The 144,179-nt window shown below is 35.4% G+C and overlaps 6 protein-coding genes across 19 annotated transcripts in view; 2 read left to right on the top strand and 4 right to left on the bottom strand.

Annotated features, from left to right (window-relative positions):
• The window catches only part of LOC149944381 (uncharacterized), a 7,794-nt gene extending 3,640 nt beyond the window's left edge, over positions 1–4,154 (bottom strand). For both annotated transcript variants that reach the window (XM_090175329.1, XM_090175328.1), the window contains exon 1: positions 4,095–4,154. In XM_090175329.1, coding sequence (XP_090031455.1) covers positions 4,095–4,143 — 49 coding nt within the window. In that variant the 5' untranslated portion in view covers positions 4,144–4,154. The remainder of the gene's footprint in view (positions 1–4,094) is intronic.
• A 21,631-nt stretch (positions 4,155–25,785) lies between these two features.
• On the bottom strand, positions 25,786–44,193 carry LOC149944380 (protein obstructor-E-like). The gene is made up of 5 exons (XM_090175050.1): positions 43,970–44,193; positions 29,379–29,576; positions 28,402–28,590; positions 27,968–28,175; positions 25,786–26,194 (listed from the first exon to the last, which is right to left on the bottom strand). The coding sequence occupies exons 1-5, from the start codon at positions 44,019–44,021 to the stop codon at positions 26,137–26,139; spliced, it is 705 nt and encodes a 234-aa protein (XP_090031176.1). The 5' UTR covers positions 44,022–44,193; the 3' UTR covers positions 25,786–26,136.
• A 39,814-nt stretch (positions 44,194–84,007) lies between these two features.
• THG (tRNA-histidine guanylyltransferase) lies at positions 84,008–84,934 on the top strand. Its single transcript, XM_090174926.1, has one exon. The coding sequence runs from the start codon at positions 84,148–84,150 to the stop codon at positions 84,895–84,897; it is 750 nt and encodes a 249-aa protein (XP_090031052.1). The 5' UTR covers positions 84,008–84,147; the 3' UTR covers positions 84,898–84,934.
• Positions 84,935–87,727: 2,793 nt separating this feature from the next.
• LOC149944378 (high affinity copper uptake protein 1-like) lies at positions 87,728–100,869 on the bottom strand. 3 transcript variants are annotated; one of them, XM_090174687.1, is made up of 5 exons: positions 100,698–100,869; positions 96,903–97,164; positions 90,712–90,778; positions 89,655–89,829; positions 87,728–88,521 (listed from the first exon to the last, which is right to left on the bottom strand). In XM_090174687.1, exons 2-5 carry the CDS (start codon positions 97,152–97,154, stop codon positions 88,320–88,322), a joined length of 696 nt encoding a protein of 231 aa, XP_090030813.1. In that variant the 5' UTR covers positions 97,155–97,164; positions 100,698–100,869; the 3' UTR covers positions 87,728–88,319. The 3 variants fall into 3 exon arrangements, with proteins under 3 accessions (XP_090030813.1, XP_090030815.1, XP_090030814.1); XM_090174689.1 differs by lacking the exon at positions 100,698–100,869 and adding an exon at positions 98,118–98,141; XM_090174688.1 differs by lacking the exon at positions 100,698–100,869 and adding an exon at positions 97,644–97,718.
• Positions 100,870–101,157: 288 nt separating this feature from the next.
• LOC149944377 (FK506-binding protein 15-like) lies at positions 101,158–137,447 on the top strand. 5 transcript variants are annotated; one of them, XM_090175115.1, is made up of 29 exons: positions 101,159–101,521; positions 101,876–101,970; positions 103,217–103,289; positions 103,470–103,539; positions 107,249–107,323; positions 109,511–109,609; positions 110,050–110,205; positions 110,345–110,413; positions 110,662–110,805; positions 110,873–111,052; positions 111,134–111,247; positions 113,024–113,150; positions 113,550–113,605; positions 113,696–113,911; positions 117,727–117,825; positions 118,311–118,405; positions 118,468–118,570; positions 118,725–118,884; positions 119,020–119,156; positions 119,397–119,480; positions 120,478–120,534; positions 120,649–120,816; positions 121,520–121,627; positions 122,179–122,266; positions 124,217–124,342; positions 126,483–126,580; positions 129,745–129,820; positions 132,081–132,161; positions 137,151–137,447. In XM_090175115.1, exons 1-28 carry the CDS (start codon positions 101,460–101,462, stop codon positions 132,119–132,121), a joined length of 2,976 nt encoding a protein of 991 aa, XP_090031241.1. In that variant the 5' UTR covers positions 101,159–101,459; the 3' UTR covers positions 132,122–132,161; positions 137,151–137,447. The 5 variants fall into 5 exon arrangements, with proteins under 5 accessions (XP_090031243.1, XP_090031244.1, XP_090031241.1 ...); XM_090175113.1 differs by lacking the exon at positions 129,745–129,820 and having other exon boundaries at positions 101,160–101,521; XM_090175117.1 differs by lacking the exons at positions 126,483–126,580; positions 129,745–129,820 and having other exon boundaries at positions 101,158–101,521.
• Positions 137,448–137,656: 209 nt separating this feature from the next.
• On the bottom strand, positions 137,657–142,867 carry LOC149944376 (uncharacterized). 7 transcript variants are annotated; one of them, XR_016480978.1, is made up of 4 exons: positions 142,372–142,866; positions 140,554–142,295; positions 137,961–138,155; positions 137,657–137,874 (listed from the first exon to the last, which is right to left on the bottom strand). XR_016480978.1 is itself a non-coding variant. In XM_090175594.1 (3 exons), the coding sequence occupies exons 1-2, from the start codon at positions 142,648–142,650 to the stop codon at positions 140,565–140,567; spliced, it is 2,010 nt and encodes a 669-aa protein (XP_090031720.1). In that variant the 5' UTR covers positions 142,651–142,867; the 3' UTR covers positions 137,657–138,152; positions 140,554–140,564. The 7 variants fall into 7 exon arrangements, 4 of the variants coding, with proteins under 4 accessions (XP_090031720.1, XP_090031722.1, XP_090031719.1 ...); XR_016480979.1 differs by having other exon boundaries at positions 137,997–138,155; XR_016480980.1 differs by lacking the exons at positions 137,657–137,874; positions 137,961–138,155 and adding an exon at positions 139,961–140,177 and having other exon boundaries at positions 140,554–140,666; positions 140,717–142,295; positions 142,372–142,865.
• Positions 142,868–144,179: the final 1,312 nt, after the last annotated feature.

Genomic DNA, 144,179 nt, shown 5'->3' with positions numbered 1-144,179 from the left:
TTAATAATTAGTTAATATTATATCAGTAACTTAATTTATTTTTACTCTATCTCTAGCATAAAGGCTTAGTTAGTTTGTAAGTAAAATATGCGTAAGTAATTATGAGATTAAAAACTTCGTTATATTTGCATATTTAATAAAAGAGGAATATTTAGGTAAATATGCATCTTTTATTAAATATGCAAATATAACGAAGTTTTTATTCTCATAGTTAATTAATTAAAGTTATCTAACTAATTTAATTCATTTGTCAACCTTTTCGAGTTGGAAATACTCCAAAAAAGGAGTCATTTGATTCAACAGTTAGTAATTAGTATGGTAATGATCATAATAACGATAAAATATAAAAATAAAGTGTTAGTAAAATGAAAGGTGATTCTACTTGCTAATTTATCATAAGTTATTTCCGAAATTAAATATAAATTAAAAATTATCATTTTAAATGTTAGTACATAAACTGATGTTAACGATGAATTTCTGCTACAAATTATTTATCCTGATTTTGAATACTTATTACTAATATTATTATTATGATTATTATTAATATTAGAAAACGTTGTGCTTTTCAAAACCATATTAGGGATAGTATATTTTAGCGTTTATTATATTGGCTGGGTTATTAAAATAATCGATTTTAAAAAGTCCTTGCTGTAATTTCTAGATACGTAAATATTTTAGATATTCAGCCCAGAAAAAAATCGTGTTAAGGAAAACTAGGTGTAGATTTCATCGTATTTTAGATTCGAAGATATGCAAAAATTGTTACACTTAAAAGATTTAAATAGTCTTTGATTTAATTTAAAATATATGTTACGTTTCTATTTTTCTGTGGCATGACGAATGTAATTTTTTCAACTTTATTTACATAGACCTAGATTTGTTTTAAAATATAATCGTCGCAAAGACTCCGATAATTTCAAGACACACTCGATTTCGTTAAATATTTGGCAATTGAGTTCTAGGCGCGCCCGTTTCGCCTCAATATAATTGTTGCTTTTTGGTTTCTTGGAATTGAGGTTAAAGCTTAGCTGAAACCGCCTATTCTATTTTCATACATTTTCGTCATTAACTCAATTTTCACCTATTATTTGTCTAAAACCGATTACAATCTATAGTTTCTCTTGAAAATTTTATTTTAGAATATTACCTGTATAAAAGGAATTCGAACGTTGCCAATCATTGATTGAACAATTTGTAAAATCGATTGTTTGATTAACAAATTGAATATCTAATTTTATAGCTGTAGATTATTATTTAATTTTAATATAGAAATACTATTAGGGAATAATATGATTATTATTTGAGAAAAATATGGTAATTATTCGAAAATAATATAGTTATTATTTGAAAATAATATGGTTATTGTTTAATAATAGTATGGTTATTATTTGAGAATAATATGGTTATTATTTGAGAATAATATGGTTATTATTTGAGAATAATATGGTTATTATTTGAGAATAATATGGTTATTATTTGAGAATAATATGGTTATTATTTGAGAATAATATGGTTATTATTTGAGAATAATATGGTTATTATTTGAGAATAATATGGTTATTATTTGAGAATAATATGGTCATTATTTGATAATTATATGATATTGTTTGAGAATAAAATGATATTATTAGAGAGTAATATTATTAGATATGATATTATTAGGGAATAATATGATATTATTAGGGAATAATATGATATTATTAAAGAATAATATGATATAATTAGAGAATAATATGATATTATTCGAGAAGTATGTGATATTATTAGAGAATAATATGATCAATTAATAAATTTCGGAAATTGAAGGTCAATAAAGCTCCTAATAACAATGTTTTTCTATTTCCGAATTGATCCGATCCGTAGATAGCAAAGGAACTAAAAATATCTACCGTAAAATAGGTTTTCCACAATGAAGCGGAATTATGAAACAGAGCGACCCAGTGATATCAGAAAAACGATTGTGCTATTTTAATGTAGCATTGTTATCTTGGAAACGACCGGTGAATCAGGAAGTTACTATATGGTTTAGTTCAAAAATGAAAAACCTGTATTTTACTTTAAAATCCTTATATTCAGTTGTCATCCGCTAACGTGTCAGAAACTTGAAGATACATTTGCCGAAAGCGATTCAAGCGTGTCAAGGACGGTGTATCGCTATAACCGTATGTGGTCCCGCCCCAGATCTCGAAATCCTCTCTATATATTAAACGATTCCACTTTCAGCCTTCAGATTTTACCGGCAAAATTTTCAAAATCAAAAAGGCAACAGGGCACCTCATTTCAATTGTACCATTAATGGAATAGACGCTTAAATAAAACCTGTTCAGAGGTTTGCCTAGAAATAGTAATACAGAGAGCCTCAATAGCTTCCGCTTTTAGCATCTTTTTGTGCTCCCGGAGCAGAAAGAGCAGCTCAATGAAAAACGCCGTAACATAAACGCGTGACTATCTATTCAGTGACTCGCGCATGCGCGTAGGGGAGGAAAGAAAAAGGGTGGTATTTATTGAATCGCCTATTATGTATTTTTAAAATGTTTGCTACAAATACATGGATAGTCAAATTTATTTTTCCTCTACCTTGAAAAAAAGTATAACGAAAAAGAAATACACTAATACTTAAATTGAGATCTCTGACGTAAGCAAAGATATTTATAGTTTTATCAAATGATTGACTAAATCGTTTTACTTAAGTGAAAATGGAAGTGCATTAAGAACCGGTAGCAAAAAATCATTATTGTTTATATGATTTAAATATAATCCTTCGAACTTACTAAAGATGGTAATCTCCTAACCGATAATCACTCTATTGCCGAACCGTACTAATTGTATTTAACAATATAGCTAGTGATCTTACAAATTCTATAAATGTGATGGAAAACAACAATATTATGCCAAATATTTTCTTTCATAAACAAAGAAATAAAAATCTACAGTAGTTTCTTTTTAAAAAGACACCCACAAATTTATTTTTCAGTGTTGGGTCACGGTAATAAAGTTTTTATACACGTAAATAAATTTATAGCGGTTTCTGTAACAAGGAAACGTTAAGTAAATATAGAAAATAAATTAAGGACATTATCCTGAATTCTTCCTTTAAAGATCGAGTAATTATTTGGAATAAGTATTTCTAAATAGCTGTATTGTTTCTCCATATAAAATTAACTTACTTTCAAAATTAAACTGAGACTGATAAAAAAAAGATTGGTATTTTTACGCCGTTTTTTAAAAAACAGAGTTAGCTGTCTAATTTTATTTAATTGTATATAATTTTAACTCAATTTCAACTTCATCCCTGAAATAGAAGTTTACTTTGTGCAACAATAGCAGTGATAATGTAGAGACAAATGATAATAACTGTAACTTAGTTAATGATAATTTAATTATGCGTCTTTTAATAAGAATAATACCAAATTATTTTTAAAATCACACTTCCACAAGTTTTAAAGTTAAAAATATTAGGTAGTTAACTTGTTTATTTCTTTATGCATATGTTTGTTTCGGTTCCTTTTAATAAGTAATTTAAAAAATATTTCTCTAATACTACAATTAATAAAATTATAAAAACATTTTTTTAATCTATTTAATTTTAATAAAAAATATTTTTAAAATTATTAAACTTATTTATAGAACAAAAATTTTAAATCAAATATTTCACGCAATAGAACGAACAAAATTGGAAATAAAAACTTTAAATATCGAATGTTGTATTTTTTAGTAATAATTAATCTAAAAATATGCATACAACTTTGATACTTAATCTGATATCAATCAAAGTGTATTTTTTAATTTTGAAATTACGCAGAAATTTACTTGGTAAAGGAATGTCAACAAACGTGTCTCCGGGATAACGGACTGTCAACCCGACAGCTATGAAGTCGAAAAAACAAGAATCTCCCGTTAAAGCCCGACGGCTCATTTTCAAACGTTTATAACGAGTAAAACTCAGAGGGAAACCAAGATATAGATCAGCCGGGTTTAATGATTGTAATAATAAAAATACTCGAATATTAAATAGAAGAGATAATTTTTGTAGCTAAAGTTTAATTTATCAATCGAAGACAATGTTCGCTGAACGAAATTTGTAAAAGACTCACTTAGTTCTGGAAGGCAGAGGACGAAAACGAAAGCTAAGGAAGTCCACATGATGGTGCTTCCTCCAGTCACGACGATACTGTAAAGAAAGTCTTTTTAAACTAGTTCTTATGAAAATGCAATTCGCATTCGCGGATTTGGAGAGTAGGTCAAAGTTAGGGAGACTTATTTTTTATCTCTCTCTTACCAGTACTTCAAGAATTTTCGTATTATCCTCGTCAATTCGGCACTAGGCAAAAGTTCCAGCCCCGAGGGGGCGCTGCTTTCCTTTGAGCTGGCAGACACCTATTCACGCTGGTACCACAATTTGGAGGAATAATTTAAACCTGTTTGGGTCTATACGTAGAACAAATTTCGTCAAGAAAAAACTAATTTGAAATAAAAAATGCCACTAAAGAGGTCATATTTACCCTTTCTGGAGAAATCTCGTTTTCGATGGGGTTCGCGGCAGTTGACTTCGCTTTAGCCGCCAACACTTCAGTCTCAGCTAGTGTTGGCAGCGCTTTTCGAAGAGTATCTCCTTTTATATTTAATGTCAACTAACCGGAATTTGTTTGTCACGACTTCTGTCTAAATTAAAACCAAAATCTACAGATTTGCATATTAAACTATAATTAGAATAAGATTCATTTCGACCAAGCTAGAACGAGCCGTATGGATCGATCCAATTTTATTGGGGGGCGTGGTGAAATATGCTTAACGTACAAATAATCTAATTAATCTAATAAATACGTTTTATTTTTATCTATTTTGTACCAAATTAAATATTTTGAAGATGCATATCTACACACAAATAATTTATATAACATAATTAATCCACAACCAATCTGCAAAGAAAGGAATATTAATTAAAGAATTATTAAAATTCCAATGGTTTTTGGAGCAAACTAATGTTGTCGCATCAGAAAACAGCACAAACACATAAAATTATTTCGAACCTTCAAGTTAATAGAGGAATCCTCGCACACTTGTCAATTTTTTATGGAAATTGTTTGAAAACAAAATAATAAAAAATATGGCAAATACTATTATTATTCGTTATATTTATCTGAGGTAAGAAACTTGTTTATTATTCTTAAACCAAGTTTTTTTTGTAAAATACATTTGAAGCATAAATTAATTGAGCATTTATCAATAAGAGCCCACGAGGATAATATTTGAAGATGACATGGTCTAAGTTAAATTTGCACAAAGATAAAATGTTGAGGCTAAGCCATTTCTCATGTATTTTAAATTGAAGATGAATCAAAATTGTAATCGGAGTTAAATTAAAACATGAATTTCGAAATACCGAATAAATCACGTAATCCGTCGACGAAATAGCTGTTATTTATTACCTTCTCAATTTATTTAACATTAGCTTCCAACAGCCTTGTAACCCACTGCTTTTATTGTCTGATATGCAGAGATAGAGTGAAACCTGACGAGACTACAATTTTTAACGAAGTTGATGAGTCCCGAAATTAATAATTTCATAACGATCGGAATGAAAGTGAGTCATGGATATATCTTCTGGCGGATATTAGAAATTGAAGTCTCTCCTTGGACTGATTACCAAAAGGTGCATGTCGTCCTCACTCTCCATTTTCAGTGTTTGAAATGCGTAATATTGGATAATTACTCGTTTTAAATAACTTTCCATTTGGAATCAAGCCGGTTCGCGATTGTTTTGAAATCCGTTTTTGAAGGTATCTCATCGATTTAATCAAAGGCTGTAGTCATTGAATAAACCACTTTTCAAGGATAATATTAAAGGGCCACACCGGCGTTTGAATTTGATCAGTTTCACGCGCTAGTTTCGAGAATAGGATTGGTCGTATCTGCTACCACGTGCAAAATTTGGGATTATTTTTTTCAAACGCCGGTGTGGCCCTTTAATATCTAACTTAATCTTTGGTAATATTTGAATAAGTTAAGCCATTTTTGTAGTATTTAAATGATGATGTATTATTTCAAAATTAATGGTTTATAAAAATTTATTTAAATTAATTGTTTCAACGTAATAAATGTTTTGGATACGAGTGCTATTATTAATGAAAATATCTTAACCTCGAGCTATACGTTATTATGGAGAAACTTGAGAGAAGTGTTCCAACCCTGACCCTTTAGGATTGTTTTTGGGAAAATAATTTTTCATCAAGTTTCCTATGCATTTGGAAGCTTGTAACGCAAAATTATTAAGTATTATTTTTTAGAAAGTCAGATGATTTTGTTTAAAACATTTCCCACATTCTTAAATTTATGGCCCTGGTCGTCCAGGTAACAGGCTAATAAGCTCACCCCTTCCTTTCTAAGCCCCCCTTCTTTTCAAAAGTCGTTCTGGGACTACTGGCCATTGTCCCCTTCCACTTTCCTTATCTATGCCAAGCCATGGCACCGACTTTATTGGGCTTATGGTGTTCCCCCCTTCGTTAGCGTTAAAAGGTTCTGTGCTTCATATTTTTCCCGTTGAGATTTGCCCATATTGTTGTCAATATATTCCTTTTGCCATGTTTTATATTTTGTGAGGGTTCGTGGAAATCCCACTACCCATTCGGCAGGGCGAAAATTTAATTGGTATCGCCCTGTCAACTTATTTCCTTTTGGTATTGTTAGTTCTGCTGAACTTCGTTAATGTATGATGGTCGCTACCATTTCTCGTTATAAATATTTTTGGAACGATGTGCGGGTCACCCGTTGATGGTGCACGACACCGTGGTCACTTCCACGGTGTGTCATTGGAAAACGTTCCAAGCGTGGGATTCTTGTGAACGGTCACGATTGGTCCGAACGAATGACGTTCAACAAGGACCACGTGACCTCCGACCTTATAACCGGGAAGATAGAGACAGGAAATGACCAAGACCGAGTACCAAGAACCATAATCGGAAAATGTGTCGTGAGATCGGGGGCTTCACCGCGCTACACCGAGTTTCAATGCGCAATGTGCGACCTGATATCGGACCCTCTCAGCAACCAACGCTAATGCGAAACCATCGCCACTAAAAGCGAGTCTTTGGATCGTTGGACAATGCAGTAAAATCGTTCTTTATATTTTTATTTTCCAATATTTATTATTTTAATCTTATCATGTGTTTATTTGGCCATATTGACCCGTATGTCTTAAGTTACCCGTTAATGGGAAATTTTGTTTATCCGTCTATGACGAAGGTAGTCGACTACTCTAATATTCATTATCTATAGTAATCTAGTTGGTATTGGCAATGCTGTTATTTTCTTTTAACTGTTTTAGTGTGATTATTAAATGTTTTATTTCCATGGCAAACCTCAATCAGTTGTAATTTCTTATTTAAGCTTACCCCTAGACACCAGAATTGACCTTAATTTATCATTATTAAATCCCTAGACAACTTTAATAATTACATCGCTCACCCCAATAGAGAAAGTGACGCGGTTCCCCGGGCCAGAGTCTTTGTTCGACGAATGTAGTGTTAAGTTATTCCAAATTTCGAATTAGTATTATTGATTAGGTATAGGTAGGGATTCCTAGCGCTACAAGCTACATATAATAGTGAAGTGAGAGCATGACAGATATGGTTTTACGATATTATGAGATACTTTTTGATGGTTATTCCTGTATAATATTTCACCATCTGAACAAAGACATACTTTTTTCGAAGCTGTTGACCTTTATAGGTAGTTCAGTCTTAGCAGCTTCTCAAAGTGTAACTTTGTAGCAATGTTGTCAGAACCCATCAACAAGGTTGGTAGCTAACTAGAGTATTGCAGAAATAATTTAGAGTGGCTACATTCCCAATTAGTAGACCTACACCAGCCATTATGTAGTAAACGATAAGCACCTGTAATTGCAACTCCCTCTTCATATAAATGAAGCGGAAGAAGATTCAGGAGCACCTATAGGGAAGCGCCCGGGGCATCTCTCATAGCCCCTGTAATGCTGACACAGGCCATCCTTTGTATAGTGCTAAATCTGCCTGTACCGATCTAAGCCTACCCTTGACCACCAAACCACTGCTACGTATGTGAGCATGGGCTTCATGATCATAGTATAGATCCAATAAACAATTATTGGGCTAAGTCCCCAAAACTTGCTTATGGTACTTCTAACGTTCCAAATTAACATTTTAGCCTTCTTGATACTAAGATCAAAATGGGGCTTCCATGTTAGTTTATTGTCGAGATTGATTTTTTACTTGACCAAGACGGCCCCAAAGAAGGAAATATCATTAAACAAGGCTTGTACCATCAAACGAGTGGAAAGAACCAGACTCGTCTTATCAAGATTTGACAATGAGGTCAAGCTCCACAGAAACGAGACCGTTTGTCATCAAAGCTGAATTTCCCAGTAGTAATAATGGCGACATCGTCGACATATCCGAAGCCGCGACAGTCATCCCTTTTCAGCCTCACCAAGAGTTTGTCAACAACCAGGCACCATAGCAAAACATCACCTTGAGGGCAACCTTTGCTAGTGGTGACCTCAGAGACTCGTCAAGCAAAGAAGCCAAGTAACACAACTTGTGCTATTTCTTTGAACTAAATTGCATGTTCAAACAACTTTTTATGCCATGAATGGTAGTCACAGCATATTTTCCCTTTTAAAAAGGCATACTGAGCATCAGAGTTGGGTGTCACAGTAAGAACCTCCTCCCTAATATAACAGTCAACTAATGTATCCTGGCCTCGAAATGAAGACAACCTTATAATATTTCCAGGAGCTCGGGATATGTCCAAGAGGCTTGAAATTCTACATAACACAGGAGAGTAGGATGGGATAAAATTCCATCCAGCCTCGTAGGGCTAAAATGACTTTATAGCCTACATAAGCTTGGAGTGAGTGATAACTTGTTTTTCCACATCCCAATCTACCTTTTTAGTTATCTAGAACCTAAGAGGAAAATAATAATAATTATAAGTATTAATAACTTAGGAGTCTGAAAATTGTGCATCCAGCATATGCGTTAGTGTCTCCTTTCTAAAACAGGAGTACCTACCATCCTTCAACTTAATATTATCCAGATGTTTTGTAATGTTATGTGCGATAATTTCATTAATTTGGCCGTACTGGGAAAATCAAGGATACGCTCACAGAAATCCCTCCAGGAAGCCTATGGGAGTTTTTGATGTTTTGGCATCTTCCATACCGAAGTCGTCCAACATTTTTTTGATCTGGCATGCCTGGTTAATTTTAAAACTTCCGTCGCTGGTTCTTTCAACTTCGATTCCAAGGTAGTAAGAAATTTCGCCCAAGTCTTTGATTTCGAAGTGATCATTCAGCTTTCTTTGTAGGTCATTTATTGTATCTTCATCCTCAGAAGATCATCGACGTATAAGGTATGTAAACCCAGGTGCCATTCTTTTCTTCTTTGCAGTATAAAAATGGCTCCGCTTTGCTCTTCGTGAAGCCTTGGTCGAGAAGCACTTTGTTAGCTTTTTGATTCCACGCCCGCACCGATTGTTTGAGACCATATATGCTTCGCTTGAGCTTGCATACCAATTCTTCTTGTCCAATGTGTATGAAACCTGGTGGCTGTTTCATATACAAATCTTCGATGTCCCCGCGCAAGAAGGTTGTTTTGACATCGAAATGACGTACGTGCATACGTTTTGCGGCGGCGATTCGTAGAAGAATTCTGACGGTGTCGTATTTAACGACAGGTGACAAGGTTGCTTCGTAGTCTTCATGAATACCCCTTCGCAACGAGACGTGCCTTGAATTTTTGAAGTTTCCCATGTTGGTCGTATTTCGTCTTAAAAACCCATTTGCAACCAACAGCCTTTCGTCCTTCAGGTAAGCGAAGGAGTTTCCAGGTATCTCGTTCTTCAAGGGAGTTGATTTCTTCTGCAGCTGCCGCCGTCCATTTGGATTTTTCGCTGTTGGGCATGGCCATGACCTCGTCCCAAGATGATGTTTTTCTCTGGCGTGTGCAGTCGTACTTTACTTTATACGTTAGTCTCCGTGGTGGAATTCCCCGGTTAGACCTTTTTGGCCGTCTTAAATGAGTCTTTCCGTCATCTTCAGACCCTGTATCCGTTGTGGTTTCTTCCGATTCCGAGGCGGTTTCGTACTCTCCTTCGGAAACCGGATCGTCAAATTGATTGACCAGAGAATCGATTGATACGTCGGATAACTTAGGATCGGCACTGCTAACGTCCTCATCTGGATCGGTCGTGGTCTCCATTACGTTGTCGTATGAATTCTCATTGAACTTGACGCTTCTGCTCGTGAAGACCATGCCAGTTTGTGGATTGAGAAAACGGTAACCCTTCGAGGCCACGCCATAGCCGACTAGAATCCCTTCAACAGCTCGGTCTTCCCGCTTAGGTCGCTTCGGCTTAGGAACTGATGCATAAACCTTGCTTCCAAAGATTCGAACGTGACCAATCTTGGGCTTTGAAACATTTCCGTGTTCATACGGAGTTTTATCCAAAGGGGCGGTAGAAAGGCGGTTTTGGAGGTAATTGGCAGTCATTATGGCTTCACCGCAATATTGATCCTCGAGCTTCGAGCCCAAAAGCATGCATTTCACCATTTCTACAAGACTCCGTTTCTTGCGTTCAGCAACGCCATTTTGCTGCGGTGACTCCGGTGAGTACGGGACCGTCTTTTGATGCTGAATTCCTTCCCTTTTGAGAAAGGCTTCTACTTCCTTTCCAATGTATTCTCCACCGTTGTCTGGTTGGATTTTCGTCGGCGCTCTTTGAAATTGATTGCTGGTAAAGGCGACGAATTCTTGAAATCGGATCAGCATCTCGCTTTTACTCTTCATAAGATACGTATGAGAATAATCATCAATGAATGTTAGTACGTATCTGTTCCCGCTAGCCGTTGGAGATCGCATAGGTTCGCAAACATCTTGGATTCCGAGGCCTTGGGATACGGTGTCGCCGTCATGGTTGCCGAATATTTTCGTAATTTGATGCCGATGGCTAGATGATAGTTTTTCTCCAATTTCTTTACAGCTACCAGATCTCAATGACCAAGTCTACGGTGCCATAGGTGAAGACAATCCTCGTGCGTAGGATTTAGAGCGGCATTGGCACACTTCTTATACTTCAGTCGATATAGTAGGCCATCCATTTCAGCAACAGCTACGATTCGGTTTCCTTCGTATTACCTTCGAAGATGACCATGTGTCCCGACTTCACCAGTCTATGGACGGATAAACGACTTCCACTGAGAGACGGTACGTAAAGGACGTCCTTAAAAAGAATTTCTCGAACATCTCCCTCAGGGCCGAGACATTGCAAACTGCCATCGCCAACACCCTCAGCAGGTATCTCGGAGTCGTCAGCTAAATATTATCTTTTTCTTGGATTCCAGACTTATAAAGAATGATCGGTCTCTGCACAAGCGACTTGTCACTCCAGAATCGACGAACCACGTTGCTGACGAGCTTCTCTTTGATTGAGGCTTCGTAATCTTAAAAGCGGCGAATTCGGGGCTCTTTGAACTCGTGGCACTCTTTGACTAGGTTGACCTTGATAATGCCTGTCACCACCAGATTGACTTTGAGTCTGTCTCCCACCACCGGATTGACCCTGATTCTTTCGGCCTTTTAGAAGTCGACAATTTCGGTTTTCCGCAATGAAAACAGCCTAGCCTGTTCTCTCGGTCTTAGATTTGTACTCCGCCGTGGTCAATGCCGATTCTGCATAGCTTGCTTCTGCCTGGTCCAAGTTTTCCTTTCTTCGCGTGTACACGACCTCGAGCATGGCAGTAATGTGTTGTTGCATCGTCTGTCCTTCTTTTAGTCTCATCTTGTGAAGTCTTCGGAGAAGAAATAATTTGCTCGTCATGTTCGCTTGTTCATCTAGTTTCTGCAAAATGAGCCACATATCTCTAGCCGAATTCTCATTGACGATATGTACGAGCTGATCGTCTTCCACTGAGAGAGCAATTACTGATTGTGCCTGACTATCTCTTTTATCCCTCAGGTGGGTTCGTTGAGGGTTTGACCGTATCCACCACTTCCCACCGGTTGCCTCGAGCCAGGAGCATCTTTATCTTAAATTTACAAGGCTGATTATTAGAGTTGTTGAGCTTAGTGATGAACACTTTCGGATCTCCATTCGAAGCCATGAGGGGTGACGTATACTGCTACTATGTCTTGAAGACGCGTAGACGGGGACTTAAGCTAAACTATAATACCGTAATTTCAGCATAATACGAAGCTAAACACTGGGCCCATAACCTGTTAGAATTATGAACTTCGCATAAATTAAGACGCGAGCTTAATAAAACAAAGGTTTATTGAGAACGGAAGGTGTGTACCATATTAGTTCTATATATTTATATACAAAGTAAAAAACATGTAAGTACTATAAAAAACGGTTTCTTTTAGTGTATTAGTTGTGCGTAGGCCGCTGTCGTTATCTTGACCTATTCAAACAGTCCTTCGTATCAAAATACACGCCCTTCGTTTATCAGACTTAAAGTCATACACCGTCCCTACAATGAGGACCACACCTAATCACTCCACAGCAAACTTTCGACCATGAACTGCCGAATCACCTTCATAACCAGGCACAGTTTCCAGTGTTGATGCCGGGTTACTCACCGACAAAGGGGTTGATACATATGACTAACGTTACCCCCTCACCATCCAGACCCCTGGCATCTCCACCTAAGGCCCATGTGGGCTCGGCAGACCCTTTGGTACTGGTGAAGAAGTTTTCCACGATCATGATTTCGGGAACACCACTCCAGGTTGGGCTGGGGTGTTAAAATTTTTTAAGGACTTTGAAAGTTTTCTTGAAAATAGCAAATAGTTTTCCCAATTTCAAGGCTGGTTAAATTTTTATCTGAATATTTTTTTATAAATTATTTAAAATAAGGGTAATCAGAATATTTATATTAAGGAAAATAGGGGCAATGGGGAAAGAATCAAGACCAGCACTTTCTTCTTTACCAAATGGGCCTAGAGCATCCGACAAGGGACCCCGATAAATTGTTCCACCAGCTTCGTAAAGGGGAGAAACACGTGCCCCTCCCGAACCTGTCTGAGGGGGAAGAATTATCGATAAATTTGTCTTGTCTGCAATGCAACTCTCCATGGTCGGTAAATACCAGAATTAACGCCCAGATTGGCTGATCTTGAACTCATGTTTCCGCTATATCGTGTCTGGTGAAACCCTATAAATTACTCAAATAATAAAATAGATATTATTTTAATTCATTTTTACGCATGAAAAATAAACGCTATTTTTAAATAATTGGATTCCAACACATTTATGCCTAGGAGCAACAAACACAGCACCCCACACAAGGAGAACGCAACCCGTCAAAATTCGTGCATTTTCTTGTAGCATAAATAATTCCAAATAATTGAACCTAAATTACCACAATAAAATTCCATTTCCATTGTCTTTTCAGTCACGGTTCACAGTCAATTAATATCGACTGTTCGTGGCAGTAACGACGAGGCAATGAGTCAGACATAAAATCAACATTAGATTTATTAAAGAGAACATCTTTCAAAGGAGTTACATTAGAAGATCATACACTTTCAAATCTCGCATTCGCTTATATACAATAATAAAAAACGGTTTAGATTACGTAAACAAGCAAAACATGTAAAAAAGGTAAAAAACGTTAACAAGAACCGGTGCTTGAACATCGACGATATTTGAAAGGGCATTTGAAACCCTGCATATGCATTAAATCATTTATGACGATCATGACGCAAGACCACATTTATTTCATTTATTTATATTAAGTTTTTATTGAACACTTTAATTGATTTGTAGACGTGATACTACTAATATTTAATCAGATGTATGAAATACTGAAACTCCGCTAAAACCTTTATCAAGTTGAATGATCGTTTAACATTTTCTACTAATATTTTATTATTGCGAGTAAAGCGGAATCATTTCTAAAATAAATCTACACTTAATAGAATAATGGTTAAATATAAGGGTTGACTTTGAATCAATCGTCTAATTTACAAAGAGTGCCATAGATTTATTTATATTTATAGGTATATTTCCTAAATGATGATAAAATTGTTTGTTTGGCAAATAATACAGGATTCAAGACAAAAAACGTCAACATAATAACTTACATGTAAGCTAAGGCAACACTGTCTCTTGAAAGCATTTTCAAAGGAGAATTTAATTCAAATTGTTTGGTCAAAATTGTAATTTAACCCGACTTAAACTGGAGTTTTAGATATCCTGTAACCATATGTAACATAATCATGCCTTAATTGTAAAACATTTTCATAGGAAAAATTCAATGAGACCTCGTTTCACTCGGAACTTTCAATAAGTGGATTCATAAATCGGAAATTCTTAAAATCCTTGTGCTATTAAAAAGGTAACCATGGAAACAAAATATCTTGATCACGTTGAACTATAGATTGCAATGAGAACCGGTGATGATTTCTGCACGTTTTCAAAATCTGCTTCACCAACTTCCGTTTTCCTTCTAAAGAATTGATGACGCATTTTCGTCATGAAGTGGCCAGTGACGTAATTTACGTCATATCCGATGAACAAGTTTCCTTTATAGAAAAGTTAAGTTAGTAAGAAACACCTATGGACTGCATTACAAAGAATAATTGAACACACCAATAGGTTGAATAGTCCATAATGAAAGGGCACAAAAAAGCTAAACCCTAAACATTTGTTCAGAGTTTAGCTTTTTTACCTTTTCATTGTGGATAATTCTACCAATTCACGTGTTTTATCATTCTTCATTATAGAAAATACCTCTCTGGCGTACGTATGAGCTATAATGTTACATACGGTGTAACCAATGGCAGATTAACCACCACCCGGGCCTATAGGGCTAAGTTAAAAAGGACTCCTTTGTCTCGGGCCCCTTTAGTAAGTTCCGGACCCCTAGGCTCAAGTCTACTTGGCCTAATGGTTAATCGACCACTGACTGTGACCGTTTCTTTAGGTGGAGTGGGTTGATAATTAAATTATTGGGTGGGCTTGGACGAACATTGGACTCTACGCCTATGAGTTCCTTTGTATAAGTATAGGCTCTCTGATTTCCCAATGACACATCAAAGACCGGAAAATGTTATTGTTATTAGGACCAGTAACTTAATAAACACCTCCTTTTTATGGTAATATTTTGAAAGAACTGTTAGTCAAAATCTTCTGGCAAACAGCAGAATTTTCATAGACTCTCAATTTAAACTTACTTTTTCCGCTTTTAATAGCGGCTACTTTCCAGTCGTTGTGTAGAGTAAATTCCAGCAACGCTATTGTCACAACATTTCGAATGCCATTTTAACTGCTGTCTGTTGCCTAACTGTTGAAAAATAAAACTATATGTATATTTGACTAAGCAGCTTTTGTGGCAATCAGGATTTCCCAGTATAGTGTACATCGATATTCGCGCCAGTTCTGTAAATAGTTACATTACAATCAACCAACTTCTACCTTACTAGTAGTTTATTGACACTAATATACGGATGTTGTAACTTAGAGCCTGCTTGGAGCTCATGTGACCTCTGTCAATGAAATTGAAAGGAAAATCATTTCCATTGCAACTGGTACGATTCAAAGTGCGTTGATTCGTGAGTGCTCTTCGTAACTTCATTTTCACATCTGCGCAGTCGCTATTCTCACAAATGTCGTAAATTAAGTAGAAGTTTTTTTTAAATATTCTATGAACCCAACAAATCAATAGATATGCTTCTGATTCATATAGAATAATGGAACCACAATTCATATGACACATAAAATACGTTTACTGTTTTGGGGCCGTCACGACGTTTAGCCCAACAGGCGTGCCTACTTGTAAGGGCCGGAAAAATTATTATCATTTTTTTTAAATTATCCATTTTCCATACTTGCAATAACTAGAAAGAAAGAGGTGCTCCTTAACTTTCGCACTCATTAAAAAATGAAATCAATGCTGCTCTATTTTCGCACTCACTGATAAATGAAAGTGGCGCACCTCTTATTTCGTACTCATTTAAAAACAAAATCGAGGCTGCTCCATTTTCGCACTCACTGCAAAATGAAAGTAGTGCACCTCTTATTTAGTGCTCATTGAAAAACTAAATCGACGCTGCTCTATTTTCACGCTCACTGCAAAATTAAAGTGGAGTACCTCTCATTTAAAGCTCATTGGAAAACTAAATCGGCACTGCTCTATTTTCGCGCTCACTGCAAAATTAAAGTGGCGCACCTCTCATTTCACACTCATTGAGAAACGAAATCAACGCTGCTCTGTTTTCGCGCTCAATGCAAAATGAAAGTGATGCTCATCTCATTTCGAGCTCACTGAAAAATAAACGAAAGCAACGCTCCTCTGTTTCTTCACTCACGGAAATATTGAAAGCGACACTCATTTCTCTTCGGGACGCTCGTTGTGTGTTTTTACTCAAGAAATTCTAAGCCACTGGAATGATTTCGCTAGTCTGGTAAAATCCAAATCGTCAGTTTTACCATGAATCTATTTAGATTCATGGTTTTACGTTGAGCTGTTTAGGGACGTTTTGTAGCTAGCGTGATGTTACGATTTCATTTCATTTTAAAAATTAATAATATTGGTTAATTTTCCAGAGGTTTCTATTGTTAATTAACACTCGAATAACTGTCTGCAGAGCTCTTATTTATCTGTTTTACATGTTAATATCAATAATGATTGTTGTATGTAGTTGCCATATAGCAGCGATATTCGACCCATTTCTATTTAGATTAATATTCCAATTCTCTGTCACATTCGAAGTTCAGGTGACGTTTGTCAATATAAGCAGATTACTACTTCTGTCGGTTAGCCGCACTAACGAATAAGTAAAAGAAGATATTTTTACCTCTCCGAGGGGACTTTGTACCCTAGGAGGGGTTATACAACCACCGTGTCTGTCTGTCTGTCTGTGGGTGGGTCTGTCTGTCAGGCCTGCGAAGGCGTTCGCATTTTTGGGGCAAAGGGTTATCACTGCGTACCCAGTTTCTTAGAATCAGGGAAAAGGTTTTTCCAAAAGCGCCCTCTTTTTGTCATTGGGTGTGGTATAATTTTTTAATCGGCCGGAATTCGAACCCGAGCCCTCTTGCACGACAGGTGAGCGTTCTACTGCAGAACCACGGATACAGTTACGCTTCAAATTGAATTCTTACGTGATGCAGCTTTTAATGCGAAGAAACCGGTCGTGTTTTTCTACAGACTGAATGAATGAATGAAAGAATCTTTATGATCTCGACACTTTTCTACTTTGGATGAATGAATAATTATTATCTCAACACATTTGTACTGAGTAAACCATAGAAACTAAAACAGGAATAGAAGGCCCTGCCTTTGTACGTGCTTTACTAAGATGACACGGGCAAAAGGTTCTCCCTTCAATGCCGGTTATCCAATCAAAAAAAAGCTTTGGAAATGACGACCAAATAGATTCAAGTGGAAATGAACGGAGATTCTTTTGCCCGTACCGAGCCCGTAACACTTTTCATCGACTCTCTCTATTCCTCTTGTAGTTTCTATGAGTAAACGAATGAATCTTCAGAAGAGATCCCACTTGAGAATCTTTCGTTGTACAATGTATCGCAAAACCCAGACGCGAAAGTGTGGATATTTTTTTAATTGAATTCCAACATCAGTCTCGTCATTTGAATTGAACCAAAGCACCTTCACAAGAAACTAGACACTCCAACGAGGGGCACCAACGTGGGTGGAAGTAAGTCGCCCTCGCGAAGAGAACCGTTGCATTAAGTAAATCCGGACTGTAAGGGAAATTTGGATGTTCTTTGAAAGCGTTAACTCTGAAAAGAAACACGACGGAAAATTTCCAAATATGCACTCTAAATAAAAGTGTACAACTCTTAAACAGATTATTTTAATCATTGGACACTACTCAAATTTATAGTCGACTTTGAAACTGGAGGTTTGTGAAAAGTGTTATTTGTGTACGTCAAATCGAAAGAAAAACGTCTACAGCTGTTTCAAAAAAGCCGATTCTGACAATACAATGCGTCGATTAACCTGCCTATCATAAATGGAATTGACGTAAATAGACCTATTGTCATATTGTGCGTTTTAAGTCCGACATCTGCTCAAAGTAAGAAATAATATATAATTTACGATATTGCAAAAACATTTCGTACGCTTTGATAAACGTTCGTAACAAAGACATTTACGATGCACTTGTGTGCGGTTCTACTTTCTACGGCGCTCTTAGCGACCATCGCGTCGAGCTTAAATTCTAAGATATGGCTTTCAACCAAAGATCGTCGAAATCAACTCAGTCAACAATCGGAAGTTCAATTCCTTTCCGACGGATATTCGAACGGATACGTCATTGACGTGGACAATTCCATCACGTTTCAAGAAATGGACGGATACGGGGCGTCATTAACTGATTCGTCGGCCTGGTTGATTCAAAACAAAATGAACCCTCAGCAAAGAGAAGAGCTTTTGCAAGACCTCTTCAACCCAGTCACGGGAATTGGTCTTAATATACTGCGACAGCCAATGGGCGCCAGCGACTTCGCCCTCGGGGATTACACTTACGATGACACTTGTTGCAACACCAATGACTTCAGTATTGATTACGATCGCAAGTACATCATTCCGCTGCTGAAGAGGATTAAACAGATTAACCCCGACTTATTGATTATGGGGTCGCCTTGGAGCCCTCCTGCCTGGATGAAGACGCCGAAGAAATTGTACGGTGGAACGCTAGCCGAGGATCGATACCAGGATTTAGCGGATTACTTTGTTAAATACGTGCAGTCGTACGAGAAAGAAGGTTTACCAATTTATGCCATAACCATTCAGAACGAACCTGAATACGCACCCTCAAATTATCCTGGAATGCTTATGAATGCGCAAGAACAGACTAAGTTCATAAAATCTTACTTGGGACCAGCATTTCAGAGAAACGCCATTCGCACAAAAATTATTATTTGGGATCATAATTGGGACCAGTACAAATATCCACTCGAGGTACTTAGCGATACTGTCGCTAAAGGATACGTCGCTGGGACTGCTTTTCATTGCTACGGCGGGGCAATTACCGCTCAAAGTACCGTCAGAAACGCCCATCCGGATAAAGAAATTTGGCAAACGGAATGTTCCGGTGGTGAATGGAACAACGGTGCTGATTTTGGTACTCAATTATCGGCCATATTAGGATACGAAATTATACAAGGTGCTAGAAACTGGGGTAAATCAGTTCTGAAATGGAATCTCGCGCTTGACGAACAACACGGCCCGACCAACGGTGGATGCTCGAACTGCTTCGGTACAGTGCAAATCAATTCCGGAACTGGAAGAACCACTCGTGATGGTCAATACTACGTTCTGGGTCATGCCAGTAAGGTCATCCGCAGAGGAGCTCGTAGGATTCAATCAACGTCTCACGACAATCAGTTGGAAACTGCGGCCTTTCAAAACCCTGATGGCTCCATGGCTCTAATTGCTTACAACAAGGCTAATAAGAAAATTGATTTCAAAGTGCGACAAGGACCCGCTTCTATCGCTTACACTTTGGAATCCGGAGCAGCGTCTTCATTCAGTTGGACGAATCCCGGTTCCATAGCCAGGTCCGCGTTTTCTCAAATTGAAGCCGAAGGTTTCACAGATAAAAGTGGTGGGCAATTGGAGGCTTGTGAAGATGAAAGTGGATGTGGATCTAACGTTGGTTATACGTTCGATGGCGCTGTATTGATATTTAAAAACGTAGATTTTGGTAAAACCGGAGCAACCCAAGTGGCTCTGAGAGTAGCTAGTGATAGTGATCAGTCAGGTGCGATTGAGTTCAGATCAGGATGTAAAACCTGCGACCTTCTGGCATCGGTGTCCGTTAGTCAAACTGGAGGTTGGAAATCGTGGATCACCATAGCGGGCTCTACCACCAAAACCATAACCGGTAGTCAAGATATCTTCGTCATTTTCCGCAAGTCCGTAAACTTAAATTGGTTCCGCTTTTACGATAGTCGAATTTTGCAAGGACAGCAAATGTACAAAATCGTATCGAAGTTGTCGGGAAAGGTACTGGACATAAAAGATCAACAGAAGACATCTGGAACACCCATCCAACAATGGGATAATTGGGACGCGAATAACCAAAGGTTTCTGTTCAATTCAGTGGGAAATGGGTATTTCGAGATTTTTAACAGTTGGAGTGGAAAGGTTTTGGAAGTCGAGAACGGATCTAACGATAACTCGGCGTTAGTCAAAGTGGCTGACCACAATGGAGGTACTTCGCAGCACTGGAAAATAAGCGAAGCGCAGTCGGGTTACTTCAGCGTCATAAACCGCAAAAGTGGAAGAGCAATGGATGTCAAAGACAAGAATCCGGATAATGGAGCTCTCATCCATATGTGGAGTTATTACGGAGGAGATGGTCAACTTTGGATCCTAGTCCCTGTTTAAAATCGTCAGTCTCGAAAATATTCGAAATTTCACAATTGATAGATTAAAATAAATATAACTTCTTTGCTTTATTATTTGTGTTATTGATTTGTGGCTTAACGTTAAAAAATAATTGACTTTTAACAGAGATACTATGAGATAGAAATGCATTGTTATTTTAAATTTTTTAAATCTTATAATAGTGCTTTACCTGTAGTGGAAGTAGATATCAAGCTATATTTCTATAGACGTTTTCACACGCAAAACGTAAGCGCCACTCTTTTGTACAAGCCATGACTATTACCAGACGTGGATAATGGGGGAAGTATGACACGGCCCATAGAGCTAATGGTAAAAATCGCGAACATAAAAGTTTATCCATAGATAACATAATTCACTCGAGAGCCATGGTGTTTGGGATGGAGCAGCTTCTAGTGACGTAAATCGCGAAAGTAGTTCGTTTCAAATCTTTGGCCTGGCAGACGGGTTTTGTTACAAAATTAATGGTTTAATAAAAATGGCGGAGCGAAGTCAGCGAGCGACGGCCGTTTTTTCTTCCCAATTTGGCCCAGAATGATAGAACTTAAATCAAACTTACAGGGAGACTACCCGAGGTGGTTATCACCGATTTTGTTGAAACTAGGTGGGTATGTAGACCTTATGGTAACATAAAATTTCACTAAGGGAAAAGTTGCAATGGGCATTAGTTTTGCCATGGCAACCGAAAACGTTTTTGACAACACAGTATGTATATTTTCTCATTGAAAATAACATGGGAATCTGAGCACTTCTAAAAAAATTTCAAATTTCAAAACCAAAAAAAAAAGATCAAAATTGACAAATGAAATGAATTTTATGATATTTTGATGAATTTTGCTCAATTTGATCAAAATATGTAAAAATTGATCAATTGTTATTTTCAATGGGACAATATACAGACTGTGTTGTCAAAAACATTTTCGGTTACCATGGCAAAACTAATGCCCATTGCAACTTTTCCCTTGGTGAAATTTCATGTTACCATAAGGTCTACATACCCACCTATTTTCAACCAAATCGGTGATTATCACCTCGGGTAGTCTCCTTGTTAGTATAAACAACCGTGAAATATGATGTCCCGTTGAATCGCGGTCATATAAGTGTCTGTCCTGAAATTTCAGTAGAGTTTTCCAACAAAAAGAGAAGGTAAAGTTAACCCTTGGTAATAATAAAGCTCTTCTACAGTATAGTTGTTAAACATGCATTCATTCAAAGTTATATTTCTTAAAATAATTAAATTTACCTTCATATTATCATTTAATTTCACATTTCTCTATTTATTAATTAGAATTACACTTTTTGTAGTTTTCATTTGAAAACAATACCAAAGAGGATTTGACGAAAATGTGGAGGAAAAACAAATTCAAATGGAAGTTGATACAGGATCCCAAGATTTACCAATTGTAAAACTTCAATGTCCATTAAAAATAATTTTCTGGTCATGAGATGGGTGTTTTGGGTATGGTTGAAGTGGATGTTCTGTTTGATTCGTATGACAACCAAGTACCTCTTCCGTTGGTCATTTACGAAGGTACAGTTTGGGCCCTACACTTTGTGGCCGCTCATCGACATATTCCACTTCTGATATTCTGCGTAGTTCTTCAGCCATCAAAACCACAAGCCGCGTATCATTCGTCACAACAATCACGACAGTTAATGACGTTATCGAGCAAAATAAGGCTTTATTTAGACCGGGTGTTGGATGTATGAAAGAGTCCAGGTGTGCTTACACCGCAAAGAAGGTATGATTCCTCGATTTTTCCAAGCACGCACGGTACCATATGCGTTAAAAGACACTTGAGGTGATTGTTAAACTGAAGCGCCTGGAAGAACTCAAATTATGGAACTTATACCATTTGCAGCTTCCACTTCTCCTCTTGTACCTTTATTAAAGAAAAACGGATCGGTCATCCATCTTTGTGGAGATTTCGAAGTGATGACCAACTAGATGTTGGACCTATACCACGCCCAAAGATGTCTTCTTCAAAATTGCTGTCTGTGCGGTATTCTCCATATTGGACATACCCAACACGTATAGTCAACTTGAATTGGACGACCAAGTCCAAAGATGTGGTTGTTTTCAACACTCCTAAGGGACTGTTCCATTACAATCGTTTGCCATAGGGAATAGCGTCTGCATCGGCGATTTTCCAGAAACATATGTAAATTCCCCTGGTCCTCTTTTCCGGACAATATTCTATTGAGAGGTGAAGGTACCCAAGATCATATGGAACGTTTGGATCAACTTCTAACTACACTAGAAGACGCTGGTTTAAAACTTCGAAAAGAGAAGTGCGCATTTATTCAATTGTCGGTTGATTTTCTTGGTTATCAACTGGCTAAGGATGGTTTACACCCTCAGTCTTCAAAAATGGAAGATATTTTAAACGCACCTGCATATCAACGAACATTACAAAATTGAAATCGTTCATTGGACTCATCAATGTTTACTCGAAATTCATTGCGAATTATGCTATGCATATCAACGCATTGTATGAGCTGCCGCACAAAGATGTTAAATGGCATTGGGGAGATAATCAGCAGAGAGCTTTCCAACTAGCGAAAGATTTTCTTCAATATTCGAAGATATTGGTTCACTATGACTCTTTGAAAGAAATTCGACTGGCATGCGATGCGCCGCCTATCGGTATTGGCTCTGTTATTTCACACGTTGTCAACAGCTAATCGCCTTTGTAGAAACATAATTACTCGCAGCTACAGAGAGAAGCTTTATACTTGGTTAACGGAGCTATCAGATATCGGATATTGGGCCACCAGTTCGCGTTGATAACGGACCATCAACCTTTGGTCACGTTGCTATCCGAAAATAAACCAATTCCGTAGATGTCAGGCAGTCGCTTACATCGATGGTCTTTAATACTTTCCGCTTTCATTTACAAGAAAGGCCTTTTACATGGTAATGCTGTCGCTTTAAGCAGACTACCCATAGTACCCCAACCCAAGAAACCACCACTACCGAGTGAATATGTCTTCTCGATATCCACCTTGGATATTGGTCCAATCACCTCAAAGCATATGAAGGAAGCCACAAATAACGATGAAATGTAGCAAATTGTCAAGTTATTTGAGGATGGAAACTTCATCACATCAAGAATGAATCACTGAAACCATGCTACCAGGATAAAGTTGAAATTAGCACTGCCGTTGGTCTCTTAATGAGAGGTCACCATGTAGTTGTACCACAGGCTCTACGTTGTAAATTGCTCAAAACATTACACGACACGCACCAAGATAGAGATATCAAAAGTTAAGTCAAGTTATGTGAAACCTGCCAATCTTCGGCGGCTCAACCGAAGAAAGAGTATATATGTTGGCCAGAACCAACCAAACCTTGGCGAAGAATCCACCTCAACTGAAAAAGTGATCAGAGCACTACGTCCAATAATGTCAAGATTTGGAATTGTGCACACAATAGTATCTCATAATGCCACTTGTTTCACCAGTGAAACTTTCGTCGAATTTGTAAACAATAATGGAATTCAACATCGTACTATAGCGCCTTATCACCCAGAATTCAATGATCAGGCAGAACGAACCGTAAGAACCATTAAAGGTTCACTCAAGAAATTATTTTAAATACATGACGCCATAGTTTAGATGCTAGACCTCAGTTTTCATGCCTCTACAGAAGGCACTCTAGAGGAAATGCAATATTGATGCAAAAGAAGCGTCCTCCACTTGCATCTGGCAAATCGCCAGCCGACCTCTGGTTGTGACCCATATTGATGTTATCCGAGCTCGGAAGTTACCAGCAATCTCAATGTTCCAAAGTCAAATGCTTTTCTACCAGGAGATCCGGTTTTCGTACACAATACAATCGTGAACCCAAATGGATTCTCGGTATCATCAAGCGACATATTGAAAATATTATGAACGAAGTAGAAATAGGAAATAACACTGTCCGGAAACACCAAAATCAACTACGAAACAAACTATTGCGTGAAATCGAACATAGCGGTGATAAAACGAAGAATTTCGTAGAAAACCCAGTCATTTGCCGTTAATCAACCTCAATCAATTGATCCTCGCAATGTCCAACCGGAACAGATACCTTTCAGACTGATACCAAGATGCACTTGCACAGCGCTCTGGTAAGAACCTAGGAAATTACATCGATAACGGTATTCAAGGGTTCTCCGTTGTAAATTTGCCACAAAAAAGGTAAATCCCACTAGGAAACGTTTCTTCACATACAACTACGCCTAGACCAGAACACCAGGACTTTACTCTGACATCGAGCCGCAAGAAATGTATTAACCGCCCACGCGAAAGTCTTCACGTAACGCGAGACCTCCAAATAAACTTATAGTTCGTAAAAAAAAAACAATAAAAAAAGGTAAAATTGGTAATTTTGTGTAAAAGAAAACACAAAATCTAAGAAGTTATCGGGGCCGCATTCAGTGACGCTCAACGGAGGGGAAATTGTTGATTAGCCGTTGATCTCCGTTTGCAATCGTGACGCCACGTCTGTTGAACGCTTTTTTACGATTGTTGTAAATTTTATCAATTATCGTCTGTCCTGTCGTCTGCAACTAGCCTTCCCGCGTGCTGTGACGTCACGATTGCGTTTATCAACAAAATAACCGGCTCTTCCAGCCGCTTATTTCGATAGCTATTCGATTGCAATCGTGACGTCAATGCCGGAAATGAAAAAAGTCGTACAGTAGAGAATGCGCATTCAACGTTGAGTTTGTTGACGGTTACTGAACGCAACCCTAATGTTGTCTCTGTGTCATGTAAGTGAGAACAAATTAATAAAAATTCAACGCGTTTGTTTGATGTTGACTACAATAAACATATTGTGCGGCCATGTATTCCCAGAAAGGTTTCCGCTAAAGCGCATCATTTCTATTGACTCTTAAAGGGAGTATGAATCTCCATATTTATGGTGTATCAACGAATTTAACATTTCTGCCAGCAGGTTTAAGAGAAGCTAGTGGTGATTGGCGCTAGACGATTTTGGGGTTTAGTTCATACTCCCTTATCCTTTAACAGGATTTATATTTGAGACACTCGCGAAACCATGATCACAGAAACATTAACGAGGAATCCGAATTATTGTAAAGTCGTATTCTTTCAATTGTTGAAATTCAACATCAGTTACTGATTGTTTGAGCTCACCATGGTTCAAAATTCTTCGAGGTGTTGGCTAAAGCTATTTGAAAAATTAAATTATAATTTTTTGGGGTCTAAATTTTATTCCTTTTAGATCTGTTATATTTTATTGAAAGAAAAATATTATTCGACAAGTTAAATAATAATAAAATAAACTATTAAAATAGCATAATAAAATAAAATGTGGACAAGCAAAATATATAAAAACAAATTTATTAACAAATCAGATACACGTATAAAATCAAACAAGGGATTCCACAAACGATAAATATTCATGACTTCACTTTAATAAAATAAAAAAATGGCTCTTTTCATACAGTTTTTATCTTTCATACAGTGGCAATAGTAAAAGACTTTCTAAATATTTCACAGTCATCTGCATATGAATGGATTTAAAATTCTCTAGATAAATGTATGAAGCCCAGCTAAATTATGTATTTTTTAGGATAACATTTTTGAGTACCCCGTCGATTTGTATTTAAAAGACCTTTTTAAGAGAAAATACGAAATATTGACGTAGGTTTAACGGATTCTTTTATGGCAGCTAAAATTCACCGCTCGTTTCCAGCCGGATGCGTCATCTTCGTCTAGAGTGCGTTAGGGTCTCCAAGGGTGTCTGGTTCCGGACCGCCGTAGTAGTTCTCACTAAAGTGAGAAACATACCTTTAGAATTTATTCGAAGAAAATTCTTACTTAGAGGGCAAATTTTGTTACGACCGGATTTTTTTAGACTGGGTTACTGTATATTTATGGCTTAGGCTATTTGTAAAAATCACTTTCGTATATAATAGGCTTTATTTGAGTATCTGCATTAAATCTCAAAATGGTAAAATAATGAGCACAAATTGAGTGTCTTCTACAAAGTCTGGTCAAACCATAGGCTGTGAACACCTTCCATATTCGGTGTAGGGTGTACACTGTGGCTTAAATGATTACGGAAATAACCTTTTAATCATTGTAATTACTTATTTAATCGCACCAAAATCTGAATATTTTTAAATTTACAGATATTTGACCCAAGATGTCGGTAAAACACGGAAAATAATTTGGAAATTGAGGAAATTTAGAGAAAAATAAATTTTCTGAGTAGCAGTGGAAACACCATCTTAATTCGTCAAATACTTTATCCCGCGTATTATCGACATCTAGCGGATGTCAAAATCAATTAAAATGTGGAGTATCCGGTTTTTATGGAAAATATTTTACTAAGGTGGACGAGTAGCTCTTAATAATTATGTTTCACATAAAAGTCTCATTTACCTATCTTAATAATTATGTTTCACATAAAAGTCTCATTTACCTATCTTAATAATTATGTTTAACATAAAAGTCTCATTTACCTATCTTAATAATTCTGTTTCACATAAGAGTCTCACTTCCCTATCTTAATAATTATGTTTCACATAAGAGTATCACTTCCCTATCTTAATAATTCTGTTTCACATAAGAGTATCACTTCCCTATCTTAATAATTATGTTTCACATAAAAGTCTCATTTAACTATCTTAATAATTCTGTTTCACATAAGAGTCTCACTTCCCTATCTTAATAATTCTGTTTCACATAAGAGTATCACTTCCCTATCTTAATAATTCTGTTTCACATAAGAGTCTCACTTCCCTATCTTAAACATTATGTTTCACATAAGGTTCTCAGTTCCCTCTCTTCATAATTTGGTTTCACATAATAGTCTCAGTTCCCTATCTTCATAATTTGAATTCTCATAATGGTATCAGTTCCCTATCTTCATAATTTAGTTCACATAATTGCGTTTCACAAAAGGATCTCAGTTCCCTATCTTCATAATTTGAATTCTCATAATGGTATCAGTTCCCTATCTTCATAATTTAGTTCACATAATTGCGTTTCACAAAAGGATCTCAGTTCCCTATCTTCATAAGTGATAATTTAATGCCCTATAATTTATAATTACTAAAACTGTTGGTCATTGTTTAGAAATAATTTAAAATATAATATAATGTAAAACCTTAATACTTTGGTTTTAACAAGTTGGCAAGCCAAAATATACCTCTCCTCGGAAGAGTTTCTAATTTTCAGTGACGTGTATAATGTATCCGTGGTTCTGTGGTAGAATGCTCACCTGACGTGCAGGAGGGCTCGGGTTCGAATTCAGCCCGGTACTAACGCAAATTGAAAAATATTTATACTACACCCAATGACCACAAAAAACGGGCCCTTTTGGAAAAACGTTTTCCCTAATTCTAAGAAACTGCGTACACAGCTATTACCCTTTGCCCCGAAAATGCGAACAGACAGACCCACAGACAGACAGACAGATACGGTGGTTGTATAACCCCTCCTAGGGTACAAAGTCCCCTCGGAGAGGTAAAAATAGTTATTAAATGTCCTGTTTATGTACGCTAACTATATTAAGATTAGTATTTTAGCTGTTTATACCATCCTGGCACATTGATTGGCCGGTCGCACGATGACGTCTCAGTGTTGAATACGAGTCCTTCTTGGCAAGCTAAAAGCCTCGGGTGTCTTTCGTTGTCTGTTCCATAAACACAAACGTAGTGTTTTCGGCAATCCGTTTGGTGAGCGTACACTTGGATGCCATATCTTGAGGCGAATTCGGGGTCAGGGCATTGGAATTCAAGCATCTCTGAGAAACAAAATTAGTTGGTATTAATGCGCTGAAGTTGAGCACCTTTCTCGAATTCAATAAGAAAGTAACCGGGTCGTAAATTTTAACATCATTTTTGAGAAACGAGCTAAATTATTTCCCTATAACTTATCATCACAATTTTTTAAAAACTCAAAACGATTTCCCCTTTACTTTCTCAAAACTTTCGATTTGTCATTTTCCTATTATTAATCGAACCACTTACGTTCGGAGCTACATCTCTCAACCTGATCGGGCCAGTCGCAGTGGCTGCTTTCATCATTGAAGGCCAATCCTTCCGGACATTGAAATCCGTACGGAGTTCCATCTACGCAGTTCCAGAACTTGCTGCAGTCGCTTTGGTGAGCAAAGAGACCCCATCTGCGAGGGCATCTCGAGGTTGATCTGGCCGGCTCTAAACGAGAATGAAGAATTTTTGAATTTTATTTGATTGATTGAGTTGGTTTAATCGTTTAATGACGAATATCAATTAATCTGGAGTCAGTGTTAGTGATAGTAGTTGTTATCTAAGTGGCATGACGATGAATATAGTTTGTTTGGGCGCTTAAATACGGATGTCAGTATATTATCTTTACCACACCGTGTTGATGCTGTACCAGATGTTAAATAAGATATTAAAAAAAGTTATTGTATTGAGTGTTTGAAATTATCACCCATTTAATTTGTCTATGGGTTCTGGAGAAGAAGGAGCGCCTCAGTAAAACCCTAAAGTGTGAAATTTTTTCATGATGATGAAACATATTCGAATAAAACATTCGAGGGGATGATCACTTCCGGTAATCGTTGTACGGATATTTAGGAAGGGGTTAGCGCTTCGGTAAAGTTGCCATTATGCTCGTTATTTTTGAACGTCGATTTGGGTTTGTTGCAACATATCTTAATAATTCGTTCGAAACCGAAACATTTTCTTTATCCATTCACTGGCTGTCAAAACGTCTTCTGGTACGCAGACACTTGACCATGCCGTGGAGTATTGCGGAAGCCATTACCACGGCTCTGACAACGTTTCGCCACATACTGAATAATCATTCCTAATGGAAGGTATTAATTCCCACATTATCATTTCTAGTAGCGAGTATGAATTCGCGGTTCAGTGAATTAGTACACCATTCCCAAAGCAAAGTAGGAAGGTGGGAGTTAATACCACAACCGGCCCCGCAATAATGGTTACAGGGCACTCACGAAGGACCGGTCGGTCGGAGCAGTCGACCTCAGTCGGGTAGTCACACCTGGCCGATTGAATCGAGCGCTTCTCGTTGAACACGAGGCCATCGGGGCATTTGACCTCGGTGGCCGTGCCATTAATGCACTCAAAGTAGGCATCGCATTGACGAGGATGAGCGTAGAAACCCACGGTGTCGCGCGAACATTGAGACAGGGCTGCGGGAGGCATTAGAACATTCAAATTAGTCAACAAGTTTATATTTTCTATTAGGGTACATCTTTCAAATTAGTCAGTCATTTTATAGTTTGTATTAAAGTTGAGATGACTTATAGTACTGCAAACATCCCCCTAGTGTTCAAAAAGAAAGCTCCTTACCCCTAAAAGAATTCATATCAGTCCAGCCTGATCTCATTGGTTCCCTAAAACAAACATCTTTTGATGAAATCCCCCCCCCCTAGTGTTCGCACGGGGACCCCGACCCCGACCCCGAAACCCCCGACATTTTCCCACGACCCCGACCCCGGTACCGAAGATAAAAAATAAAGTGGTTTATTTTCAAAAATGTATGTTTGAAGTTTGAACTTTGAAATTGGAAAGGAGCTTATTTATGTGGTCATTTGTTTTACTATAAACCTTCCACGAAATTATTTGATTCTTTTAGTTATAAATAAGCCAGTACTATTTTTGTCGGCGGTGACCTTACCTGATCCAAACGCCGACTTCTTTTGCTCGGGGACAGCTTAACCCCGAAAACCCCCGACCCCGACGCCGACTACTTTTTGTAGGGGATAGCTTAACCCCGACCCCGACTTAATTTGGACCCTGTACGAACACTATCCCCACCCCCACCCCTGTTTAGTGCCAGAGGAAAATTCGACCACGTTTCCCGCAAACCATCATAAGTTAAAATTAAAACCATTCATGATGAAGTTTGGAATTAGTCAACAATTCAATTTTATATTTCGTATTGACATAATACGTCAGACTTTTAGGTCTTAGATTATGAATTTGTTTTAGTTAAGGAATCGAAGAACAAGAATTGTATTACATTTTAATCTCAAAACTGTCAAAAATAGGATTGTTATAAACTATTTTATCCTTAGTCGCCATTATCTTGCTGGTACGTTTACCTTAGGAGAAAGATCGCGTTTCCGGGTAGACACGTATGTTCTCAGCATCCTGAATAGGTTCTTATCGATACTGTAAACAAGGCAAGTGCTTAACCATAAAAATTACTATAATTCGGAACATGCCTTAGCAAGTAATTACTTATTCATTTACGTTCTGTCGTTAGCCATGATGATTTAGGTGGAAAAAGCCGACGAATTATCGAATGCAAATAGTAAACCAAGGAACTTAACGAAAAGCTTAAAGATTATTTAGGCTGACACATTTCCCCAAATAAATTCTCGTTCCCAACAACTTGTAAGTTTGACCTAAAACATTTCGAAAGTTAATAACGTATTTGGGTAGCGCAAAGTTTCAGATTTACAAACAAGATATTTCGAGTACATTGTAAAGAAAACGCGTTTCCAGGAATTAAGAGAAAATATCGCCTACGTATTGAGGGCGGGTAACGAAATAATCATTTGGATGCCTCTGTTGGCTTAAAGCAGTTTGATGGCAAGTGTCGTGACCTCAAACAAGAAGTCAAGCCCTAAGAGCGAAAAAAACTCAACTTGGGCCTCACGTATGAAAATAAAAACGCAAGTGGTGTCTAAAATAATTTGAAATACTAAATGCTTCGATTTAGAAATTGTAATAAACTGATATTTACAAATCCAGCTATTTACTAATGATGTAAAATTCACAAAAAGGCAATAATAAGTAATTGCAATAATTACATTTAAAAGGAATTTAGCCTCTGGTATTTCTGTCTCTCTCCAAAAGTGTTCCAATTTACGCATATTTGACAAAGGAGACGAGACTGCCGCATTAGAAACAGATTTTTAAATACCCAAAGTCTTACCAGATGGCGCCAGATGTATGGAAAGTTGAAATTTTAAAATATCTAAAAACCCGCGATAAATACAACACTTTTCTATCCAGATTTTACGTAAAAATATAACTTGAATGAGTGTGGTTTTTCAAATAAATTTACCTTCCCGGCAAAAGCTTTACATTAGCGCCATCTAATGTAAGTAAAAAGACTTAAAGGAACACAAAATCATTTGGTATTGGAAATAGGGCTTACAAAATACCTAATTGATATTCTTTGGATCTGCTATCACGAGGTACCGCCGGGAAGGAACTATTTGGAATTTTTCGAGTTATTCTGTGGTCCTTTAGGATTTCCCTCTAAATGTTTGTTTCGCTGTGACCAATTTGTGAATCGGTCTTTATAGTTCGTTCCCTCATAAAGCTTTTGACCTACTATACTAAACGTGTTGGAGGTTATACTCCCTTTAAACAAAAAATAATATCAAATTAATAAATCTGCTGTATGATTATAGCAATAACAATTAAGATTATTTAAAATTTTACTTTTCGTTACCGCTACTCGACGAATTTTTACCATAGATTTATCAGCTTTCTAAAGATTTCTTCTGATTTCCAGTGATTTTGGGATTTCGAAAATAATCTTTGATTTTTAAGATTTCCATTAAAAGTGTCTCGTTTTTTGTGGCTGAAGCTATGATTTCCAGAACTTTTACTGATTAAGAAATATTTATCTGCTTTCTAAAGATTCCCACTGATTTAATTATAACGAAAATAATCTTTGATTTTTTAAGATTTCCATTAAAGCTTTCCCGATTATTTTGTTGTCGAAGCTATGATTTCCAGAACTTTTACTGATTATCAAAGATTTATCTGCTTTCTAAAGATTTCTTCTGATTTCCAGTAATTTTTTGATTTCGAAAATAGCCTTTGATTTTTTAAGAATTCCCGATTTTTTGTTGTCGAAGCAATTATTTCTAGGATTTCCGTACTGTCTACCAAAGATATACGTGTGTTCCGAGGATTTCTTTTGATGCCAAAAGATTTTTATTTCAAAAATAATCTACAGATTTACCGATTTTTTCTAATTATTTTTATCAAAGTGTACACCGGATTTCTCGAGTGACTCCTATTTGTACTCCTAAAATCGAGGGAGTGTAAAATCCGGTACACTCTACAGAAAATTATTTTAGAAATCTTGAAATCAACGCAAAAATACAGAAATCTCAGTCAATATCAATTCGTAGCTTGATCGTGGGTTTGGCTTGTGTTCAGTGCCATGGTAACGCGTATAGGCCGGGCATTACATGAGACGCCCATGGTGGTCACGTGATTATTTCGTAGAATCGTGTGGCGTTTCGCGGCTTTTTGCCTCGTGATCTGTGACGTAAAATTAATATCATGGCGGTCGTTTCAAGGCTTAGCCGTGACGTATGCCTACGAAGCTACGAACAAGCACGCAATATGAAGTACCGGAAATCAATGAAAAAATTACGAAATATGAGTCAAAATTAATGTAGAATTCCCGAAATCAACGCTAAAACCCCGAAATATGAATCAAAATTATTGTGGAATTCCCGAAATCAACGCTAAAATCCCGAAATATGAGTCAAAATTTATGTGGAATTCCCGAAATCAACTCTAAAATCCCGAAATATGAGTCAAAATTAATGTGGAATTCCCGAAATCAACGCTAAAATCCCGAAATATGAGTCAAAATTAATGTGGAATTCCAGAAATCAACGCTAAAATCCAGAAATATGAGTCAAAATTAATGTGGAATTCCCGAAATCAACGCTAAAATCCCGAAATATGAGTCAAAATTAATGTGGAATTCCCGAAATCAACGCTTAAATCCCGAATTATGAGTCAAAATTAATGTGGAATTCCCGAAATCAACGCTAAAATCCCGAAATATGAGTCAAAATCAATGTGGAATTCCCGAAATCAACGCTTAAATCCCGAATTATGAGTCAAAATTAATGTGGAATTCCCGAAATCTGAATCGAAATCAATATATAAAACTATAAATAAACCCGAAGAACACCATCAAAATTTTGTAAATCAGTTTCGTATTTCCAAAATCACTGAGATTCGAAACCCCGTAAGCCAAATTTGCAACTGTCCGAAAACCCAGAGCAAACCTGCGAAGGTCCATGTTTCGATCGAATAACATTAGTAGTATAAAATTATGGATACTTATCTCTTAGAATATTTTATATACTCGTAGTTACACTATCATTTCGAAAAAGTATTTTCAAAATTACATCGGTACTTTTCGGTATTTGAGATAATCGAAATCAAGACGACCCACTTTGGTAAAACAACCCGTTCGAATTTTTGTCTACGTAGAGCCCCTCTAGCGGGAAATCAATTAATTGAAGCTTAAACCTCGAACCATCCGAAAGAGGTAAGACTAGAAAATCGATGCCGGTGGTGACCCGAACGGTAATTCAATGATCCAACCTAAATAATTACCGTGCTGGTGGCCATTTCGAGTTTGTCACGACAAAGCCGAAACAAAACGAAAACCGCGAATAAAAATCGAAAGCGGTACGTAAAAGATGACCCCTATTGACCTACTGGCGCAAAATCAAAAGATAAAAACAAAAAAGCAGAAGCTCAGACACCGAGAAAAAGGATGACGAAAGTGGTTTCAATGCGCGCGCTTCGGAAACAAAAACACGCTCAACGTGCTTCTGACTAATTAAAGGGCGGACTAGCAGCACGTAACGACGCACGGCCAACTTTATAATGACGAGGGCATCTCACGCTCCACAAAGCTATTATAATTATCGATTGTCTTCAGGTTCCAAATTCCAGGCGAAACATCTCCCCTCCCTCGCCCGCCGAACATTTCCGAAAGACAATAGCCTCGACTAGAAACAAAGGAAATCCCTGTCGATCGCCGAGTAACGAAATATCCTTGGTCATCGAGCAGAATGTTTACGACAAACCATAGCTGCGCGGTATCGCCTCAAATTAAAGTCAAAATTGAGAGCTCACCTCAAATCTAAGTTTGAGACCCGGCGAAATACGCTACCAAGAGGTCAACAAGAGAAAAATTCATTTATAAAAATTAAATTTCATGACTGCTACTTCATGGTAAAACAGTTTAATTAAAATTGTTACGTTTTAAAAATGTTTGCAAATATTTTCAAAAGGAAAAAGCATTATAAAAAATGTTTGCAAATATTTTCAAAAAGAAAAAGCATTATAAAAAATGTTTACAAATATTTTCAAAGAAAAAAGCATTATTAAAAATGTTTGTAAATATTTTTCAAAGAAAAAAGCATTATTAAAAATGTTTGCAAATATTTTCAAATGAAAAAGCATTATTAAAAATGTTTGCAAATATTTTCAAAAGAAAAAAGCATTATTAAAAATGTTTGCAAATATTATCAAAAGAAAAAAAGCATTATTAAAAAGGTTTGCAAAAATTTTCAAAAGAAAAAAGTATTATTCAAAATGTTTTACCCTAAGGTATCAGTGTTGTAATTTGCATTATATAAATATATCTGAAGTATCAGTGTTGTAATTTGCATTACATAAATATCTCTGAAGTATCAGTGTTGTAATTTATATTACATAAATATCTCTGAAGTATTAGTGTTGTAATTTACATTACATAAATATCTCTGAAGAATCAGTGTTGTAATTTACATTACATAAATATAATCTTTTAAACCATGGCCAAATATTTTTATTTATATGTTTTAGTTTATGACAGTGAATCTCAAATTTGATTAAAAGAACGTGAGTTTGAGACCGAGTCCCTCCAAGATATGTGTATACCGCGAGCTCCAGAAGACCATGATTTAAATTAATCTACTGAATTGCGCTTGAGACAAATCCAAAACCAAACAAAGAACTTGAGTAAGTAAGTCCAAGACGTGACCAAAATGTTTTGTCCGATGAAGTATGAGGTGAGGCGACCCACAAGTGTCTTTCGCGTGTTCGATCACGGATCCCGAGGATAATTAACCCTTCTTCGAAATCAAAACAAATTGGTGACGGTTGGCCTTTAAAAAGGGTCAGGATGATGCTTTTCTCTGGTCCGGATCGACGAAATTAAGGGCGTCATTAGTATGCAGACGCCGAATGCGATGACTCAAAACTGATTACGGACAATGTTGTAGCACTACCAATTACTTGTGTGTTTTCTTTATTTAATAGTTATTGTCACGTATTTTTTGATTAATTCCTATTTGAGACACGAAGGACTTGTTTTTGTGTTTATATTTCCTAATTTCATTTAGTAGGTGCTTGAAAATGCACCTTCGCAAGCTTCAGGTTATTTTCACCAAATTGTTCATTCGGGGCAAAGTTCATCACGACTACAATGATTTTCTAAAAGTATTATGGTAAGATTATGATTTAATGATAAGTAAAAGCTCTTAGGCATTATAATTTTTATATTTTCGATGTTAGGTGGAGTAAATGTTATACGCTTCTGTGGTGATTTAATGTTCTATAAAGACATTTTTGAACTAGTCTATTTATAGATTGTCAGTAAAATGTGATTTATAAAATAAAATATATAAATTAGACCCAGAGTGAAAATGTAGCATCTTCTTTACAGTTTCAGTGTCTACATTCACGGTTGTAATAATTGGTTTTCTTGAAATTCTCTAAATGAACATATTGCGTGTTGACAATTGAAAAACCAATAAAAGTAGCTTAATATTTTTACTATTTTTATGCCGGGTCGGAAAATCATTTTAAAAATATTTGGTTAAAATCAACTTTTTCTGGCTTAGGCCTGGTTTAATTTCAAAAGTGATGTAAATGTACATTTGAATGTCCCCTTTTTATTATAGACCTTTTTACCTTTTTGCAAATTTAACTGCATTGTAGTTTATAGTTAGTTTTTATTAACTTAATATTCTGTTTAACCGCTTGTACCCATTCTCCAATAACTAAAACTTTAATTTTAGATAAAATAAGTAAGAAACTTATGTGCATAAACATAGTGTTCCTTTATGTAAATAATCAGTTTTCGTTTTCTATTATAAGGCAGGGTTGGATTATTTTTTAATAACCTCATCGGTTTTTATAAACCCAAACATTTTGAAATAACAACTTAGTTTCAAAAATGGCTTAAATATAACTGAAATTATTCCGTTAAAATATCTGTATGATCTAATAAAAGTTCAGTTTACGATATATACTGTTAGTAAATAAATTAATGAATTTGGAATGGCTAGAATCAATGCTTTAGCCCCAAAAGATGATTTGCTGATTCCACTTCAAACGAACAGATCCCACGATTTACACGCCAAGAAATTCTGTTGTTGCATTTTTACGAGACTGCTAAAACAGTCAAGTAAAATAATTCACAGAAACTTCAATAAACAGGAAGTTCTGCTTTCCGGTAATAAAAAGGCGCTTCTTTTCTAGTGTGGGAATTACCGCTTTATTTTCAATAAATTTAGAGAACACATAAATATAGGCGGCTGGGTCTACTTGTTAAAAGTATTCATGACATACATCCTAACGCGGATCCGTTAAACGCAGCGTGACGCACCCACCTAAAACGCTATTCCGTCTCTGTCTTTGGGAATTTTTTATGTCCTATGTAACGTCTTAAAAATATATCTTACGAACACTTGACGGTATCAAAAAGACACGATGAAAGTATGTCCTTGAATACTTTTCTTACACTCTAATAAGATGGTGTGTGTGGCAGATACAAATTAGATTTTACTTTTAAAAATGATGTCTGCTATGTATTGAAAGTGAAAGGAAATGCCAAGGTCTACAAAAGGAATACCGAGATACATTTTTACTTTGGAATAACCGAAAGTAATGATCTGATAAGTGCTTAGCTAAGTGTGGATTCCAATATTTCAAAAATTTAAATAATGTAATTATTTTAGCAATCATGTTAATAAATTACATTGTATTTACCTGTATGTTATTAATGAATTTGTAAAATCCGGCACACCAACACAATTCGAAAAATTTTGGTTTCAAAACAATATTGTGGCTTGGTCAATTTGTTTCATACTTAATAGATTACGTTACATACATTTTTCTTTTCTATTATTCTCCTTTAGCGCGAGGCGGACAAAACGTGCAGGTAAATTGATAAATGGAGGTAGAAATAACAAGTAAAAGAATGACTAAGCTGCGTTTTTAAAGAATTTAAATTTAAATTGACACCAAATCGTTATATCATTTAACTTACACGAAAGTTGAAATGAAATATTTCGAAACGCATAGCTTCAAATTATGTAATATTCTATTGGAAACCTATTCTGTAATGGTTTTACAGAAACTTCATTTGAAGTGCCTGGTTAAAATTCGTATTCCTCATAAACCTGAATTCTGCATGGTCATGAGGATATATAACTCCTAATGGTTGTTCTCATTAGGACACCATTCTGCTCTGATCGTTAAAGATTTAAGAAAAGGGTTTTCCTTAGGTCATATCATTTCAATATGGATAACTATAATTTTCTCTCTTCTACTCTTGTTCCAGGAGTAGAATCCTGACCGTTGGTATTCATTTAAAATTTCCCGATAAATTATCCAAATTAACTAAATTATTGTTATCGACGAGATAGGGAAGCAAAAACTTGGGATATCTGATTTCAGGAGCTCGGACCAGAATGAAGTAAATAGGATTCAGTGTGGCCAATCGGTTAAGTAGAACTAGGTTTAACTGGAATTTGACTGACTTGAGCCGCCATTTTCGAAGATGGTGGAAATACCCCTTTTCAGAGACTAACACTTGGTGCGTTCTAAGTATTTCGCAACGCCGATAAGGCTACACTTAAATTGCTAAAACCAAAATTTTAATGTGATTGTGGATACAATGAGGCACGAGTAAATGAAAGATTTTTATGTATACATGGTATTTGAAATTATTGGGTTTTATGACGTTTCAGAGAGCTATAAAAAACGAATAAGTATAGTGAGGATTTTGACAGCCATTTTCCAATATGGCGAAAACTCCCTCAACTTGAGAGAGTGGGAGACCTCACCAATATTTCTTGAAATCTTTCAGTTTGTTTATGGTTTCATCATGTTTTGGTCTATAAAGTTCCTGTATTTTAACATCTATTTGAAGATTGTTTATTCCTAATTTTAGTAGCGATCCAGTCAAAATGTTGGTCTTACAGAATAATATGGCAATTATATCTTAAAATAATATTTTTATTGAAAATTAATTGCTGATAATTTCTATTCAAATTTCATAGGATAATTATAAATTCATTTAACCTAAAAAAGTAGTTGAACATTTGCCATTTTAGGAAAATAACTACATCAATTTGACAATCGATGTGGGACCTTTGACTCACGGTCATTTAAGAAAATCTATTCTTTTACTGGTTGAAGAAAGCAGTATTTCATATCCAACTAAATTTCAAAAACGTTTTATAAAATATTGTGTAAAATTTTGTAAAACTTTAACACTTTGTGAAAGGTTGTTTTAAAAAGAAAATGGTTGTAACCTGTTAAACTTGTTGTTCAAGATGTGGCTTTCAGTTATTTACTGTATTTGAACACCTCATAAAAACATGTTTATTGAATTGATAGTTAAAAGCGCCCTGTCATAAATGATGTGGTGTTATTTTTCTCACTTAAAAATAACAATATACAATTACTTCCTACTTTCTTAATTTTATTTTCGAAAAGATACTAAAGATGGCGCTACACTACATTAAGATTCTTTGTAACGTCTATATAATTCCACGTGTAAATAGGCCCTTCAATAAAACATCTTCAAGGAAATCGCCAAGAAGTAATATATCGGAGAGCCAGGACCTGCAAGTTACTGTTTTATAGTGTTTGTTGATATAATGGAAACCTTTCACCTGTACGGTATGCGACCAGGGTTTCCTTTTAACCAGGAAGATTTTTTTCACATATTAAGGCTTAGAAAAAAAAACGTTCTGTTTACAGATGTATAAGTTTCCTATATTTCAATCAGTAACTTGCAGTTCCTGGCTCTCGGATATATTACTTCTTGGTGATTTCCTTGAAGATGTTTTCGGCTCGGATGTTTTATTGAAGCGCCTATTGGAAAGTGTCACCTCGAGCGTGCGTCGCGCCCTTTGTAAAATAGTAGCGGGATAGCCTCCTAATGTTACGTGGCGCCATCTTTAGCGTAGTCGGAATCAAATTCTTCCTCATTTAATTCATATCTTTTCAATTGTGTATTGTTGATCAATAGTTCAACCATAAAAACAAAGGTAACATCAATTTCTTTTCTTACTTTCGCTGAAATTGAATACGCATATGAATTTCCAAAGTACATAATAGACCGAAATACATTTAGGTTAAGGATATAATTTCATTTCTTTCGCAAAACTGTTCACACGAATTTTTAAAGGGTAAATTTCAGCTTTTAAACTCGGGTTCAAATTGCGCCACTATTTTAATCTTTATAAACGAGAAAATGCGAAGATTGTGAGCAATTACAGCGTATTATAAAATCGAGTTTGGTTTATTTTTACGATTGTTTTCGTGGCTTTAATCCGAGAGTCACTTCGCCGTTGGTGAAGCAATTCGTACGAACAGGTTCCAAAAAGAACACTTCCATAAAAAATATAAAATCTATATAAACGGTATCCTCTTCTTTATATATTATTATTCGTTCTTTATTTTTTCCAAATCTTTTTCCTTTATAATGCCCTGGCCCTGTTGAATGGCCTTTTCAAGATGGCATCCAAATCATCTTTAATGAAGGGAGAACCATTTCCAGTTTTATTTTTGTATTTTTCTAATATTAATAGAATTCCATTTTGAAAACCTGTTCTGGAGAGGAATCGCGTTGATATTCCACTTCAAGGTTACATTCGCGTATTTTGTTTCTCTTTTAATGAAAATGACGAACGGCCATTAGCAGAAGAAAATAGGGGAAGTACGTATCTGTAGCTTTGAGCCGTAGAAGTCGTCGTGTGACCCACGAAAACGCCTTTTTACGCATAATAAACCAAACTGAAAAAGTAGTCCTACTTTTGTTTTGATTCAACACGGCTATAATCGGCAAATACGCCTTAGCTCAAATAGCAGAGAATGAGAAGGGCAATATGTTACAATTGTTCAATTTAAGAAAAATGACTTTTTAAACGATGTATTCATCCGCGATTTCCCGCCAAACCGTTTTGGCGCGAAAATTCGTGAAAAGTGACGCCTTTCCAAAGCTGACTAGAAGCGTACTTCCCCCTATTTTCTTCTGCCATTAGGTATACATGGGTGGAAACTATTTTGCACTAAAAAGGGCCATTGTTTATAAAGAAATTTTGATTTTTCTATTTAAAATAAATTGTATAATTTGAAAAATTATACAAATTCGTGGTTTGCGCGTCGTAGCTTTAAGTTTTAATAACGAAGGGTATTATAAAGACAGTTCCGATGACTAAGCCAAAACACAAATTTACTAATTGATATTAATATTATGTTAATTTGAAGTTAAGCATAATTTTATTAATAAAATTAAAGACACAATAGCCTGATTATATAAAATGTCTCTAAAGTATAGCCATAAGTCTGTAAATTGTGTCTAAAGTATAGCCATAAGTCTGTAAATTGTGTCTAAAGTATAGCCATAAGTCTGTAAATTGTGTCTAAAGTATAGCCATAAGTCTGTAAATTGTGTCTAAAGTATAGCCATAAGTCTGTAAATTGTGTCTAAAGTATAGCCATAAGTCTGTAAATTGTGTCTAAAGTATAGCCATAAGTCTGTAAAATGTGTCTAAAGTATAGCCATAAATCTGTAAAATGTGTCTAAAGTATAGCCATAAATCTGTAAAACATGCCTCTAAAGTATAGCCATAAATCTGTAAAATAAGTCACTAAAGTATAGTCATAATTATTTTAAATATGTCTTTTCAATTTATCTAAAGCATAACCATAAGTCTCTTTAATATCTATAAAGTATAGCCATAAGTCTCTTCAATGTATATAAAGCATAGCCATAAGTCTCTTTAATATCTATAAAGTATAGCCATAAGTCTCTTCAATGCATATAAAGCATAGCCATAAGTCTCTTCACTGTCTATAAAGTATAGCCATAAGTCTCTTTAATATCTTTAAAGTATAGCCATAAGTCTCTTCAGTGTCTCTAAAGCATAGCCATAAGTCTCCTCAATGTCTCTAAAGCATAGCCATAAGTCTCTTTTATATCTATAAAGTATAGCCATAAGTCTCTTCAATGTCTCTAAAGCATAGCCAAAAGTCTCTTTAATATCTATAAAGTATAGCCATAAGTCTCTTCAATGTCTCTAAAGCATAGCCATAAGTCTCTTCAGTGTATATAAAACATAGCCATAAGTCTCCTCAATGTCTCTAAAGCATAGCCATAAGTCTCTTTAATATCTATAAAGTATAGCCATAAGTCTCTTCAATGTCTCTAAAGCATAGCCATAAGTCTCTTCAATGTATATAAAACATAGCCATAAGTCTCTTCAATGTCTATAAAGTATAGTCATCATATCTTTATAATATTCTTGCATAAGTATAACATAACCTATTCTTCACATGAACAATTTTTACATTTTCCAACTCAGTCTCAATAGTGGATTTCATTGCTATTTTGTATCAGCTCACTTTAGCGTCACACGTAGCCTATGACAACGCCTCACCACTAGCGGGTGCTTTTTTTCGTGATGAAGTTACTCAGTTCATAGCTCTCAGTATAATATTTCATAAAAAGACACACTTATGGAAAGAGTTAAAGACTTATGGTACAACTCAGTGAATAAATATCTCCCAATGTTCTTAAAAAAAATTGTTAATGATATACAGTAAAATATTAATCTGTTTCTTTATCTACGCCTTGGTTAAGGTATAGAAAATGAAGTTGATTTCATATCCAATCAGGTTTCCACCATTTTGAAAAATTTTGCTTTAAAGACTTTATTAATAATTGAAGATAAGTCCTGTATAAGATGAAGAGTGTCGTATAATGTAGGAAGAACCTTGGAAGCACCCCCGCCCGAAAAAAATCTGGTTATCCCTCAATGGAATAAAAAAATATACCATGATAAGAACAAATATTACCCTCACTTGACTGCTTGATAAAAATTAAAAGGGAAATTAAGATTCCTTTTTTTTTTTAAAAATGAGACGTAGAGTCATCGTTCATAAAGATATGACTCGAAACTCGAAGGACAAAGATGAGTTTCTAATTAAAATAACGCTTACATACTTTTGAAAATTGTTTTCCGGAGAAATCCTTACGCCGAGCCTTTTTTATAGAGCAGCCAAGACTTATTGAAACACTCTCAAAAGTAAAAATAAACGCTTATTTTGTCAAAATTATTGATGGGGATCATAAAATGGCCCTTTAAAACACTTTTCGCAGTTTCGAAGGTAATAATTTTCGCATTTGAGACCTCGTCATTATTAAATTAACCTGTAAGGAATTCTGCCAAGAAATAAATTTGCGCAACATATGATAATTTTTAATTTGCGTATTTTACTAAATTATAGCAAAATAGTTTATCTAATAAATCTTAAAGGCTCATTAATTTTTTTAATTTATTTAACAATTTTTAATTATATTTTAATTATTTTTAAACATTTGGGGGTATTTTAAAGTAAATTATTTAATATTTAAAATAATTTTCAAATTATTTATAGTTAAATATAATTGCTATTTTACTTAGTTTGCCATTTTTAAAATATTAAGAAATGCATCGAAAAATATTATTAGAACTAAATCAACAATTAAATTTTAAAAAATGATTAAAATCCGCGATTTAAATAAAATTATTTTGAATGAAAGCCAGAATTACGAGACAAAATTTTAAATGATTGCGTATAGTTTGGTTATATGTACAAACTACAAATATAAAATAAAGTCACGCGATTATTTTGGCAATTATAATGCATTTTCAAGGTTGTCTGAAGCTTATTTCGTTTAAGAAATGTATTTTTCTTTCTACCAATTATATGCAAATTGAGCCTGTCCAAGAGCCATTTAAATTCTTAAACGGAAACATATATTTTTCCTGTAATTAATCACTGAGATTCAACCAAAGATAAGATCAAAACTAACAACGAAATGCGTAGTTAATCCCCAACAGGTGTATGGAAGATATTTATAAGACATTATAATAGAACAATAGAAAAGTAGAAAGATATATTTAAAATGATAAAAAATGGCATCGAAGACCCTCTGTGACAGCCCTTGGAAACCTTCATCCTTATCCTATTAATTTTATACTTAAAATTAAAGAATTGTAAAATATTGACAACAGACACTGTGTGAATAACTTGCAAACAATTCTCAAGAATGTATAGGATGATAAAATTAGCGAATATGTAGATTAGCCCATAATGGACTAATCTAATTATTCGCTAATGTTATCATTCTTTACAATGCAGTCCATAAGTGGTTCCTTTTAACTCAAGAATGTATACCAACCACCAGTCCTTGAAAATATTTTTACGTCATTTATTTTTAAAATTTAGTGAATTATAAAATATTTTTAATGAACTTGTAATTGATGTACTTGCAAAATCTCTTATTGTAGCACAATCATAAGTCCTTACGAACCATTTTAAAACTTAAGAAATGTATTTTTAAATGAATTTCTAGAATTACAAAAATGGCAGTATGTAATATAGTCAAAATAATTTTAAATAAAAATCATCCGTATTTTAGACTGCTAAAATAATTTTCCATCATAATTAATATCGAAAAAAAATTTACCTGATTCTGCCCAGAAGCAAACCGAGAAGACGATCAAAAGAAATATTCCCATTTTCAAAAATATATTTTTCGCTGCGATGAACTTTAATCCGACTTTCAATCTATCGAGTGAATAAAAAGAGTAGGTATCTTCGCGAGCAGCCGATAAAGAGATAATGGTTGTTGTCTCTTCTGATATGGCACACAGAGTGATCTTCAAAGGGGGTTTGGTACGCTAATAAAAACGCAGGAACCTAGAATTGCCAATGTACCCGACCCCTGAACCTCGACACGGTAGTAAAACAAAATTGGGAAAGTGCGGGGGGTGAAGTCGCGGTCCAATCAGAGTCGAGAATCGCCGGAGCATCCTTCCAGCTGATTCGAGGAGGAGAGGCCCTTTCGCCAGAGGATAAAGAGCGCTTCGTCAGTGTCCCGTTTCGTAATTCACTCTCTGAAGAAAGTGTTTTCCCCGAATCCCGCCTGGGGCTCAAACGAGCGGGATTACACTCCGTCGCCGTTTCACTTTCAAAAGAAAAGTTTTTTATGAAAAGAGATATGATATCATTGACGCCACTACAAGAAGGCTGATATAGAATCGGTTAATATTTTAAAGGGTCCAAACATATTCTAGAATTACCTCGAAAAATAGCCCAAATATATCCTCAAAAAGCCCTCAAAATAGAAGAAAAAATGATATCAAAGTAACCTAAAATTGATATCAAAATAACCTAAAATTATATCAATGTAACCTAAAAATGATATCAAAGTAACCTAAAAATTATATCAAAGTAACCTAAAAAGTATATCAAAATAACCTAAAAATGGCCTCAAAGTAACCTAAAAATTATATTAAAGTAACCTAAAAATGATATCAAAGTAACCTAAAAATGGCCTCAAAGTAACCTAAAACTGATATCAAAGTAACCTAAAATTATATCAATGTAACCTAAAAATGATATCAAAGTAGCCTAAAAATTATATCAAAGTAACCTAAAAAGTATATCAAAATAACCTAAAAATGGCCTCAAAGTAACCTAAAAATTATATTAAAGTAACCTAAAAATGATATCAAAGTAACCTAAAAATGGCCTCAAAGTAACCTAAAACTGATATCAAAGTAACCTAAAATTGATATCAAAGTAACCTAAAAATGGCCTAAAAGTAACCTAAAAATGATATCAAAGTAACCTAAAAATGGCCTCAAAGTATCCTTAAATGATATTACAATATCTTAAAAATGTCATCAAAGAATCCTAAAAATTTGCTTGAAATTATCCTTAAAATGGCCTCAAAATATCTTAAAAAATTGCCTCAAAGTCTAACAACCATTTCCTCGGCGTATCCTAAAAATGATATCAAAATATGCTAAGTTAACATCACAATTTCCTAAAAATTGCCTCAAAGTATCCTAAAAGTGGCATCACGATATCCCAAAAATTGCCGAAAAGTAAAATAAAAATGGCTTCCATTTGAGGCAAATATTCTCTAAAATGTATATTCTCGAATCGTAATATTTATGAAATTTCGTAACTAATTTATTATGATCGAAAATGACTTGAACTCTTGAATTTGAAAATCTTCGAACGTCTTTGCTGAATAATGAATTTGTCGTAAAATCGTGAAATGGGGTCGAAACGGAAAAGTGTGGAAAACGGTGTGTTTGAAGTACGTTAATGACAGTTATATTATATCTTACAAAGGAATTACTGATCTCCCTATACAGCTGATGTTAGTAGCTTGTAACATGCACCTTAGTAGGCTCCCGCTGATTTTTTAAAAGTCATTTTGAAAGAAAATTATTACGAGGTGAAATAAAACTAATTCATGCAAAAAAAATGTTTTTAAATATGGAAAGTATCTTTTACATTGTTAGGTGGTACATTTAAAACCGTGATGCTGTGTATGCTTCTTCGATTTGGCGGGAAATTTCGAACACAGAAAACTGCCTTCAGCTTGCGAAATTACTGGCTACACCACAATATTGCACTGATTTCAAATATATTTTCGAATTACCCATAATTTATCATTTCTGCCAGATTCAAGGCCAGTAGTCAAGAGTTTATATTAATACCAAAGGTTGTGCGATGTATAATGTTTTGTAATAAATACTGCATTTGCACGTTGATAAATTATAAATTGCGCTTACATAATTTATTTACATTTACGCATGCGTAAAATGGCCAAAATGTAACCTATAGATAATACCAGAAGTAAATGAACCGAAGTTATCAGACTGATATACTCCCCATGCTGTAGGCGTTTTCCTTATCAAGTTACATTTTGACCACAAATTTGAAATTTTGCGCGCTCCTAGGCCGAAAAAAAAACGTTTTGGTTTTTATGAAACTATTTTTTATACATAGAAGTGCAATTTATCGCGTCAAAAGACGGGGATGGAAACTAGCTTTTATTTGACTCGATTTTCTCATCATTTTCATAAGGAAAAAGCCCTCCGATTCTGAGCGCTATTTCGATAACTTCGGTTCATTTACTTCTGATAATACAAATGTAAAACTTTTCTTAACAAATGAACGTTTTTTATCAAAAGAAATTCGGAATATTTCCAGCATTATTTGTCGATATAAAACAGGCTAAGTCAGCCCTCTAAAACGCGTGGCAGTAACTTGTGAAAGTGTCGATTGAAGACAATAAAGCTACGTCTACAAGTTTCCCCTACACGTTTTCTAGCTCGAGCTTAGCCTCTCTATTATGTTAAATTGGGTTCAAAATATAACAAAAAGATGTAAAAATGCTTCTTCGTAGAAAACAAACAAAGCGACGGTTGTGAATAAAATATTGAATGAAACTCCAAAACCAGGGCAAAAATTTAAATAAGCCGAAATGCAAAAATTGTCTGTGATCACGAACGTTGAAAATAATATAATATTTTTCCTTTTTGATAAATCCCAAACGTAAAATCGGTAAATTTATCTTCTTTCTGCGAATCTCTCTAGGATACGCGCCCAGGTGATGATGATTCTTAGCACCGGCAGCGGCAAACAGGTTTGTCAGCGGGTATTCTCCTTGACCCAGACAGCCACAGATTTCCCCCACAGAAAGACCTCTTGGCTCATCTTCGCTAAATTTTTCTCTTTTCCTCTTTCAACTGCTGCGCACCAAGTAAAATCCAACTATTTTCGAAGAGTAATGAGAGTTCATCCCAACGATTTTGCGCCAAAATGGGTCGTACAAGTCAAATTATAGTTCCTGCTAAGCCTATATAATGATGCGGAAAATATTCTATTTTAAGTTTGAAAATTGCTTCGACGGAGACGGTATTAATTTCTGGCCATTATAAATTCCAAACTCGCCCTAAAGTTGCGAACATCGTCGGGGTGAAGAGCAAATGAAAGGTCTATTAGATACGGTAAAAATAGTTTTCATGCTGGATTCTATTTCAAAGTTCATTAACGTACGTATATAATAGATGTAATTTCCCATACAAAAAAGGTTTTTAAAGTGTTTACGTTATTTAATACAAAAATGAATTTGAATATTTAGAATTTGAGATATTTGGGGGAAAGAGTTTAAATATTATATAGTGGTATGCTGTCATATCTTTTAACTGTCAGTGTATTCTCTAAAGACTAATCAAACACTGAAACAATAGCCACTTCACACTTTTCGTCTAGAAAAAATTCATGCAATTTTAAGCAGTTTTGAATGGGACAAGTAGTTCTAAACAAAAGGAGTACTGCAATTGACATAAAATTTTGAGACTCACGAAGTTCAGATTACTTTCAAAATATCTATGATTAAAATTTATTCATTTGGTGTTAATTTAAACTTTATTTAGAAATATATATTTTTTAAGCGTGATTTAATCGTTGGACAATGTGCTAATAGCCAAAGATTTATTTTTTTGATTATGGTATTTTGGAAGGAGCTAATCACTGATCTACCCAGAAAAAGAGTGACAATGTTTTAGTTATGAAGTCATCAGGGTGGTCGTCGATTTCCCAAACACAAATCGTCTAATATCTTTAATACCACTTGAAACCAGTAACCGTAAGTGACGTCTTAGGCATCATTTCATACCTTTTTAAACCCATATGTGGTCTTTATTAACCGTACAGATGTGTAATATATAATTTCAAGCACATCGATTAAATAATATTACCAATATCGGTAACTTTGATAAAATTTAATTCAATTTATTTTTAGTCAAACAACCACCTCATTTAAGTGCATATTGTATTATTATAAATTTAACAACTTTGCAATATCTACCACTAGGGGCGCTATGATAAGCTTAAACATAAGTCTATGAAGTGCCAGTTTCAACACTGACTTTAAATCGCATCTCCGTTGTAGCGGATCATGTAGTCTTTTGTCAGGTTAATTGTAAAACAGTTACATACAACATATGATGCACATCTTTGTGGTTACGCAACTGATTGGAGGGCTAAATTTACCTAAACAAGTTGCGAATATTGACCAAACACCCCTTTCACGGTGGAATAAAATTAAAAAGGACCGTTTATATGTATATAAAATAGTTGGTCCAGTTTCGTTCGATATTTTTCTAATCCCCCAAAACTTTATTACCGAACCGGTTTGTTTCTGATTTGAATTAATTCGCTTTTTTGAAATCCATTGTGAACGCATTATTAGATAAAGTGTGAAGACTCATTATGAAAACAGAGACGAATTTTTAATGTAGGTTTTCTCACCAAACGTGCTATAACTTGGCAACTTGTTTTGTAATTAACGCGTTCGTATTTTATTTGAAAAACATTAAGAACTTGCTAGATCATTACTTACGCAAGGTGGATCTTAGAGATCGGCGTTTGAATGAGAAATTATCCAATTATTTATTTTTTTTCAAAACCGACCATTATCCAAAAAATATCAGAAAGAAACGATTATTTTTGCATGTTAAATCGTTGTTTATTCGTATAAAATGTTCATAAATAAACAGTTAACCAAACTTTTTATGATTAATCGAAATTTTGCCGGTTAATTTATTTGTTCCGCCGAGCTCTAGTGGAACTCATATCTGCCACAGGAATGATTAACCGAATATATCTGGCTGAAGCCATAGATTTATATGCAGTCATAAAGATAAAATGAGATAATTTTCATTAGCAAACCTAAAACAATGTTTTCCAAAATGTAGCTCTGAGAAATGATGATACAGGAACATCACCATTTTCATATTTCGTTTTCCGGGGTCTAAAATCTGGCAAAATCAATCCTTTAAATCAGACGCCAAACAACAAGAAGCTTATTATTAATTTTCAAAAAAACTTTCATATAAGGTTATCTATTTTGTACCAAACACAATATTTTAGAGCTGCCTTCCTACATATGTTTAATTTACGTTTTCCTAAAACGTATGTCATATAATTTTACCAAAACTTATAAAGGAAAGAAGGGTATATAATTTGATATCTTGGTAAAGTTTCTACGTCTTTGGAGTAATTTAGCGTTAGTTATCGCTTCAGTGCCAAATGGTAGTAGTGGTATTCGTTGGGTTGACCAATAAACTGAGGTGGCTGGCAGGGCCGGCTCAAGAAATATTTTTCACCCGGGCAAGGGGGAATTTTGGCGCCCCTCTTATTTTGAGACTAAATTAAACTACCCCCCAACCGTAAAAAACATTACCATGTTCATGTTATAAATTTACCGTTTTCCTAACAATAAATAATCCCTTTAATCACTTTCTAAATACTTTGTGTAAACATATTGAATACCTTCTTTATGGTACAGGGTCATTTTACCTGGAGCTTGAAACACTAGGTAAGATGGCAAGACTAGTATACCTTAACTACATTAATTATAATGTCCATACTGAATAGTATCACGGTTAATATGTGAAATAAAAGAATTAAGTTTACGAAGAACCCGTGAGTTGAAGATAAAATAATCCCTGGATATTTCTATTTTTAACTCACGGGTTGTTCTTAGTAAACTTAATTCTTTTATTCATTACATTAATTGCTTTAACAACTTAATTAAGAAACTTTTTGTGGGATTTTTTAAAGCCTACACTTATGAACTTTTTAAAGCTGTCGCTTGCTTTTCTGCTTTAACGGCTTCTCTTAATTTACTTTTTTTATACAAAGAACCAGAATGCTTCTATTTCTCGGACATCTTAATTCAATTCAACGTGACTCTTATTAATATCTATCTAACAAAAACTATTTAATTGAAACTAACAATTATGACTTTCTGCGCGTGCGCGTAAAATAGAAGAGACTAACTGTAACCACGGACACACGCCAGATTAAATCGTACCGATAGACTGCTTAAGAACTAGCCATCGAAAACGATTTAAATGCATTTTAGAATATTAAATGCAGGTTCATAATAGTCTAAGAAACAAATTGAATTCTTGAAAATGGCCTGCTAGTTTATTTATCATAAAGCTGGATAAATGACAACGGAATAGCAAGCAAGTACATAGAAGTACTGTATTACTTTGGGCTTCCTTCTATTCTTGTGGCCCAAAATTGGTTAGAGTGTGCAATAACTGGTGGGTTTACCGGGGAGTAGGGGTCCGGCTCTTGTAACCCATAAGGGTGGTGGCGCACTGGGAGATGTTAGCTCTGATCAAATGGTCCTATCTCCACCTCCGACTTCGGCCAGGTTTGGCTGGAATCTGAGCTTCGACTCAGGCTAACGGAGAGGGTCCGTGTAAACTAGCCGCCTCGGCGGATTGGGTAGCCTGCTGTGGGGCGGCGGGCCTCCGTGTAAGGGCACGTTGGTCCTGTTTCCCGGCCTTTTGGAGTCACACCGCGATCTCCGTGGCCAGCTGTGCCGGGTTATGTGGACCGCTGTGTCCCGTCGTTCCCCTTCAGGAGCTCTCTACAAAGGGTTTGACTCTTTACCTACGTAGGTCGGGTGTCGGAAGGAGTTGCTATAGCATCCACTCTTACTCGCACGGCTGTGTGCGAAGTGAGAATTGGTCCACCCATTGCTGCACCTTCTGCTGGGTTGAGTGGCTTGCGTCAAAGGTCCGACCATCAGTAGTAGGGTACTACTACCCGAGGGGCTATCGACTTCCCGTAATCGGTGTACACCCTAACTGTAATGATTACGTATTCTTCTGTAATCTTTTGTACTCATTTGTAATCCCGTTATCATTTGTAATCTTCGTACTCATCTGTAATCACCGAAATCATTATGAAATAACGCGTACTCATCTGTAATCACGTGTAATCATTTTTAAAGTGCGTAATCATCTGTAATCACGCTTATTCATTGGAATTATCCCGTACTCAATTACTCATCTGTAACAATTTTAATGTTTTGGGTTGCCTGTGTACTCATCGTAATCATTATGTTCTCACCAAAATCATTCTGTACTCATCGTAATCATCTGAACTCATTAATGATTACGAAAACGGTGTACAGGCAAATTCTTACTGGCTAGCCCCACGCTACTACCCATGCTGGATTTGTCACCTGTCCGGGCTTGGGGACGCTGGCGTAGGTCACTATGATGATAGGCCTCCGGTGGTATGGCCCCTGTTGCTAGGTACACCGGGTTAAAAATTCTGACACACTTCTATTCTTGTAGTATCGCCCAACCACTTTTTCTTTTTCATATTATATACCCTGGTTTATAATGAAAATACCATTAAAATGCTTTATCCGTCAGAACTACGTGTATGCACCGTAATTTTATGGTTTATTTACTATTTTAAAATAAATAGTCGCAAAAAAAAACGATCATCGACTATGTTGGACATTTTGGTATTAGTCCTTTAAATAAAAGATCATTCATAGCCGATTATACAGTTTGTGTGGACGCGAATGGACACATAACTGGTTTGGCAGTGGTTTCTCTTTATACTGCCAAAGCTGAAAATTTTCTATGCATAGATCAGCATTTTTTAACAGGGGGGCAAGACAGTCAGAGAGGGGTTTATTTAAGCGCCTATTAGCTAAAGAATTTTCAAATTATGTTATGCTTTCATTACAAATTTTATAAACAAATCCAATTCTTGGTAAATGAAAAAGGCGCACAACTCAATTTTGGCGCCCCTCTCAAAACGGCGCCCCGGGCAGTTGCCCGGGTTGCCCGGCCCTTAAGCCGCCCCTGGTGGCTGGTATCATCGTATGACAATTTATCATTGATAGGATAAATTTACGTAAAGGTCTGTTAGATCGGTTGAAGAAATATACTGAAAAAATAATTCTTATAATATCCCGTATTAATCCTTTGTGCAAGTAAGCCAACAAACTCAAAAACGTGCATGATTTTTCCTCGTAAAATTTGTATGCCGTTATGTCAAAGGTTATCCTTAAAATATGCCTATTTTTTAAAATAAAATGATGTTATGTAAGTAATACAGACGAAAATGAGCAAACACAGTAAATATCCGTACCGAAAATAAATAACCATTTTATCGAATAACCCTTTTTTATATCTTAAAATCCGTGCGCCAACGTTTCTTATTATTTCTAATAATCTTTCGAATTAGGTTAGGGCATTCAACTAATGTCACGAATTTCAATCTAAATTTATATCGCTATTCCTTTAAGATCCAGAGGAAGGGGATCGTTTTCGAGGTCATCAACATAATCATCTTCAAATAATAGATTGTTTCTTACATATTTCATTCGGCGGGTGTTTTTGTAAGCTGAGGCATCAATTCCGGTCGAAATAAAACAAGTTGCATAAGCCCAAGAAAGTTACACGGAAAGTGTTCAAAAAACGTGAAACAACACACAACTAAAACACTTACAGGGCTTTGTTATTTCACTTATTTAATAAACATTACTTATTTATTGGTGAAATTTTTGAACCAACCATTGTGTTCAGTGCAATAACGATATCTCATTAATTGCATAAATAAATCGTTTGTAATATTGCTATATTTTGAAATGCACTTTCTTCACGAACAGTTCCTGAGTTATACATTAAATATATTCTATATAATATCTGACGCTTTAGAGCAAACGAAAAAAAAGGAATTTACATCATAAGTTTTTCTAAGAAACCATAGAATAATGTCAATTAAAAATCCTTTTAAACTATAGCTAAACAGTTTTTGTGTATAGTTCTATTAATGGGTCCTAAGGTGGGGTGCAGAGTGGTTTGCACTTCCGCCTCCCGTCAAGAGAATTTGAATACTAAGAAAAACTCTTTCTACGTTGAGTTTGCGAGTTCTCTTCCCACTGGTTAAATGGTATGTTGAGGTTAATGGTATTAGTGTTGTAAACTAGCCACCTGATTTAAAAACATTTAAAGTCGTTCTTGATGACTTGGAACTAAGGTGGAGCTTTGGGAATTAGCCTAGCTGATAATTTTTATTACGTCTTATCACAAGTTTAAAATTATCCTTCAGATAATTCTGTCAGTTCCTTATATTCAGTATGTTCAAATTTGACTGAGATCCTCATCTACAATGACAAGACGTTTTGGAATGACTTCACACCAAATCATTACGTAATCTTTGTTCAGTCTTTTTGGATATGACGTCATTTTTATAGTTAACATTTATATAAAAATATTATAGACTTATGGTCTTACTTTTGGACGAAGTATTAGGTTTTCTACGTTGTCGGAAAAAAATGAAACCATACCTCCGAAGGATATTTTAGCCGAACCAGAAACGGCCAACAAGAAAGCGATTGTTGGACCTACTTAAAAGCGCCCAAATGTCCTTGAATGTAGACACAAGGAGAACCAGATTTAATAACTACTCGTCCGTTCAATATGGAAAATACCAGTTTAAATGAGGAGTCGTAACGCTTATAATTATCCGCTCAAACAGGATCGTCATAGTCGGGAGATGAGCGATAATAAATTGAATTTGAGCGTGTTTGGTCGGTAAATATATTTCCCAAGAATGAAGTCATTCCTCTTCTTTCAAGAATGCCACGGATTTCTCCAAGATAATCAAATTAAATATCACCAACAGCATTCGAATTTCAGACACTTTTCCAATAGACCATTCCATAAATTCGTAGCTAAACCTGTCCAACCTTTCAAAATGATTATGGGCGAATATCTTTGTCCTGTTCTGGGCAATATATGACGAATTTCGACCAATATTCTTGCTAGATCTGAAAGTAAAAAGTTGGAAGTAGCTTATGTTAGACGAAGTTTTTATCTTATAAAGGTTAAAAGTTAAATATTTTTAATATCCGTAAAAGGAATTACACTTTTTTGAATCAAAGCGAGTCCAAAATTTGTTCTACAACACTTAACTTGGTATAAATGTAACACTGATGAGATTAGTGAAATATTTAAATATAAAATTGCTATCATCACATTTTTTAAACCATAGTAAGAAACAAATAAAATATAATATGCAAAAATATAAAAATATTTACTGCAAAAGGGCGGCTATGGTCAAAATTACACTTCAAGGTTATCCCAGAAAATTCAGAAAATTAAAAGGTCAGATTCGATATCCAAAACTGGTCTGGAAATTGTTATCTCGAGAAAGAAAAATTCGACTAGGAGATCGGATCTTGATAGCGGCTGCTGTTAGTGAATGCTTGCCTTAATTTATTAAAATATTCTAATTATTTTAACTTTATTTTTAATTATGATACTTTATCTTTATTTTTCACTATGAGAATTTATCTTCATTGTTAACTATGATATTTTGACTTTATAGTTAATTATGATTTAGATTTTATGGATAATTATGATATTTTGATTTCATGGTTCATTATGATATTTTACCTTTATGGGAACGATATTTTTACTTTATGGGTACAATATTTTAACTTGAGGGTTAATTATGATATTTTAACTTTATGGTTAATTATGATATTTTAACTTTATGGTTAATTATGATATTTTAACTTTATGGTTAATTATGATATTTTAACTTTATGATTAATTATGATATTTTAACTTTATGGTTAATTATGATATTTAAACTTTATGGTTAATTATGATACTTTGATTTTATGGTTAATAATTATATTTTACCATTATGATTATGATATTTTACTAGTGTTGTAAGTTGGAAAATTTGCCAGGAAATGACCAAGGCCTTTTTCCGGAAAATTTTCCGTATTTTTCCGCAAAAAATAAAAAAACCTTTTCATTCCATGATTAGTCTAATATATTGTTTGCAAATTGAAATAAAGCGGAATTTTCGCCACATTTTTTCGAATCTAAAAGTAAAACTAAACCTCTAGACTAGTTTAAACTGATTAACAATGTAACGCTATTCATGTTTTTAGTATGTTTACTGATTGTTGTAGATGTAAATACGTAATCAAACATAATTCTAGTAGTGACCATTGTAAGATATTATTTATCTCCCTTCTATTTCGATATAAAAGGCAACGGCATAACTTTAGGGGTCACTCGATCTCCCGGTTATCAACGAGTCATGTTTCTGTATAAAACTTCATATGTAAATAAATCATCATCTTAAATATTCTAGTAAACCAGTCTTTATTCAATTACCTACGAAGAACGCTTTACAACAAATGGCGACGGAACGGAGCTGGAAGATAACTTTCCCATCGACTTTCTTCTAGTCCCACGAAGCGGGATTAACTGTACATTGGGTTCAACTTCCATGGAAAATTCTTCAACCATCGAGGACACACCTCCGAGGATCATGGCAACGTTTGGAAGTATTGAGCACTTTGATGAATCAACTGAGTCCTGGCCTCAGTATGCAGATAGACTTGAACAGTATTTCCTGGCGAATGGTGTTCAAGATGGAGTAAAGCGACCAACATTCCTAACGGTAATTGGAAAACAAACTTATGGTTTACTAACAAATCTTTTAAAACCATTGAAGCCAACGGACAAGACCTATGCAGAACTAGTGGCTGTTTTAACGGCTCACCTAAGCCCTACACCATCTGAAATCATGGAGATCTACCGGTTCCATAAAAGGAATCAGAAGCCTGGTGAGACAGTAGCGACTAATTTTCGTAAGCGTACGGGAGGGTCAAAACAGCCCAAGCCACAGAAACAACCTAATGGAAGCAGCACCATAACCAAGTGCTATCGTTGCAATTCAAAGGACCACAAAGCGGAGGACTGCAAATTCAAAAAGACTGAATGTTATTTTTGCCAGAAAACTGGTCACATCGCTGAAGCCTGCAAGAAAAAAGCGAGAAGTTTTCAGTCGGACAAATCTTCGCAGTCCAGAACCAGCAATGTCCACAGTGTCGTTCCCGATCCAAGTAGCCAAGCGGAATACACGTTGTTCCATGTCAATTAATGCACACAACCGATCTTTGTTCATTGCACCATCAATGGGGAAGCAACAAGTATGGAACTAGATACTGGGTCGGCATATACGTTGATGCCAGTAACAACGTTCTCAAAGATCGGAAATATCGACACTCTAAATTCATTCCAGCAACGATTAACTTCATTTTCGGGTCACCAAGTCAAGATATTAGGACAAGCGCAAGTAACTGTACAATTTAAAAATAATAAACTAATTCTTCCTCTAATTGTCTATGAAGGACAAGGGCCGACGCTGTGTGGCCGTCAATGGATTTTTTCAAAGCTAAACCTCATGGAACAAGCTAATGATCGCTACACTTTGTCCATTGATCATATAAAACCGATAAATGAGTCACTGGAAGCCATCCTGGACAAGAATCTGGAACTCTTCTCTTCGGGAATTGGATTACTGAAAAACGTCAAGGTCCACCTGGCTGTTAAGAAAGACGCCGTACCACGTTTTTGCAAAGCGAGACCTGTTCCATACTCATTTAAAAACAAGGTCGACCGCGAACTAAAGCGACTGGAAGATGCTGGAATTATCACACGTATACCATACTCTGATTACGCTGCACCCATCGTCACCGCCCTAAAACCAAATGGAGGTATAAGACTTTGTGGGGATTACTCAATCACGGCGAACTTGGCTATTGACGTTGAACAGTACCCTCTACCGAAAACAGAAGACATCTTCGCCAACCTAGCAGGCTGCTGTTACTTTTCCAAAATTGATCTGAAGGAAGCATATGCACAACTCGAGCTCGACGAAGAATCTAAAAAACTTGTAGTGATCAATACTCACAAGGGCCTCTACAAGCCGAACAGACTACCTTCTGGAGTATCCTCTGCGTCCGCGATTTTCCAAAGGCACATCGAGATGGTCATACAGGGGATCGATTGCACAGCAGCGTTTCAGGACGATCTACTCATAGGAGGTAAAAATCAAATCGAGCATTTACAACGTCTGGATCAAGTACTTTCAGCCCTGCGTCAAGCTGGACTGAAGTTGGGTAAAGAAAAATGTCAGTTCTTAAAAGAATCACTCGAATACCTTGGATACCGAATTGATGGTAAAGGAATTCATCCACTCGACGACAAGATGAAAGCCATCGATGATGCTCCAGAACCAGAGAACCTGGACCAGCTTTGATCGTTTATCGGACTTTTGAACTACTACGGACGATTCCTTCCAAATAATTCAACTACCTTAGCGTCGTTATACCGCCTAATGCAGAAGAAAACACTTTGGGAGTGGCAGGAAGAACAACAAAGGGCATTCCGTGAAGCCAAAATGTCATTAAAAAATTCGAACATGCTAGTTCACTATGATCAGAAAAAACCAGTGACTTTGGCATGTGACGCTTCACCCTACGGCATTGGCGCGGTCCTGTCACATGAAGACAAGAACGGCAATGAGCAACCTATCTCATTCGTATCCAGAACTCTTACAAAATATGGATGGCCGACTACCGATTTTAAGAGATATTCCGCAAATACCATACCATACTTCAGACGGAAGGACGAAATTACCTCTTGTAAAGGAGTTTTGCTTTGGAACAATCGACTCATCGTTCCTGAGGAATTCCAAAAGCAGATCTTAAAGGAATTCCACAGCACACACCAAGGAATGAGTCGGATGAAGGCGTTGGCAAGATCGAAGGTCTGGTGGCCAAACCTGGACTCTCAGATGGAAGAGCTAGTTCGTCAATGCCAGATTTGCCAGACTACGGCACCCATGCCCCGTAAAGACTATTCTCCCTGGCCAGAATCTACCACTCCATGGTCCAGAATTCATTTGGACTTTGCCGGGCCTCTGGAAGGAAGGTATTTACTCATAGTTGTTGACTCTTATCAGAAGAAAATAGGGGAAGTACGTATCTGTAGCTTTGAGCCATAGAAGTCGTCGTGTGACCCACGAAAATGCCTTTTTACGCATAATAAACCAAACTGAAAAAGTAGTTCCACTTTTGTTTTGATTCAACTCGGCTATAAACGACGAAAGCAAATACGCCTTAGCTCAATTAGCAGAGAATGAGAAGGACATTATGTTACAATTGTTCTATTTAAGAAAAATTGATTTTTTAAACGATGTATTCATCCGCGATTTCCCGCCAAACCGTTTTGGCGCGAAAATTCGTGAAAAGTGACGCCTTTCCAAAGCTGACTAGAAGCGTACTTCCCCCTATTTTCTTCTGCTCTTATTCAAGGTGGTTGGAAGTCGAAATCAAGAATACTACCTCGTCAGCCGCTGTTATTTCTTCGCTCAGACAGATGTTCGCCAGATTTGGTCTACCACAGACTCTAGTCTCAGACAACGCAACGTGTTTCAGTAGCGAAGAATTTCGGACGTTCCTCAATAAAAATGGAGTCAAACATCTATTTTCACCGCCATATCATCCTGAATCAAATGGTATTGCGGAGCGAAACGTTCGAACAGTCAAAAGCACTTTAAAGAAGATCTCTGGTGGAACATCGATGCTGACGACCATAGTTGACGCCGGTCTAAAAGAATTAAAATCTGGATCCCTCGAGACCCGGATCTCAAGGTTTCTGATAAACCATCGACGCACTCCAACATCAACTGGACAATCACCAGCAGAGCGAATGCTGGGAAGAGTTATACGAACAAGACTCGACGTTTTCCATCCAAAGCAACAAGTTCCAGAAACGGAAATCACTCTCAACGAACGTAAGGAAAACTTATTTCAAGTTAATGACTTGGTTTTTGCAAGTAATTTTGGCAAAGGACCAAAGTGGTTGGAGGGTACGATCACCAAAAACATTGGGAAAGTCATGTATGTCATACAGACTACCGACGGTTCGACCGTAAAGCGACATAAAGACCAAATTCGTCAACGACAACGCTCCGCTGCAAATGAAATCGGACCATCTACATCTACATCTACCTTACAATCACAGCTATGGCTGCCGTGCAATAAGAAGCTAACAATGCAGACGTCAACGGCCACCGCAGCGCCACCCAGCACGATGCATCGCAATGGCACCGGCTCTACACCTTCAACCATTCAGACGGCTAGCATTCAGGAGAAACCTGAGTTCACAAACAATCAAACGCAGAATTCGGCACCTCAAGCCATCACGTCAACCTCTACTGACCAAAAACAATGTCTTTCCAAACCAAGCGAACCTGTGAGACGATCCTCAAGAATAGCTCAGAAATTAATTAATTCGTAGTCTTGTTGATCGGCCGTATTCTGCATGACCCCGCAAGTAAGAAGGGAAACGCCTATCTTGCTTCGGCCCTACCATTTGACGAGAGCTCACTGATTTCCCTCTTCTTTCCCCTCTTGCTTGGCCAATTGAAGGGCTGCTTTAGTGTGACGTATTACTTGTTTTGAATTCCAAACTTCCGGTTAAAATTTTCCGACATTTTTAATATCATTTGTTAAGTGAATTTTGCCGAAACTGCAATGGGAGTTATTGCTGCTGTCTTGGGAATTGAAGCGATAGGCTTAGCGGAAGAAGTAGAAATTTTTAACGAAGGTAGCATGGAATTGAGAATGTTGAGCTAAGCGCATCATTGGAGAAGCAAGTATTTAATATGTACGTTACAATCGTTGAACATAAGGTTTTAATTGGCGTTTTTTTTTACAGTTAAGGATCTTTTCAACGTGTTTTTTTCTAGTAACCACGAAACTGGGCTACGTTCAGTAACGCTCATCAACACATGCGGCTTTTCGGTACAAAATTATAAAATTGAAGAGCCAATGGTACAATACTCTTTGTAAATTATGATTACATTATTAATTTGGAAATACAAATATTTTTATTTGCAGATGCGTACTACCGAATGAACTCTGCGCACATCAATAATACACATTCGCATGTATATTTGGGTGATATCTTTGCACGTTGGCTTAGTGTCCTAACCCACAAGGGCTGGGGCTTAAAAATACGTCAATACGAATGATATTTACCGTAATGTTTTTTAATTACTGTTAGGGCCGATGTGTCGATGGAATATAATTTTATCCTGCTGTCTCTTGCATAATTTTTCGAACTTTGAAAAATTTCGCCCGTCCTGTTACAATTGGCAAGAATATTTTTCAATCAAGAGCACTAAACTCAGTTAATTCATTAGCATTATACTTAAAGATAATATATATTTTATCACAATTGCTTTTTACTTAAATTTTTTTCCCTACTCCAGAAGCTTCATTAATCTTCCGAATGTCTCACTCTCTCTGGCTGAATATAACAATTAACAATTATCTCATCGCATCATTACCACTCTTTATATTTTGCAGATTTTTCACAGAAAGCCCCTATTCAGATGTAAATACTACCAGGTACTCCTCCATACGACAATTATGCAATAATATGTACAAGTGTTTTCTTTTAAGTGGTTCATTTTTAAGTATGTCTGGATATTATCCGCCACCAGTATTGTTATTACTTGCATCAGTTTTTAGGTTGTTCCATTTTTGTAAAATCAGATGACGATTTTGTGGTCTAGCAAAGCAGATTAACCACGAGTGCAACTGTTTCCCATCGATTATTCTGCCTATAGTTATGAGCACTGCTTTTATGCCGCTGAAGCTCTTCACATTTGGGTTCCTTAAGATGGGGAATAGAGGCTTCCACTTCCTCCACAGTATAAGAAGGGTCTTCATCACCCATTTTTAAACAATTGTTTAGTGCTTACGAAAATATCTCACAAAACCGAACTGAGTCAAATATTTATTTCACAAATTTCTACACATTTTCCAAACAATACTAAAAAACTATTATTTTTGTGATTGGGAGAAAAAAACCTGTAGGGATGGCGAATGGGTGAGCAGTTATTTCCATAAGTTGATTTAAGAGCCATCCCTATTTAAATACAGCCAATTATAGCAACATAAAAGGTGTAATTATCACCACCGCCTACATTTGGCTGTTGGAAAAGAGCTCCAGCCGCTTAGTAACTACTGATAATACAATCACTAGTTCGTTACTCCTACAGGTTCCTATTTTGATATGGCTTATAGGTGCATAATTTTATATGGCCTACAGGTTCATAATTCTTGCTAGAATATAATTCCATAAAGTAAACGAACTAAAGAATATTCGTCACTTGTTGGTAACTTCACGAAGCTCTTCTTCCGTTTTCCCCGCGCAACTGAGTGGTCAAAGTTGGCTGTAAATTTATGTAAATTTTATTCAATAAATTGTACACTAAAGCGGAATATGTAATAAAAATATTGTCAAAAATAATTATATTTTTATTCTGTTTAAATTTCAAACAAGATTACCATGGAAGGCTATTTTTAATTATTGTTATTATTCTAAAAGATGTTGTTCTAAAGTTAATGAAATTTAAAATAGATGGCATGGTTTTAGGGCTATTACTTTTTGGTTTGTAAGAAGATGGCATTACAAAAGTTTGGAATAAAAAATGAAAAATAGATGGCATTGCAAATTTTCTTCCCTAAAATAACACTAGATGACACTGTACGCTTAATTTTGGAGTAGAGGGCGTTTTAACGTTATTTCCGGCACATGGGTCATCAAGAGTCACTTCACACTAGTGACGTCGCTGCAGCCCTTCAATTGGCCAAGCAAGAGGGGAAGAAGAGGGAAATCAGTGAGCTCTCGTCGAATGGTAAGGCCGAAGCAAGTAGGCGTTTCCCTTCTTACTTGCGGGGTCATGCAGAATAGGGATATGTTTATAAAAGGAAAGGTATTGTTGTAGATGTAAATACGTAATCAAACATAATTCTAGTAGTGACCTTTGTAAGATATTATTTATCTCCCTTCTATTTCGATATAAAAGGCAACGGCATAACTTTAGGGGTCACTCGATCTCCCGGTTATCAACGAGTCATGTTTCTGTATAAAACTTCATATGTAAATAAATCATCATCTTAAATATTCTAGTAAACCAGTCTTTATTCAATTACCTACGAAGAACGCTTTACAACACTATATTAGACGGTTTATATGGATAAAAAGTTAAAAACATTAAAAACCCTTATAAAGTAATTTATGTTTCAATTTTTTATTTTTCCGATTTGCGGAAAATTTTCCGCATTTTATTTTTCCGGAAAATTAATAACACTATATTTTACCTTCATGGTTATGATATTTTACCTTTATGGTTATGATATTTTACCTTTATGGTTATGATATTTTACCTTTATGGTTATGATATTTTACCTTTATGGTTATGATATTTTACCTTTATGGTTATTATATTTTAATTTATGGTTATGATATTTAACATTTATGGTTATGATATTTTACCTTTATGGTTATGATATTTTACCTTTATGGTTATGATATTTTACCTTTATGGTTATGATATTTTACCTTTATGGTTATGATATTTTACCTTTATGGTTATGATATTTAACATTTATGGTTATGATATTTAACATTTATGGTTATGATATTTTACCTTTATGGTTATGATATTTTACCTTTATGGATATGATATTTTATCTTTATGGTTATGATATTTTATTTTTATCATTACGGATATTATAGTTTATCTTTATGGTTAATTACGATAACTTAACTTTATAATACAAATAAATAAATTACTTATAATTGCGAGGTGCCAAATTTACATTTATTGAATTTAATTAGTTCAGTTACTTAATTGTTAATGTTTAATTAATTCGAAGGTGAATTAAGCAACACACCCCTTCCAAGATAAAATACAGAAACCAAACTGGATTTTTCATTTTGGCTATAGCATTTTTAATAGGCTTCATAAAATTATTACAAAATATATATAATTAACTTTCCCTTGGATGAGATTACAATGTAACAGGAAGCTAGAACTTCCAATTTCTATTCTAACGCCTGATGACCTCGAGTTTGACCTCTCACCAAATCAGTTAATAATAATAGTCTATCAAGAACAGATGAAATATTTTCATAAATAGGTTGAACGTAAAACTGTAATTCTATCCGCTGCATACGTTATTATAGGGGCCACACAAGGGGGGGGGGCGCATTTTAACGCCGCGACATCTTGTTTCTTTGGTTCTAATTCACGAAAGATGACTCTCTGATCTGAACTTAATCAGGGGTTTTGCAAAAGCTAGTCTTATAACCTTTTCCATTGAGACAAAACTAGGGCTCGTCGTTCGGATAAGAAATTTTCCGTTCATTTATTTTATATTTACAAGAATGTATTTATTTATACTCGGGGATAATCAATAATTCAATATGTCGAGAGTTCGAGACTATCGACGGACACGTTGAGGCCCTAACCCCGTCACGCTATGGGGGGGGGGGAAAGGAGGCGGTCTTATTTTTTGCGTCGTCGTAACAACCAATAAGATTGCAGTATTATTTGATTTTATTAAAGCGGAGGAGCATACCGGGGAGGGGGGGGGGGGCCCAACGGGTGGAATTGGTGAAACGATAAAAATAATCTCGACATATTCATTATCCCTGATAATAAATAAATACATTCTTGATATCTATATCCGAACATTATCCGAATAAAAACATACTTGTTGCATATAAAATCGTATAATAGTCGCGAATAATTTCCATAAATAGACAGTTAATCTACTTTTTATGATTAATTGAAATTTTGGTGGTTAATTTATCCGTTTCCCCGAGCTCTAGACCAAACAACAATGTATAATTTTAGCTTAAAACTTTAAAGAAGCTATAAAAATTAAATTACATCCCAAATCGGTTATAATGCAACAGATTTGTACTTTCCAACGCCATATTTTTTGTAGGTTGAAAGTTGAAACTTTACCGTTGCCTAGGCAACCAGAGAACCTAGTGGTCAGAGTAAAACAGTAAAAACATTTGTCAGTTTCAATAACATTACCGCCATCTATTGGTTTCAAAAATTTGACACTGAAAGAGACTGCGCGGTCTTCAAATTAGTCTCGCGGAAAAGTACTATCCTGGCTGCAATTGCGATAAAATAAAAACACGAGTCAAAACTATTGAAGTTAGCTGTACTTGTATAATGTTAAAATACCTTTATATTATTGAAACTGGCTAATGTTTTAATAAAAACATCGTCAGGGAAATCACCGAGAGCCAGAACCTGCAAATGACTGTTTATTCGGTGTTTGTTGAAATAATGAAAACTTTTCACATGTACGATTTGCAAACAGTGTTTCCTATTAACCAGACAGCTATTTTGACGACGTTCTGTTTACAGGTGAAAAGTTTCCATTATTTCAACAAGCACCAAAAAAATCGTAACTTGCAGGTCCTATCTTTCGGAAATATTATATCTTGGCGATTTCCTTGAAGATGTTTTATTGAAGGGCATATTGAAAGTACAATTTTTTTTTGTCTGAGTTACGAACTTTTGGTATACTTTATTGGCGCGCGCGTTTCGCACGTTGACTTGACACTCCAAAATCTGTATCAAGTCTAGCGCGTGCTCTATACCTTCAATAACTATAGCTAGTGACGTGGGGAAAAAACATTTACACGTGACCTCCCGTATTTTATGAAAACTAAGGGCCTGTTGCAAAAGCCCTAGCCAAGTACCAGCCCATAGAATTTAACATGTGCTATTCTTGAAAAGCAGACTTTTGCAACGGGCCCTAAAATGCCAGAAATGAATTGAACTGATAACGATCTATGAATTCCGCTATTGTAATTTTTAACAAAAAGCCGTTATTATCCGACCCTCAATTAAGTGAGCTAATCTTCCGTTAAGGATGTCCTACGTAAGCCAAAACTTTCGAACAATATTTGAAAAAGTGGAATTCGCCCTTTAGGAATGCCTGACATCACATGTCTACTTAATGATATCCTATATTACAAGCGGCTCAATTACGTAAAGTAGAACGTCGAAAGACGACTTCAGCCAGAAGCGATTTCGCATAACGGCAATAACGTTTTCTCTTACAAGTACCATGTAGGTAGCCTCTTTTTTTATTACAGGGAGGAAACACCTAAATTAGTCAGGCCCGCACCTACGCTTTCGGAGAAAGACCTAGAAGGTGTATATTTGTGGAACCGCCAAAATGGGAATGTTGTTGACGGAAATAAAGCGCTAAAATCGCAAATATTTTTTGTATTGTTTTGGGATGAAAGTGAAACCCATATACTCAATACGTTTTAGTTTCTTCTTTTGTGTTTTTAAGGACAGCTTTTTGGGCGTTCTTAAGGTACAATGCACGCTTTTTAACACAATATTGTGTGGGTTGCTATTATCCATGTCTAGAGAAATGTTGAAAAAAGGTCCCACTCAATTTAAAATTTTGTAATTGGTGCCATATTTTGGTTTTATTTTATTTATCAGAATATAACTGTTTAAAATTTGTAAATAAGTCTGTCCGTCTAGTCAGGTCAGTTTGATAATAAAACAGGTAATTCATTAATATTGTGTCGTCTATTGGAAAATCAATTATAAAGAAATTTGTTATTTTTACTCGCGGTTTATTTTAAAAATCGGTTCTAAACAATAACTCATCACTAAAGTTGGATAGGGTGAATGGGCGTTAACTGTGGCAACAGAAGTAATATATTTAAAATAAGTATAGCACTTCAGATTGTTTTTCTAGTTTTTATTTAATGCTTTATTCCGACACTGACAATGGCGCCAAGCTCCGAACTGGATTTGCAACTGAGTTCTGTAGTATGTTATCATCCAGGGTCGTATTAAGACATATGCCAAGTTTGCCATGACACAGGGAACCCCGAGGTTAGGGAGCCCACGTCTTCGAAATAAATGTTTTTACATTTTTTAATATTTTTATTTCAAGTCAAAAATTAAGGTCTAAATTTTTAAGGGGCCCCAAAAACTACTTTGCACGGGGCCCTCAATAGCGTTAATCCGGCTCTGTCTGCAATTTATTTATATCTTTTAAGATCATGTGGGGCTAATCTTACTCTATGTGGGGGATTTCAAATAAAATTCAAATTCAAATCAAATGACCTCACGTGCTCAGTGGCGACGTCAGTACGTTTTGGTAGATGAGGAATCCCTTTTCCCATTTTTGGGGCCCCTTAAAAAGTGCCGTTTTTCATTTACTAAAGCTAGCTCATTGTGGTGTTTCTTTCTCAAAATTTCAAATTCTATGCTTTATGTAGTAAATTTCTGTAAAATTATAAGAAAGTTTATCCTGCAAAGGTTTTTGCTATTCTGAAATTTTTGGGCCCTTCTTTTGTAGGATTTTGGGGCCCCTTTAAAATGTCAAGGTAGGCTGTGGCCTATCTCGCCTATTTCATGGCGCCTTCATGGTACGCGCTTGGAGAGGATGGGGTGGATCCGTTGGTTAGATTTGGGAAAATCTCCAATAGGCCTTTCAATAAAATAAGCTACGCTTGCTGAACTTGTTTTTATGTAGCTCATTCGTCACGAAATACGTAGAAGTTCAGTTCAGTTTATGCTTATAAACAGGGTGCCTCGTCGAATTAACTCTTATGTCCAGTGCTTTTCGTAGTAAAACGTCATCGAAACGTCATCCGTGACGCAGCAACAACATCAAAACAAGAAGGCCAATGTTACTATTGTCCCCAAGAAAAAACATTTTTTCAAAATGTAATTCCTAAATATTCGCCTTTCTGTAAACTTAATAACAATTAGCTTCTGTTTTAAGAAATAATAGGCACAAGGTTTTTAATGAGGGTATCACTCAGTATGAAAAATTGCCAGTCTAAAAAGTGTGACATCATCAAGGGCAGACCCCTTTTTTAACGAATATTTTTTTAAGAATAGAACATTTCATTCTGTGTTTTATTAGATTCGTATGTTACTGGATAGAGTTAAATAATGAAGAACAAACTTCGGCCTTCCAAGAGTTGAATCTAATTCAGAGAAAGATATATGAAATTGATTGAAAAAAACGGTACTAAGAGTAAGGAGCTATCTGTCTACAATCTTGACTTTATTTCCACTGTTGTTAAAAAGCATACTGAAACGAAAAGCAATCTTGTAAAGAGCAAACGATATTTGACCGAGAAAAGCGAAATCTACATCGAAACTAAATATTTTTATTTTGCGCTACGTGGGTTTATGGGTAATAGATTTTGTAGAAAATAGTTTTCGTAGGAATTAGATTTCGTAGGAATTAGATTTCGTAGGAATTAGATTTCGTGGGAATTAGATTTCGCAGGAATTAGATTTCGTAGGAAATAGATTATGTAGGAATTAGATTTCGTAGGAATTAGATTTCGTAGGAATTAGATTTCGTAGGAATTAGATTTCGTAGGAATTAGATTTCGTAGGAATTAGATTTCGTAGGAATTCGATTTCGTAGGAATTAGATTTCGTATGAAATAGGTAGAATATAATAGAATAGAAACAGAGGTGACTACTTTCCAGCGGTTAGTACTGAGCTAGTTGTTGTAAAGGTACAACCTCTTAAGGAGAACTTCTGGATTTTTCCTTGGTTCTGAAGGCGACCTTGACCGGTTCGGTAGTTCACTGGCTTTTATTACTAAAAGCATGCCCTCCAAAACAAGGTCATTTTGGTCAAAGGCCTTCTTTAACCACTCCCCAGTTGGGGCATCCTCACAGAGGTAGGTAATGGCACCTCCGAAGCCACGAATAACCAGGCCTCGGACATCCAATTTAAGAATGACTCGATATGGTTCACATTATTGGGTTAAATGAATCTTCTAATTATAAATTCCTGCGTAATAATAAAAATAAATTATCAATTTAATTGTTAAACTTTGTTAGTATGTGGTACATATATAATTTTGAAGCAAAGATAGAATCATTATAAATATTTCATTAAAAAAACGGGTGCTCAAATTATTTGAATTTGCCGATCTCACTCACAAACTCATTAGAAAATAAAATTCCTTTAACGATTTCCCAAAGAAATTACTATAGCTAGAAATTATTGAGATCAAATAACCGAAAAAAAGCCTTAAGAGTCAAACGGAAAAAATTAAAGGTAGTTTTAAAAGTCATAAAAAACCGCCATTTGCTTAATGTATCTGCTTTTTAAATCGTGAAGTGAATTTTTTGGCTCCCTCATTAAAATTGTCGCAATATTAACTACTCATATTGATGCAGAGAAGGTTCTTTTAATGCTCACTCAGCGTGAGAGAGAAAAACGACCTTCAATTTCCGTATAAAAAACTGTTTATTAGGGTTTGGATGATTTTTCTTCAATTTATAAGTGCAATCACGGACTGTAAATTTTAGAGGACCGGTATTCCCGAGGTATTTTACGCCCCGTTCACCGATCAGGCTGACGGGAGTCGCTCAAGGTCATAAAAAAACTAAAGCGCGTGTCTTTCGGTCGGCCAGATTTCCAGATAACATGCGGGGGGGGGGTCTATGACCTTGACGGACTCTCTCTAGTTCGAAGTGATTCATGCTCGGGGAAACCAAAATTCTACAGGAGAAGGCTACGCTTTACTCGTCCTCTAAAATTTACAGTCCATGGTGCAATTGCTCAAATACCATTTCAAGGGAAAATCTTTTTGTAAAATAACCAGAAGGGCAAGCAATAATTATTATTTGAAATCCCAATTTCTATAATTTGAACAGTAATATATTAAAGGGAGTAAAAAGTTAGGTGGATATACACTATCTAGAAAGAAGGCAGTAGTGTTGCCAGCCGAACTGTTTATCGCTATAAAATAAACATTTTAGAACATGATAAAATGAATTTCAAATCGTGAGACGCGAAAAAATTTTAAACTTTATTAAAACATTATTTAATATTTTTACCAGAAATTAAAAAAATTGACACATTTTGCAAAATTAAACATAAAAATTTAACCAAAGGCAACACAATTGAAAGCTTGAGGTGTTATCCAGTTAGCTTAGAGCTAGGCTTTCACAGCTGTTATTCTATACATGTATTTTTTCAATAAAAGCTAGTAAATAGCATGCATAACTGAAGATTTTAGAGTAGGTGGTTGCAATCTAACTGCCCCTACACTTATTTTGATATTGAAAATAATTTCAGTTATATTTTAAAATTAAAAATATTATCAAAATATTAATTTTAATATTTTTTAAATTGCGTTATTATAGTGGCAGAAATGAAAACGAAAATACATTACTTTTAATTCAATTGTTTGAAATGAAAATGAATTAAGCCACGACCATCTGTCCAGCCAAGAAGTATTAAGCTATAGCTTACAAAAGTAGGTAAAAAATGAAAAAAAGGAAAAATAAAAAAATTAGAAACCAGTTCTTTCACACACGGAAAACAAATAAGGGATTTTTTAGGAAATTCACAATATAGATAGGTTTGTATAGACAAAATGCACGACTTTGATCGCGAAAAAAACCTTTTTTTAATTCGATTCAATTAAAATGATGCTTAAAAAGTGAGGAAAAAATGATAATTACCCCAATTAACTAAATTCGCGAAAAAATAATATTAATGAATACGGTTTTTAAAAGTAACGTTTCTTTTTTCCTTTCGTTAATTTGTTATCTCTCACGCGATTAATTACTGTAAATGCACGTGCGTCTAATGGGCAGCCCCGAAAGGACGGACCACGGTCAACCGGTTCGACTCATCACGATAGATATTCGCTCCGCTTACACCCACTGAACCACATTCTATATTTCATAATGATCTCATATACCTGTAATTTTATTAAATCCGTAGGAGAAAATTTAAAGGAATCGGAGGCGTCATTTTTCGGGGTTTTTCTTGAATGTCACGAAGACATGATTTAAAATATTAGAACTTGCACCAGAAGTTTCATTATCACGTCACGTTAACGGCAATTAATATAATGTTCAGCATAATTCTATTGATTTTTACTTATTGGTATAAATTACTACATTAAATCTTTCATAGGCAAGGGTAAGAAATCGTCAACCCTTAAATATATAGTTAACCATCTACGGTTTGTAAGGATATGGTGAGGATTATCCGAGGAGTAAGACACTCTGCGAACTCGGTGTACACTGCCGTACCTTTGACAGTGCTAAGTGGAACTCGCGAACTCTTGAAAATATGTACCTTTAACAGTGCTAAATGTGTACAGATTATCTGAGACTGTTTTCCCCCTCGGGATTATCCGAGAACGGCTCATACTTCACCTTTTACCGCATATTTCGGATTTACAAGACAGCTTTCTCGAACCTGTTGTACGATGATGGGAAAAGATATCATGTTATTTATTTTTATATTTCTAAAGCCTTTCACTCAGTCCCGCACTATCGTCTCTTAGCTAAGCTTCCCGGTTATTCGTTCAGTCTCATCGTATCATAGTGACCATTTTCAACGTGTCCGGCTCGATGGTGTATTGAGTGACTCTCTGCCAGAGTCCCTCGTGGCAGCGCAAGCTCTGGCCCACGCCTCTATGCCGATTACTTCAAGCTCCTCCCGGTGATTCAGTCCTTTTTTGCGGTCAAGGCACTACAGGATGACCTTGAAGCCCCTAAGGAGTGGTCAATGTTCAACGGTCTAATTTTTAATGAGACGGAATCCGTCCTTCTCTCGATTGATAGATGTTAATATGATGTTTATTTAGCCACTCCGTACTACCTCTTGTGCAATAATATTGCTTAAGTCACGGAATACTGCGATACAATAGTCCCCGTTTTCAAGATTCCTGGAAGGTATTCTCCACCTACACGAAAAGAGAGTTTGCGAGTGTAACAAAGAAGTGTCTTCCACCTTGGATTAACAATTGGAGTGCCTACCTGGATATATCACTTGGAAGAAACCTGACAAGCAAATGACTTTTGCGACCGCAGCGCCGCTTCAGTGAAGTTAACGGAGAATTTCCGAAACTCCCGTAACACGTAGCCTTCTACAAGGCAGAGCCCGTAACAAACACTTAGGAAATGCACGCGGAACGCTAGAGTGATCTATCCAGGTAGGCACTACTATTGTTAATCCAAGCTTCCACCTTGCCGGTAGGTTACCCAGGCATATGCGAAGGAGCGTGGTCTTACTTCTGGGAATCACTATAGGGGGAGCAGGATGCTACCCACACATTCTCGGTTTCCTTGAATACATTCTTGCAGAGCTCAACCAAGCGAAGCACGTATGCGTATGAGGCACTATTGTATTGATTCTTCATTTTTTGGCTGAAACATCCATTTAATTTGCGATGCCCATGTCCCAACCACTTTTAACAAGGTCTCCAACGTATGAATATTTAACAAAGTATGCCGTATTAGCCGCACAAATATATAAATAAGGGAAGCTAATCAAAAAGCTCAAAACTACGTCGACTAGTCGTATGACTCATGGAAAACTGCAATCTGCATACACAAATCTACTGCGGGAAATTCGACAAACAATTTTCAATGAGAGGCGAAAGTTTGCGACAAATTAAGCACCTAAATAAACAATTATAGCTTTATTAAGAGCAAAAGTAATAATTTCCATCAGAAGTGCTATTGTATTGGAAAATTGACAGAATGCTTATGACGATGCGGTAGCCTCTAACTATTTCAACCCAGTGTTTGTCTTGAACTTGAACAACCTAACATCCTTCTTAAGAAATACACCGCCCCTCTGTTCTTCCTAATGATTGAATAACATCCATATTAACCCCAATTTCAAACATCAAGGATAGAATTCAAAAGCTGAAAATAAACGTCCCATCTATGTTACGTCTGCAGTTTCAGGCGTTATAAAATTACAAAAAAAAATATTTAATACATGTTACAATACTTATAACCTTCTCACCATGGGTTCCTATTTTGTATAAATGATAGAAATTATATTACAATAAAACGAGATTTATTTACAAAAGATTACACACGGCTATACATGATAAGACTGATCCTACGAGACTTAATCTCCGGCCTTTTATACAAAGAGTGTGACGTCATATAGCTTAAAAATCAACACAGTAAAAAATAAACATTTGATTATGATAACATATTAGCCTATAATATAATAATAATAATAATAATCAGCTAGGCTAATACCCAAGGCACCACCTTAGGCCTAAGTCGTCTAGCGACTTTTGAAGCCTTTATTTCAGGTGGCCGGGTTACAATAATTATCGCCTTAATATTACATCCCCCTTTTAAGTTTTCTATGTTCCTCGATTCACAAATTTAGCTTGACCATCGGTTTCGAGATTCTACCCGATCTTGTCACAGTCTGTGATTTTTCTGTCCTGGTTGACTCCGAACTCGGTTGTCGATTTGGTCCAGCCCCAGTTGGTCGCGAGACTGTGGATTGGTTTACATCGCTTTGGACATGTTCTGGATCTTCTCTAGGGCGACAAGGAACTACACTTACTGGGACTGCGTTGGTGGCGGGTCCAGTGGGAGGCCCGATGATAGGTACCGGTTCAGTGATGTTCTCCGGTCCAATGTTAGATTTATTTACCGGTTTCGTCCACTCAGGCAAGGGAATAAGATGTATTCGATTTCTACGGATGGTTTATGTACTCGACCCGTCTAGGTATGAACGGGGCTCAGCGGCTTTCTTCACAACTACTCCTTCTCTGCGTAGATCCGTTATCCATACTCTGTCCCCTTCTCGTAATTCGTTGTTCCCTGACTCCATAATGGTGGTCGAACTAACGCTTCTGATCTTGCTTCAGCTAATACTCTCTTTGACGGATGCAGCCTGGTAGTGGAATAAATGGCATTAAAAGATTTGTGCTTATTGGTAGCATCGTTCTTAAACATCGATTCATCAAAGTTGCGACGGACTGTAGCCATTTTTCAATGGCGTTGATGGGTAAGCCAACAGTATAGAAAGCAAATCATCCGACTTCTTTAAAAGGGATTTTACAATCTTCACCACTGCTTCAGCTAATCCATTGCTATTCGTAATGGATTGAAACCCTTATTTCTTAGCGTACGTGGCAAACTCGGTCGTCTTCGTGACTGACAGATTACTTCCATTGTCACTGCGAACCGATTCACAGATGCCGTGTCTCGAGAAAACCCCATCCATGATTCCAATGACAGTCTTCGTCGTCTGGTTCTTCATTTTAGCGACCCCAATACATCTTGAGTAATAGTCAATTATTACCAAATACCATTTTGCTTCGTGATATAGTATATCCACTGAGACAATTTCCCATGGTCTTCCCGGAAGTTCGGATGGTAGAAACGGCTCTCGACGATTTAGTTTATCCCTCAGGCATTTCTCACATCATTTGATATTTTCTTCGATCTCTTTCGATAGTTTCGTCCACCATACCGACGACTTCGCTCGTTCCCGGGATTTAACAATTCCTACGTGGCCGTCATGGACTGTATGCAAGACTTCACTTCGCATGGTTTGCGGAAGGATCTATCTCGCTCCTTTCATCAGAATTCTGTCTTGGAGAGAAATTTCTTTTCTGTAGGGAAAATATTCAGTGCAATTACTTTGAACATGCCGTTTTTCCGGCCAGCCATCCTGAATGCCGTAAATTCGAGCAAGTATCGTCTGCCAGTTGTTTTTGAAACAGTTAGGCGAGTTTAAGATAAGAAATTGGTAAATTACTCATCACTAATTGAATGTGGGCTTCGATCTCATGATAAAGCTCGTCGTCGTCGTTCACGTCGTCCAGTGGCACTCTTGAGAGGGTATCCGCTGCAACCAAAGATTTGCCTGGCGTATAGTAAACTTTGTATGAATACCTCATCATACGGAGACGCAACCTCTGGAGTCGGGGTTAGAGAGCTGCAGAGCAGCGAAAATACCATACCGTTTCCGTTCCGTTTTGTTTCCCGGTATGGTACATATATCCGTTTCCGGTCCGCTTTGTTTCTCTTCCGTTGGTTCCGTCCGTTTCCGGTCCGTTTAGTTTCTCGTCCGTTATTTCCCTCCGTTTCCGGTCCGCTTGGTTTCTCGTCGGTTATTTCCGTCCGTTTCAGCTCCGGCTTATTTCTAGCCCATTATTTCCGTCCGTTTCCGCTCCGCTTTGTTTGTTGCCTATCATTTCGGTCCGTTTCCGCTCCGTTTCATTTATCGTCCATATTTTTCGTCCGTTTCCGCTCCGTTTCAGTTATCGTCAATATTTTCCGTCCGTTTCCGCTCCGTTTGTTTCTCCGATATTATTTCCGTTCGTGTTCCGCTCAGTTTCATTAATCGTCTATATTACTTAATATTTATGGTCAGTTTCCGCTCCCGTTTTATATTTTGCTTTCCCTCAGTATACACTCTTTTTAGAAACGTTTACTGGGCGCCGCCATTATCGTACAAACAACCAACGAGCCAGCCCTCTACCGCAGACATTTCATCCCTCCATAACCGGTTTTCTCATCACCCTCCCCGTAGACTGTATGGTAATGGCGGTCGATTGGGAAGGCGCGTTTAAGAGTCTATAGTCTTGAAAAATGAGGAAAAATTATTGTATTTTCCCGAATACAGAAATTTACAGAAACAATTTTTATTTCTATTGAATTTAATGTAAAACTAAAACTTTACCGCAAGCCGGATCACCCCGTTAATATATTCCCCCTTTTCGCAAAACGGCCTTTGTACCTTTTGCGATTCTGGGCATTGATGTACGCAACGTAGTCGTAGAGAAAAATGCTACAGTTGCAGTTATTTTTCCCACGAGCCGGTGAAGAAGGGGGATGGACAAAAGGGGATTATGATCTCACTGTCTGGAAAAGTGGGAGACCCAATCAGCAGCCAAGGGAAAAATGAAAACAGTGTCCATGCTTCAATATACGACGTTTTTTTCGGAAATTTGCTCCGATCCCGTTCCGTTACAACGATTTTTCGGAAATTTGCTCCGATCCCGTTCCCTTGCAACGATTTTTCGGAAATTTGCTCCGATCCCGTTCCGTTACAACGATTTTTCGGAAATTTTCTCCGATCCCGTTCCGTTACAACGATTTTTCGGAAATTTACTCCGATCCCGTTCCGTTACAACGATTTTTCGGAAATTTACTCCGATCCCGTTCCGTTACAACGATTTTTCGGAAATTTGCTCCGATTCCGTTCCGTTACAACAAATTTTCAGAAATTTGCTCCGATTCCATTCCGTTCCGCTACTTTCTTATAAATTAGCTCCGATTCCGTTCCAGCGCCGCGGAACGGAACGGAGTCTGCGGAAACGGAATAATTTCCGCTCCGTTGCAGCTCTCTAGTCGGGGTGACAAGTCATTCAACTGTTTCGACTGGAAAATGGTAACCAGAGGTTGATGGTCAGTCTCCAACATGATGGACAGTCCTGAAAAGAAATCTTCGAAACGCATGCACGCCCAGGTCAATGCGTAAGCCACTTTTTCAATCTTGGGATACCTTTGTTCCGTGTGAGATAGAGTCTTTGAGGCGTAGGCAATCACTTGAGGTGTTCCACTGGTTGCTCTTGTCGTAACAGCGCCCCAATCCCATAGCTGGAGGCGTTCTCTGATACTAATAATAATAATAATAATAATAATCAGGCACCCAAGGCACCACCTTAGGCCCAAGTCATCTAGCGACTTATAATGCCTTAAACAGGTGGCCGGGTTACAATGCGTAGGAGGGTGGTGGCAAGCCCTTCATGCCACGTGAGCCAACAGCTCCCTACACTAACTATTACCGTTAACCTCGCCAAGTTTTTATGGGAAGGGGAAACCGAAGAACTCGGGGGAAAACCCCCTTATCCAGTGGGGAGAGAACTTGCAAACTCAACGCAGAAGGAGTAGTTCCGAGTTTTCACCCAGTGCCACAAGTTGGGATCGAACCCGGCTCCTCTTGCTGCGAGGCGAAAGCGCTAACCACTCCGCCACCCCACTGTCGTGGGTTTCTTCGGATCGAAAATACCGAGGACCGTTTTACTGGTTAAAGTAGTCTTGATAAATTTAAATACAGCCTGTTGATTTGGCCCCCCAAGCCAACGGTTCTTTGTGCTTAGTAGACTGCTCAGGGGTTTCAGCTGTTCAGCCATGTGTGGAATGAATTTCTACAAATAATTCAGCATCCCCAATAGTCTTCTTAGTTCCGATACATTTGACGGAGCTGTCATCTCCATGATCAGTCGGATCTTGTCGTCATCTGGACGAATGCCGGTAGCACCGACGATGTGACCCAGGAACTTGACCTGTTGACCCAAGTAACGCCAAATTGGCATTTCATTTTGTTCAGCGTTATGCTGGCCGATTTTAACCTGTCGAGGACTTTTGTTATATATTCATCGTGCTCAGCCGTATCCTTCCCCCAGACCAGTATATCGTCCTTTTGACACACTGTGTTGTTCAGTCCTTCAACGCAAGACGACATCTGACTCTGGAAGTGTTCGGATGCGGACGCGTCAGTCAAAACGGGAAGCAATTAAAACAAAATCTCACAAAGGGAGTCATAAATGTGGTTAATGGTACAGAATCTTGATTTAAAGGCACTTGCCAATATCCAAAGTTGCAATCCAATTTGGAGAAGATCTGCGCACCAGCTAATCGACCCAACGTGTGATCAGTCACCGGCATTTGGTAGGATTCCCGCTTTATATGACGATCAAGCTCTGTGAAATCAACACAGATTCTGAATTCTTCAGCGTTTTTCATCACGATCACCATGGGAGCGCACCAATCCGTGGGTTCTTCGATCCTCCGGATGACACCCAGCTCCACCATCCATTTCAGCTCGGCCTCTACCCTTTTCATCAATGGTATGGCGACACGTCTCGGCGTTTTGATTGCATAGGGTATGGCTCCAGGTTTCAGTTAAATTCTGTACTCTCGCTTAACGGGTCCCAGTCCTTTGAAAAGACCCGGATATTTCTCAGTTGGCTTCAACTTCGGCAACTCGGTAAGTTGTACTTCCCCAATGCGTTGGACTTTTTTCAGGGTTTCACTTGCGTCTCGGCTGAGAAGTGGATTTTGTAGCTCGTCAAGCACATAGATTTTGTCGTGAATCACGGAGTCATGGTTGGACAGTTCAGCCTCGATCACCCCTTTGCAGCGGAGTATCGTCCTTCCTGGTTTGAATAGACGGCGATCGGCCGTTTGCAGCGCTATATCTTGAAAACAAGTATCATAGAGTTTGGCTGGAATTCCGTAAACGTCGGCTCCGGTATCGATTTTGAATCTCACTTGTCTGCCATTAACCTCTACGTTCACCATCCACCTTTCTTGACTGGCGATCTTGGTAATTTAACCCAGAAAGACATCGGACGTCAGACTGCCTATATCTACGGATGTGACCTCGTTCGTTGCCTTGCTTCGACAGACCCGTTCGTAGTGACCCGTCTTCTTGCATTTTTTGCAAGTTGCTTTGTGAACCGGACACTTTTCTCGGTTGTGCTTCTGATGTTTGCCACAGTTCCGGCAAGGATGTTTATGCTGTCGTGTCTGGAACTGACTTCGTGAGTTGAGAGTGTCCACGATTGCTGTGCTACCGTTGTGACGCCCTTCATTCAGAGAATTCTACTGACAACCGATTTCTTCAGATTACTGGGCCGTAGAAATTTCTTTCTCCAGCGTGAGCGTGCCGTCAAGCTGCATATTTTCGGATAATGCCTTGTCCAGGACCCCAACAACTATCCTGTCCCTGAGAAGCTCATCTTGCAGTGGGCCGTAGCTACATTTTTCAATCTGCGCCCTGCATGCCGTGATAAATTCTTCCCGCTCTTGCTGGACTCGTGAATTGAAGGTAGCTCGTTCAAAGATTACGTTCTTTCCGACGACGAAATGACCTTCGAATTTTGCCAAGACTGCATTGTAGTCCTTTTGAGCAGCCACAGTGCCGAACGTGAATGATGCGAAGATATCGTCAGCCTTGTCCCCCATCAAGTAGATTAACCCAGAGGCAAAACGGAACCTCTCAAATCGACGCATCCAGCGCGGCCAGTCGTTCGTGCTAGAGAAATTTGGCATTAATGGTAACTTACTCACATGGATATCGTCTTACCTTGTTAATCGGACAGAGAGAGTTGGTGATAGTATACCTGTATGACGAGACGAATTATACAAGGCGGTGTATTTGGACCCATGCTATTTATATGTTATACATAGATGACTTGGCAAAAGGTGCTCTATGCTGACAACTGTAACTCCCACCTCACTGTTCATAGAATTTGGTCTAGGGTAAACTGTATGCCTTTTAACATATGTAACATCATTCCTCATAAGTATGCCACTATACCTTTAGTACATTAAAAAATCTTCAGTAACGTTTGTTTCACCAATCACCACGAACCAGTAAAATGGCGGACGACGTTAGATTTTAACCTTTTTATTCATCCTAGTAATTTTGGGAGTCACACCATGGTCACACTATTGGCTACTAACATATGTATTTAAGCTAATGGAAAACCTCTAAATTGAGAAGGAATTTTTTGCGTGGGTATTTTAGTCAGCCAAATGTAGCTTAATTGAAATTCATAAATTCGCCCGGTTTGTGCGGATGAAGTTAAATAATAAGTAGTTTAGAAAAAGAAAAGATTGGGGAAAATGACCAATACGGTTTGGTTCAGTGATCGCTTTCCGAAAATGGAACAAGTAGTCGAAGTGGGATATTCCACCAGCGTTTTTAAAACCCATACCAAGCCTAAAAGAATTAGGCCTAGGCTCAAAAGAATCTGCAAAGACTCCACCCTTGTAGATGTCCCACTATTTTTTCCAAAAACACTGCTTCTTTTATATGACAATTCAAATTTATTTTAGAAACTGAGTCTCCTAAAACTTCACTAATCTGCAAAGCAATTGCATTAACAGCACTTAACACTATATTTTAGTTCATTTTAGCTCCTAAGCCTTGGTTGTTCAAACAGGTTTGTTCATAGAGATAGAAAATAAGTAGAGACCTAATGAAATCTGAGGGTTTGTTTCGCGTGCCATCCGCCTTTGCGAGCTATGCGTTATAGGGAAGAAAATATGTGGCGCCACAAACGGTAATTTAAGAAACTAAACTCTCTTTATGGCAACCAGCTGGGCTCTATACACCAACTTATATCCATTCTTGTTATTCTGCCCCCCCCCCCTCCACGACGTCATTGCAGAATATAAACAACGTCGATATTTCGAAAGAAAAAAGGTAAATTTACTTTTAATTTTCAAGATTAAATACAAATATCAATCGTAATAATATATTTCTGATAGCCTGGCATTGCATATAAAATTGTCCTTGGAAAAGGATTATTGTGATAAGTTTTCTTCGAACTGCTTCTGTCTTTTGACTATCGTTGATGTATCTGCTGATTTGTCTTAATCTTATATTTACAAGTTTCCTATGCGGACTTTCAAATGACCGTTGATAGCCACAGCCATAAATACAAGGGCTGATGTTGCATTTTCGTCAGTGGCTTAAGTTTAAGAATCCGGAAAATTGATTTCCTGTCCATTCAGTATGTTTCTTGATTGACGATTCAAGTTGATGATCTGATTTGTCACTCTCATTTTTAATTAAATTAAAACTTTTAGCTGTGAAGCTAGGTTGGACCGATTTTGTTTATCCATTCTCCTTGAGGGTTGGGATGTGGTAAACGAAGGTGTTTTCTCAAGAAATCATATGCTTTTGGAGAATAAAAATGAACTGTCATGGCAAAGCTTCGTAGTAACTGATGGTATTGCTGTTTTTTTAAAGGGGCTCCAAAGTTCGGTGGCAAAATGTGTGTAAAGTCAGTAAAGTGCGAAATTTACGGTTGACTCTGCCAAGGCCGAGTGAGGGGTTGGGGGGAATGAAAAGCATGCTCAATTTTCTTTTTTTTCCACCGAACTTTAGAGTCCCTTTAATTTTCAATCCAGTTTGTTTAAAAATTTAAACAGTTCTATTGAAGTTGGACCCAATAGTTCGTCTATATTCAATAAAAGCTTTCGTTTTTTAGAGATTAAAGCTTTAAATTATTGCTTTTCTGCGCTTGTTTAGTTACATGAAGTTGTTTTCACAGCAATCTAACTTTGTTTCTCTCAGTTTCCTGAGCCTTTTGGAGTGCAACCCAGTGCATTGATGTTTAAGACGATTTATAATGAATAAATTTGAAATTCAAAATCCATCCATACTGACTACAAATTTTAAATAACATTGATCACGGAATATTAATTATTAGGGCAACTGTTTTCTTCTGTATATTCTTTATCTGAGGATGACACTTCTAACTCGAGAGTGTCGAGACCATAGAACGTTTCATCTTGGACGTCCAAAGACGTTTTTGGGACTTTTAATGTTTCCGTGAAACAGTAAGTGCTAGATGTATAATATTAATCTCGAGTGTCTCCGAACTGACCAAATCATTATGTTAGCTGTAACTCCACTATAAAGTTGTTTTTGTATATACCGATATCACAAATATTTTTTTTTTTACCTTTTGAAATATATTTATTTAATTGAAATTTACAAAAAAAGGAAAGAAAAAAAACTAGAGGTGGACCAAATAGTCTTCCAGGGAAGCACCCGGCGGGAAGGTGTGCAACACCGAAGCAGCATTACCACGTTGAACGGCGACCGCGATGCGCTGGATCAAGTATAAAACGGAGCACGGTTCACCAGTGACGGAACGAATCCTACGGCCTATGGCGTGGATCAGCGCCAAGCCCTCGCGGCTGAAGGAGGAAAGGGTTTCAATGGCCACCGGTTTAAACATATAGCAGTGCGCAAGCGCCGAGTATTTGGAGTTCTTCTTCGTTTAAGCCTGGGTAGCGGCCCAGAGAGGGGCTGTTGAAGAAGAACTCAAATACGAAGGAGCGAGAGGATCGGTACATGTGAAATCCCATACCAAGGATTTTACTCTGGTCCACGGGATTATAGACAAACCATCTGGCTGTTTTCCGTCGTCCCGAGACAGGCCAGACGGCTCCAAAATAGATGGAACACCCACGGACGCGAGTGCCCGTTTCAAAATATCGTTGACGGGACTGTGGCGGGAGTGACGGCCCGAACTCTTTTTGCAGCTGAGGCCATGAGAACCGAAGGAGTCAACCAGGCTACCACAAACGCAGGAGTGCGGCACACAAATTGTAGCTCCCAACCGAAGGCCGACGGCTACGCGAAAGGAATCATCAGAGAGATGGGTTCCAAGAGACGGAGACGGAAGAACATTTAGCCACGCACCGGACTCAGCCGAAGAAACTGCGAGAAGACGCGCTTTATCACGATCTGACGAAGCTCCTTCAGACAATAGCTTGGTGTTTAAGTTGAAAAAAGGTTTTTCCCAAGCGCTCTGGTGCCGCCAGTGATCTGGAGGGGGAAAGTGGATTCCGAGAGAAGCTCCCATTGTTGAAAAACCTGGTCCCCAGATGCGACTAAATCCACTGCGCTGGACTGCGATGAAAGAAAGGCAGGCCGGGTGAGCTGGGACGCGTGACGAATGCCAAGGCCTCCTTTGGATATGGGAAGTGGCGACTGCATCCATTAAAATATTGGTAACTTCTTGAAGAGCAACCCGGAGGGTCTCATCGAAATAGTGAAGATCGTAGGCGCCTCGCCACACCGGAGCACTACGCAGTAGGTAGGAGAGCTTCGGTATAGCCAAGGAGTTCTTAAGCAGGAAGAACCTATGATGAGCCGACACCTGTTGGAGGTTTCTAGCCATTACCGATAGAGCGTTGGTTTTCTGGGCAAGACAGGCAGAAATCGCCTATTCCGAAAGTGGTGCTCTCAGAAGTATGTAGTGGTTACGGACAACGACCGTAATACCAAGAGCTGCCAAGTCAAACGCGGATCGAAAGTGATCATCGTCGTGATCGCCCGAATGGAGGACGAGAAGCTCACATTTTGACGGGTTCAATGACAGGCCGGCATCGAGTGAAAGCTTTTGTAGAAGGATTAAGTCATTGAGAACTACTTCTGGGCTTCCGCCCAGCGAAGAATCATCTAGGTACCAGATATTTAATTCCGACCTCATACTGGATGCCACGCGCTGGACTAGGAGACAAAAGAGTGCTGGTCCCAATGGGTCACCTTGCTGAACCCCATCCCATAAAATTGTATACTTTTATCCCGTTTTTGTTGAATCTCAAGGGAAAATGCAATTAGCAACTTCACAAGCTTCAACCATTTTCAGATTTTTTTTAAATTTATATAATTATTTTAGTTAAATTATTATAACTCATTCAAAATTGTATGTAAAAAAAACCTAAAAAAGTAATATTTCACACAAAATTTTACTTTATTTATGATAATAAAGCCTATTACAAGTTACAGAAACTTCCTTAAAGCCTAAAAACTTTCGTTTTCAAAAGCTGTAGTTTGTTTCTTACGTAAATTTCTAGTTCCTTCAGAACGGTGTGGTGGCGCTACGTACTTCTTCCCTATAACGCATGCCACGGGGGGGGGTGAAATTTTCTTAACAGAAATAAGCTCTTTTCCCCCCCTGATTGGGCCTCTACTTATTTTCTATCTCTATGGGTTTGTTTACCAAAATAATGGCCGTCGGTTTATCAGACGTAGAGCTAATTGTGCGATCGCATAATCGGCATTCTTATGAGTAATTATGAGTAGTTCCAGAAATGAGCATTTTCTATAAGAATTATTTTTAACTCTTCTTGCCAATAGATTTAATAATTATATTCACAATTTTCTGTTAAAATACGGCCAAGCGCGGCAATGCGTAATCAAAAGTCAAAAACTCATGTCTGAAATAATAGCGTATTTTTTCGGGTTACCATTTGCACCTCAAAAATTTAGGAATATCGAAATCTACTGCGATGGGATATTTCTTCGAATTTCCCCACTTTACTTTCAAATCTGTTGTTAGTAAATTAGGGTCACCCGGTTAGGCATGAAAAAACTATACAATGGTCCCTGGAAGGCTCGGACCAGTGTCCCCTGTGAGCTATTTCAACAGTCATATTTTGACCACTTACCCATGAGTATGTCTATGGAGCTTTAGGCTGGGAGCAGCGTTGCCAGTCAGAGTCGGTATTACAAAGACCAAAGAGTTAACAAAAATTTAAATCCTTCAAGCTTTTACAATGCTATTACTATGTTTTGTGCTTTTTAAACTTTATAGCTGATGGATTAACTACCATTATTTCTGCATTATTATCAATTATTGTTATTATTATTGTTATTACGATCTATAAAGGTAAAATATTTTAGTTTTGTTAATTTTTATATGCTCCCAGCCTAAAGCTCCATAGACATACTCATGGGTAAGTGGTCAAAATATGACTGTTGAAATAGCTCCCCCTGTAGTCCGCAATTTGGAAACGTATTTTTGACCAGTAAATTGGGAGTTTAAAAAATTAGTCTTGGGACTAGTCACTCCATGAACTATTTAGTCCATGGTCACTCCCAGCAAAGGTAATATAACCACGTACCCTAGATTCGAAATCTCGGCGTTTCTCGATAGCCCGTTTTCTCGTGAGGCTTTTACTGAGTTCGCGCCGGATTCCGGAAGTCGGAAAAATGGGGCTCTATAGCAGGGTGAGAAATAAGGAATTTCAATAGATAACCCAAAATTATATTACTCACCTTTAGTTTTCTTTCGTTTAGACATTTTTTTCTAGCTACAGGCATGATCCATTATTGTTTTAAAACAATATAACGCAAAAATATCTGGTATCTTGAAAACCGCGAGTCAAAAACCACGGCGCAATTTTCACTAAAACTTTTGAACTAGATGTCGGTAGCCCTGCCAGGAGCGGCTCTATGGAGGCAGTTTATTCGGACTTCCGCCGGGAACTCAGTAAGAGCCTGCATTACGGGCAAGGAGCTTGATTTCCAATCTAGGGTACGTAGTTATATTATCTTTGCTCCCAGTATTGAAAAAATAAACTGGTCCAAGCAGTTAATAAACTGGTCATAACACAGCGGACCATTGAGTTGGGAATATTAATCTAGAGATCCAATCAAATCTGCTCCCCGCGAAACAAGTTTTTGAAAAATACGAATGTGCCGTCTGCTCTAAAATGACGAGCAAACGTTATCATATGACCCGTGGCGCCATCCATTATTTTAAAGAAAAAAAATATTTTTGCTTGAAAACGCGTCTTATTTGAACGAACCATTGAGAGATAGACGGCGCCACGGGTAGAATGATAACGTTTTCTCGTCATTTGGGACGCCGATGGGAGCAGACGACAGTATTCTTATTTTTAAAAACTTGTTTCGCGAAATACTGAAATCCGACGTTTTGATTGGACCTCTAGATTAATATTCCCAACTCAATGAAGCGGACCACCATTATTTCTAATATTATTTAAAGTTTTATTTCCGCCAACATTCTACCGTCAAGTGGCCAATGTGTCGCGTTTTCTCGTAAAATTTTAAATAGATCATTTCCGCTTCATTTGGCCCATGATAGATAAATTGTAATATTTTCTATGGCGAAAAGTAAATTTGAGTATGCACGTAACTTTGAACTGGATGATAGATGTTTACCTGATTGTTTCATAGTCGTACGTTTGGATGGACGTTCTTTTCACAAGTTTTCGGAGAAACATCAGTTTGCAAAACCAAACGATAAAAGAGCATTGGAATTAATGACTAGTTGTGCAAAACGAATATTTCACGAGTATTGTGATGCAATAATAGCTTATGGCCAAAGTGATGAGTTTAGTATAGTTTTCAAGAAATGTACAGCATTATATAACAGACGCAGTAGTAAAATTATGAGTAGTGTTTGCAGTATTTTTACGTCAAATTATGTATTTGAGTGGTCAAAGTTTTTTCCAGAAACTGCATTGAAATATCCACCATCATTTGATGGCCGTGTTATACTTTATCCGTCAGAAAAAACATTAAGAGATTACTTGAGTTGGCGTCAAGCTGATTGTCATATTAATAATCTGTATAACACAGTTTTCTGGGCACTTGTGTTGGATGGTTCTTTAACACCCCCAAAAGCTGAAGAGAGGTTAAGTGGAACTCTTTCGAGTGATAAAAATGAAATACTATTTTCTGAATTTGGTATAAATTATAATAATTTGCCTGAACTATACAGAAAAGGTACAGTTCTATACCGAAAATCAAAAAAAGATGTAACAAGTAAAGAAGCAAAAAATATACATATAAATAATTGTGATATTATCAGTGATAGTTTTTGGCAAGAAAATAAAAACATTCTTAGTTGATTTTAATATTGAATAGTGTTTATCTGAATTATTTGAGTGTAAAAATTTTTGGTTTGATAAAAAATTTAATATATTTTATTTTCATTAAGCCACAAAACCTTTTAAGCAAGTGTTAAAAGTCAACTAGACTAAGAGGGTGTAGTAGCTATCACATATTAGTTTTTGAGTTTCAAACAAAAATTTACTCAGTTGAGGGTTTAGGTACAACCATTAATTTAGCTTGATTTGCCCATAGTGTAGCAGGGTTTTGTGTTTTCGTGAAAAATCTGTTAGTGACAAATGAGGCAGGATAAAGAGTTCAGATATTACTATTATGGGAAGTATATAAGAAAATATAAGCTTTAATTATTCTAATAACTAACTGACCCAGTGACCCTATAAAGTTGCTATACTATATTAAAATCAATGAAAGATAATTAATTTCTAGTTTTTCTAATTAAATTCTGATCTACAATTGGTCTTGAAAATGTTTCTGATAATATGTAAGAATGATGTAGTCATACATAATTAGTTCATGAATTATGATATTAAGTTGGTATTTGGAGACATTTTTTAACAGGCCTGAATTTTCTTTATGGTTGTACCAAAGCTTTGAATTTTAGTATTATTTAATAAGGATCAGCTAGGCCAACACCCAATGCACGACTTATAGCCTTAGTCAGCTAGCAACGTTTAATGCCTTTAAATTGGGTAGCCAGGTTACAATGTGTAAGGGGGTGGAGGCAAGCCCTTCATGCCTCACCAGCCAACAACTCCCTACCGTAAGTATTACCATTAATTTCAACAAGTTTTTATGGAAAGATTAAACCGAAAAAATCCTTTAACTAGTGGGGATGAAAGAATCCATTGGCACTGTGTTGTGAATGCACCTGGAGGATCAGCAGGACTTAAACTACGTTGAATGCAACATATGTTGCATGTACTCTCAAAATCATTGGCTGGCCACTGTTGAGCAAAAACCTTGGTGATAAATCATTGCCAGTTTCTATGAGAATTATCTGAGCCACTATAGTCTTACATAGACATTAAATAATTTCCCGTTAAAACCTATTTTGAACATATTAACCTGTGTCTACAGAAGTTATATTATTATTTTAGAATCATGACAGTATTTTTTAGTGTTGTAAGTTCAAGACCTTTCTTCTGGAAACTTTTCTGTATTTTTCTGAAAAAAAAATTCATTCCGTGATTAGTCTAATACATTGTTTGCAAATTTAAATAAAGCGGAATTTTCGCCTAATTTTTTTTTACTGATATTAGACATTTTATATCGATAAAAAGTTAAAAACATTAAAAATCCTAAAACGTAATTTATGTTTAAATTTTTTATTTTCTGATTTGCGGAAAATTTTCTGGAAATTTTTCCGCATTTTATTTTCCGGAAAATTAACAACACTAGTATTTTTTTAATATTAAAGTACTATTTATAATTTTGAACAATTTTTTAGGATTATATCTTGCTATAATTTCCTTGGGGGGCTAGCTTAAACTATAATGTAAGAGGTACCATTTTATTTCAATTTAATGTCCGACTGCCATGAAACCCCGATTAGTTCTCACTCTGAAGATCTTGAAGAACTTGTCATGTTTTTCAGTAAACTGGTGTAGTTCCATGTAAAGTCGCCTATTTAGATGATTAAAAAATTATCAAAGGAGATAAGCGAACTTCAGTTCGAGACAAGAATTAATCTCTACTAGAAGCTGAGTTTTCCTTAGCACATCGCAATGAAATTTCTGCTGTAAACCACTCCAGCTTCTATGAGAATCATCAGGGCCATCCAAATGTTTCAAGGTGATGCTTAAGGTTTTCTTCACCCTGAGCAAAAGTAATGCAAGAATAATAATTTTTAGGAACTATCTATATGTATCTTTAAGGTAAAAAATTAATGACCGCTTCAGCAAATTTGATATTGACACATCGCAAGCTTAAAAATAAATAAATTAAATAATGAAATAATTGGCTTGAAGCTCAGCCTTATCCTCTTTTTCTGGTTATTAATAATGGTGTAGCTAAAAAAAGTAACTTCACAAAACCCAAACACATCTTATGCTTGTTTTTAAAACATTGGCAAACCAAATGATTCACAAATATTAAATTACCAAAATGTCATTTCCAATTTTGCTAAAATACGATCAGTAGAGTAGAAAAACCTAGATACACATTTGCATTAAGGATATTATCTGTCAACCAACAACAAAATTTTTTTTAAGTTAAACCAAGAACTTTATTTAGACTTACGAATTAGGATGATTATGTTGAGGCATTCTGCGGGCTTAGTTGTCCCCAACACAAAATGGGGTGGGGGATCGACACTAGTGTGTGCTTCAATCATGCTGGAAGTTTTAAGAACACAATGAGATACTAGTAACTAGGCTGGTATTTTTTTAAGGACAAGCTTAGATGTTGAGCAAAATTGGTAACAATACTATAAATGGTCTCAAAATTGTTATTATGAAGTAAACAATAAGTCTATAATATTGTTCCGTAAGTTTATCACTTTGGGAAATATTTTACCGAGAGCTAGTAATGGAGTGACGTCATCACAAGAGGAAAATCTCCCCTTAGCGAGACTGTCAAAGGCTACGTGTGATGTGGTAGCAAGTGGATGTAAAACGGCAACGAAGCCCGTAATGTAGTCAGTCTTGTGAATAGCTCTCAGCAAAACTTTTGCATGTGAAGAACAATTATACACTTGTATAAATAAATGTGATTTAGGTTAAACCAAGAATTAATCATAAATGTAATGAAATGGGCAATTTCTTTTAAAAAATCATTTTATTTTTTCTTCAAAGACAGTCAACAATTTTATTTTAATCTTCAATTCTAGAAAATAATATACTACCTATATTTAAAGAAATTTTAAACCTAATAAAAAATTTAAACTGTTCAAGTAAGCTCGTGAACTACTTTGGAAAACCGTAATTAAACTATCAAAAATACATAAAACTTCAAATTAACATTCCAATAAATCAGTTTGAAAGCCTTGTGAAAAAATCAATATATTTATTCGAAATTATCGTAGCAATGGCAACCAGAAATTAGAAATATACCATTAAATTTAAACCACTTTGGCGAAAATTCTTTTGAAACCCTATTTTAGATACAGTAATATAAAAATATACATATTTTTTTCATTTTAAAATGTTTGCTCTGAAATACTGTTTTAACAGTTTTCCATAACAATTGTTTTATATCATACCAACATTTGGTAACTATGGACTCACACTACATTATTCTGGGCATAATATACTACACGTAAAACTATTATAGGAATAATTATCATCAGCCATATACAGGAATGTTTAATCTATATAGCTTTCATCATTTCCTTAAATTTCTGCACCAGCCAATTACACATCAGATCGCAATGTTTTTATCATATATGTTATACAAAAACTTAACTTAATTCAAACACATTTCATCAATGGCAGTGGTCAGATATGTCCACTATAGTTGATTTTCTCCAACCAAAACAGAAATAACCTATTGCAGAACCAATTAAAACACCAAAGCACAACCACAAATTGAAGGTCATAAAAATCAACATTAAGAAATAGCTGAGAATTATTTGTACAACATGAAGGGCCGTTTGCAGTAGATGTGGAAGTCCAAACATGTGATTACTAGAAAGAAAAGTTAAATTTAATTAAAAAAATAAAATCTTTAATTTTCTCAAAGTATTTTAAAGGGGGACTATACAAACTAATACATAATTTTTGGTGACACAATCTTTTGTGAGGTCATTTTGTTTACAAAATTTTCTCAAAATAGTTATACTTGAGTAAAACTTGTTTATAAAGTTAATTAGGACTGTTCACTAGCTCGAGCCAACTCAACAGCGGCTCGATTATTAAACAGGCGACCTTTTTTTTGGCCGAGCCATAATCGCTCACAAGCTTATTGGCTATAAGTGGGTATTACCTTACTTACACCCCCACACAAATAAAAAGGTCAGTGTGGGAGTAATCTTATCTATACACTTTAAATAACTTTATTTTTGCCTTCTCTCCATCAATAACGTTGTTGTTTTCACTTTTAAGAGACATAAAAAGTTTTCACCACTCTCCTAGCTGTGGGAATATTACATGCACAATATGTTTCGTTCAGTTTTTACTATACCAATATATTCTTAATAGGGGGGTAGTAATTTTAATCAAGTCAAGTCCTACGTATATAGTATCTTTGAAACAAGCATCTAAAGTGACCCAGCTCGGCTCGGGTCATTTATTTTCGAGTCAAGCCGAGCTTGAGCAGAGCCGCTGCTTTTGCTAGTCGAACTGAGCTATCAAAAAGCTCGCTCAGCTTGGCTCGTGAACAGTCCTAAAGTTAATATGCCCCTAGGAGCAACAAACACAGCACCCCTCACAAGGATAATGCAACCTGTCAAAAGTCGTCTATTTTCTTGTGTAAAATTTTCATTGGCTAGACGCTTTAGCACCCGAAGGTGAAAATTGTCTTCTTTCTGTAAAACGTGCAGCATCAAGGCTCGTCCAATGAAATTTGTACACAACACTGCGTTAGTGTGTTTAAAGGCTAGCTGCATTCTCCTTGTGTTTGTTGCTCCTAGATTTACCCAAGAGCAATTTTAAACATATTTATTGGGCATAAAATGTTTGGTCGAATTCCAAACAGCTTTATACTTAGTTTGTCAAACAACCTACGTGTGAACTGAAATGGTAAGCATAAGCAGATACATGTAGGTCATTCTTTGAATTTCTTGTTTAGGTCAGCCAAAGAATAGTGGTCATTAACTTACTCTGTGACTTTATGCAATTCTGCTCCATTAGTCTCGCAGCCTCCTGTTCCAGTAACAGCACAAGTTGAGTAACTTAATCTAGTATAACTTTTCCTAAACAGATATTCTCTTAAAAATTTTATTCCTTCGTACAGAATAGCTAGAATGATCACTCCAATAACGGAACCTATCATACCTATAAAGAAATGATTTAAGTTAAATACAAAGAATGATAATTTTACATAACCATTATACACGTATCCATAAGTGGTATTACTCTAAGTACCCAAGACGCGCTGTTCTCTGGGACGTGTTCTCCCCCTTTTCGTGACGTCAGCACGTGAGGTGGTTCAGGGGGCCGTTGCGAGCGCGAAAAATCCTCGAGAGAATCGAAGAGAGAAAGATTTGAATTTTATTTCTGCTAGTGGCGCCCACTAGTGTGCCAAACGGGAATTAACGGGGTGGAGGGCTAGGCCCACGCAGTATTTTTACCAACCTTGGGTTAGGCCGTTTCTCTTGTATAGGAGATTTTGGGGGAAAGAATATTCAGAACTATCCCCCTCTCCGTGAATCGAGCCGAGCCTCGGGAATCGAGAGGAAACTCGAGAAACATTCGTTTTTTCTTCCCCGTCGGCTTTCTAGTAACCGAGCACTAAAGCGTAAGCCTACCACGGCAATGGTTAGCATTCATTTTAGTAGCAGGTATAGATAGTACTATTTTAGAGAGAAAGAGTTTGGCACACGGACAAGCATGGCCCTCATAGAACCCGTTCGAAGTTGGGTACTTAGAGTAATACCACTTATGACGTATCTAAGATAAATAAAAACATAGTGTCATAAGTAACATAATAGGAAAAGTATGATACTTCATGGTCCTCTGATAGTTTTTCACGAATCGTTCTATTAATGGTGCTTTCCACCTACCCAGGCCTACACAAAACGATTGTTTCTCCTAATTAAAAATACTATAGAGGTTGCAACCTTTCTACTATGCTTGCTTGAATTAACCTTCTTATTTTCATTAGTAAAGACCATTTACTTAAAATCTTGGAATATAATATTAAACATTTATATTTACCACCAACAGTATGGACCTCCCATTCTTTAAACAAAACAGTTACATTCAAACCAAATTTAAAATACATCTGAAAAAAAATGAAAACAAATTATTGACGACTTATTTTACGTAATTTGTCTTTAATAAAAAGTTACTGAATTCATATTACAAAAATTTTGAGTTAGAAATCATTAACTTTTACTGAAATATTTCAAAAGATCTAAATATAGGAAAACTACATAATCAAACACATTATTTAAAAAAATGGATTGTTTATCCAATCATTTTAGTATTTTGATAAAAATTTAAACATTGCCTTTCAATATGTAGAAAACTATACTAAGGACTGTATGCGCCCACTAAAACCTGACCTGGAAAGTCAGGGAACATCAAATTCTCATCCCAGTCACTGACCAGATCATGGTGGTCAATCTTCTTAGCAGATTTTAAGGAAGTTTAGGAACTATGTTTCCCAAAAGTTAATAAAAAAAATTTCTCTTGACTTAAAATTGTGGCAAAATACCAATGTAAGTCCAATTTTTTTTAACATAGGTTTTTGATACTTTAGACGATACTGAACCTTTCTGTGTAAAAATTATTTTGTGGAAATGAAAATATGCCGAGATATTAATTTTGTAAAATTAAAGTTGATAGCGTTACTTTTCGCCAAAATTCAGCCGGCTTAATAGGCACTAACATAAATTCTTTGTGTCTTGTTCAACTTGTTATTATTATTATTATTATTATTGAGTGGGGTGGCAAGCCAAACACTTCGACCTAAGGTCCATTGTGCATCCCCAAACTGATTGACTTAAATAAGTCCTATTGCCGACATAAAGCTTAAAATCTGCCCGGCCGTGATATTAGAGACGTCATACGTCTCCAACCGATGCATACCCAAATGCTCAAACCTCTGGGCTGCATAGTAATCGCAGCTACAGAGTACATGTTAAAAAGTTCCAAATATTCCTTAATATTTTAGCGTAAAACGCTGCTACATTTTTTTATTTGTATTTTAGGTTAAAATAAAGACGCATGTGGCGCCACCCCAACCCGATTCTTGCTAATCACAATTTGCCACCTAGAGGGCATATTCCCAAGAAAAAATAGAATTGTATATTTCTGTATAAAATTAAGCAAGGGAAAGCACCCCCATATGCTATAAAGTGGTTTCCACAACATGTTCATGGACCTTATACTAGAGGTTGCAAAAATAACTTGTTGAAATGTGCAAAGAATTTCGCGGGAAAAGTGTCCAATTTGTCGCTATACAACTCTGGAATCAACTGCCAGATAAATATAAATTGAATATGTCACTAAATGTGTTTATAAAAAAAAATCTCTCTATATTTAAAAGAACTTGATCTATAGGTGATTTATTTTACGCCTGAAGTATATATTATGCGTCTAATTTCCATGTAATTAATTTAAAGTCTAGGTCCCCTTTTTTAATTAAGACTAGGACCCTTTTGTAAATAAGAAATTTTTTTAAAAGGTGATCCAATAAAAAAGCATTTTATTATTGTTATTATTATATAATTAGTCCCTACCCAGTAAAAAATTGCTATATTTCTATACAAAAAATTAAAGGGGTTAGAAAACGTTAATTTAAAAAAATTAATACCTCCGCGTATTTTCATTTCTGCTAAATAATTTTGACAGAGAAATGTTCATTATTGTATCAAGTATCCAAAATAAAAAAATTGGTCGTGCGTTGGTTTTCACCCGAAATTGGGATAACAATTTGAAACCGAAATTGCTCAGCAACAAATAATATTCATAAACATTTAATAAACCCCATCCCAGATCAGAGATTTCAGGGTTTTTATCTCCCCTCCCTTGACCCCCACCAAAAATGTTGTATGATTCTTACTATACCAAATTCTGGGAACATGACAACAATCAAAGGTATGCCAGAATTCCTACTGATGAGCCCAAAACTGTTTTGCTGTACAAAGGGTATGGAGGGCTAAGCATGTAAAAATTGCCCTCTCCTCCAATCTTTCGGAAAATGTGTCGTTTAGTTGCCTATATAGAATTAAATGTTTTTGGAAAATATTAGTTTCCTATCTCAACGCTAGGGGGCGCAAATTAAAAAAACACAAAATTTTGTTTTCTGACTTTTTCTCCCCAACTAATTGACCGATTGCGCTAAAATAGTATTCATTCGATAGATAAAATTTTACTGCACCACTTTATGGTGAAATGTAATTTTTTTTTTAAAAATTCTACTTTTTATAAAAAAAACAATTTAAAAAAAATTTATTTCTACTAAAAAAATATTCGGCACCAACAAATAAAAAATTTATTTTAGACGAGTCTTTACCATTCTATTGAAATCTGCTTTTAATTTTTTTTTAAAAGTATGGGGCCAACCCGAAAAAAAAATAAAATAAAAATGTATAGCCTTAATATTTGGAAATTTCTATTAAAATCAATGAAAACGTTTTATTTAAACGTTTTTCATCCGTTTTTCTATGTCTTCGAAATTTTTCAGCCCATTTAAAATAGTAGATAGAAAATATAACGGAAAAAATGCTGGTTAACCCTTATTTAAAAAAATATACAAATATAGAAAATTATATTTTTAGTTTAAGTGTTTAGAAAGTTAGTATTCGGGTTTTCCACTTTGGTTTTATTCCTAAGTATTAAGTTTGATTTGTTTAAAACAAAATATGTATTTTTCGTGTATCCTGCTTTACCTACATAGCGCAATAGATCTGAGAATGAACGAATTTCACATCTTTAAAATTTAAACGCCATCACTACGAATTTTTGTTTGCCCACGTTATAATTCTTCAGAAAATTAATTTGAAAAACTTTAGAAAGTGGTTTTCAATTTACAAAAATTAGTTAATGTATTTACGTAAACATCGTGGTGTAATTTCGCATTGATTGTTGGTTTTAGGCTATTTACGCAGTACAGAATCTAATAACTAAGGTAGAAGATAATGTTTTGGTAAAGGCGAGAATACGACGAACTAAATTGAAAGTATTTTATCATTCTTTAGCGTTTGAAAATTGATCATGTCATCTGCAGATAAATATAATTCCAAGCGTAAAAGGGATGACGGGAAATGTGCCATGTGTCACCATGCTTTTAAACACATTTTAAATAAAAGAAGAAAACGTATTGAAGAAAATTCAGAAATATTAAAAGCACGTATTTTAGGTATTGAAACATTAAATAAAGGCGACGAAATATATAACCAATGCAGACTTAAATTGTTAAAAGTTCGCGGAAGCCCAGAAAAAAGGGAAACACCCGAAGACCTTCCAGCTAGTTCTCCCGCTACTAGTACATCTTTCAGTCAGAAAACTGATTCTTCTATAAACGATCCTACTGTCGATTATCAAGATATTGGAAATGATGGTGAACAAAAAGAGTTGCTAGAAATGCCCTTTTCGCGTGTAGTAGCGACACACAATTATTGTTTTTTCTGTGGATTTAAATGTAAAGATAATTTGGTACTAGTCCCTTTGACAGCTAGGCTGCAAACATTTATAAGGCGGCGGCTATATATTCCTTATGGAAACAGATGTTGCAAAGAGCATTTAATTAAGAAGCGTTTTTATAATAACGAAATTGACAATCTAAATGTTTATTCTACTCGTAGTTATATGGACGTAACGGAAATAGGTGAATTTTTGAAGCTTATGGCAGTTTCTGCTGACAAAACTTTGTTGGATCAAATGGGAGACTTCAACATTTCCGAAGAACGCTTATACGCTTTCACGGGGCTTTCTTGGGAACAAGTAATAGAACTACGTGAAATGCTGGTCTCCATGAGCGATAATAATTTTTTTATTCAAATTGAGATGTGGAAGCTCAAATTATCTCGTCGCTTCTATACTAGGGCTTGATTATAAACAACAAGTCTCCGATATAAAAAAATCAGTTTTAAAATCATTTGAAAATGACGTTCTTTCGCAGCATTTCGGCTTAGCCAATAATTCCAGAGTTGATCTTATAATGAACCACTACAATGACACAAAAGTTACACAACTTCGAAAACAAATTGGTGCTTATTTGCGATGGCACATACATTCGTCATCAAAAAAGTTCAAATAATGAATATCAGAGAAAATCATATTCGGGGCAAAAAAAGGTGCCTTTATGTAAGCCGTTCACTGTATGCACAACTGATGGGTACGTTGTCGATATGCTCGGTCCCTACCTAGCCAATAAAAATGACGCTAATATTCTTCAAGATGTACTTCAGAACTCAAACTCTATGAAAAATATTCTTCGAAAAGGAGATATTTTAATCTTGGATAGAGGGTTTCGCGATGTCGTACCTTATTTAAAAAAATGTGGTTACGAGGTTCTGATGCCCCCGCTTAAAGGGAAAAGACCCCAATTAACTACGAAAGAATCCAACGATTCTAGATTCGTTACAAAATTAAGATGGGTTGTAGAGGCAGTGCACGGTATACTGAAACAAAAATATAGTTTGTTAGACCACAAACTTGATAACAAAATGGTTCCAAAAACTGGAATTTATTGCCGTATTGCCTCGTTTATTTATAACAAGTTTTGTAAACGACTGGATTCGGACCTCGAGATGGGTGACGAAATAGTAAGTTTCATGAAATCTCGCCGTGAAACTGATAACACTTTAGCTAATGAAGTAAAAGATAATCGTTGGATAAGAAGCACTGTGCCTTTTAAAAATATGTCATCAATGGATCTCCAAGAACTTACGAAAAAAGATTTAATAATTATTTTCTCAGGAACCTACCAATTGAAACAAACCATTTCGTATATTGCAGAACTGCTGGACGAAAATAATCAAATAAAAGTAGGGTTTCTTAAAGAACGCGACAATTTGATTAAAGTTTTGGTACGTTCTTGCCACAAAAACAGTAAATCATACAAATGCTTTATTGAATATGTACCGAATGCAATTGGATATGCCAGCATATTACGATACTGGTGCGAGTGCCCTAACGGAAACCGCACCGTCGGCTGCTGTTCGCACGTTGCTTCGGTTATTTACTATCTTTCAAATGGCAGATTTGAAAGTAAGATCTTAAAGCCAGCAGAAATATTGTCTGATCTTTTTATTAATGATCAAATAGTGGTAAGCATTAACGAAGAGTCAGACGACGATGAATAAAACCTTAAGAATTGAATAATTGTACAAGTCCAGTTTTTTCATTTATATTATAAAATAATTGTAAAATGTTTAAATGAAAATAATTTTTCAGATAATAAAAGCACCACCATTTACACTTTTCAAACAAGCACTGCGTCAAAATTAGAAGGTTAAAAACTGTTTTAAGTGAGGGTTAACCAGCATTTTTTCCGCTATATTTTCTATCTACTATCTTAAATGGGCTGAAAAATTTCGAAGACATAGAAAAACGGATGAAAAAAGTTTAAATAAAACGTTTTCATTGATTTTAATAGAAATTTCCAAACATTAAGGCTATACATTTTTTTTTTTTGGGTTGGCCCCATACTTTAAAAAAAAAATTAAAAGCAGATTTCAATAGAATGGTAAAGACTCGTCTAAAATAAATTTTTTATTTGTTGGTGCCAAATTTTTTTTAGTAGAAATAAATTTTTTAAAAATTGTTTTTTTTTATAAAAAGTAGAATTTAAAAAAAAAAATTACAATTCCCCATAAAGTGGCGCAGTAGAATTTTATCTATCGAATGAATACTATTTTAGCGCAATCGGTCAATTAGTTGGGGAGAAAAAGTCAGAAAACTAAATTTTGTGTTTTTTTAATTTGCGCCCCCTAGCGTTGAGATAGGAAACTAATATTTTCCAAAAACATTTTATTCTATATAGGCAACTAAACGACACATTTTCCGAAAGATTGGAGGAGAGGGCAATTTTTACATGCTTAGCCCTCCATACCCTTTTGACTATTCCTTGATTTCAGTAACAATCCAATTTCTAGTTTAGAACGGAAGCCTCAGTCAAAACGTGTTTGAGAAAATTAATTCAGCTGGGCAGTAGGTGAGGTAGCTTCATACAAAACTGATTATAAACTTATATAGGACATGCGGTATACCAGAATTTTTATACAGTACGGATTAGCCTCAAAAAGTAGCAACAACATCTTGTAACGCTGAGCAACAATTCAAAAAGTTGGAGGGGGCAATTACATTAGTTGCCCCCTCCAGCAAAATATTTGGAAGGGGCATTTCCCCACCTGCCTCCCTCGGTTCCTACACCACTGATAATTAAATATACTCACGTCCATATGGCCTCCCATGTCAGGCATCATTCCATCATGACCATCATGTCCATCATGGCCAACATGGCCAACATGGCTGGCGTGGTTGTGAGCTTCATGTCCTGGTGCTTGATTAAGAGTACTGTGCAACACTGAAGCAACTGTCGTAGCCACTGTTGTTGTTATATTGGCTAGGATGGTTGCAGAACCCATACTTTCATTATGATTCCCATGGTGACTTCCATGGTGACTGCCATGGTGATCGTGGTCCATTATTTACAGTCTAAAAAGAACAAAGGAAGAATTGAAGTTATCGAGGAGTGTACTTGCAGTAAAATCTCCCTCTTTACTAAAAAACCAAAGAATATTCTTTGATAGCCAAAATGTTAAAAGTATATTGGTTTCATTATGAATAATGTTTTCCAGGTGCAAAAGAGAAGCTACTTTTGCCAGAATCAATCTTTACTCAATCAAAGTCATTGAACCTTATGACAGGTTTTCTACAAAGCTATATTTCAGGGTTAACTTGACATAAGGTTAAGTTTTAAGAATATAAATGTTATATTTTTAAATAATGAAAAGTATCTGTTGGTTCATCAAACACTGGTAGTGAATTAAAAAATAATAAACACATTGCTTATGCAAATTAAATTTATTTAATGGTTGATAAATATAGCCAAATCATTTATCATTCTAACAATATCAATAATAATAATATTATTATTCAAATTACTGAAGAAAAAAATATAAAAATATACTTGCCAAAAAAGGAGTAATAAAAGTAAAACTAGAGATTAAAATTTGGACGTCTTTTCCTTCTAAACAAGAGATTGCTTATGTGGAAAAGACGAATTAACATTACCACATGTATATATTTTAACTACAAGTATGTGTTATAGATGTACTTTGGCCAAGGGTAGATAAACATAATTTCACAGTTATAAGGATTAAGATACCATTTTTATTTATACTAAAAGTTCCTTACTAAGAAATGAACTATAAATGTATATATTAACTGGTATTGATTCAGCTAGCTAATTTTGTTTACTTAACGTATCATATTTACGAATAACCTAATCTTTGGATCTCAATTAATCACTAAGCTTACTAAATTGTATTAAAATTTGATCTGTGAGTTTAAAGTAATAAGACATAAGCTTTAAATATAAATTAATATAAATTTAAATAATTTCATGTAGATTTTTTTAGTTATTTATAACTGAACAGTGCACTTACCCAAATAGTACTACGCTATATGCAAACTACTATTTAGGGAAGAGCTCATAGCAACACGCCCCCAGAGATAAGTTATCTATATGGCATCAGATGAATGTCAAGTGATTATTTGTTAAACACAATATTCATGTACCTAATGTACATGTAGATAGTAGAAAAATTTCATATTTTAAATATGTCATGGAAAGTTTTTGAGAAAACAAAAGCTGGCTTAAAAGCGAGTAGTCGGAGGCGTACCGACCCGGGTTTAAGGGGTTAATATTTAACCGTCGCCAAAACACTAATATCTTTAATGACCAATTGTTCCTTTAACCAGTGATAATTCTGATTCTTTGTTCAATAGAATTTTAATAATTCTATATTGGGGGGGGGGCACCATTTTGAAACTTTTTAACTCGGTGCCATATACCCTTGGTACGCCACTGCGAGTAGTATTATAACCAATATAGTACACATTTTTATGTAACCAAAATATAGTACAGTTAATATTATATTACAATATAAGAATATTTATTTAAAAGGAAGTGCACGTGGAAGTTCTGGTTTAGTTTAAAACATTTATTTGTAACTGTTGAAGGTATTCGGATCTGCAGCGCAGTAAATTTCAAACTTCAATGTCAATGTGGCCTAGTACTTAATGTAAATTTTGTAACAGTATTGAAAAATTGGAAGAAAAATAGTTATGTTCATATTGGGTCACAGAAAGTACAAAATAAATAAAGCTTAAGCCATATAAAATTTAAATACATCTATCTGACATACTTCAGCTAAAGAAAAGCTAGACTTCTTCAATTAATTTTGAAAGATAAGAATAAACACCTTATCTTTCTGGGTGTTAAATCAATATAATAGATTTGACACTTCCTGTGAACCCACCTTATCAATTTATACTATAAATCTTACAATGTAAAAGAAAAAAAATTTAATCCTTTGAAAAGTAGGTGTATTAATTTTGTGATAGCGATTCTTTCGTACGCTAGATAAAAATAGCTGTTTAACAGTTCGATCACCAGCTAATTCATGCACAAGTTGAACCTTCAATCTTAAATTTCACCCCCTAATAAATTTTTCTGAAAGCTAAGGTCATTTAAATGCAGTCATAACCAATTTATGAATTTCAAAAAGCATCCATGCAACATTTTAATGGTAAATTTCGAAAAATCAAATAGTTTGGATCCTAGCTCTTAAGGGTCGTTCACAAATTAACTTATGTAGTAATAAGGAGGGGGTTTGTCCATTACTATTTGATACAGAAGGGAGGTATCTTTTAAGTGTTAACTTATTATATCAGAATTTTATAGCAGTACCTAGATTTTTCAATTACAGTTACAAATAAATAAGCTTAACTTTGAATGACATTTCATAATTGTAAAGGTTTATGGTTCTATAATAATTCAGGGGTCATAGTAGTACAGTGGGGAAATTACACTTTTTCCCCTCAGGATGGCTGGTTTGTTTGTGGCTGTTTGGCACCCTCTAACACAACATTTCGGTATTGAGAAAAAAGTACCACCTAATGGGGCAGACCCCACCCCACTGAGAAGATTAAGTAACCTTAATCAGTCTTAACAATTTGTTACTCCTTCTTATAAGTAAAAGATATATTTGTTGCTCCATATGCAATTAAATTTCTAGGCTGCTATTTCACCCTATGCAGCATACGCTCTAGCTGTAAGTAACTGCCAAAGATCAAACAAGGGTTTCAAAACTCTAACAGGTTAAAAAATGTTCAGCTCGACACCGAGGCTGAGGCCACAGTTGCATATAGGGTCGCAAAATCGTTGCAAAAATAAATAAATCTTCCAAATACATGAATAGAATACAAAACAGCATATAAATTTATTTAGGGCTCAACCAAGGGTATTTTATTTATAAAAAAAAATGCATTTTTTAAAAGAAAACTTAATAAATAAATAACCCCTAATAGAAACCAAGGAGCATGGGCAGGAAAATAAAATTTCACTATTCAAATTTAGGCAATATTCATGTTTATAATAAGCGCGTATGATCTTTGGTTCCTCGGCTACGTTTAGAAGACCCTCAGGCTGAGACCAAGGTTGATCCTGGTTCACTACTGTGTTTGCAACTTCATGGTAAATAATTTTAGGATTCACATAATTTTTAAATCCATCCATAACTGGAGAGGGTACAAAGAGTGCTTATAAACTGATTGATTGAAGAAAACAACCCTGAACACTCCAAATGGACCTTGTGGTCAAGTAATTTTCTTCCAAAAGGTCTCCCTTTAGACAAATTCCTAGGCCTAATTTAAATACCAAATGCAACTCCACAAACAAGGTTAAGTAATGCAGGTTCAATATCTTTCGATTAATTACGATAAATTTTCTATAGACGGCGCTAGATTGTTTCTTCACAGAGTAGTTTCATAGACATCACTCACTCAGACGGCTATAGTAATTTTCACTTACGTGGAAGACCCAATAAATAATATTTTCATATTAGTGTATTAGCTGGCCAAAGTAAAGAATAGCTCCCGGTGTTTTTTTTTTTAATTTTTTTTGCGCCAAAGTATTAGCTTATTAAGTAGCCTTGTTTACGGAAATCAAACTATTTACTTACCTAAATAATTAAAAAAATATGGCATGCATGTACCAAATCTACCAATATAGAAGAACAGTTATTACAGTACTGAACCCAACTTTCTCAAGGACTTCCTAAAATTAGGAACTTAAACCAGACTATGAAGCAGAAGAATTCTAACGAAGAAACGAGCTCGAAATAAGCACAATAAATTATTCAATGGAATTATACTGCCAGTGTTAAATCGTGCTCAAAGATCTTTGAGAGTTGGCATATGTTCCATTTAATAACATTGTATTAATGAACACAGAAAACATAATAAATTCATTTACATTAATGGTTAGCGTTCTATCTCTTAAAGATTGAAATAGATACCGAGGATAAATACTTTCTGGTAGCACTGCAGGTCCAAAGACTATATATACGCTTCGCTTACTAGACAGGCAGGTTCCTAGAAAGAAACCTGTTTACACCTCTGTAGCACTGTAAAAGCTGGGTTAATATTTGGACCCGCGGCTAGAGGCGCCACTAGTAACACAGCTCAAGCTAGGGGAAAATTTTGACCAGCGTCGAGATGGAGCCACAATCGGTATGCAAGTTGAGCCATAGCACACGATTGTCTAGTAAGCGAAGCGTATATATAGTCTTTGGTCAGGTCAGGCTGTCAGCTGATTAGGCAAAAATTGTGGAACTTTGTGGGAGTGTACCAGTTCTGAAAGTTAATTCAATTACCGTCAGCTAAATCTTATTAGAGTGCTAATATTTTTTTTAGTATTTCACATTTATATTATATTACTATAAATGTTTTATACCAGCGGAGATACTGATGAAGATGTTGACTTCAATGTGACATCAACATCAAGGTATAATAATGTTAAAAATGTTTATTGATCAATGTTTTAGCAAAGCTTGAACTACAAAAAAATATCTTAAATGAAAACACACAAGTAGAGCACTTAAATTTTCATATTTGTGTCTCAATAGTTGATAGCATGTCCAATATATTTTTTTGAAAAATATTAAAGTTACGCAAACCATAAAGGTTTTTGGTGGTGACAAAGAAGTAAATGACTCAATAGAACTGGTTTGGCTCTAGGTAAAATATTGGTGTTGCTATTTGACCAGCTGCGCTTTGCTTTGTGCGTGTCTTTTCTTTCTAATGTGAAATCCATCTCTGATCTAAAATATATGAATTAATATAATCCTCTTTGTTCCAGCTCCAAACTTTCTAATTTGTTCTCATTTGAGCAAACAAATAAAGAACAGAGTTTAACGTACACTGCACCAAAACAACCAAAGAAACCCAGTGCTGGTAAGATTTTTGCTGATACTTTTTGTGTAAAACATTGTTTCAGTGATTTGTACACGAATCGAACTATAGATGGATTATTAGTGTAGGCTCATATATCATACCATGCGTTTAAAGGGATCCCTCACTCACAACAGGGGGAGGCCTAGGGGTAACATAAAATCCAGACTTGCAGCTAGGTGCAACAAACACAAGGAGAACGCAGCTAGCCTTTAAACATGCTAACGGAGGGTTGTGTACGAATTTCATTGGAGCCTTTACGCTGAACGTTTTACGGGCGGGGGGGAGACAATTTCCGAATTTTCCCCTCCCGACGGCAGCAGGCGCTAAAGCGTCTAGCCAATGAAAAACGTACACAAGAAAATCCACGACTTTTGACGGGTTGCGTTCTCCTTGTGTGGGGTGCTGTGTTTGTTGCTCCTAGCTTGCAGTGTGCTTCAAAACCTGTTGTGAGTGAGGGATCCCTTTAAGTATTTTACAAATAAAATTGAGATCTTAAATTTCGTAACTGTGGGTGGAATTGGCAAAACTTTTTATTCCCTTATGTAAAATGTTGTTCTTAATTAACAATTATTGGAAATGTTTAGTTTATAAAAGTTATATAGCAAAAAGTAGCAAAGAAATTGAGCATTAGCTATCCTAATTTATCCAAACCTAACCTAAATAACATAATTGGGTCAAAAATGATGCATGATGAATTTCAGAAATCCTACTTATTTAAATAATTTTAAGGTGGATCTTTCTCTTAAATTTGATAACAATTATGTTAATAATAACTACTACAGGGTTGCCACATGTCAGGGAAAACATGGAAAAGTCAGGGAATTTAAAAATGGGCTGGAAAAGTCAGGGAATTCAGTTTAATCTTGACACTCTTTTTAAGGTAATTTTACCATAGATCTATAGCAAATTCGGTTATTATTATCTAGATCCTTGAAAAGTTTTTAACGTTGAAATATAAGTTGATCAAATTTATTAACTTCTGATAAATGTAAAAGTTAAAAACTATCTAATTTTGGCCTTAAAAAATCAGGGAAAATAACTTAAAATGGTCAGGGAAAACGGGGAATAGTCAAGGAATTTGAATTGGAGAACATTGTGTCAATCCTGTACTAGAATGAATTACCTCTGAAAACTGTGAAAATGAATATATTAGGGGCTATTTTATACAAACATAAAATGAATATTGTGACTTATCAAACTTTAGTTTAGAAAGGTTTCATGGTAATTTTTTTCTTTGTGGTCGTAGATGAGCAAAAAATTACAACCGCGGCATCCGCTCCTTCTGTTGCATGTGCAGTTGTGGTGCATGCTTTTAAATTGTAAGTATGATAAAATGATTTAAGCGTTTTTCATTGGTATGCTCTGCGTGTGCCATTGGCATCTCGGAGGCGGAACTGTCATGTCACTGTCAAATTGGGAGCAGTCTTTGAGCACTCCCAATGGAAACAGTTATTAATGCACGAGTAATTTTTCTAATACCAAATATTTAAAATTTTCAGTGAAAATCAACAATATGTTTCTCAGGGTAAATTAGGTGCTGCTATAATTGTCAATCATGATTCTCATAATGTAAGTAGTGATTTAAATTAATAAGGGTTTCTGGCAGAGGTCATCCAGGCATTTTTGAAGTTGGTGAATCAGCTACCTTCGCGCCCGTTAAAATATTTACTGAGAGCTACCCATACCAAAAAATTAGTTGGCTTTTATTTTGTATTTAGTTGGTATACACATTTTAGTTGGTATTAAGTTGGTTTTAAGTTGTCAGCATTTTTCAATAAACTAGTTAAAGGGGTAATAAGTGGATATTAAGTTGGCAGTATGGTTTTAGTTGGTAATAAGTTGTTTTTATGTATGGTTTTAGTTGGTATTTGTCCCAAATACAAACTTAAAACCAAGTTCCTAGACCACTTAATTTTTGGTAAGGGTATAGTCTCACAATAGACTAAATAAACTACTAGTTGGAATAGTACTAGCAACGTTATATTTAGCCTATGGTCTGCCGCGATTTTCTCTCTTCGATTTATTTTCCCGTAGACATACGTTCTAAAACTCCTCTCTCGGCGGCGCTGAAGTAGCGAAAATTACAAATTTTGATGACGTATTTTCAACCCCCTCTCCCACTCCCTCTTTTTACTTCACGACAAACTCTCATTAAACATTATACCATACTGACATACTTTTGGGTCTTATGTCACTGTTGTTAATACCCAAGGCATCACCTTAGGCCCAAGTCATTGAGTGACTATTAAAGCCATTAATTCAGGTGGCCAGGTTACAATGTGTAGGAGGGTGGTAGCAAGCCCATCATCCCATGTGAGCCAATAGCTCCCTACACTTACTATAGAAGTTTTTTAAAGTTAATTGCCTCTAGCGGTACTTTCTTGAACTAAATGGAGCCTTGACGCGTCCACCATTGTGCAGTCATAATATGGAGAGCGTGCTTAGAAATTGTATCAGATTAGGACTTTTTCAATATTAATATTAGTTAATAATGCCAACTCACTGTTGTGTTCCCGAATTTACTCAACGAGGATACAAAGGAGTATCTGATGGAGTTATTTCTAAAGTAAGGAGGTGTCTGTAAATAGTTTTAAAAGGTATTTCCTCTAACTTTGTTAGGCCTTAACTTGTTATTGCAGGTATCATTTCACAAGTTTCCAACGGATAAGAAACTACAAAAAGCTTGGTTAAAAATTATTAGAAGAGATATTGGAAGACACTTTAATTTACATTCCACCACGAAAGTCTGCTCTCTACATTTCACTGAAAAAGATTATTGGCCAAATATGGCCAGAAACATCTATAGAATGACACTGTGCCTACAGTTTTCAAATGGAATGTAGACAAGGATGTAAAAGAAAGGAGAACTCTTAACAGGTGTAGTTTTGTTTTAGAAGCTAACCATTTGGAAAACCCAGTCAGTGGTGATAATGAACTACCATTAGAGCTAAGCAACAAATCTGGATATCAGCGTAAAGTACACTGTTTAGATACAAACCCAGTTGCTAGTGACGAGGCTGAGAGAAGTAGAAATGATGAATTCATACAACAAATCAAATTGTTACAAGAAAGAATCGCTACTTTAACACAGACTGTTATAGAAAGAGATCATGAAATTTCAATATTTAAACAACGGTGAAAGAAGCTAAGTGAAGAAGTTAAAAACTTAACACAAACTATTGCAACCAAAAATGAAGAAATTGGTGGTTTACAGAAGCAAATTTTCTCTCTAAAAGGAACCTTAGCAAATGATGTTAATATTAAAATTTTGGAAAACACCAACGAAGATTTAACAAAACAACTGAAACCTATAACCAGTATGGATTCCTTGAAAGAAAGAGATGATGATGTTAAGAGAGGTTAAAGGTGTTACTTATGGTGCTAATCCAAGCCATTGGGTAATTGGGCCTTTTGAATTTTAAAAACAGTAAAAAACCTTTTTAATATCGCTACCTTATTTCCAAAACCACGTAACTTTGTGGTTTTAAAAATAAGCTAGCAATATATTCCTTTCTAATTAAAATATGAAATTATGTTAAACAATATCCTATTTGCTTTTAATTTATCAAACAATACTTCTGAATTAAAAAAATTCATTACTTAAAATGTACAAATGCTATATTAAAGACAAGCGTGGCAACATTTCTTCAAAATAAAAAATATCTAATTTGAGAGCTATATCACACCAAATATTACAATTAAACCTAATTTGGTTTATTATTAATCCATTTGGAAAATAAACAACAAAATCACACCACTTCAGTCCAGATATTGCTAATTGGTGATAGTATTCAGTTGAGGTTTCTCGTCAATTAATTCAACGTAAAAATTTGAAAAGCTGCGATAACGGAGTATGGCGAATCATTTTTTTTTGCTTTTGAAGCACTTTGCTTTCACAAAGCATAAATCTTTATCCCTTTAAAAAACATTGGATAAGTAAATTTGTAATTAGTCAAATATGCACCTACATACCTTTGAAAGAGGCTAGTTACGTAGGACTCTACCAATAATTTGTAGTGTCTCCTTATCTGCCTCTTTTTGGTTGTTTTTGATTTATAAAATTTGCCAATTTTTTCGTCAGTTAAACTTGGTACTTCTGAGATACAATTTTTATAACCAGAAATTGTGAAAATAATGCTGTTACTATTTGTTGTTGTTGTTAAAACATTTGGCATAGGTCCAGCGATGATGTCCAAGCCTTGGATGTTGTTAGCCATTGAGTCAAAGGCTTAAGATCTGTAAATGTATATTTTCGTTATTAGACAATTCCTTTTCATGTACATGCCTAATATTATTTTTAATATAAAATGTGAATCTTATAAACCTAAATTTAAAGGTTATAAAAAGGAAATTACCTGCAGTTTTAGTTGAATTTCGTAGCAGACCTGCAATCTCGTCCCTCCCTCCGCTTACTACCGCCAAAGCGGCCAAACTCAATGACTGCACAATGGCGGCCGATTATAAATTGAAGGGGCAAAAATGTAAATTTGGCTGTGCCGTAAAACACACTCTGCCCTATCTAAAATAGGACTATTACTGTTAACCTGATCGAACCTGGATCCTCTTGCTGCAAGGCGAAAGTGCTACCATCCCAGATTTATATTTTAGTCGCCAACTTCAAACCTAAAATATCAATGTTGTATTGGTATATACTTGGATGTTAGCTTGCACATGTTTACCAAAAACCACACAGTTTTCATAGCCAACTCTCCAGGAATTAAACTGATTTTTGTTTTATACAGTATAGAAATAAATTTAGCACTCACTTGATTACAAAATTTTTAAACTCTAATCTGACGTGACTAAAAATTATATACTTGAATAGATCTCTACATTTATTTAAGGACCTTAGCCAGTCTTAGTTTCCAGGATTTGGAACTCAATTCAAAACTATAAATACAAGACTTGCGCACCCTTATTCAGAAGCAGCAGAAGGGCCTTGTTGTATTAACACAGCAATATGTGTAGCAATATGACTTCCATCTTAACATAAAGTAGCTATGCTACGTTGTAATTATGTTATGTAGCCAAATATTTGTCCTACGATGTTAGTTAGTTGAATGATATAAGTATTATGACGAATGAAAGGGTGACTTCAGCAATGGAAATTAATTCTAGCGCTGTGAAAAGCTTTGATAGAAAGCTACCTTCTGAGGTTTGAAACTCCGCTCACTGTTCATTTTTATTTAAAAATATGTAATTAAACTACACGTAGCATAGCTTTTGCATTCTCTATTTCAAATGACTACTTCTGATAATATCTTTTTATGTTTTCCAGTACAAATTAGTTTTATACAAAGGAAAGCAGGTGCATGTTACATATGCTACAATTAGTGTATCATTTGTTTTAAAGGTATGTATTGTTTCACTTCATAATCATTTCCAAAAAAAAATTCATTGCGATTAATGAAACTACATTTAAGCCCTAGTTTGAAAACATTAAACGATCTGCACCAGGCATTCCCAAATTTCAAATATCGTCATTTCGAAGGTCAAGATAGTCATTTCCAAACTAGATCATCATGTGTATAGTAGTTTGGTTAAACAAAATTATTTCGTATATTCAAAAAATCATTTTAGTTTAAAACCTAAATTCATTTTTCACTGTCTCAGTAAAAGCCACCAATTGATCCATATTAATTTTTGAAAAGTAAAAATATTTCTTCTTTGAGCTTCTGGAACACTAATCAAAAAGAGGGGTGACACCTAATTATACAGATTATCAAGGGCGTATTCAAGGGGGGGTTTTGGTGGTTTAACCCTCCTCCCCCCCGAAATGCTGATGACCGGGGGGGAGGTGCCTAATAAAAATCAGTGAAACTTCCGTCAGCACCCCCCCTTGAAATTTTTCCTCAAAACCCCCCCTGAAATAAAATCCTGGATACGCCCTTGCAGATTATGTCTTACTAGTGCCCAAAACCCATAAAAAATAGTAGTGTTGGCTGATATTGTAAATTGACCGATACCAATACCAATATCTAACTGATTATTACTGATACGAATATCAAACTAGTGTTCGTGCGGGGACCCCAACCCTAGTACCAAAGACAAAAAAAAAGTTCGGGGGTGTTATGTTTCAGGGTTAATTTTCGGGAATGAATGTATGTTTGAACTTTGAAATTAGTACTGTAACTTGTAAGTCTATAATCAATACTGTCACGTAATAAATTCACGAGACGTGGGTTAAAGGAAAACCGGTTTTTATTTATATACAAGGAATAATTATTTACAGAGATATATACACTACACTGGATTTACAACGCGAACGTAGGGTGGAGATAGCTATTTGCTGGGGACTCGTATTCTTCTCTCCGCAGAAGCAGGTCTCTTGCAAGCGGGGCTTTTCAGCCTTAAGATCCCGCAAGATAATTAAGTTGTCGGGGTAGCTTTTGCAGCCTTTCCGCCGAACAACTAAACCCTTAGTAGGCTGGACTTTATCAGTCTTAAGTTCCCACTAAAGGTTTACCTCTACAGAGAGAGGCAGAGAGATTGCCCATTTCCCCGACGCGACCCTTCTTTTATAGCACGGGCCGTGGGGGTAAAACGGGGAGCCCGACCCCATAGACCGAGCTCCGCGGGAGGGAGAGCTGGTACGTCCGGTCTGTGGCACGTGGCTTATGTATTTTGCCAGCGTAGTCTGTCCGTGACAATACTATAGATTTTTTTATTTGATGATTTTATTTTACTGTAAACCTTCCACAAAATATTTTGGTTCTTTTAGTTATAAATAAGCCAGTATTTTTTTTGGCGGTGGCCTTAATAATCAGCTAGGCTAATACCCAAGGCACCACCTTCGGCCCAAGTCATCTAGCGACTTATAATGCCTTTAAACAGGTGGCCGGGTTACAATGCGTAGGAGGGTGGTGGCAAGCCCTGCATGCCACGCGAGCCAACAGCTCCCTACACTAACTATTACCGTTAACCTCTACAAGTTTTTATGGAAGGGGAAACCGAAGAACTCGGGGGAAAACCCCTTTAACCAGTGGGGAGAGAACTTGCAAACTCAACGCAGAAGGAGTAGTTCCGAGTTTTCACCCAGTGCCACAAGCTGGGATCGAACCCGGCTCCTCTTGCTGCGAGGCGAAAGCGCTAACCACTCCGCCACCCCGCCTTACCTGATCCAACTTAATTTTGACCCGAACACTATATCAAACTGATAATTACCAATATCTAACTAATTTTTTTCAGGTAACTAACCAATTCTTACCAATACTGATATTTTCCAACAAATTAGCTAAGCCAAAGGTCAAGGATAGTTGAGCCATCAGCCTTGTTTTTGAAATTTATGGGAGAAAATATAAAATATCACTATTGGGTAAAATCGGTAATTTAGACCCAACCCGATTAATTGCCAAAATCGTGATCATATCGGTTTTGGCCCATACTAGAAAATGGTAAATTTTCAAATAGCCCATTCGGTCAAATATTTTTCCCCATAACCTCGATTTTAAGGTTTTATAACATAAATTATCATTGTTGTTCATTTAAGTGTCTTACTTACTCCTTTTGTCCATAACATCTATAATAAGTGTACTTTTAGGTGCAAGCAAACAAATATAGGAGTTTTTATGACGATCAAAGAGATAGCTGGTCGATATTATTCGACACAGAGCAAAATGCTTTGGATTTTGCTAAACAGGTGACTTTTAAAATTCATTTTTGAACTCTTAATTGTTAATTATAAACATGACTATTTACAACCTTCTTATAAAATAAAAATTGTTTTGAACTCAATGGTAATAGGTAAATAGGTTTAAATAAGGATAAAGCCTATAGGGTGCATTAGGGTTCGCGTTATTTATGGAACCCATATTCTCAGCGATTTTCCACACCGAATGATTTGTCTTTTTTTACTCTGATCCTTATTTTGGATAAGCTTTGGTGTAATAGCTTGTCATCTCCAAATGAAAAGACTGGTCAGAAATTCTCAGAATTTTGTACAGCTTAACTAGGTCAAGATATGATAAACAACCCATTCTTTAGTTCCATCAGGGATGAGTTTTTACCCTTTGTCGATTTCAAAGTGTGGTATAATGTATGTAATATATCCTAAATTGGTTTCACTTGTTGTATTTATAGGTAGCAGTAGCTAGGGCTAATAGTGCTGGAAGTAGTTTGAATTGCGTTGTTGTGCAAGATCTCAATTTTGGTGATGAAACAAAAGGATTAGAATTGGGTGATGCTGCTGAAGTTAAATATTCTGGATGGTTGCTTCAAAATCATACCTTTGGCCAAGTAATCGTTTCAAACATTCCCTTTGCTAGATTCTTTAAAATAGTTCTAAGTGGCATTATTGGTTTTAATCTATTAGTCTTTCAATGATTGAAGACTCCCTATCTCTATTGTAATGTGATTTAATTTCTTTTTCTTTCAGCTGTTTGATTGCAATAGCCAATCTGATAAAGCAATGAAAATCAAAATTGGTAAAACTAAGATCATAAAAGTGAGTATTCATGTATTTTAATACACTATAAATACTGGTTATTAGCATAATAAAGTATTGAAAACTTGACCATTAAGGTTCAATTTTTATGTTTACACATGTAAATGATGTAATAGTATCACAAATATGTATATCTCTTACAGAAAATAATCCTATTTTCTCTTTTGGTGGGGAATATGCCATTAACATTGGGCCCTTTGCTTAAGGGGTGCTGGATAGGCAGATTTTAACATATTTTGCTTATTTAGGGATGGGAAGAAGGCATGATTGGTATGAAATGCAATCAAAGAAGGATTCTTATAATTCCACCCGTACTTGGTTATGGCAATCAAACAGTGGCTGATAAAGTCCCAGCTAACTCAACACTGGTATTTGAAGTATTTGTCACAAAGGTTTGTTATTTAATTATAACTTTTGACGCATCCAGGGCATTTCTCAAAGTAATTTTTTTGTGTTTAGATTAAATTGGCCAAAGAACCCATTAGTTCATCTACACCTTCAGTAAATATAGAGCAGAAAGAGTCTCTTTACGTGAAAAAGGCTGATCCCACCAAAATTGAGCCTTCATCAAATGCTACCGTTTCAACTGATGAATCTGTTAAAGCACGTGGGGCATCAATATCAGAACAACTTTCACAGGTTTGATTATTTAGCAACTAACTTTGGATTTTTGCTGGTAAGAGTATATTTACAACTCCTTATTTTTTTTCTTCTGGGTAGAGTCCCAAAACAGAAAAAGCTAAGATAATATCAAGAATGGCCAAAATGGGTATGCCTATGCTGCCCATGCAGGGGTCATCTGCGGTTCCACAAAGCAGTGAATCAGAAACAGAGGTATGGAGTACGTTTTATTAATATTACTGTGTGTAACATAAGTGCAAAATCTCTGTAGAAATTGTTTTTCAATGAGACCTTGTTTCACACATTACTATTGTTCGTATGGAGTCAAAATAAAGTCTGGGTCAGGGTTGGGCTATCCCTGAAAAAATAAAATCTGGGTAGCGATGGGAAACTATTTGTATGTGTTATGAAAATGCCCCAGTTTTATATACCTGTGAATTTTAAATGAAAGCTAATTGCGACCGAAACAAGTGTAGGTGTCATAATGACGCTAGCATCTCTATCGTCTCAAATACAAACTTAAAACCAAATTCCTAGACAATTTATATTTTTGGTAAGGGGAGGGGGGGCAGGCCAGCCTATTCTCTCAGCAACTTCTCTCGTTCTGTAGCCGCCTTACTCTAGAAGGTTGGGTAACGTGCCTTCGGAGGCCTTAGAACAAACTACATAATAATAATAATAAGAGACTAATAACTGTTAGTTAATGCCACTAAGGGAAAGGAATGCAAAATTGCAGCGACTGAGGGAAATACTTCAACTAACTAGCATTCTAGCTTGGAGTTAACTACTCAGCTACTAACTCCTGACCGCAACTAACCACTGTGTCAAAGTCTCTATACTGTTCTGCCTTTCTCACCTCTCTTTGACTTCTCCTTTTATACTAACCCCCACACTAGTGCCGTTGGGACTTAGGTCTATTTAGATATAATATGGCTGCCACTGACCATGTTGGCTACAGTTCTAAGGTACAAAGGTAGCGTCACGCTCGCCTCTCTTTCGCCGTTGTTTTGATTTCGATTTTGGTTTTAATTTTAAATAGTCAGCCATTGAAGCGACTACTCTCGTCCTGTCGTCGGCGAATCAGCAAGTTTGCCGTTACGGTTAGGCTGTTGCTTAGATTTCGCTGTCAAAGTCGGTTAAACAACTTTTTTATAATGCCTAAAGTATCGGTTATTTGGGAGCATTTTGGAAACGTTTTAGATATTTTATAAGTTAAATAAAAATATGCTACTTTTGTTAAAAAAAAACCCGACCCAACCCATTTTTTTGGGTTTTTTTCTCCCCAAACCCGACCCCACTCAAATGTCACCCTGTACGATCATTATTAGAGATAGTTATGTATCAATTTTAACTCAAGTACATAAGAAAGGAGAATAAATATTAGCAAAATATTAGGGAAGTTTCCTCTGGTAAGGTTGCGCCTAGTATATATATCTCAGTCAGAATAGGTCTCCTTGTAAAACGTGATACAGGATTCCATACCTCTACTAGGAGTGCTTATCGCAGAAGATTTTTGTCTTGATGTAGCTGACGGTTTTTTTACGTTACTATGTTAACAAACAACACGCAGAGGGGATTTTTTCTTTCGTAGGCGAGGCCAAAGCTGATAGAATGATCTTACCATACGCCATACGGCAGGATAAGCATTACAAGTAGAGGTATGGATTCCTGCTTGATATCATATTCCAAGGGGAATAGTAGCAGATGAGAATGGAAAGGGCTAAAACTGCGTCCTCCCGGTTCATGTTGGAGAAAATGCTGCTTATAAATTGAAATTTTCCAATTACTTTGTTTCTTTTTACTACTTATAACACTTAAATTTTATTAGTATCCTTAGGATGGGCCAATTAAAAGTAAAGGACAATGATATTTAAAAGAACACAAGAAAATATTTAAACATAAATATAAAACCCTACTAGTCTAAATATCATTGTCCTTTATTTTAATCGGCTCATCTTGCACAAGTAGCTATTATTTTCTCATCTTTAGGATGATCAAACAAGGAGAAGTTTAACATCATCACCTGCTAGAGAACCATCTCCAAAACCAGCTATCAAACACCGACCTAGAAATCCTAGTCAGAACACTTATACTGAACCACAGTCAATTCATCCAGGTAATCGCACTTTTTGAGCATTTGTCTATTATACCTAAGTGTTGAGTGGGCTAAAAAATAGCCATTGTAGACCACCTAGATATCATAGACTTATTTACTAACATGCAGTCATTCTTTTAAAAATTGAAATGGGTTCCAATCATAAATTCAGGGTAAATTTAATTTTTCCACTATAATCTTCCAGAATTATCATAGCTGATTTTCATCCTTGACTGAAACATAGTTGTTTGATGTAACACTTGGGTTAATTACCTTACCCTTTTTTAAGTATAGTGTAATGGTTTTTATCCCTTAGTGTAATAGCTGAAACCCGATTTCTGTTACCTTTGAAATTCTCATTTTTACTGAAATGATCCTAAATAAAATGTAAAAAATATGCCATAATTTTTTTATTTAAAGCCATGCCACAGAGTGCTATTCCACAACAAATATCTGTTTACCAACAGCAGTATCCTGTAAGTGGTACCATGTAAGAATCAATACTTCATGATATTGCTAAATAACTCCATCACCATTTTTCTCACAATTCTTTTATTTAATTATAGAATGCTGCTACTATGCCTTATTCTTATCCATTTCAAGCGACTCAGCCTATGACAGCCCTGTTTCAACATCCTATGGCTCCTTTAGCGCAAGCACCACCTAATAGCCTTAGTGATACACATTTGCCAATGTTAATGTCCGAAAGTCGAGCCCATAATTCAGAAGTTCGGATGGTATTGAGCAAGATTGGGGATAAAGTGGATTTAGTTCTAAATAAAGTACGTATGGTAAAACTTATAAATCAGACTGAAAATAAATTGAAAAAGTGATGTTATTTTCCATTATGTAGTATATTTTAAAGTATTGCAATTTTGGGAAGATAAAACCCACTGGCATATAAACTGTATCCAGCGTTGTCATATCATGAAAATCAATTATAGTGCCAAAGCTTAATAATTATAGGTTTTAAAAAATCAGAATATTAGCTTCATTAGTGTATAAGCATTATGTAGTAATGTTAATAGCTGTCAGCGTTTTATCTCTAGTAATCCCAGTGCTAAAGGTTGGCAGTGGGAATAGTAAATATATAATAGGATCTTTGAAGATTCATTCTATAGATGAGAATAAGCTAGATTAGTGAAGGGAGTGGCTAGCTCCCAGTTATCCTAAGTACTGGTTGAGACAAAAAGGTTAGTAAGGAAGTTGCTGCCTAAGTTAAGTAAATCATTTATAATATCAATATCTAACAAATATAGCTGTAAGTTTGAATGAACTAGCTTCGCTAAATTATACCCCTCAAAAAGGGTTAGTTTGGTTATCCCAGTGCTACCTAGAGGAAGGTGTTACTTCGGAAGCAAACCCTTACAGAAAAAGCTATAGGAATCCAATAGGAAATCTATTGGAAAAATCCGAATTTATTGGTTCCAATTTGAAAGTTACTGGTTAAATATTGCCAATACATTTCGCATTGGAAATCTATTGGTTTCCAATTGGCGCATATATCACAATCCTATTGGGAATATATTGGAAACTTGCCCAAAATAAGTCCAATTGGAAATCTATTGGATTGGTATCACAATTATTAATGGATATTTATTGGAATAATTTCCAGTACGAATCCAATTGGTTTCCCATTGCTGCATGTACAAAAATCATATTGGAAATTTATTGGAAACTTTTCCAATATAAATTCAATTGGAAATCTATTGGATTGGCGTCACAATTCCTACCAGTTATTTATTGGAAAAATTTCCAATATGGTTCCTATTAGTTTCCAAATAGCGTTTATACCAAAATCCTATTGGAAATGTATTGGAAACTTTTCCAATATAAATCCAATTGGGAATCTATTGGATTGGTGTCACAATTCCTACCAGATATTTATTGGAATAATTTTCAATATGATTCCTATTAGTTACCAATTAGCGTATATACCAAAATCCTATTGGAAATGTATTGAAAACTTTTCCAATATAAATCCAATTGGGAAGCTATTGGATTGGTTTCACAATTCCTACCAGATATTTATAGGAATAATTCCATTCCAATACAAATCCAATTGCTTTCCAATTGGTGCATATATCACAGTCCTATTGGAGATTTATTGCTAATATTTATAATATAAATCCAATTGGTAATCTATTGGGTTAGTGTCACAATTCCTACTGCATGGTTATTTATTAAATTAATTTCCAATATGATTCCAATTGGCGTAAATACCGTATTCCTATTGGAAACTTATTGGAAACTTTTCCAATATAAATCCAATTGTTAATATATTGGGTTGATATCACAATTGCCACTGGATATTTATTGAAATAATTTCCAATACGAATCCAATTCGCGCAACAGTCCTAGTGGAGGTTTATTGGTAAACTCCCTTACCAAAAAATAAGTTAGCTAAAAACCACTTAGGACAACTTGTATTTCAACTTGGTTTTCAGTTTGTATTTGGGACAAATGCCTACTTAAAAATAACTTAAATCCTCTTTATTAATCAACTTATTTCCAGCTAAACCAGAATCAACATTTACATTTAACTACTTAAAAGCAACTTAAATCCTACTAGGGAAACATCTAAAAACCAACTTAAAAATAATATGTAACTTCCTGACTACTAAAAACCAACTAATTACAAACTTAGCAAAAGAAGTATTTTCCTACCAACTGAATAACAACTTATTACTCCTTCAACTAGTAACTTGAAATATGCTGACAACTTGAGCCTACTTAATACCAAGTTAATATCAACTAATAATGTGTATGCAAACTAAATACAAACTGAAATCCAACTTAATTTTTGGTAAGGGCTCTCCAATATAAATTCAATTGGTAATCCTTTTGTTTGGTGTCGCAATCCCCATTGAACATGTGCTTTGGCCTCGTGGTTCGATTAGAGGTCGGCGTTTGAATAAGAAATTATACGATTGTTTATATTTATCCATAACCGAGAATTATTCAGAAATATTCGAAAAAAATGATTAATTTTGCATGTTAAATCGTTGTTTAATCGTATAATTTATTCGTATAAAACAAATAATACTAATTTTAATGATTAATTGAAACTTTTGCGGTTAATTTATTTGTTCCGCCGACCTCTAGGTTCGACCCATACAAAACCTACAGACCCTGTATTAAAACCAATAAATATTTGAATTGTGTATAAATTTATATTTTTGAGTTATTGGAGTATTATAAACTGAATTTTAAACGCTTATCGGACTATAAAATGGCGATTAAACATCAATAGAAATAATGGCAACTGTCAATAAATGAACTAACTACATAATACTAAATTTAGTAAAAAGTTAAAAGCTAAATGAATTGATACAATATTGAGAACGGAACACAAAATCTATTAAAAAGACATTGGTAAATCATTCCAATAGAAAACCAATAGGAATTTCGCTACCAAAACAGTGAAAAATTGGTAATAATTTGGAATCTAATTAACTTGCATAGAATAATTTTAAAATCAACGTTTGTATTAGCCCACAATCGTGTTGTGGTGTTAGTTAAATAACAGTATACTTAAGAATTCAAAAACCAATGTGTTGTATTGCTTTCCTTGGTTTTCCCAACGTTCAATAAGTAAATTGGTTTAAATTTAAATATTTTAGGCAATTCATTTTGTCTATTTTGTGGTAGCCATTTTGATGGCTCTGGCTTTAGAGTTTTAAGTACAAAATCTCTTTTTGTAAGAACTTTGCTTATTTTAATAAGTAATTATTCGTGCCTTTTAGGGAAATCTAAGCAAAATGTTGATAGAAATGATTTACCTCACAATTGGATTCCAATTGGGAAATATAAAATACATTTCCTATAGGAATCCAATTGGGAAGTGGGTCCCATAGGAATCCAATTGGGATGTGGGTACTATAGGAATCCAATTGGAATATAATTGTTGGTTCCTATTGGAATCCAATTGGGATGTAGTACCTATGGGAATCCAATTGGAATATAATTGTTGGTTCCTATTAGAATCCAATTGGAATGTAATTGTTGGTTCCTTTTGGAATCTAATTGGAATTCTTATTGGGAATTGTCCCAAAACATAATAGGTTTCTTATTGGAAAATTTGCCAATTGGATTCCAATAGTTTTTTCCGTAAGGGAACACAATCATCAACATGGTTATGAACAAAAATATCGATTGAAATCCACTTCAACTAGGTTCAGCGCTTTTATTTAAATTCATTATAGAAGTCTACCTCTTAATGTAAGTCATTTAGCAAAGCTGCTCTGTTATTTAATTCATGCTGTAAGTAAACCTCCAAAGTCAAATAACAGATCATGATCAACACTTATCCGCTAAACTTGAGTAAAAAATTTTCCTAATGCCTTATAGAGCGACAGAATCATTTAAAAAATTTGGCTCATATTTCAGGTAACTGCCCCCCTTTCCATACCTTGGGGTTGTATATCCAACAAATGATAATTTGGTATTTTTCAAGCCCCATTTCCGAAACTCAAACTACTAAGTGTCCCTTTAAGTGAGACAATGAAACAATGCATATGTCAGATGCATTCCATGTACACGCAGATATTCCAGTTTCCATCATATTTATTGATGATTTAATTAATATATGCTTTAGCTTGATCAAGTGAAACCATCTGTGCCAGTCATTAACCAGCCTTTATTGCCATATATGGACTCTACAGCATTGGTTCAAAATATTGAAAGAGTAGTCCAGGTAGTATTCAAAATATATTATTAGCTTAAAACTGTGGTTTTCAAACTGTTAGAACTCAGAACCCTTCCATAAATTGTGTAAATTTTGTTTTAATTTTTGAGTTTTGTAGTTATAATAATAATAGTTTTTTATTGGAGCACCTTTTCGGTTTTACACTGGTTTTCAATAGGGTCCGGATTAATAATTAGATAGTGCCAAGGTTTTCTGGGATTTTAGTCTAGTACTTTCTTAGAATTGTCGACGCATTCTTTAAGACTTTAACTAATTCTTAGAATTTAACAGAATTGCTGATATAGAGCGAGATAGTTCAGGATAATTTTACTCCTGAATGATAGCAACCCAAAAAGTTATCAGTGGCGGTGCACAATCTAAATTACAAGACACAGGTAGTGTGCTAGAACATCATCTGGGTTCCGTGATGTGCAATTTGAAAACCACTGCCATATATTAGATGTATCATTATGTAATGCCACTTCACTTTAAAGGAAAACACAAGATGGAAAACTGAATTACATGATAAAAATCAGAAAATTCAAGCATTGAATGAAAAAATTTGTGTTTTGTTAGAAAAAAATCAGAAGTAAGTTAATGCTTTTTTGAGAATAAAACTAGTATGCTTTATGTTTTCCATTCACCTTTTAGATTAGTTGAAGAGAGCAATGTTATGATGGAAAGGAGAAGCGACTCATTTCAGTCTAGCGCAGCACAATCTCAGTTAAGACTTGCAAACCTCGAGAAGGAAAAGGTACAATTTATTAAGGTCTAATAGATATGTTGAAATAGAATGTGGGTAAAGTAATTTACATTTAATCTTACTTTCACATGGCTATATTACCTTATCTTAAATTTTAAATTATTTTTTTAAACTATGTTAATTAGTTTTTTATTACATTTTATAGGTTATCCTTTCTGAAGAGTTGGCAGTAGCTACCTCCGAAATTGCAGACTTAAAGATACGGTTACAGAAGTCTCAGACGGAAGTCCTTGAATCAGGAAGTCAGTCCACAAGTTTTAAGAAACTACAAGAAGAAATGGCGAAACTCAACAAAGAACTAAATGGTGAGCTTTTAAGGGCTGAGCGTTTGTTACATATTTTTAGGGGCTGGTGTGTTTGTATAATTCATAACAATTTGTTATATTAAAAATACTTTTGAGCGTTTTCATAACTAGAGGGAATGTATTTCTTAATTCTAGAAAAAAATGAACTTGTAAAATATTTGGAATCTAGTCTACAGGCTACTGAAGCTGCCAAATTAGAAGTCATCAATAAATTAGAAAAGCTGCAGCAGGAGTTATTAACTGTTCAATCATCAAATAATAGTCTCTCAAAGGTATCCATACTTGTTTCATTGGAATAAAATATTTCAAGCTCGTTCTTTAATAGTGCTGTACTTCATTATGTAAAAATTTTGAAATATACATAATTTATTCCACAAAAATGCCATCCCCGTATTACTCCAGAGATTTTAACCTTTTCTTTAATGAAATATATATGCACTAAATTACTGATATACCATACTATGTTTTCATAATTTTATAAATAATTTGAAGCTTCTATTTGGTTTTAATAGGAAGTAGAAAAAAGTAAAGACAATCTTGATAAGAAAAATTTTGAAACTGACGAGAAGATTGAAAAAATGCAGCAAAAATATGAGGTATATGTTCTTAAAATATTTTTATAAGGCTAAGGCCAGAGCTGGACTGGCCCATGGGGCAAAAGAGTGATAACCCACTGTGCTCTAAAAAAAAAATTAATTTAAGCATGCGGAAATAGCTGTATGTTGTGTAACCATTACTTGTGGAGGAATTTATAGAAAGGTCTAGTTAGGAATTATAAATAAAGTTTTATAATTAAATATATGAGCACAGCTTAATATTGAGTAAGCCTTGACTATTTCTGTTCTTTGCTGCTGAAGGAGCATCAACCTCAGGTAATTTATAGTCGCTTATCAATTTTAATTCTTACAATTAATCTTGAAAATTAATTATATCAATGAGCAGTAGGGTCCTCAAACTCCTGATACCATAAGTATTACAGTTCGTAATCCTATACTTGTAAAAGGTTTACTGGAGCCCATTTTAAAATGGCCACTCATTCATCAAGGTTGGATTATGTAAAATAGTAATAGAGGGGAAAAATTAGTCAAAACAAGACATGAGCTAAAGAGAAGTACAGTAAAAACCCCATGGTCTGTTAGGCAGTGGCTAACCCCTATTAACATATTGTTTCACATAAGGGTTTTATTTTAGTTTAGTATTTTCTGTGTGTTTAAATATATTTATTAGTACCAAGAATTATTTCATTTTAACTGAGAATTTGAAGACGGCAAGAAGAAAAACCCAGCTACTGTTGGAAAAACACAATGCTCACCTCAGTCGCACATTCTCTTAATCCCATAAATCATGAAAGCAGAGGCTATACATGCTCTTTCATATTCTTAGTTTATGTAAATTTATATTCTTAGTTAACGTAAATTTATATTCTTAGTTAACGTAAATTTATAATATTCTCAGTTAATATAAATTCATTATATTCTGTACATTTTTCTTCTATGCTTTGGTTTTTCAAAACTCAACCCAAATACAAATCTTTCTAAGTATTTTTTTTATTTCACTGTAAACGATATGCCTTTATGAATTATTTTATTACAGGATGAAATTCAGTTGTTAAAGGAAGAACAAGAATCAAACAAACATAAAGACTGTAATGTATGTTTAAAATTGAGTGTGATCACTCACAAATGAATAGTTACATTGTTGATTAATTTTGTTTTATTCTATATTACTTATTTACTAAATTGTTTTTTGTATTCCCAATTTTAGGCAGATGGTGCAGTTCCAGATAGCTGGAAAGAGGAAAAAATTTCTTTAAAGAAAGAATTTGAATCTAGTATGGAACAGATTAAAATATTAGAAACCCAAAAGTTGAAGTTAGAGAAGGAAATTAACAGTCTAACATCTACCCCTAACAAATCAAACTGGGAAGCTAAAGTAAGTTAAGAGTTATAGATAATTTATTTTTGAATTAAATTAATGATATAATAACCCAAACCTTGTTATGTAACAAAACATCATTCTATTTTTTAAATAATTTTCTGTGCTGTGTAAATCTATAATTTTAAAATGCGCTATATTATTTGCAAATAATGAAAAATTTTAGCATATATCTACTTATTTGACCTGGAAACTTTATTTACACTTGGAATGTGTAAGAAAGACTGATGACCGTGATGATTCTAGTAGAAAAAGGGCACAGTTTGCAGCACATTTTGGTTTTGACGGCTCGTAGTCAACATTAAGCCTGGTCTTAAATAGAAGTTCACTTACCTCCTTTCCTCAGTTTTAAGCCCTCAAAAATGTGATTTTATGTTCTGAAGAACATGAAAGTGTCTACAGTGTGAGAACAAGCTGGGATTTCCTAAATTAATTATCTGGTATGCCTATTTCCCAAGTGAGTGTCCTTTTTTTCCGCAGCATGGTTTCTTAGTTATGGCAGCCAGCGTATCAACAGCGATACAGTTTACATTCAACATAGTTTTAGCCAAACCATTATTGAGCCTCTTTTGTAGTACAGTGGCAATGGTTTCTCAGACATTCCAAGTGTTTACATAGTTTCTTGCTGTGACAATTTTGCAGTTTAGGTTTATAAGCTGTCTTAACTAGAATAGAAATAATTTTCAATTTTTTTTATTAGTTAAAAAGAGCTATGACAGCATTGTATCGCTCCTTACAACAAGAAATTGAAGGTGGAACATCATATGATGGAGGTGAAATCCTTCAACTGGTACTTCAATCCATAAGGGTAAATTTAACTTTTAAATTTAGTGGTTGAATAAATTAAACATTGTAATCAGATACGACAAATATAAAATGGTATCAAACGAATGTAACCTCTAACTTGTTCTTCACGGAAGACAATTTTAGGGACAAAACACTAAATGACACCCAAAAACATTAAAGCCTTGGGAGGGAGCGACCAGAATTGGAGCCCTTTGTGTTCCCTTTAACAACCATAAGTGTTCATTTTTTTGTAGGTCCTCTTTGCGAACCAACGTTTTAACAACTTATTATGTTACTTGTGAGGCTATAAAATACCTAATACTTTTCCATAGCTTTGGACACGGTATAGGCGACATCGTCATAGGAACCGTAGCACTACTCTATAATGTGGTATTTCTGCTCAGAAGGCCCACCATGTATATTCCAGTAATGCTTAGTTTTTACCCCTGCGAAGTTTATCTTTTTTAAGTAGTTTAATGTAAAGATTATCAGTGCTGGTCAGTCTAATATTGTTGACACAAAATGGACATAGACAAAAATCTTTACCTAATAATTCAACTAAGCTTTTTACAGAGTATTACAAGTGCAATGCTAGAGAGTGAATCTACAGACTCTGATGTTCCTAAAACTAATATATCAAGCACAGAAGAAAATCCTGAAAGTATGTAATTATTTTAGCTTTATTAGCTAGATAGTCACTAAAATACCAACAAAAAAAACAAAACATGTGGTCTAAATACAAACAAAATGATTCGGTAAATTTATTAGCTAAAGTTACACCACTATCAATACGAAATATAAAATTGTATATACACTAAAAAAAATAACTGGAAAACTTTTTTATTTCTATGGAACATTCCTCATCCAGGGGGACATTTACTAGTGTAAAATTCTAAAACTATCTCGAGAACCGTTGGGTTTACCGTTTACGTATTTGGTTCCAATCAGAAGCCGAGAAATTGAAGGTTAATAGGTTCAGTGTTTGATAATAAAATAATTGATTAGTTTTAATGTGACCCAATCAAATAAATATTGAATAGTTTACAACGGTTCAATGATGCCACCGTCGGCTACGATACATGCTTGAGCTCGTTTAACGACGGAGTTCAATTATTCTAAAACTTGTTGTCATGACAACCAGTCTTACAGAAATCAGGTTTACTTCATTAATCTTCAATTTTTTGGCTTCTGATTGGTCAAATTTGGCCAAATCAAAATTATTTTAACTAATAATATGGCGAGCAACAACTTTCTAATTGGAATGACCTTGAAGACATGGTTGAAGGTCATTTAATTTTACACTAGTAAATGTCCCCCTGCACGAGGAATGTGTAACTCATTGATTTTGTTTAAATTCAGGGATTAAGTAGACCTTGATGTAACTTAAAAAACCCCAAAGGGAAAAAATGTGATGGGCTTTAGTTTTACCATGGCAACCAAAAACGTTTTTGACAACTAAAATATTATATTTCTCTATGTAAATTAACATGGCAAAATCGAGTTTTAAAATTACGTTTTGTTTGTCCAATATAAACGTGGTTGCAACCTTTACATGGTATTTCATAAACACCCTGATTATTTAGGTTTTCAACATGGTCTTTGCCGTTGTTAAATTTATTTTTTACTTGGTTCATCGGTCTGAAGGCAAGTAAAAAATAAATTTTCTAAGTTACATGAAGGTCTACTTAATCCCTGAATTTAAACAAAATCGATGAGTTACACCTCGGGTAGTCTCCTTGTCAGTTAGTGTAACTGAGCTGTTAGCACTTTTTTCAAAACTCATACAGATATAAAAATTAACATAAAAGTGCATTAGTTTGGGTAGAGATAATATCAATTTTAATGTTAGTATTTTTAAAGTGGTTGACACAATCCTTAGAAAACATTGTTGGTGATTAGCTACAAAACACTTCCCAAAAATTTCTTAGTTTTGCCTAACACCCTAAAAAATCCTTTAAAACTTTTTTCAGGTTTATTTCTTCACAGGCATTAAATTTTAGCACAACTGTATTTGCTCCCCAAATTTTTGCCTTCAAATCAATCTTTTGCAATCTTTAAAACCTTGTTTTTCGCCCCTTCAAAACACTTTTATCAAATGATGTTGTACAATAAAGTAAAGCTTGGATTAAAGTTATTCAGCAGTGTCTTAAAATGAAAGTTTCCCCTCTCGATGGTATATACACCGTCAAATTATTAAAAAGTTATTTTATTTAAAATATGAATTTAGATTTTATAGTAAAGTCCTAAAATAATAATATTGATTTATACAAGGAATTTTTAGGGGGTATAAAAATAAGACTTACCGCCCCTTTGGAAAAGTTGCTTAGTTTGAAAAGGGTCCATAATTTCACAATGGCTTAATAATTTTCAATAAAATTCAGATGAATTCATAAAATTTCATTATAATCAACTGCATGACTGGTCAATTTAACATGGAATGGCCCAGTATAATAATCAGTCAGTGGCGTAACTAGGAACTCGGAGCCCTTTTAAATAGCATCGATTTTAATCATAAACGTTTGGGGGCCCCCCGCATTGCGGGGCGCTATTTACCCCACAGAACCTAATTACATTTCTTAGTTTTGTATCTCAATTTTATTTGTGTATTTAGGTACAAAACAAGGATTGGTAAATGAGGTCAATAAGACAAGTAATGATGAAAAAAGTTCCATAATCAGTAGTAGCTCTGTTGCTGAAGAAATGGTGCCTAATGAGGAAAATCTCAGCAAAACAGAAAGTAAGTTCTATTTTCAGTGTTTATTCAAAAGTTATGAAAACTTGTAGTTTAAAAAGGGGCATTATTGGTAAAAGTGCATCAGTTGCTATACTTTCCACAAAGATTTAGTGAATGATTTTACCAAGACAGAGCACATAATATAGACTTCAACCATTATGGTTAAAATTATAAATGATATGTCTCGATAGCCCAGACTTCATTTCAGCTATCAGAGCCCCAAAATTTTCACATTTTAGCAATTTCGCCTGGAAATCTACATACATTTCTTAAATTAACTTCAATAGTCTTAAAAATTATATATAGAAGATAGCTCTTGTCAGTATCGTGGCATGCAGGGCTTGCCGCCACCCTCCTACGCATTGTAACCCGGCCACCTGAATTAAGGGCTTCAAAAGTCGCATGATGACTTAGGCTTAGGGTGGTGCCTTGGGTGTTAGCCTAGCTGATTATTATTATTATTATTATTTATTATCATATATTTTTAACAACATCAAGAAATTTAAAATTTAAATTGTTTTTTGGCCAATTAGCAGGACCCTCTTATGCTTTATTGTGAAATATGAATATAGTACCAATTGAAGGTCCCTGACATCTGCTGTCTTTAACCTTTTGCTTTGCGAATAGATCCATTTCAAAAAACACTCCTATTGACACTCTTTTGGTAATTGTCACTTTAATGGTTATTGTGTAGGATACTTTTACAGTTAATTTTGAGGTATGGAACCTGTTTCATTAGCAAAATCATTTAATTTATTGAATTGTATTACTACAATTACATATTCTGATGGATAGAACCAAAATAGAACTTTAAAATGTAGATATCACTTTAGAAAAGTTATCATATGTTTTCCATTAAAATTTTCACTAAAGGAAGTATAAATTGTTTTGGAAATTGCAGTAATCTCATTACCAACCCCTTTTCACTGTCTTCGAAATTTTGATGTAAAAATCGAGGGTCCTAGTGGAAAAACATGAATTTCGCTAATTCGCCATCAAATATCCAACTTTGTATTCCATTTGAATTGGAAGCATCTAGCTTTACTAATATTCTAATTCAGATTAAAACACAGTGTACCCTCATGATAGAAAATGGAATTGTAAATGTTGTTGCGTTTATATAAGTGGTGTCATGAATTAATTTAACCTATGACTACCAACAGGAATCCATAACGCAACTTGGAATGAGTATCTCCCCATATCCCCTGTGGTATTTTGTGGCGGAACATTGTGGGAGGGACTAAAAACGCTTATACAGCCTTAAATGACGTCAAATTCAGTGACAAGTAAGGCTTATAAGCTCCGCCTACTATGTTCCGCCACAACGGCGGGGAATCGAAGCCGTTATTCATTCCAAGTAGCGTTATGGATTCCTGCTACCAACTATAGCACTACCCTATGATCCCTTCTTTAAAAGGCGAAAGGCAAAGCCCATTTTCACACCACATAAGTGACTTCTTAAAAGCACACCAGCGTTTGAATTTAACCAGTTACCCGCGCTTGTTTCCAAAATATGATTGGTTGTATCTGCTACCACGTGGTAAATACGTGCAAAATTTTTTCAAATGCCTGTGTGGCCCTTTAAGCTAATAAGAATAGGGCCTTCCAAGAGCCATGGTCCTAAGCCTTGTCTGAAGGGAAGAGATTATACGTTATTAGTTTTCTTTAATATTCATTTGTTAAATAAATTAATGTACATGGTATCGATTGTTGCCTACATATGACCATTTATCACATACTAAAAGTTATTTAAATACATTACTAATTGCAACGGGTGTCAATATTAGATTTCATAAAACAAGGTGAGGTTGCTAACTATTATAATTTGGTTCTAGTTCTTGATAATGGTTTGTTTGAAGGGAACTTGACCTCTTCATTTAAACCCCCTTCTCAAAAACTCTATAAACTTTATCATTGTGTCTGTGAGACTTTGAAGTTTTGCAGATATTAAATTTTAAATCAGGTAGATCATCGTAAAAGATAAGCTTAAATTTGGAAATTTAGTGATAGTGATGCGTTTTTTTCACTCCGGGCATCATTATATTTGGGCCACTTTTATTGCCAAGTAATTTCCCGGATGCTTTCCTTGTCTTTCCTTTTACCTGCTAATTCCGTTTGTAAATTTTCCCTGATATATCCACAGGCTTAGTAAAGGAGGTCAATGGATCTGAAAATGTGTCTGCAGATGTAAAAAACGCAATTGGGAATGAGATGAAACCCTCAACAGTCAAAGTAGATTCTGTATGTATCCAAGCTTAATTATTTTATTTTAATGCTTACTCAATCCAAAAAATGTCCATTGAATGTCCTAAAATTTCATTTCATTTACCTTCATTGAATATTCCTGATCTTGTCTGGAAATAGCATCTTTGTTATAATTAGTTAAAGTCTTAGAAGAAATTTTTACAGAAGCAATCAGTTGAATGATTCTAAAATACTGATATCAAGCAACCCATTAATGTAACCATAGATTGTTAATTCTTGCTTTGGTCAGTTCTTTCATGTCTTCATCTTATATTAACCATATCTTTAAATATTTTACGTTTAAATTGAAGTCTTAGTTAAGATTTACAAAGATTGACCCAAGCGGCCATATTCCAATGCTAGAATGATACTAACACTTCAGAGAATTTCATCTGTTTGGTAGAGTTCTTATGTGACTAGTTTCTTAAAGTACTCCGAGAAAGCACTTATGGAGTTACTGATAAGTTTTTTTTGGCTGGTTTACATTGTAATGAGCTTTAAATAACGAGTCATTTTAGTAAAGATGAATACTTGTAATTTGGTTATTGACAATCTTATCCCCTTTCCTAGCTGGAGAGGGTTTACAGTAATACTGTCAAGGGAGACTGTCTATCCCACTCTAACCCTTATGCATGCCAGCTGGGTTGTACAATCAAAACAAATGAAATGTAATAAATTTATTTTTGTATCAATTACTTAATTTAGAATCGTCACTTTCTATAAAATTAGAGTTATAGTACCAACATCCTTTTATAATGAAATGCATTGATTAGCGGCTAGGAAGAATTTCACTTCTAAGACTGTAACAAATTATAATTTTTTATGTTTTGATTCACCTCATGTGCAAATCCTATTTCATAGATTATTTTTTTTAAACTATAAGTAGCATGAATGTAGTAAATTTTCATTGGCCACACCATATAAACAACTGATAAACAATATAGGGCTATGAATAGAAGCTAATTGTAAAATAAAGAGAAAGTTTGTATTGGTACAAAACTGTTATTTTTTATTAATTTTTTAATTAAATAAAGCCTGATAATTTCCTCTAATTTCAAGCTTAGTAAAATCAACCTCAATCGAATTGTATGTCAAAGGCGTATGAAAAACGTGCCCCTAATAGTTCAATTATAGTAGCGTTTACATTGGAAAATTTAGAGGTTCAAATCCAGCATTAAGCAATTGAAGTTCTTTCGATCAAGGCAAAATCATAGATTTGGTTTCAGCAATTGCATCAAAGGTATATTAAGTACTATCAGGAATCCCTAACGCTACTTGGAATGAATAATGGCTTTGATTCCCTGCCGTTGTGGCGGAATATAGTAGACGCAGCGTATGAGACGAGTGTTAACTCCTCTCATAAAACTGTGTTCGCCGACACCACAGTTTCGGTGTCCTAATAATTTCCACGTGATATTCCCGATATTCCCGTACTTTATAAAATCAATTACAGTTTTTGTTCATTTTCTAGGTGTTTTGTATTTTTGGGCCACAAACGCTTATTTCAGGTTGATATTAAAAGTATATACTTGAAGCGTTAGGCTTTGTACTGTCCTCTAGGTCGCGTTATAGATGGCCCATCGTTTTTTTTGTATGGGGTTGGGGAGGCGCCGCGCGCCACCAGCGCTTGAGCGAAGTGAGTGCGCGGCGCCGCCAGGCTCCAATACGGGGAATCTCAAAGTGCGTCAATCGCCAATACAGGGAGTTACTATTTAAGTTGATATGATTTCACTAATTACGATGCCACTATGTACGATTACAGAAGGCCCACCGTCAATGCTCGGAATGGGGCTGGGGCGCGTCAGAAAAGTTGTGTCGACGGATACACGACGGAACTATTTTTTAGAAAAACGTTACTAATCCCCTAAAATTACTACTTTTTTTAAATTAAGTTAATTAAACAAATAATCATTTGGGGCCCAAAAAAATAGTTTAGTAATCTGCGCGTCAAGTGCTACACTCTCTGCCAAAAAAATACAAAAAAACAGTAATTCTCTAAAATTACTAATTTTTTAAAATTAAGTTAATTAAAAAAATTATCATTTGCGGCCCAAAAAAAAAAGTTTTGTAATCTACGCGAGGCCGCTGTAGTTCAATTTTGCCTACAATTGTTTCGGAAATGAACATATTTTTCGAGAAAGGCATTTTTAATATTCCCTCGGTACAGGCTTAAAGACTGTATTGAGTTCATGCTTGGACTAATTAATTAAAGACTTTGTGTTTGAAATCCTATCATGATAGGATGGCCTTTAATTTGTCGGATGTTATGATAACTCTCACAGGATTTTGATAATAATTTGCTTCACTCCACACTTCTAAATCGGAGCTGTTAGGCGTATGTTCAGAATTTGGAGGAAAATAGACTTAATCTTTATGGACCATTATTATCGTTCTTTTCTTTGAAGCTTGGTTACAAACTACTGTTTTTTCTAAATCATGAATTAGTTTTAATGACTCGTCTATCACGGATTCTAATACTTGAAAATATCTAAATCAACTATGCCAATGTGTTCTGCCATTTTTTGCTGATGATGAAAACTAGAGGACGACTAACAAAAACCTGTATATTTTTAATAACTAATCAAACTCAAGAGCTTGCACATCACCAGATTTTACATGTATGGCGGTATAAGCATTTTTGGCCAACCCTTAATGTTCCGCCACAAAATTTCACAGCGGATATGGGGAGATATTCCATATGTACCGGTATGGATTCCTGGTGCTCTGGAAATGTACAAATAATATGTCATGATTACTGCTAGGTTAATCATTAAATCCTCATCCTATTACATACACTTAGAGTGGTACCAATCAAATTTACTCTAGCTTCTGGACTAATACTAAACCTACAGTTAATTGCATTTTTAACTGAAAACCATAAAAGTAAAAACTACATACTATGTTAGTGTATTGCACACTGTTAGTGGCAAAATTCAGACTGCAGGCTAAGATATACTATGATGCTGTAGGCTTTCTCATAAATTTCACGTGCCATAAAAGTGCTCCTGCTGATTTTTAATGTTTAAATTGCATCTCTTATTGGAATATTACCGTGTTTTATGTTAATATTTAAATTGCTGCAAAAATCCTGAACAAAATGTGTTGACCTTTTTTTAGAAATACAAAAGTAATAATTTTTACTCAAGTTTTTATTTATTTAGTTGGTGTTACTTGAATCTTTCATTTCGAGATCCTCACTGCATGTTTTGGGGGTTGCTGTGAGCATGATTCTCTTTGGTTGGTACTGGTTACAATATTACTAAATTTGTGTAATAATAATTGTACGTGTTTATTAACTAAGATCGTTGTTAATGCATCTTATAGGAGTTATGTCCCGGAATATTATTCTTCACTTACACTATGTTTTACAATAAGCATTAACAATTTTTTTGAGGGTTAATAACTCACCAAAAACAATTTTCTTAAAAGTTGACACCTCCTATATATCCGAGATTAAATATCTGTATTGCTCTCATCCCCATGCGTTTAAATGGGATTTGTTCAAAATATCTGTTAAAATTAAATTGCCTGAGACATAAAAAGTATGGGTGACCCCTGTCCAAGGGATCGTGTGCTTTAAGGAATAGGGTTAACCAGTTTGTGGTAAAAACTTCTGAGCTGAACTGCTGATAATTATACCCCAAGCCAAGTAATTGCCATGCCTCTGGTAGAAGTTACCATTAACATTTGAATAGTGTATATTTTGGTGTTTATGGAAATGAAGTAAGCATGGAAGCTTTTTTTAGTTAAAAGCTATATTTATAATTTGCACTGTGAAATTGAATTATGTGCTTGGTTTTCAATATCCCTGATAACTAAATCCAGGAATTCATAACTTGACCTAGGAATGATTATTCTGACTGATTTGCTCTCGCGGACCATTTATTCTGACTGGAGAGCATAAGTTTTTCTTAGGCATTTCACTGACTAAAAAATTAATACTAAAACCATTAAGGTACCAGGAGAAAGGGAAAAGCTATGGGAATGAAATGGATCAAGGACTTAAGTAATAAAGAAGTCTGGATTTTAAGTCTGCTTCTGGTCCTCATGAAATCTCATGCAGTTTCATAAAAAAAATTGTTATATTACTATATGTAAACCTCTTAACTTAATTTTTTCCTAGTCCCTGCTGACAACCCTTTATAAAGGCAAGGGAAAGAAAGTTGTCACCACATAATTTTAAACTGATCACTTAAACATGCATGGTCTATGTTAAAGCTAACCACTAGTTTGTAAAGTTAAGTGCATTCAAGTGTCTAAAATTTAACAATCAGAAGTTTGTCCTTCATTCAATTGATAGATGTAAATATAATGTGGATTTACTAGACCATAACATAGCCAAGTCTTGGTTACTAGAATTGAGTGGTCATTATATCTATTAATTAAAAATATAACCCCTAGCTCCATGGGCTAACAGTATCCTATCATTAATTTGAACATTTTTCTTGCTTTCCTGTCTTGGATATGATAGTGTGGTGTGGAATAAAGGTTTGTTAGATGGTTTTCAGGGTGTGTGCTTGTAAAATTATTTCCCCCTAAGATCCTTACAACAGAATCAAATATTGCTACTCTTAACTGGCTTTCCTTTATCACTCTACCAACAATCATTTTTTTATTGAACTAAGTCTACATCAGATTACTCCACAGAGCAATTTTTTATTTTCTTACTACTTTTTAATAATGTAATTTCATAATTTTAAATTATTTATGAACATTAAGTAGTCCCTTGATTTATTATAGCTTTTGTACTCAAGTTCCTGCTTATTGTAAGTCCTGCCAAGATTATCAAGATGTCTCATTTTCTAGCTAGGTTATATATTTTAAAGCAAGCCTGCTTGGAAAAGTTTCCAATCCCATTTAAATTTGTATGCAAATATACTTTCAATAGTTTCGTAAAATTTTGCTTTAACCCTGAAAAATTAACCCCTGGATGAGGCACTTGATGCTATAATGCTGTTTTCATGAAGTGTATCCACCCACACACCACTAGGCAGAAAAAAGGTACAACCTTCCTCCAACTATAGCAATTTTGGATAAACAGTAATATTTAGTATTAGGAGCTGTTGGCTCGCTTTCCACCACCCTCCTACACATTGTAACCCAACCACCTGATTTAAAGGCATTAAGAGATAAGCTTAAGGTGGTGCCTTAGTTAGCACAATGGAAAATTGCACAGAGAGAATGAGAACGATTTTTCTCATTCTAATTTTGTGGGAGTGGATGACAGTTAGAGCCTATCTTGTGCCAAGTCGAGGTGTTAATTATGTCAAGGTTGAAATCTTTATTTTAATCTTCAGTTCATGGTATGTGTCAAAATTTATTAATATATAATAGTAAATTAGACATTCTTTTTACTGGTAATCATTTTGGCTCAACCAGCTTGCTTTCTAAATTTTGTTGTTTTATGTATCCTTTCTATTTCTCTTATCTTTATTCTTTTTCAATGTTTCCTCTCTTCTCTGGAATCCTAAACTGCACCTCTTCAATGCAACTCCAGCTGTTGCAATCACCGCTTTCTCCTTCTTTGGAGGCAGATGACCCGAAGAAGAAATATCTCTTTTTCGACACCAAAACAAAGGTTAGCTAATACTGTAGCTTTTTATCAAACACAGTATTTCCGAATTTTGACACAGCAGCTAGTAGTATAATAATCCATAAAATGGCTGTGTCATTGATAGCCTTTTATCGCTTATTATTTCTCAAAAATAGTTGAAAACAGGTGGAGTGGTTAGCACTTTCGCCTCGCAGCAAGAGGAGCTGGGGTTTAATACCAGCTTGTGGCACTGAGTGAAAACTAGGCACAACCCTTTCTGCATTGAGTTTCCTCCTCAACCTGACAAGCCCTACAGATTGGATCATCATTGATTCCAATCAAGTAAATATGTCTGTTAAGAGTAGGCAGTGGCCTGTAAGTAGAGTCACAACCAACCTGGTACTGGACTTGGAGAGTGAGAGCAATTCTTTTCTTTTGCTCTGTCTGGAGGGGTGCGAGAGAAACTCTTAAGATAGAGTTGACGGTCAGTCATAGAAATTTAGATAAGGCTGCTATGCTAGAGAGGATAGGTACAGCATGTTCAGGACCAATTAACCCAGCCTCTGTCCCCTTTGGAGATTCAAACCACTGTAAACCATTTTAGAGGAGATATTAAACAGATTGAGAGCCTTGAGGGCTGCTTGACTATCTGAATAGATTTGGATAACCTAGCCATGAAGTTCTTTTTAAGACAGAAGTCAATACAGAAGCAAATGGCGGCAATTTCTGCCCGAAAAACGTGTGGCTTGGGGGAAAAAGTATTTGAAAGGTTTACTAAAATGTAATTTAGTAGTCATAATATCAGAACCTATTAAAAAGGCAGGTAACTGGCAGGAGATATCATGGTAAATCTTGGTGTGGCTATTATCCTGAATATTAGCCTTCCACCAATCATTCATGTTGAGCCTATAGGCTTTCATAGCAGCAGCTTCCTCTATGAAAAGATGAAGAATTTCTAGAGAAGTGCTTGGGGCTGTTCTCATAGCTCCTGTGATGCAGACACAAGCCAAAGCCAGTCTTTGTAGAGTGAACAGTCTTAATATGAACTCTAGGGCCACCAAACCATAGCAGCATAAGAGAGCAATGGTCTGATGATCATGGTGTACAGCCAGTAGATAAATTTGGGGTTAAGGCCTCAGCACCTGCTCACTGCACTTCTGGTTCTCCAAAGTAACATCTTAGCCTTCTTAACTATATACTGGCGGTATAATTTATTTCTAGACTCGCTTACTTGTTCGCTCAGCATGCTGACTGGTACAGTTGAGTTTAAAATTGTCTCATGTATCAACACCTTGTGTAAAGTAACTGGCATGTAATACCACGAATAAGTCACGAGGTACTTCATTTTGATGTTTTGACAGAATGGGCCAAAGAGTTTAGGATCAATTGGTAGACCGCAGGAAATTTTAGCCAGAATAACAAAAAGATAACCTAGTAGCCACTTTCCAAGTTGAGAATTTCTGCAAACCAATTTCCATACTTGTTGCTCAGAGCTCTTCGGGCATTTTTCATTCCATTGCCTCCAGATTGAAGAAAATCTACTCTTAATCCTATTTCTTTTAGAAATCTAGTTTGGATACCTTCTTTTGTTTTGGAAAATATTTATATTTTTTGGGTTCCCTCAACTCTCCAGCAATATTACCCTGAACAATTCCTGTACCAAAGATGTGAACAAAATTTAAAAAAAAGCATATTAACGCGTGGAGTAGACTAATTAAAATTTAATGCCATATTTCAAACATCCAGGCTTTAGTTTAAGCCAAGAGAAGAGTTTTCAATGCTTTTGAACCTTATTGGTTGAACGCCACAGAAAGGTCACGTTACCTGAGATTTAGTATTGCAGGTCAAAATGCTTAATACTTTCCCATCAATCACAGTACAATTCATCTGAAAGTGTACTTTAGTCAGTACATTTATACCAAGTTCTTCTTCACTGATAACTTCTCGTATATTTGCTGTCTGAGTCAACTGATATTTTTCAGCCAATATAGTTTCTTTAATTTCCTTCAAGAACTTCAAAGAAAGAGGTAGACAGTAGCGAACCGACTGGGGAGCAGGTTTCTGCCATAGTACTAAATCTTACGATTTCAGTCCTAATAATATCCACGTGGTATTCCGGTAGTTTGCTAAACAAATTACAAGTTTTCTTAATTTTGGGAAATTTCTAGGTGTGTTGCCTTTTTTTGGCCGCAAACGCTTATTAAATTTTAAAATTTTCACTTTTTTGGGCCTTTTCACGATTTATGTTATTATTTTCGTCGTGTGTTCGCCAACACTTGGTGATATTGCGCTACTTTCTTGTAGTTATTATACGAACACGAAAATGAGTACCGTGTAATCTAAAAATTACTAGAATTTTTCCAGTCGCGGACCCCACTTTGCCCTTGGTCTTGCGATATACACTCAAATTTTTCCCACGCCAATACTTATACTAACACGAAAAACTGTTCTTTAGCAATTTTTTAAAAGTCTGGTGTCGGCGAATACACGACAAAAAGAATTTCGACCCAAAATCTAGGAAATTGCAAAAATTGGCAAAACTTAACAATTAAATTAAAACATTAAATCTTAATTTGAGGCCCAAAATAAAAATACCATCGTAATCTCTGCGTCAAACTCTATCGTATTCCCCGAAAATAATTATAAAACCCCAGGAGCAAATCAAAAATTTTTATTGACGTAGACTCGGAATATTGGTTGTACTTCGATAATTCTTTTAGCGATATGGTACAGTAGAGAGTTGACAGAAACCGATACAAGAGTCTCCCTGACCAACTTGGATCCTTGAGGATAAAATTTTTCTTTCGCTTGAGCTACCAATGTATAAGGAGGGTATAATGAAAATCAACGGCTATTAGCAACTTTTCTTAAAATTTACGGAAATATCCTCATCTATCAAAAGAGCTAGTGCTTCATCTGGAGTCTAAGATAAAGCATTCTTCATACATGATTCCTAGTTATGTTTAAATTTTTCTATTTTGTTCGTCCAGTTTAGGCAATCTTAAATCCTGATTTTTAAAGGGTTATTAAAATCCAAGTACAGCCTAACTACGTACAAAAATCAAATTGTGATATATTTATGATCATAAGACTATCAAGGCCCCCATAAGTTTGAAACAAATGTCATTTTAACGTTAGTTTAATGACTGGCTACATGAATCCACCGGATGGTGAAAAACAAACTTATGCGTAAATCTCTCAATGCATGCTACCCTAACTTAGGGGGGCCTTGATAGTCTTATGTTATGATATATCAAAAGTACGGACATGTAGCGCCACCTGTAAGTAGCCACCAGATGGTGCTATCGTCTACAAAAATTTATTTTTTGAAATCCTTCCATCAAAACAAAGTGAAATATGTATATATGTTAAAGCAAGATACTGTGTAGATTTTTGGCCACAGATTTGGTCTCTTAGCACATTGTGCCTTCGGTAATAAATTTTTTTTAGAATACTCTTCTAAAATGTATTATCAATAAAAAATATTTACAAAAAGTGAAGAATTTGGCTTGCACTTGTCTTAAACAGTGGTTGATACATTACACAATGATGTAATATTTTATCTTAAAATAATAATGAATAGAAAACGAAAAATGTACGGCCAATTGTAAAATTATAATCATACAAAATGGTAATAAAAATGGTATTAGAACGGTCGTAAGGATAAGATTAAATCTCATAAATGTATGCTTGCCATAAACCAAAATTGCTGGCACCTTTTCATTGTGCAAGATTGCTAGGGTAAATTCTAATGTTTGTAATTTGCCTTGATATTTGCGTATGCTAATAGTTCAATGGTGATGAATGTCTCAAAGCATTAGACATTTTATTATGAAACTTAGATCTTTGTGGTTAAGGGGAGTAGTAGTTACTGTGATTATATTACTTTAATTCGAATTGGTGTCATGGTTTTCTGTATGGTTTAAAATAATATTTTCTATATTGGTGTAATTTCCTATTTATAATTTAAACTAGGCCATTTATTTCTGCCAATTATGTTCGAATTTGGTACTTCAGGCCCTGTCCTTCTAAAATTGTGCCTTTTTCAAAATGGCAGAATAATCATGTGAAATGCAATTGCCCACAGGGCAAACCCTTACCAAAATAATAAGTTGTCTAGGAACTTGGTTTTAGTTTGTATTTGAGACAAATACAAACTAAATATTAACTAAGATCATACTTAAAAACAGCTTTACACCAACTAGCCACTCAAAACCAACTATTTACAAACTTAAAAAAAAATTCCTGTCAACTTAATAACTTATCACCCCTTTAACTATAGTCAAATAAGTTTTTATTAAGTTGGCAGGAAAATACTTTTTTTTTAAAGTTTGTAATTAGTTTGTTTTCAGTATTCTTGTTGGTGTAAAGTTCTTTTTAAGTATGATTTTAGTTATTAGTTTGTGTTTGTCCCAAATATGACAAACTTAAAACCAAGTTCCTAGACAACTTATTTTTTTAGTAAGGGAATAAGGGTGCCTGAAGTAATCTTTTTATATCCACATCAAAATCACTAAATCCAAAATATTTTATAAATATATGAATTAAGGCAGTAACTAAGCACAGTTAGATTCGGGACATAAGCAGTATGTTATGTTTTCCACCCTTACTTCTCTGAGCTCATTTGGTGGCACTGAGATATTGCCCCAGGGCAAAAATCTGCTTAATCCAGCCCTGGGTGGAACCCTTTTAAATAGTCACAAAACTAACTTGCCTGATAGGTTTAACATAAAAAGTATTTCAATGTTATAGATATCACAGTAATTGTATGTAAGTATTTTTATTATGATAATGTGGCCCCATAAAACACTGCAATCACCTACTTATTAATGGTGTTACTCTGTATTCAATGTAAGTATGACATGTAATGTTTAATATTAATACAAAGGTGTTGTTATTGTAGTAAAATACATGCATAAGAGATTATCTATCTCCACAAATTACTTTTGGGTGGCTTACTCTATTTGCAATGGTTCCAATCACATCTGTCTAGTTTACACTGTTTCTGATGGTTTTCTAAAATTTATTTTTCAGACTTGGAGACCACAGCCGCCACCGCCTCCTTTATTTGACGATGACGATGAAGATGAGGATGACTGGTTGAAAAATTGATTAAAAATGTGCTATATAAAATGTACGGTAATAGGGGTCTTCCAGTAAAATTTTCAGTAATCCTTTTTAAATATATAAGCCATTCCATTAATTAAACTCAAGTCTATTAAATGTTGCTTTTCTAAAAATGTATATATTATTGAAAAATTGTACAAGTGTTTAAAGAAAAAATGTACCGGTATTTCATAATTTTGGCGTAATAAAATATATTGCTTCTAATCAGTCTAATAGAGATACCCAATTTTTTTAAACAAAAATTTATTGTATATTTCTGGAGAAAGATTATTTTGCAACAATTTTTAGCTTCGTTGCCAATTCTTCCCCCTAAACAGATCACATTGGCCCTAAAAATATGTTCATGTAAAATAATTTTTGGGCCTAATTTTAATGCTGGTTTTGGAAAACTCAATACGCTTTATTTTTCTTCATATTGAAACAAATAGCTTAAAAATGTTTTATTCAATATATTAAAATTTTTGGGTTATTACATTATGAAGAGGTTAAAATTCCAATAAAATACAAAAAATAACTTTTTCAAATGAGCTCATGAGGACGGATATCATTGCTTCCACCTTACAATAATGTCAGTACACAGGGAATGTAATGCCTTTTCCCCATGTACCAAGTTTAGTATGATCTGTCATAACTATATTAGATTGTTTTAGACACAGTTCCATACCGGAAAAGAAAAAAAATCAACAATACTATTTCAAATCGAAATTGCACGATCACCTGAAATGTTACGCAACTTTCCACAAAGTGCCTTACAGCGTAAATCCGTACTCTTGCCTGATCTTACAGAGAAATGGCGTGAGTCACTTGTAGACGTAAAAAAAAGCTACTTCAATACATATAGCAGAAGAACTCATAGCCTGCAGTTCATAGAATAAATGTCAAGTTAACCAGACCAGAATTCATCTCAGCCTACTGAATAAAAACCACATAAAAGTTATTGTATTAGTTGAAAAGTACAAAGTGGGGTAACTAAAGGGACTGCTTAGATCAATTTCATAGGGTTCATTTATTTAACAATGTGATATTGATCTTGCATGAATACTTAATCCTCATGACAATTCTTTCCAAAAAAATCAACTAAAGAAATCAAAACTAAGGAGAAACTCCGTTCGAGTCAAAGTTGCCTACTATTTTTTTTATAATTTCAAAGCAGTGATGCATGCCGTAGTTTTATTTTGCCCACATTCAGTAATAGCCCACCAATATAATTCTAATGGCTTGACATTTGATGCATAAAAATATATACAATTGGAAAAAGAGTCAGTCTTTCATTATTTAAGAGTAACTCAAAAGTATTTCATGCATGTAAAAACTGTTGTTGAAAAACTAAGCTAAATGATTATAAATAGTAAATACATTCATCCAAATGTACTATAAGTTGGTTTCCGGTAACTATTAAATTGTAAAATAAAGTGTTTATGCTGATTTTTGTAAAAAATAGAACCACACAATCCTAAAACGATAAATGTGACTCACTTGCAACGAACACACTTAAACCCAAAGCGATGAACATTGTTACATTTTGACCCAAAAAAATAGTTCTAGGTAGCAAACCCCAATTTAAAAATAGAATTTTGCTCTCTATTTTATAAGCCTCGGATGAAGAGGATATTAGTATTAGCATAAGTGGATAACATAAGTATGACACTTTCTATTCACCCAATGCAAATTTTTTAATGATAGTCTGTTTCGCCAATGACAACGTAAACCATTATGTACTGACAACTTTCTGCGAACTGCTACTAGTATTTGGGGGGAGCCGGATAAATTACTGACGGGTCGCTTCAGACTTTTCGACGGACCAGCCAATGCCCATTGAAAATTTAAATGCTTTCAAAAGTGTAAATAACGCTTACTTTAAGAAAATAATGATGAATTATTGAATGGGAAGATACCCTTACCAAAATTTAAGTGGTCTAGGAACTTAGTTTTAAGTTTGTATTTGGAACAAATACCGACTAAATACTAACTAAATCCATACATAAAAACAACTTATTACCAACTAGAACCAAACTGCCAACTTAATATCCACTTATTACCCCTTTAACCAGTTTATTGAAAAATGCTGACAACTTAAAACCAACTTAATACCAACTAAAATGTGTATACCAACTAAATACAAACTAAAAGCCAACTTATTTTTTGGTAAGGGTAAAAATAACTATTATAAACACTATCTCCACTTCAGAAGTTAGTTTTTTTCAAATTACAAACCTAAACGGGTGCACACTCATATTTCTCGCCATCAAACTAACCAACTATTTTGGCAAAAGAAAGAGTAGGAAGGGACAAGTTTCCTAGTCAGAAACTTCCTATTTCGCAATCACTCCACGACAGACTATCATTAACCGAATTTGTTCTGTGCCATATTTATGTTTATTATCCACTTATGGTATTAGAAAAGCTCCTTTAAAAATTGAATTTCTAATTGCCGTTTATCTTGTCTAAAGAGTCCTTACGACGCACACAATATACATGTGCCTACATAAAATTAAAAGTATAAAATGTTTTAATGGCATCAGGAGCTAATTTATTTGTCACTTTCTTGCACGTGAGATTTTGTGACAGCTCATAAAAAAGTAATTTTTAACCATAGTCACTGCAAAGAGAAATTCTTAGCATGCAAATTTAAAAGAATGGTTTTAAAATAAATTTCAAAAGAATACGAACAGGGAACACACCTTGAATTCAGGTTTCCAATTTAATAACCACAAAAATATCTAATCCACCATTTAACAACTTAATATATAAATAAAAACACATTTGTAAAAAAACTAATAACGAGATGTAAAAGATTTAAAATCACAACGCTGGCCAGGAAACACTCAGCTAAAATGTTGGATTAGAAATACTACTTTGAATTATATGTTAAGCCTTTTTTTATGTTCTACCATTAATTTATTTATGATCAATTTCCTTATCCATAAGTTGTCCCTTCAGCGTAAAAGGAAATGGTTTGTATTTTTATTTTGTAAAAGTGGCTGCGTTCAGTAACTCTAAAAATGCTCATCGCTGAGCTCAACGGTCAGCGATTTTTTACTTCCGGTTTAGACTTCATATTAATTATCTGTTGAGCAACGAAGACATAGGCTGTAAGAGCAGGCTTTCCATTGTTCAATGGTCACATGGCGTCGCAACATGGTGTAAGGCTAGTTGCAGACGCCTCAACAGACGATATTTTACAACATGCGTAAAAAGCGTTCAACAAGATCAGACGTCACGTGACGTTAGCAACAGTTTCATGGAAAATAATTTTTCAGATACTTCGTTGAGAGTTACTGAACGCAGCCAGTGACAAGTCAAAAGTTACCTTTAAGAAAGTTAACTGTCAGGTGCATCTGTTGGCTGGGCTTTTAAAATTTTTACCCTCTTTTGTAATCTTAAAATTTGTTTCCTCATCCGTCTTCTTTCAGTCGTAACTTTCTGAAGCAAATATTTAGGATTTTCAAATTTGGAGAATTTATAAGATATACCATTTTTATCTTTCAATGCTTGTGCATTTCCGGCCTTCACCATTCCATCCACGACGAGTTCCATAAATGAAGTACAATTTTGGCACAGACTTATTACGCTTTTTACGCAACTAAAAAATCCGGAACAATTTGGAGAATGAACTGCATTTGTAAACCTATTCATGAAAGTGTTCTTCATTTCATTTTTGCAAAACTCGACATATTTGGGTTCCGAAATTCCGCCACACAATTTAAATGAGTCAACGAAAGTTAAAAACTGTAAAAGTTCCCTCAGCGTTCTGAATGTTGTTGGTAAATTATTACTGTTATCATTGATTACGACCCCATAAACACTGGTTTTAAATTTTAAATCTTCATGGATTTCGATGGTGATCAGTCCCAAAGTATTGGTTAGTTTATTCATTTTGTGCACGATTACCGAATGCAAAAATATATTTCTAGATATTGACCAATCTGCGTGCGTTAAATTTTTGACCTGATAATCTGAGAAGCGAGAAAATAGGTCTTCTAAATTTTCAAATTGATCTTCAATGTTAGTGGAATTATTTCGTACACAAAGCATGCCATTGTCATTCGTAATATAACACGCACTTTCTTGTTTCGGAGCTACCAGAAAGTTCGATACTGGTATTTCAAAGAACGATATATTAGTAGCGCAATTGCTTAATGCTGAGGCATTATAGTGATTCAAGGCCTTACTTTCCATGGGATTAATTGTTCCTCCTGGATTTAAAGGAACTGCGTGTTCACCTACAACAATAAAAGCATCTTCTAACTTTAATGGAAGAGATAAATTATTACTTCCATTATTGGATATTTCAATAGGTTTTCTTGTAATGCAATTATTATGCGTTTCAATCTGAGTTGAAGGTCCTGAAATATGGAGTTGTTTCTCTGAACCATTTCCAATATATGTCAAGTCTTTTTGAGAAAATATTGTACTTTGTTCTCGGGCAGCTATTGTTAATTCCGGCATTTGATTAAGTGGCATATAAGTTGAATATTCACTTAACCCTGGACTATTGTGGTAGCCCATAACTCTTGTTTCCATTAAATTGGCGTTCCTTTCTTTCCGCACCAGCACATTTTCACCCGCAGTTTTTATGGGAAAAGTCATAATACCATTAGCATTATTAACCACGTCGGCCCCTTTTGACGTCATTGTATTGTTTTCAGATTCAATGTAGGTCAAATGTTCGGAACTACGTGGATGATGCTCTGAACCACTTTCAGAGTATGACATATCCTCTGTTATGAAACACGGACTCTCTTTGATAGCGGCTACCGCTAATTCCAACATTCCATTAAGTGATATATTTGGTTTATAGTCACATAGTTTTGACGCATTTTCGTCATTTACTGCTTTGCTGTCAACGGAATTGTGATGTTGTTCAACTTTTGAAGAACCTTCAAATTCATCCGATATGATGGAAGTTTCTTCCAAATTTTTAAGTAAAGTCAACGTACTACTTCCTTCGTTCAAGATTTGTTCTGGTTTTCGGGAAATTCCGGTAGAAGTATTTACCGGGTCCATCTGACTTAAGACAGATGACGTGAGGGGTTGTTGTCCTCTGGGATCCTTAAAATAACAAAAGTATTAATATGGAAGGTCCTTTAAAATACAAATCATTTGCGTGGTTTATCAGTACACTTACAATCATGTAATAAACAGGGTGATAAATCATTGGATCAGGATACTCTTTAGTAGGTCCTTGACCTCCCACAAAATGCTGAGAGCAAACAAATCGGTCCTTCGTGATTTTGTCAACTGTGAGATAATCAGGTCTACCACACGCATTTATCCACCTCTTACACTTTTCTAATTGTGTTTTTGGTTTTGGAAATGGAAGAAAAAATATACCCTTTGAGAATTTACCCCCACTTCTAGTGTCATTGAGGCACCCATTATAGCAACAGCTTTTAAGTTTGGGCATTTTTAAACACTGATATCAATAATCCTTCAAAACAGACTAAAACATTAAATTCACTGCTATAAAAAGAAGGATTATATTTGAAAGGTGTATTAAATTAAACACCATTAAAATAAATTTTAAGGCTTAAAACAATCACTGTGGCACTAGCAGACTATTTTCAGTAAGCAGCCGATTTTTTTTTGGAAAGTATAACATAGAATGTCATAGACCACGAATCTATGCGGACTCACTCTTTTATTGATTTTTCAACAGGATTCGCGTTACGATTGGCCTAAATTCGCGACGGAAACGAGTCTAGGTGGCGCTGTGGCGCCAGACTATTCTGAGGTAGCGCCTATGGTGTAGCATATGCTGACGTAAAGCTGGACGTCGTAATTACTTGGTTTTACCATGTAGGAAACATAAAATAGTTAAAAATTACATTCGTTATCTTTATTTGTATACCCCCGTACCGTAATTTACAATAAAATTATAAATCTTAATCTTTTATAGCTTCTATTTCATTATAAATAGCCCTCTACTACGCGTTAGTCCTTACAATACCTATCGTGACGTCACAGCCGGAAAAATCAAAAATCATTCAACCACTCACTGATACATAGGAGCAACAAACAGCACCGCACACAAGGAGAACGCAACCCGTCAAAAATTGAGCGTTTTCTTGTGTACAGTTTTCATTGGTTAGACGCTTTAGCGCCTGCAGCCATCTGAATGGGAAAATTAGTCAATTGTCTCCCCCCCTCACCCGTAAAACGTTCCGCGTAAAGGCTCGTCCAATGAAATTTGTACACAACACTGCGTTAGTGTGTTTAAAGGCTAGCTGCGTTCTCCTTGTGTTTTTTACTCTTAGCTGATACCATAAGTCTATAATATTATTCTATAAGTTTGTCACTTTGGGAAATAGTTTACTGAGAGCTAGTAACGGAGTGACGTCATCAAAAAAGATCTCCCTCTAGCGAGGCGCTGTCAAAAGCTACGTGTGACGTGTTATCAAGCGGACGCAAAACGGCGACGAAGCCCCATTGCAGTCTGTCTTGTGAATAGCTCTCAGTAAGAATTTTTCATGTGAAGAATATGTACTTATGTAACAATATTATACACTTATGCTGATACTAGTAGGGAATGAATCAGAGGGTTATTAAACGCAGCCCTTGGGTAAGTTCAGTAACGCAAATCTGGGAAAAATCGGATTTTATTTGATGTTTGCTTGATGAGCATAGAGAAATAGTTGATGAGCGCTGGTCGTCGTAGTGACGTAGGAAGTTACTGAAGTCCTGTTATTTCTAGTCAGCACTGTTTTTAAAGATGGCGGCTATAAATGTTACGGGGCCCTAAAATCAGAGGAAGCGAAAAATATTACTTTCAATAATTAATGAGTTGGTAAATGACGAAATTGTTTACTTTTGCAACGATCAGTCTTTTATTAAAATAGCGAAAAGCTATTGCAGTAGCTGAGGTATTCCAATTAAATGATAACGCTTTGACCAAACCAGCAGAATTGTGGATTAAAACGTGTTTGACGTCAAGAC

Source organism: Leiobunum rupestre, chromosome 5 (assembly GCF_980474605.1).
Source record: "Leiobunum rupestre chromosome 5, qqLeiRupe1.1.hap1, whole genome shotgun sequence".
Lineage (NCBI taxonomy): Eukaryota > Metazoa > Arthropoda > Arachnida > Opiliones > Sclerosomatidae > Leiobunum > Leiobunum rupestre.
Note: the sequence above shows the minus strand (reverse complement) of the source record. Positions and strands in the feature narration are given on the sequence as shown.

Excerpts from the sequence above, each read along its gene's own strand:
- LOC149944380 (XM_090175050.1), bottom strand. The coding sequence starts at position 44,021 with ATGGGAATATTTCTTTTGATCGTCTTCTCGGTTTGCTTCTGGGCAGAA. Across the intron at positions 28,591-29,378 it reads CTCCGACCGACCGGTCCTTC|AGCCGGCCAGATCAACCTCG; the intron begins GTGAGTGCCCTG and ends ATTCTCGTTTAG. Across the intron at positions 28,176-28,401 it reads TGAGAGATGTAGCTCCGAAC|AGATGCTTGAATTCCAATGC; the intron begins GTAAGTGGTTCG and ends TTTGTTTCTCAG.
- LOC149944376 (XM_090175594.1), bottom strand. The coding sequence starts at position 142,650 with ATGCCCAAACTTAAAAGCTGTTGCTATAATGGGTGCCTCAATGACACT. Across the intron at positions 142,296-142,371 it reads ACCCTGTTTATTACATGATT|GATCCCAGAGGACAACAACC; the intron begins GTAAGTGTACTG and ends TGTTATTTTAAG.
- THG (XM_090174926.1), top strand. The coding sequence starts at position 84,148 with ATGGCGAAAAGTAAATTTGAGTATGCACGTAACTTTGAACTGGATGAT.
- LOC149944378 (XM_090174687.1), bottom strand. The coding sequence starts at position 97,154 with ATGGACCACGATCACCATGGCAGTCACCATGGAAGTCACCATGGGAAT. Across the intron at positions 89,830-90,711 it reads GGAGGTCCATACTGTTGGTG|GTATGATAGGTTCCGTTATT; the intron begins GTAAATATAAAT and ends ATTTCTTTATAG. Across the intron at positions 88,522-89,654 it reads GAATTGCATAAAGTCACAGA|TAATCACATGTTTGGACTTC; the intron begins GTAAGTTAATGA and ends TTTTCTTTCTAG.
- LOC149944377 (XM_090175113.1), top strand. The coding sequence starts at position 101,460 with ATGTTTTATACCAGCGGAGATACTGATGAAGATGTTGACTTCAATGTG. Across the intron at positions 107,324-109,510 it reads GTGTATCATTTGTTTTAAAG|GTGCAAGCAAACAAATATAG; the intron begins GTATGTATTGTT and ends GTGTACTTTTAG. Across the intron at positions 118,571-118,724 it reads CAAACCTCGAGAAGGAAAAG|GTTATCCTTTCTGAAGAGTT; the intron begins GTACAATTTATT and ends TACATTTTATAG.